Source organism: Camarhynchus parvulus, chromosome 3 (genome assembly GCF_901933205.1).
Source record: "Camarhynchus parvulus chromosome 3, STF_HiC, whole genome shotgun sequence".
NCBI classification, from domain to species: Eukaryota; Metazoa; Chordata; class Aves; order Passeriformes; family Thraupidae; genus Camarhynchus; species Camarhynchus parvulus.
In genome coordinates this window covers 27,749,192-27,893,370 of record NC_044573.1, presented here as the reverse complement: position 1 = coordinate 27,893,370, position 144,179 = coordinate 27,749,192, and the positions used below count along the sequence as shown (strand labels likewise).

The window sequence follows — 144,179 nt, the reverse complement described above, 5'->3', positions numbered from 1 at the left end:
GCAGCCTGGAAGTCCCCTGTGATGGGCCTGTGAGCTCTGTACCTGAGCCAGGCATCCTCCAAAGGCTCTGCTGGGGAAGGAGAGAAAAGCAGTGCTCTGGGGAAGAGGGGCATCAGCACAGCTCAGGGCCAGGAAGGCAGGGTGTGCCTGGCAGGTGTTCCTAGAAATTGTTCTGAAAGTCCAGCTTCCCATTTGAGCAAATATTTGTGTTGGCACTAATCACAGCTGCCTTTCTCAAGTTCTCCCTGGTAATGCCTTCATTCATATTCCTGTGCAAAGTTCTATTTGTAGTTAAGAGTTTCCACAGGCTCCTCTGCACGTACCACTGAAATGGGGTTACTTCATGCTCTGGCAGATAGATGGGATTGTACTGTGTATACTTACATTTTTAAAAAAAGATATTGCTAATGCATTTCAGTAATGATAATTAAAAAAAAAAAGTCTTTCTAGCCATTACAGTAATGGCTTTGAGCTAATTGCTTGCATTTGCACTCAAATATAGTTCTTCCCTCTCTGATTCATTTCCATTTTTATGGAAATCAGCTTGCTTGCTACACTTTTAACTCACAGCTCTTGAGGACCAGCTGTTGTCTGACTTCCTCGCTCAGGTAGGAACCTACTGCACTGATTGCAGGAGGACAACTTGTGGAGGAAGATGCTACTTAGCACAGGTAAAATTTCCAGAACCCGACTTACAGTCCACAGGATGTTCTGGGAGATGCTGTGTGCTTCTTGTACCTGATGAGTTACACCCTGAGGGATGCAGGTAGGCAGAGCCATCTCCCCTCAGAATTAGCTTTCTTGCAGTTCTGCCTATTGCCTGAAATAGAAAATTAGAAAATAAATAAGGAAGCTCTTAGTGACTCTTTCATGTCATGGACTGAACATGCAGCTGCTCCAGAAAGAGTTTTCAGTGTGGCAGTCCCTGTCCCCTCAGCCTCCTTGCTGATCACAATAATTTCCATGTTAACAGGCAACTGTTCTCCACAAGGCTTTATGCTGTACTTGGCACCAACCGAAAAGGAGGACCAAGGTTGCTTTAAGGCCCTTTGAACTTCCTGTTGGAGAAGTTATTGGAGCCACAGGGAAAGACAAAGGACCATGAGGCTGGAAATTTGGTTTGCCCAACCTAGAGATAAGAAAGCCCATCCCACAATGTGTAAGCTGAGGCCATGGTTCTAGAGGGTGCGCAGCAGCTGACAGTTGCTGCTCCAGCAACTACAGGATGGCTTCTTTTCTCTTGAGCACCAAGACAAGAGAAATGTGACTTAGACATGCATTTGGAGTCACCTTCAGGCGTTTACTGAAGAGCACAGTGACTGACTCTGGTCAAGGATTGTTGCACATTTCACAGGAGAGCACAATTCCTGTCAGAAAGTGTCTGCTGCCTCAATGCTGCAAAGCTCCCTCTGCTTGGAGCACACCCAGACTAGCTTGAAACTGAGAACCATGAGCAACAGACCCTGAACTCATGGGAAGAGAACTCCAGCTCTGAAACATGTGTTGGACGCTGACTTGAAGACAAAAGGAAAATATTCCATTGCCTTCCTGATTTTCACATGCTCTTTTACCACATGTCATCTGGCCACGCAGAATCAGAGGGTAGGAAAGGAGAGGTGCCTGAGAGAGGGATTTGTGCTCTGCCAGGGGCCTTTTTTCTCCAGAGCATCTGAGAGAACCACTAACACCTGCTGAGCACCTTCATTTCGTCTTTACTCAGCACTGTGAAGTCTTCCAGTATGGGGAGGGCAGCTCTTCTTAAAATACCAGTTTGTTTTGCTGACAGAGTCAAGGTTGGGCTTGAGTTCTCAAATCTAGGGAACTCAGACTGTACTGTAGTCAGGTGCCAGCCTCACAAGGATTTGGTCATGTTAGGGGAATTTGCCTAGTCACCTCTGTCAGAAGTGTAGGTTCTGGTCATCTCCCCTTTCCATTCAGTAGCTCAGCTGTTCAGAGGAGCTGCAATTTATTCCCTCATCCCACTTTGCACAGATCCATGTACTCAATGTTCTCCTCATCTCTTTGCATGTTATCTGTTATTTTCTCCTTCTCACTCAAGACTTAAAAAAAGCAGTCCAGTCTTTTTTTAAGGCAAAGGCATCCATAGGTGTCCCGAGGAACTTTGTCCAAAGATTACTCTGTCCACTTCAGTGCTGGACCTAAATTATGCAACTGTATTGCTGAAAACTGAATGAAGTTACTTCATTATTTTGTCCTACTGCATACATGTGGCTCTTTTTCTTCAGTCATGACCCAGCTGAGGGAAAAATTAAGTGAATATCTTATAGATTTACATTCTCAACACAGAATTTGTTGCTTTATGTCCCTAAATCTATCTGTCAGCTCCTACTGCATATTAGGGCCCTTGCTGGAACAACAGCTTCACCATTCTTAAATTAGTTTTCCTAGTTGATGTTTAAATGAAAAGAGACATCCAATTTGTGACTGAAAATGTTTGTCACTTCTTAGGGGGATCCAGACACACAAAATACAATTAACATCTCTGAAGAACATTGCACAGAGGTTCAGCAGCAGCTGACAGGGAAAATGAAAACAAATAAAATCAGTTGTTCTAATACCATAACTCGAGTGGCAAGCGTAATCTTCTCCCTTTATCTGAGGTCGGAATTGCTTTCCTGCAACAGCTTTCATTATGAAAATGTGGCACTTCTCAGCACCAGAATATTAAGACAACACATGCCCACGGGGGCCCAGATCATTTTAACGAGGAACAAACAATCCAGAATGCAGCTTTTATGGGTTTTTTCTGAGCTAACACCTGCTTTGCAGCAAATGAACAATGGTAATGATAAGCACGACAGCTCACACGTATCTGGGCTGAGATGTGCGTCATCGGCGTCTTTTTCCTCTCGCCACCTAAAGAAGGGCCCTGTGGCCAGTGTCACTTTTGGGACTGACAGAACATTTGGCCACTGGCTTGGGACAAGCTCTGTGATTCCTCAAGTTGTTGGTCTTATGGGATGGCCCTGACCTGCTCTGGAGACTGTGAGATCAGGCAGGCTACTGAAGGTCTTGGAGTCTCTTGAGGAATTTATTGAGTGGATGGAACTTTACCCCTATTTTACTACTGTGGCTCAGGACTCTCAAGACATTTGTTAACAGAGTGAATAAATGACCCAGGCAGAATACAAACAGAAGGTCAGACCCCTGCTTTGTGACACCTCCCACAAGGCTCCCCAGCTGTGTATTTTTTCAACATCAGGTTGGGAGTAGGAAGAGGTGGGGAAAGCAGGAAGCTGCTTACCTGCCTGCAGTTTTCTGCAAGTAATTATATCAGATATCTTTCTTAAGGCCTGACATCACCATCCAGAAAAAAAAAAAAGCCTTGTAAGCGTACTAATTCTTAAATCCTGCTTTATTTATTCTCTAAATGAGCAGGTATCAGCTGGGTCTGTGAAACTTATGTGCCAGAACTCCTCACAGTGGAGCCTCCTCCCCAGATCAGACTTGATATCTTGGGGCTAAACTCTGCCAAAGTTTACACAGCAGCACATTTCCCACCTTACTGGGAAGATCCTGTGTTTTCTGCCACTGACTCTGACTGTGAGAGCAGTTGCCCATGTTCTAGCAGGTGAAGGCAGCGTGGTGATGCCTGGTGATGCCTGGCTGGCACAGCCAGCCCTGGAGCCAGTGCAGTGCAGCCCTCTCAGTGAGAGATAAGCCACCTGTCTGGAAGTGACCCATGGGCTAATCAAGGCTATGAGTAGAGCCACTCTGTTCTGTGAAATAATTTCAGAATGGTGAAATGTAACCTCGAGATTGAGATCCAGCTGGTACAACAGCTAGTGAAAACATTATTAAAAATTATTTTAAAATACCTTTAATTCAAATAGGACTTTCCCAGATCTCGGAACTTAGTGCAAAACCAAAAAGGATTACCTTTGAGAATAGTATCAGTTATTTGCCACTGCTGTTTCTCCAAAACTGTTCAGTATGTCTTGTCCTTGGCTTGCTTCTATCCATTTTTTCCACTACAGATTGCTTGATGGAAGAGAGATTATGCTTACTAAATTTGCTAGCACTAAGCTGCACGGGACTGCACGTACAGTGGAGAACAAGGTCAGAACTCAGCATGACCTTAATAGGCTGTAGAAATGGTCTGGGGAAGGAAAGCATTAGACAAGGGGTGTGCATGGGATTTTACACAACTGAACAACCTCCAGTACAAAAACAGGATTTAAAGGCACGGATTAGAGAGGAAATCAACAACACACCCTATGGAACCTTAACCTGCAGCAAAAAACATGCAGGTTGCTCGTTAGAAAATACATTTAAAAAGTAAGGGAAGAGCTTGGTCATGTACCAAGACTCTGTGGAGTCTCCCATCACTCAAGATCTTCAAGGAGAGATGGGACAAAAGTAATTAATTAATCATTTCTATCCCAGTGATCCTGAAGGAGACAATGGACTACAGGGCCACCTCTTCCACCTGTGTATTTCCAATGAACTCTGAGGCAGACCTGTGGCAGGACAGCTCTGTTTCTGCACACAGAATTCCAGATGAGGCACAGGAAAATGACTACCCCAGTTCATCCAAGAGCTTGACATCAGGAACAGCCAGGAGCACCATTAACCTTGTAACCCATGACAGAATCCTTAATGTAGAACAAGCCCAGTAAATTTACCAGTAACATCTGCAGAGAATCTAAGATTAACTTGATTTAAGGATTAGTCTTCCTCAGGCTTAGGACTGAATCCAGTTTCTGGTATGGCCAGTAAGATACTGTTATCACTTAGGTAGTGACTTGCACAGGATTCGCAATGCTGTAAAGCTGAGACACTTGGAAAGAGTTCATTTCCAGAGCAAACTCATGTAACTGAGCAGCCAGCTGTGGCCCAGCTCTGCCTCTGCCTTCCCAGCCCCTAGAGCTTACAGGTGTCTTACAGACCTCTTGCCTCAGCTCAGGTTATAAAAAGGGGTTGTGCTTTTAAGTTCTGGAATTCCCCAGTTTGGTCCCTGGTGTTAGCCAGCATAGCAGTCATCCCAGTCACACTGCTGTTGCATTATTTTTGTTCTGTGGATGAAAAGAGGATTAAAGTCTTCAGAGCTGCCAATCCAGATTCTTTTTGTTGCAATCCCCTCATTTATGCAAACAAAACCTGCAAAGCTGGAAGGAGACTGACACATAAGACTTAGAGTGGAGTGTGGAATAATGATGCCACATTTTGCCAAATAGAAAATCTGTGTGCATGTCACTGGGAAATCAAGCAGAGACCTTAAAGAAGATGGAGGGGAGCAGAGAGGATGCCATAATTCACCCACACACATTGAGAGCAAAAAGACAAGAAAACCCTCAAGGCCTACGACTGACAAGATAAAGAGAGAATGTAAATAGCTTTGACTGGCAACATGCTTTGAAAACATATGAAAATACTTCTGTACCTTCTGGTTACTTCTGTTTCCCTTTGGGATTCAACTGTACTAACTGGGATGGCAATGAAAGTGACAGAGGACAAAGAACACTGGTTTTCTCTTGGCAGAATTTTGGTTTTCCTCCTTCACTTTCCTTGGAACAAAATAATGATTCTTCCATTCTCCACAGCCTGATCCCTTTCTCCTTTCTCAAAAGATTTTCTGGTTATATAAAATAAATGACAGAACCCAATTCAGATGCAGGAACTACAGATGTCAGCTCTGCCACTCCCTTTCTCCCTTTCTCTTCTTCCATTAATAGGAGAAGCTCATCACTCCTTTTGGAAAAGGATAAAAAAATTCTTTGCAAGAAAAAGAATACATTTTGACTAATCCTCAAAGGATCACTGTTCAAAACTTACGCTCTGTTCAGGATTACACACTGAACTTCTACATGTAGAGCAGAATTTCCAGGCCAATTTAGGATTTCTCAGAAGGGTTCTGAAAGGGAAATTTCACTAAAAAGATCTACTCTTGCATAAGCTTTGTTCAGCCTGCCAAAAGATTGCTAGCTTTGTCTAATCCATCATAAGAAATGACACATCAGAAAGCATGACACAGCTGAAATGAAGGGTGGTATTTTGTAAAAGCATCTGACCTCATGCCAACACCCATCTGCATTCCCACTCTGCTCACGTCCCCGGTTTGTCTCTCTTGTTTACCAGGAGCTGGAGCCTGCCCAGCACACTCGACTGCACACACAGGCACCCACTAGCAGAAAAATGTGATGGAAAGCAAACATTTACCAGTGCCTAGCATGCTTCAACTTTTGTGTGGGCAAACAGTCCTGACAGAAAATGGTGAGGGTGATAGCCCTGGCTTTTGAAAGCCTCTCTGTAGCGAGACCAGGGAGCATGATGTGAAAGCAGAGGTTGTTATATATTCACAGGTTGTCCCAGGGCCACTGTGTGGGGAGACAGGCCTTTAGCTTCCATTCAGGCTTATCAAGCTCCTCTGAGGTTACAGTCAGGGAGCCAATTAGCACTAACAATGGCAGAGGTGATTTAGTGATATGGACATTTGTGCATAAGAAAACCTTGGGTGCTGTCAGATCAGTGGAATAAAATATCATTCCTGGAGCAGCCCAGTCATGCCAGTTAGCTAGAGGCATCAGGTGTCCAGAGAAATGAACTGCAGATCCTGACCTAAATATAGCCCAATAAGTACCTTTAGTTTGGTTCTTTTTTTTTTTAATTTTGCTCATTACTCTGCTGTGCTGCCCTTATTCAGCAAAGCATTGAGGTATAGGCATAATTCAAAGCACATCTACACCCTGTTCTTCATACACTTAAAATCACAGATGTGCTTATCTGAATTGCTAGATGAAAGACTAGGAGCACTTCGTGGTTATCTCAAGTACCCACAACTCCTCAGGTCACACATCCCACAAGATGATGCCAGAAGTGGCACAGGAACTACTCATAATCCTTGGGAACTGTAAATTATATGATGGCAACAGCACAGCCACATATATAACTTCTCTGTATATCTCTGCCTTGATAGATGCATATACAAATACCAACTAATTCAGTACATCCTCAATACATGCCCACATATATTGCCCTCTTATCTCTTCAGCTTTCCCTATGTCAGTCTGAATCACTGACATCTCATGGATGCAGAGGGATTCCAGGCAGAGAGAGAGGGAGGAATCAAGACTTGCAATTTTTAACTTCTGCGGTTTCTAGAACAATTTGTTTCATCTTTCTCTCTTTTCTGCCTTTCCTTTCACTTTTAAATCCTTCACCCTCTATGAATTTTCAGTAGATGCTCCAAGAGCTCATGTTTTCTCCCCATGAGGAGGCTGCACACAGATTTTCTGCACAGACTGTCACTTTCTCTTCTATCTGCCACTCCAAAAAGAAACCAGTTCTTTCACAGCCCCACACTGGCGCTCACAGGTACATCTACTTGCAGCATGACTCTGCAAAATTACCTCTGTGCCTCATTAAAACCACCTAGAAACTCCCACAAACAGCACTGAAGTCTGTGTCTGTAGTTTCTGAAACTGCTTACTACCGGGGAAGATGTCACACTCATGAAGAATTTATAAAACAGCAAAAGAACTGTCTCTGCATAAGGGTCCGTGGCCAGCCCACAAGCTGGCCCACAACCTCCTTTCCAGCCCACAATTTCAAGATCAGATATCTTTCATTCACACTTGATTCAGGACCCAGACATCAGTTAATATTTTCTAGGATGATTCTGTATAATTAAACACCTCACAAGATAGGGATCTCAGAAGTTATCTTATTAGATGCTCCATAGTGAGACATACATTCATTCATTCATTCACTTCAGAAATATATTTTGCACCCAACCCAAGAACATAATTTATCAAAACTGAGCATGCAAATAGAACGACAAAACACAACAACAGAAATCACTGCTGAGAGCTGTAGAGCTCTGCTGTTTCTTTGTGAAATGCTAATTTTTTTAAAGACTGGAAATGAGTGTAGGAAGGTCTCGGAGCTTTGGGCTAGAGGAGATGAATACAAGAAGGACTGTGTCTGTAGTTATTTAATTTCTGTGCTTCTTTTGAAGGCATTGTGAAAGATTTGGTTATACTGAGATGCAGCTGGCTTGCTCACTGTTTCCCACAGAAAAAATCCCTTCAGTAGACAAGGAATAATAATTTATTTTATCCTACCTGCCTGTGTAAAAAGGCACTGTATTATAGAGCACCTGTAGTTAATAGGGCTGTGACATCTCAGCCATATCAGACAAATTTAATTCAGATATCACAATATAAATGCAACTAATTTGCTTTCAATGTGACCATCAAAGAAGCAGGGAAGTGGAGGTGTGGTTTTGTTTCTTTAGACTATAAAAGGAAGACTCAGACAGTTTTTATATACTACAGCTTTTTAGATAAGAATTGGTTCATGTAATTTTCTTTAGGCATTCAGAGTTACCAGCAATTGGCTTCCTTGTTTCCTTTCTTCAGTGGAGAAATCCAGGACTGCTGTACAATAGAAGAGTTTGTATTGACTCAAATAATAGCAAAATTATGGAATTACAAGACTCAATAGACTGTCAAAAGGGAAAGATGGAGAGTGTCAAACTGGTCTGGTTACATTCATCTAAGTCTATTCACTACTGTACATTGCAGATGAAAAAGAAGGGTTTGGCTAAACATTCAGCATCACTGTCTTCAAAGGAGCTGCTGCAGCAGCACCAATGTCACATTCACCAAGCACACTGAAGCTCCTCCAGCAAAATTGGGAATGGCAAAAACAACATTGTGGCTGCTCCATGAGTGGAAAATGAAAAGGGGGAAGGAGGAGAGGAGAGGAGAGGAGAGGAGAGGAGAGGAGAGGAGAGGAGAGGAGAGGAGAGGAGAGGAGAGGAGAGGAGAGGAGAGGAGAGGAGAGGAGAGGAGAGGAGAGGAGAGGAGAGGAGAGGAGAGGAGAGGAGAGGAGAGGAGAGGAGAGGAGAGGAGAGGAGAGGAGAGGAGAGGAGAGGAGAGGAGAGGAGAGGAGAGGAGAGGAGAGGAGAGGAGAGGAGAGGAGAGGAGAGGAGAGGAGAGGAGAGGAGCCTGTTTTTCTTGTTTTTAGTGTTAGTATTGGCAAATACTATCATTTTTCCAGCCTTTCTCCAAATACTCTGAAATTGATGCCCAGAAGGGCTAAGAAACTGTAGTTCACAAAATCTTTCATGGGGTTAACAAATGCCAGCTTTGGCACAGCAGGGTAACAGAGACCCCACCCCAGAGGACATGCCATGCTCAGCCCTGGCTGCTGCAGAGCCTCCTGCCTCATCTTCTCCTGCTGTATAAGTTCTGCCTGTCCCCCCACTTCAGCCTGAAGGGATGGAGGAGTTTACACCAGAGCTGGAATCGAGCACACCCTCCATGCCAGGCAGTTTGTCCAACAGCAACAAGATGGAATAACTAAGAGTCAGCTTTTACAACTGTTATGTTTACAGCAAGTTCCAGCTTCCTTTCCTCCACCAAGAGAAAGAAAATTTCGCCTACAACTCAGATAAATAATCTTAATAGTTTGGGGTTTTTTTTCACTCGGGGAAAAAAAGTTGCTTCCTAAGTGTGTTTGCAACTCAAGATGGGCAGCAGTAATTGCCACAAGAAGCTGGGCAGTGAGGGCACAGAAATATTGTCAGGAGGTCAAGAGGAAAATGAGCATTAAAGGTCAGGGGAGGGACGAGACAAACCTGGGTGGCAAGGACGAGCAGAGGCAGCAGGATGTTTGGATGGGCACAACGCTGACAACGAGGCACACCTCCAGGGACAGTCTGGGCTCAGAGGTGGCAGCCCAGATTTGAGGGAAAAGCACACAGAGGGTATGCCCCAGGAGCAAAGACCCCTCACAACACCCAAGCCTTTCATCGAGCTCACTGCTGCAGCCCCACTGCCTATTGCAGTGACAGCCTCCACGCACGCTGAAGCAAGGGCACCTGCAGTCCAGGTGCACAAGTGATGCTGCCACGACTCTTGAGCCGATTCCCAAGGGAAATGGTCCAGGAGCAGGGGCTGGTTTTGGCCTGATGAGGCTGAAGGGAAACACTGACAAGCTCTGTAAACCACTGAGGATCCCTGCAAAAGCAGCGACGCCCCTGCCACAGATCCCACAGCCCCATTCTCCCCGCTGCAAAGGTGCCGAGCCCACCCCTAAGGACTTTTCATCCCAACTCATAATGAGGTCGACTTCTCTCACGCAGCGTTTCCATAGCAACCAAGAGGTGATTCTAATCTCCAAAATAAAAGACGCGGCGAAAACGGCAGGGTTTGGAGTTTGGGGTTTATGGGGGAGCGCAGAGGCTGCGGCTGCAGCGCAAGCGGCCGTGCCTGGCTGCAGCCCCGCAGCGGCGAGCGGCCAGCACCGCCCCGCGGCCACCGCCGCGCCCGCAGCCCACACGGGCGACCCTCGGCAGGCAGCCAGGGCACGGCCGCGGTGCGGGACCCCCAGGCTCCCGAGGCTGCCATCCGGGCTGCCGGCTGCTCCCGAGGCTGCTGGAGCCGAGCGATCCCAGGGCTCGGGCTTTGACCTGGTGGGCAGCAATGGGAAGGGGACATTGCTGTCCTCTGCCTCCAGGTCCTGGCAGCCCCGGACTGGGACCGGGACATCAATTCAGCTGTGCAGGCGGACTGCGCTGAAGCACAGGCGTGATGGAAACGAGCACTATTCACTCTTCGGCCAATATCCTAATTCAGGGTGTGCTCTTCGCAATTGCTTAGCAGGGCTAGCAATCTTCAAATCTCCTTCCTCAGCCCTACCATGACAGAACAGAGGGGAAAGCACACTGTGCTTCATTCACTGCAGTCTAAAAAAAAAAAAAAAAAAAAAGCAGAATGTAAAATAAGTAGACCGGCACATAAAAGAGCAAAGCACACGGCTTGGAGCAGGGCTCCTAGGTAGTCTGTTAATATAAGTAGTAGAAGTGCATATAAGTAGTTGCCCCAGAAACAGCACTTGCTTATGCTGGCTGAATACCAATAGTAGCACTGTGGTTCTAATATCACTTCAGGGGCTCACTAGCACTGGCACCTGTGCAAAATAAGACTTCCATTTTCCCTGGCCACATCCTTGAATAACATTTCTTGTCTTCCTGGCTGTGATACATGATCCCAGTACCTTATTCAGGCCTGCAAAATGTCTCCTCCAGATCCCACATAAGGGTAAAAAGAACCCCAAGACTGGCTTTTGTGTTCACAGCACCATTCTCCAAAACCAAAAAACACACACAACATCTTTTGAATTTTTATTTCTGAATCGTTTTATTAGAAATTACAAAGCCACTCTCTCCAGGAGAGCAAGGGAAAAAAAACCCAACCCTGAAATATTTCTAAGTAATTCTGTTCCATATAAACACAAAGCAAAGTTACATATTTCTTTCACATGCGTGTACAAAAACATTTTAAGTAAAACATCCTTCACACATAACATGTGCATTAGTCTCAGAACTGAGCACATAATCAGATTGGCCTCACCTGCCCTACCTAATCTTGTTTTCCTGTTTTCTTTTAAATTGTACATTTCTATGCAGGAAACATCCTTTTTTCTGCACAGCATTATGCATATTCAAATTATCATGGATGGCCTTGGAATTAAATCACTAGGTAGTGTAGTCTGACATAAAGCTGTACACGTTAAATTGTTACACTGCCATTTATAGAGCGAACTTTACTGGATACCAGGCAAAACTCTTCAAAAGGAATAAAAAGGTATTGCTAGAGGGGAAAAGGAATATGATACACAGCACTCTCTCAACTACAATCCTGTATGATTCCTATGCAAAACACTTCAAAAGCCAAGTAATTTACAGATCTTGCTCTCCAAATTGATACCAAAGTTCCTACCAATTTCAATCATGGCAAAATAAATCACTGTAAGACATCAATGCTACTGGATACGGACATGGTCAATACTCACTGTTCCCATTTTTCATCCACCCACTTTTGGAAAGCAAAGGAGAAAGATGAAAGAACTGTAAAAACTGCAGACTGTTGAAGCAGGTGGGTCAGCAAAGTGCTTCACCAGCCATCAGCAAGAAACAGTAGAGAGAGAGCAGAGCTTCATTCCAACCCACTGCATAATCTCACTGTGGTTTGAAATTTGGGGATAACATGGTCAATGAACACACCTCACTAGCTGCCCAAGGCTGCATTAACACCTAGCAAAATTTTCTTTGATTCATCAAAAGAGCATATAGTCTGTGTCTGACTTTGTGAGCTAGTTTTTACATTTCACTATTTCATGCATGACGAATGCCACTGAAAATATAAGAACCATAAATGTTCAGAGGCGAAGGGCTCACCCAGAAGGTAAAGCTTCCACATGCATAAAAGGAAACGTCAAGCACACAAAAGTCAGCTGCAACCCTTAGCACAGTGGGGGAACAGGAGGTACAGTTATTACTCCGCCTGCATTTTTAAGTGTATAAGCGATGCTGATGGGTTTCTCACCTCTGCATAAACATGCAGCCCAAAGAGAATCAGTAGCACTTCTCCCTTACACTGCAACAACACAGCTGACTCACAAGACAGTGAATATGCATTGCATTTAAATACACTTGAAGCACTCAGGCTTGGCTTGTTGTATAGTGCGTGTTACAGGGTGAAATGGGTATGGAAAAGGAATGTGAAATAATAAAAAAAATCACAAAAAAAAGTTAAGACAGAACATCTGCACATGAACAATACAGAGAAAGCACTTAAGATTAACACTTATGAGGTTTAACCAAAGCACTAGAGAACGCTATATTTTCATTTTTAGCCCACTTGAAATCTTGCAAATGAACAAGCGATGCTGGCAGCAGTCACTCTGTCATTTGGCTCCCAAAAATAGTGCAATGGACTTTGCATAAGTACCTGGCTGCAAGAACCAGTTTGCAAAGCACCTACAGAGAAAGGCCCAATGACAGGTGTCCTCACACAGTGTCAAAGACACAAGGGGCAAACCAGGCTGAGCCTCAGGGCCCCAACCTCGCACATTCTGTGTGTTGTGGGGAATGCTGGATCTGCTGGTTTAACTGAGATGGGCAGCCTGCTCTTAGCCCTGTACTACCATTTGAACTGCAAGCTCTAAATGTGCAGAAAAGAAAAAGTACTGGCCCAGCAGGAGGAAGTCTCTGATTCCCATCCAGGAAAGGCTTAAGCCACATCACTTAACTCATACACTGACAGTGTGGATGTCTTCAGCTGAGGTAGTCAAGTTGAACTCACTTCATGGGCACACAAAGTAAAAATAGACCTCTCTAAAAATGCCATTCGTTCAACCTGCTTTATACTTCTACCTCAAGGCCAAACGGACAGTGACCTAAGAAATGATTATTTCTATTCATCTGCAAGTGTGGTCCAAAGGAACAAGTTTAGATGTAGATATATAAAGCTGAGTGAGAAGGTACCACCCCAAATGCCTTCCTTGTACCCAGACAGCTGAACATCAGAGTTGTGTTGGTCTTTGTGGTCAGCAGTTTTGCTTAAAATCTGTGTCATATAGGACATTTCAGTGACCATCTAAGCATTCTCCAGCCAGCAACAGTCCAACTGAAGTGGAATAAAAGCTTGCAGCTCTCACAAAACTCTCTGAATGATTACTGCGCCTTTTTCTTGCAGAGTAACTAAATCTCAAACACACTTCTAAAAGGCAAATATTGCTATTCTTTTTTACAGCTGAGAAAACAGGGACATTGCAGCTTGGCTAATGGTGACTCAGGGGGAATCAAAATAAAGATTTCCTGGTATGCTCTTCTACTACTGACTGGGCTTAAAATAGTGAAAATTTACCCCCCAGGAGAGACCTTTAAAACTCTGATGGACAATTTTAACTCCATTGTCCATAAAAGCCTATGGTCATGCATTCTTATTAGACATTGAGACATTTTCTGTTTGGATTCCACTTCTATAAAGTGGAAGAGAAATACTGTTAGGAAAAAAGAATTAAGGCCCGGCATGTTATACAGAAACAAAAATACTATGCCTGAAGCTCATTCTTTCAAAAGATAAACCTGCAATTGTAAAGATAAATGGTAGGTTTGGTAAATTTCCCTCAACCATCCCAAGGGGTTACAGGTATAAAGCCAGTTTAAGTGGCTGTTCATTCTTGATTCATGTTCATTCTAGCTCTTTTGAGAGAGAGACACACTGAATCAAGTTAAAGACCGAGTTGATCAACTGAGGACTGTGAAGAACAAAAAAAAATCCATCAGTCAGCTGAGCCATAAAAGCAAGCAGCAAAATAGATTCTGTTTCAGACTAAGCTGTCAAGATAACAACCTTGAATATGAAAGCTCAGCCAGCCTGAAGTTGCTGCACTCAATCCAATGACAGCAAAGGAAAAGTTTGCATTGCCAGTACAGACTCACACCATTAGTAAAAGCTGTTTCATTCTCTCCAGAAAACCACATCAACTTCCCTGAACAGATGATCAAGTAATCAGCTAGGGAGTAAGCTCTGCTGGAAGAACTGGTGGAGAATGTGAATGTATTGGCTGCAGAAGACATAGAACTGTGGCATTTAAAATCCTGAGAAATGTGTACAAGACAGAGTCCTGTACCTTTAGGTCAACATATTTTGTTTTATTTAAGGAATGTCTCAGCAGAACTTCACAAGGCAAATTCTGTCCTGGCCACTCAAAGGAACCTTTATCTTCAAAGACAGCCTTCTCAAAGTAAAAAAATCAGTCCTTTCTGACAAACAGAAATTACAGCAGGCATGACAGAAGGCCAGCACAGATGACTGAGGAACTCCTGACCAATCTCAAACACAAACAGAAAGGTACACAGAAATGGAAGTGATGATGGGCTGGCCAGCAGAGATATAGAAACACAGCCCAAGTACGCAGAGAAAATTAGGAAAGTCAAAGCTCAGCTGGAGTTCAAACTGGTAAGAAGTAAGAAGAAGGGCTTCTTTAAGTACACTGGAAGCAAAAGGAAGGTTATATAAAATATGGTTTACTGTTCAACGATGCAAACAATATGGTAACAAAGGATGCTTTTGTACTTTCAGGCTCACGTACACAACATCTTTTTCACCTGTTTTCACTGCAAGTTCTGCTTTAAGGCCTGTCAGGTCCTCGAGCCTTCAAGCAGCACACAGGAATAAAGCATTGCCTACAGCAGGGGAAGACTGAGTTAGTGAGAACTTAGGCCCATTGAAACCAACAGGCTGAACGTGAAGGCACTGAGGGAGCTGGCTAATGGCACTGTGAGACCACGCTACAGCATCTTTGCTACATCACCATCATCATCCTCAGTGACAGCTCTCCAACTAAAACACCCTGACTTAGGACTCTCCTGCTGCCCACAACAGCCCGCAAGCAGGCAGCCAGCACTCTGAGGGAAATTATTGTTCCTCTTTACTCAGCGATTGTGAGATAGAGTTTGGAGGATGTCGTTTATTTTTGTGCTCCCCCTTACAAGGGCACTGCAGCAATTTCAGTGGAAGGTCACAGAGCTGGTCTGAGGGCTGGAGCACAGGACAAGTAAGGAGAGCTCAGGAAACATGGCTTCTCCACATTTAAGAAGAGAAAAGCCTAAAAAGAGATCTCATTGTATATAATCCCTTAATAACTGGGTTAGAGAAGGCAGTCAGACTCTTTTCAGAGATGAACAATAACAGAACAAGAAGCAGTGAACACAAGCTGGAACATGGGAAATTCCAACTAGATGCAAATATATTGTTTTTCTTACTGTGATAGTTGCCAAATACGGAAAAATGTTGCCCAGAGAGATTTGGCATCACCATCCTTGTAGCTACTCAAAGCTCAAATGGACAAAGTCCTTAGCAACCTGCTCTAAACTGGCTGAGATCTGAACAGGAGGCTGGAGTAGAAATGCCACAAGGTCCCTTTAAACCAAAGTATTCAATGGTTCTGTAACTTAGAAAATCTCCTCACAACTACTTTTCACCGGCACATTCCTCCTGAATCTACCAAAACAAGCCGTGCCACCATCAAATGTAAAGGGTGATCTTCAGTCTCATCAGTCAGCATGGAGCACAGCAGCCAGCAAAGAGGGGAGCTACACATCAAACCTCTCATAGTCATTTCATGCAGGTCCCTCACACACCAGGGCCAGCCCTGTGTTGGAATTATCACCGTACTCTACTAGTTCCTTTCAAGCGTCTGTTGCACACCACCAGGACTAAATAAAAAGATTGTTCCTTTTCACATCTTCTTCATCTTTTTCTTGCAGCGCTGGTTGAAGACAGGTGAGGATCCCATCAGGCTGTCAGCAGAATGAGAACCGTAGCTGCTCTCAGAGCCATTGGGGCTTTGTGGCATGCCAGCTTCACTCATGCCTGACATTGGTTCCTCAAAGACATCACTGCCTAGAACCCCATGGCCATGTACATTAGCCTCCTCATTTTCCTGTGGCTCCATTTTCACCTGTGCCAGGTTCCACAGTGGGGAAGCATTCACCTCAGCCCCTAGAGAAGGAAAAAGCAAACAGTAGTAACTGAGTAAAAAGATAAATCACAAACAGCACGGAGATACAAGGGACAGCAGCAAAGGTAGAGATGGAGCAAAAGCAAAGCCACAGGTTAACTATGCTGGGGAAAAACAAATAAAACACACCCAAGCACTGTGATCAATAAAAAAATATCTGTAGACTTATTTAATAGTCCAGCAATTACCACTGCAAAAATATGATGGTATCCTTTCACTATTAGCCTCCACGTAATTGTCTCCACGAGAAACAACTCCACATCACTCTCCAGAAGGAGTGTCCCAGCAGCAATGAGTACACCAACAGCACATGGACTAGACCCTACATAAGCAGGACTTTGAGGCAGTCCAGAAGTCATTAAGAGGTCCTTGCAACTGTCAGACATCCTGGGCTTCTGCAGGGGAGGTGTAGTGAGCGGGCAGAGGACTAGGTAGATGAACAGTCCCAAATACCACTTTCAGCACTGAAATGCAGGGACATCAAAACTGCAGTCAGCCGCCTGCTTGCCTGCCTGCTTCTACTCAGCACCCACAGGTCTCATCCCATCCTTCAGCAGAACAGACAGAAATCCTTTTGGCTCAACCTCACAGATGCCCTGCTGGGAAACACCTCCTCCCGGCCTCACTTTTTTATAAAACATTTCTGGACTAGTGTGTAATCTAAGCACTGATTGAGAATTTTCTGTACAAGATTACCAAACCATATTCCTTGATAACAGCAAATGTTTTCTCCCCAAGAGAAGTAATTACAGATTGCATTATATCTGTTTAAGTTTAAAGTGAGACAAAAATCCTATTAAAAATACACTAATTGGTCTCTTTGCTGAGATGGGCATAAACAGACCAGAACTGAATAAACTGTGAAATCTTCTCTCTCTTGTGTGGGGGTAAGCTCATGTAAAAAATTAAAAAACACCAAAACAAAAAACCCAACCAATCAAAAAAACAAAAACAACAAAAAAGATCCACTACAAAAACAACAAACAAAATAGGAAACAAACCATTTTAATAAGTTTTCCAAACTTCATGTCTCAAAGAGCATGGCTACAGTTTGAAAGCACAACCAAAGTTCTTGTACTGAGCCAAACCTATGAGCATTCCCTATTATCAGTATACTAGTAACAATAGGCCATTATTAGTAGAAATTACAAAGAGAACAAATGCTCCAACATGTGTCTGTGCCAAGAATTCTCCTTTATGAAGAAGTCAAGAATCTTTTCCAGATCAGCTTCGCCAAAACCAAGGTTCATGAGACCTTCCTGATAACATGGCCTACATTAGCTCAGTTGCCTTAATGGAAGCCTTCCTATGTCAATCATAAGTAAATGCATGTCTCTCAACAACAATGGACACATCATTAAAATGCTGTTCTAGAGTTACAGCTCCAGTCTACATAATAATCAAAGGTGCTCACTAAACTAAACTGTGTCTTTCCTTCATCAGTTGCTCTTCAACGCTCAGCCTTATTCCTTTCAGCTCTGTCACCTGTCACTAAGAGTGTCACTAATGACTAAAAGTACTTAAGCATCAACAAAGGATGTTTCATCTTCAAAGCACTTTAACTTCAAAGTACTTCAGAAATAAGCTAATCTTCACGTTATCCTGAGAGGCGGAGGAACAAGGAACAATTTTGCCTCCATTTTCCCAACTGCAATAAAAGTAAGCAGCCAGCTCACAACGGCAATGTCACACATCCACAAAAACATAGGAAGAACATGAAAAGCTGTAATGAGAGTTTTGCCCTCAGACACTGAAGCCTCGCTGCCCTCCCTGCAGGCTTCACACCCGCATTTTGAGATGGCAATGGTCTAATTGCAGCAGCTTTTTCTTGCTCCTCAGGATATTACAACTCTCCAACCTGCCCAGGTCTAGACTGGAACTTCTTACAGATGAGATCTCCAAAGGCTCTTGTGAAGTGAAGAGGGATTTTCAGGAAGGAACAGAGCACTTGTATTCTTAATTAGAAAACATCAATTCTGTATCAGAGAAGCAAGAGGCATTTAATATACAGCTAGCGTGCTAACCTCTTGGTCTCAAGTGGTAGATGCTAATACAAAGCCTTCCAGATGAATCACTTGCAACCCTGGATGGGCCAGAGGAATCTGCTGCTTTTTCTCCCACAATATTGCAAACAGTTTACATTTCAGAGGTGACATGGAAAACAGTATAAGCTTTCAGAAAAACATCAGCTGGATTTATGTTTTTTAAAAGTCATAACAATGCAAAAACACATGCGGACTTAGAGGCGTACTCTAACCTCACTATATATGAGTGAGGGTTAATAGGAGGATAAGCTTCATTGTTTTTTAACCAGATTTTTAAGAGAAATAGTTATTGCAGAGACTCCAGAGTTCAGATGGTTCCATGCAAAATCAAAACTGCCTCTTTTTCATTCCAGGATGTTCAGCTTCACCAAAGAGCGAAGATAATGAAACCTCTATGTAGATATAGAGCAGGCATGGCCATAGCAGATTCTCCCATGCTTGCCACCAGTGCACTTCAGTGTCACCAAGAGATGGCACTTTGAGGGAAAGAGTGGTCTCCACAACCCCACTAATTGACTCACCATTTCACTTTCCATGGCCTCAGCCAAGTACAGCAGGCTTTGGGGTACAGACACTAGGAGGGATTCCCAGAAGCTCATTTCACATAAGTCACTGATAAGCTTTCATAAAATAGTGACTGTCTTTACCAGGGTAATTTCTGAATATGGAGGACATCACCAAGTACCATTCGTATTTCCAGAATTCATTCAGTGACTAAACTATGTAAGGAACACGGCTTTCAAGTTTGCAGGAACATGAATCTCTGGACACAAATCCAAACCCAACCAGGGGAAACAAGATCACAAGGAACTGCTGAAAGACTGTTTCCAGGAGAAGCGAGAAACCCCTACCTGAAGTCTGTGGGGAAGCTTCTACTTCCAAGTTGGCAGAGAAGCGCTCACTTTGACCTCCAAGAACTCCAACAGGCAAAGACTGGTCACCAGAAGCCAGATCTCCTTCCAGCTCTTCACTTATGGGGAAAGTAATATCACTAACAGGTTCCTCCTTAATTTTCACAGGTTTTGTGTCTTCTGCTGCCTTTTCAGGGTTGACAATCTTCTCATATTCTTCAGAGAGCTGCTTGCTAACCTGTCAAAGATCAGCAGGTGAAAAAGAGGCCAGAAAGGTGAGAGTGACTTCAGAGGCTCTGATAGCAATTACATTGCAGTGCACTCTGTTCCCTGAACATTATTAACATCTGACCTGAATGAACAAGTAAACAACTTACCAGCTACACAAGAGATGTTTTTTCCCCTTTAAGTGCACCTTCTGTGCTGTAACAAGGGACTTTAATAAGAGGTTTAATCCACTAACATCTGACATAAATATGAGCACTGTTATTTTGTAAACAGAGATGATGAGGCTCAGAAATTTAAACAGAGCATGAAACAAAAGCAAAAGGTCTCAGTTTTACTCTTTGGTTTTACCTATAAGACTGTCCCCATCCTCCAGTAACAAATTCACCCCAGCATGAAAAACCAAGCACTTCAGATCTTTAACAGCCCTGTAGCGCCCACTGGGGAAAGCCTGAGTATACACTGCCAGATTCACAGCAAAAAACACAGAAGTTTTCTCCAGTTAGAGAAGTTAAAAAAATACAGGAATCACATTTAGAACTACCCTGCACTTCCAGAAACTTAACAACAGTAAATAATTACATTTAAACATTTCAGATTTCATCTGCTTCTAACAAATACTTGTTTATACAACTAAAACTAACAGTCAGTGTCCTGTGCTCAGGAAAATTGCAAGACTTTTCAACACCTGAAGCAAAGAAGAAAAATAATAGCAAAGCCTATTTCCCTCTTCTAGATATACTTCCAAATAAAGGGGCTGTTGTGGACCTCAGTCCTGCATAAAGAACAATGATTGTTAAGACAATGATCAGCTGCAGGGTGAGAGTGAAGCACAGCAGCAGAACAATGCAGAAAACCCAGATTCCAAAAGGACAACAAAAACAATTGAACAAAAATGAACAGAACTGGTATTTTGAGCAGGAATATTTCTAACCAAGACAACTCTTTGGGATGTTATTTTTATATAAGAAGGTAGCACCTGTGAGACAATGCACATCAGCAAAATACTACCCTACACTCCTAAAGCTTAAGGAAGTCACTCCTTGTTTAAGTGAACACAAACCACTCTACAGCCTAGAAATTGATCTCTGCTTACATGTTTTCCAAAATGTTAACCACCCAAATATCCTGCTAAAGGAGAAAATTCAGTTCCTCGGTCAGTTCTGATTTTAACTCTACCGGGTAATTTTGACTGGGTAATTCAAGAGCTGGGGGACTCCTCTTAAATTCAGGCAAGCCATCAGTAGACCATCCTTAGTAGTCTCACTAGGAAGACAAATAAAAGGGTCTGTCTTCCAGTCATAAAGTTCCTGTTCTCTTCCCCTTGATGACTCCTCTCCACACCCAGCAGGTTTTCCAGTCAGACTTCCCCTCAGTAAGACTCAGGAATAAGCAACTGTACCAGGGGTACATTTCTTGTGCCGCCAGGTCCCTCATGCTCCCCTCACCTGAAGCATGTAGCTGTGATAATCCTTGATGCGGTGCTGCCAGAACTTCTGCAGGGAGAGCACGCTGCCGATGCCCACCTCGTGGAAGACCTGCTCCATGACGTCAGGGAAAGGCGTGTGGCCGAGGCGCGCCTCCCGATCCACGGCGAAGCGCAGCAGCTTGGTGAACTTGAGGCAGTACTCGTGCGCGATGTCGGTCAGGGTCTCCAGCACACTCTCGTTGGCGCACTCAAAGCCCGTGTGCGCCAGGATGGTGGCCATCGACTGGTACAGGAGCTGCCGGCAGGAAGACCAACTCAGCTCTGTCACTGGCTCCCCTTTGCCTCTGAAAAACAGGAAAGACAAAAATAACACACTTGCAAAAATCTGAAGGACTGGATCAGTTGAAGAGGTATTGTCAATAATAAGGTGATGTACAAAGGGAAAGCAGGGCGTTTGGGGCTCTCCACAGCTTCTGTTATATATGAATACCACCTAGTAAGTGTTTATCTGCTTTTCCTTCTTCCCCTCCCTTCAAATCAGCACTTCCAAGTTTCCTTCTCCCTTCTAATGCCACAAGATTCTTTGGGTGATTCATGAATGTGGGATGCAAATCTTCTGAACCCTTAAGCATCTCCCTTCCCACCCAAGAGCTTTTCTCCTGGAGAAATAAATGAGTGAATTAAATGGGTGAATTAAATGGGTCCTTGACACAACCAAAAAAAAAGGCATTTTAAATAACATGAATGCAAGTAATTTCCCCTCTCAGTCAATTACATTGCTCTTCCATATTATCTCTGATGTCACACGCCTAATAGTCAGATACAAAGGCTTCTCGGATAGGCAAGATTGGAATTTCTAAAGCAAAAGACACACATAAAAAAAGCAAGAAATGGGACACACATACATTTCATAGAGGTACACTGTAGCCAAAAAGACTGTTTCTCTGCTCTCATTTCCAGTAGTCACTAAGCACGACACTGAAAGAAGTATCCCCATATGCGACCTAAGATGTGAACACCAGGCCCTGGGAGGAGGCCTGGAGAAGTTTGGCCATAAAGCACCATTCCCTGGTCTTGGGTTTAAGACTTGCCTCCTCTGTTGCTAAACAGGAAGGAGTGACTACACAGGATGGAGGAGATGGAGAACGGACATGAGCACTTCAAACATCATTCACTTATAGTCACCCAACCAAATTTTTCATCAACATGAGTTAACAAATAGATATTCCCCAGAGGAGTTAGGCAAAGCCTCTGATGGAGAAACACATATCTACCAGATTTCTCAACTTACAATTAAGGGCATGTCATCTATTTGCCCGTATCAGTAACATGGACTTCAAATGCCAATGCCAAAAAATCAAATTCCATTACTGCTAAGTGTGATACTCATACAGTTTTTTACACTCCATTCAGCACCAGGGGCAGAACTGAGCTAACAATTTCACTCTCCATTTGTTTCTGATCATTTTCTCCCAACATCTTCCACATCACACTGGCGATTCTCCTCGCTGCTACCCCAGATCACCTGCATCACCACACACTCTTTCCAGTAGAAGAACCTGATTTAACAGCACACAGACAGTACTGATGGCTTGATAAAGTTCTCACTGCTCTCCAACAATTCATGAGGAGCCCTTCAGTCTCACTGAGAGCCTCAGCTTCCCCTGATCCTCAGAGCTGACACACAGAAACACAGCAGTAAGACCACTGAAAAAAAAAGTGACACAGCAGTAAAAAAGTGAGGAGGAGTGAAAAGGAAGGTGAAACTGAGAACTATCAGGATGAAGATTATTAATTTTTAAGAATGCCACCACAACACTTTCTGATTATTCAAATAAAGGGGGAATCACACTATATTAAGAGTGGCATATGATCACATTTCTAAGTACATATTAAGAACAGTATGTGAATCTCAGGTCATGGATTCATCCCAGCTATTAACTGATGGAAAATGATTAGCATCCCAATTTCTACTCAATTATGTAACTACTCTGCAAAGCAGACAGCAGGCACCCTGACAAGATTAATTAAAAGATCATCAGTTTCTTTATTTAAAAAATGTCACCCATACTATTTTTGCATCTCCCTCACTCCTCCCTCCGAATTCTTAAGTTCACAAACAGCCATATGTCTTACACAACACCAGGACCAAGAGTTTACAACAGAAATAAATAACCATCAAAGAAAATCAATCAGAAAAAAATCATAAAATTAATGTCTATAAAAAAGAATCTCTTTTTTAATATAAAGGACATACCTAGCTGTCCAGCAGCCAGCAGTGGAGACCATCTTATGCTACCAAAGCTGAATGCCAGGCTACTATTAGTACAGAGACATTCACTGAAAAAACACTGTAGATAAACTTAAATTAGACAGATTTTGGCAATCCCAAGCAGGATACTTAGCCACTTGTAAAGTAGAGTAAAACAACCATTCAGTAATGCATATCATTGCTTAGAACTAGCAGAGAATATCATGTCTCTTTCAAACTCCTAGAGGAAAAGAAACTAACTGTGAGCATTAAAATGTAGCTAGGTCACTATGCTGGAAGGCATATAATCAACTTGAAATCTGATCAATTAAAGACAGAGAGGAAAGACATTTCAGGTACTTTACTCAAATCCAAATCTCCATTTCTTGCTCTTGGTAAGGCTGATCAATTTGGCTTTGTTTTTCTTATGTTTTCTTCTCTTGTTTTCCCATTTCTCATAATAAACAAGAGAGAAATATGACTAAAAGCCAGAACAGAGAGCAAAAATTGAAATATTGTTGGAGATATCAATAGAAACCAACAACGAAAATTATTTTTCTTCATCTCCTTTAACTTCCAGGTACCCTCTGATAAGAATGCACACGAAGAAAAACAGTCCTGTAGCCACATTTATGTTGAAAGCAGCTATCTAGTGTCAAGCCTTCTCAAAAAGGACAAGTAAACTTCTTCTTTTCCATGATGATCATAGCTAAAGAGCCTTTGTGTTAGGTTTTATCCAGATACTCAGCACCAAAACTGCACCCATCCAGATATTATCACTATGCAGAATGCCACCCTCTGCAGCACAGTTTTTTTCCTGAAAGGCTGTTATATATCTGCAAGTAAACATGAGTGCTTTAATCCCTGAAGTTTTGTCACCAGAGATTAGCAGGACAGGGAATTAGGCCTGTGACATGGAGGCAATCTCCTCTGTAGAATATATAGTATGCAATTTATCACAAATACTGGCCAACTTGCCACTCTTCAATTTTGTATTTCTAACAGTGCAATATATTTTATATATGGATCCCCAACACTAGATGATGTTCCAGACAGAAATCTACCTGTCAAGCAACAAATTCATTAGACCCAAAGGCCAGCTTTCTCCCACCACTACCAAAACCAGACAGAACTTTACAACAGAAGACATAAAAATAGTGTCCATTTATACCAACCAGACTTATTTTCTGATTGAGTCAGTTTTCAGAACTCACAAAAGGCCCACTTTCTGTGTCAGTCAGTTAAATGACATCGAGACACCCCACAAAGGCAGCACCATCCATCCCTCCAAGCTCCTCTCCTGTAAGGCAGTTTTTTTTGGAGGGAAGGGGAGCTCCTGGCTCCTTTCTCATGTAAGTGTCTTCAGAGGACAGCCTAAGTCAGCACAAGGATCAGCAGCTGAGGCTCAATCAACTGCAGCAATGAAGTGCCCTGCTCCCTCCTAGGTGAGCATAAGCCAGCAGCAGATGGAGGGAGGGACTCCTTTTCCTATGAACAGGACAATTTGATGAAACATTATGCTGTGAAGTTGAATTTCTACCAAATGAGCTGCAACAAGGCTGCTTTAGAGCCATTTTCCCAAAGCAGTAAAATAAAGGAGAACATTGTAGAAACAAGATACACTAGTCAGAGAGAGCACCAAAGAACACAGCACACTAACTCAAACCACAAAGTTGTTTTCTTTCAGGAAAGAGCCTTTTTACACCTCATCCTAGGTAAGTCTCTTTTTAAATACCTCAGCTACGTCTACAGAAGGCTGCACAGGTATGAACAAAAGATGCTCAACAGATAATGGTAAAAATAAATTTGGTCTCAGTGGCATAACCCAGACCAGTCAGCTCAGAAACGGACTAAACCAAAGCACTTAGATCATCAGGGGAAGTGTCTCCTGCCCACTTTAATTACCACTGCTCCAAATCCTTCCCTACATTAAAACTGCTATCCCACCGACATGTACTCCTCTACTTCTGTACAGACATTTCTTCACTACAAGTCCTTCTGCCAAGAGCTGTCTTCCCATTGTAAGCTCCCAATTTTGTTTACAGATTACCTTTCAAGGCAAGCCAATGTGGCCAGGAATGCAAATGACCAAATGACTGAGAAATCTGTTAAGAACCCAACCATGCACACACAAGAAGAGGCACATGAGTAGGTCAGGCTTCTTTTGAAGATGGATGCATGCTATCTGAGGAAGCTGAGCAGAGAAGATGGAAAAGCTAGCAGCTGTTATATGGTAAGAGTCTCCTGTCAAAATGGTAGTTTCAAGTTTGCAGTTCCTCACTCATTCTCCATCAATTACACTTCAAGCTTCTTTTCTATTTCTACACCAAGCAAAACCAAATGTTAATCCTTATTGTGCATTCCAAAAACTGTAACATCACCAGGACCAGATGGTACTTCATCCAAGAATATTAAAGAGAAGCAAGGATGAAATAGCTGAATAGCTGTGGTGAGTCTCCTCTTGCTTTAAACTGCCTTGGCCCACGAGGACCAGAAGACAGAAAATGTGAAAACGTTTTCCTTTAATACCTCAGAAGAGATGTAGAAAACCGCAGGCTGGGAAGCATGGATATATTTCAGTGCATCAGGGAAATTCAAAGAACTACAGGACACACCAGTAAATATGTTATGCTCAGAAAGAACCCAGAGAGCTTATTTTTAACTGTAAAACCTGCTTCACAAACCTTCCAGAGCTGTCCAAATCTATCAACAAGTGAGTAGATCAGAGATCTCCACTCTGGAGTCCAGGTCCTCCCTGGGGGATCTCTGCCAGAATCAACATATTTTTATCATGTTTTTTTAACATATTTATAAACAGTCTAGAAAACTGTAGGAAAGGAACAGTGTAGTAATTATAAAACCATTGTTAGTACAGACTTTGGGGGATTGATAACACTAAACCAACTCAAAAATAGCCATAAATTAAGTTCTGCCTCTTCCTCATCATACAAGGAGGTAGGGGTTACGTATGGGGGCAGGGGAAAACCATAACCAGTTCAGGAGATAACAAAATAAAAGACAAGGGGACAGTGTGTCAAAGAATGAAATGAGTAACAGGGAAGTAGAAGAGGACAGGCCTACATTAACTAAACCTGTGATCTGATTCAGGCTGGCTACTCTTATCTTCCTTTCTTCTCCTATCTAAATGTACCTACACTACTTCTCAGACCCAGGCTACTGACCAAAAAAACGGAATTAAAATTTGGATTTATTCAAATACTGTAATTCTGACAACTGTACTTCAGAAGGCAGCACAGAATTAAGCACTACCATGTTTTATTAGGGGGAAGAATGCTCTTGCTTTAATTTGATTTTACACACTCAGAGGCATCAGCAAATCATAGACTTTCATTTTTGCTACTAGAACAGCATCTATAAAACAGTTGCTATTCTTAATTCATGTGTCTCAGAACAGTACGGAACAAACATGCAACAACAACTCAGAGCCTTCCCCCTGGAAAACCATTTATGTGTTTGGGTTAGCAAGCACACAATTAAATTCTAGAATACACTGCAGCTCATTATAAATCCACTCTGCCAGCCACAAAACATTTCATTTCAAAACTCTCTCCACTTTCCACAACGCAGTCCTTACACTCCCCCACGTGGCTGACCACTAAATAACATTTCTTTACCCGGACCCCAAAAACTCGGAAGGAACAACAAAAAGACAAAGCAGCCCTCAAAACGTGGGCAGAGCCATAGAAAACTGAACTTCAAGCTGAAGGCACTGAGGAGGACAGATCAGAACACTTTTCAGTTCTACAAACCACAGGGCCACAGTGCAGGAGTCACAGGCCCTGACTACTCTCACAAAACTGTATTTCCCTTCAATCTCTGCTAATTACTTTGTATCTTCTGAGAAGGATGATGGTGTTCCTCCAGAAACAGCACTAAAGAATCACTAATGTTCAGAGAGACTCTGCTACCAAATGCAACATCTTTCAATAAAATGCTTTTTGTACAACCTCAGGCCATTAAAGATCTCAGTGGGATTTTACTGATAAATTACATTCCGTTGATGCACATTTACCCATTTTAAAAACTAAAATGTGTTATCCTCTCCCTCAAAATGTTCATTAGTGGACATAGTAGCAAGAATTAATCCCTTAATTTAAATGCACATAACCTACAAAGTACTGTAAAATATTGCAAGAAATGCAACACCTCCTTGTGAAATCAATGCCTGTCAGAGGGACTGACAGGCAGTGGTAGCAACACTATTTAATCAAAGGCTGGCAGCAGAGGTAGAAGCAGCGCAAATTTTCTTTACACTTTCTCCAGTTGGTGGAGCCACTAGCAGAGACAAGAATTCCCTTCACTTGTGCTCATTTCCAGCTCTGACTGGAAACCCACCAAACTGGGTGGAATGTGATAGTCACCTTGTCCCAGTGAGGCCACTGAAACCTTACAAATACATTATCAAATCATCTTTGCAGAACCTACAGATGAACAGCCTAAACCTAGTCACGTGTTTTCTGGATTTGCAACTAGAGTAACACAACTTGAGTTGCAACTGATCTGAACAGAAGAGACTTCACATCCTGCAACTAAAACTGTGGAAATACCACTGACGAAGCCATGCACGTGCATTTAGCATGGCACTAACAAGACAGAAACCAGCACCACACATCCACATTTCACAGACAGGAAGGAAAAGCAAGCAACGTGCACGTTATTCACCCTTGGAAAAATACTTGGAAAAATCCAAGTATTTCCTTTCTAAAGCCTGTTTTATACTTTACATACAACTGCTTGACCCTTCAGCCTAAGGGAATCAACATAACTACATATATATTTTAGAACACTCAGCTTTCCTTCAGCCAAGATCTAACCTAAAGAAATAACAACACACCTGTAGAAATCACTCTCTGGGTCACTGTGCCTCAGCTGAAATGGCACTTTGGGGGTTTTGCTATCCAGAGGAAGCAGGTCATCAGGGAGAGGTGGGGAGGCTGGACAAGCTGGCAGAGGTTCATTCTCTTCAGTTTTGATGCCCTCTGCTTGCTGCTGGTTCTGGGCCTGAGCGGTGGCGATGAGGCTGCGCAGGCGCCGGTTGTGCTGGATGAGCTGGATGGTGTGGATGGTGAGGCTGCAGGGCTCGGAGGGGATGTCCAGCATGGTGGTGGGACGGGGCTTGTTTGCAGACGGCTGGTGCAGTGGGGGATCCTGGACTTCCACAGTGCGAAACTCCCGCTGCAGCAGGTCAAAGGAGCTGCGGTTGGCCTGGCTGGAGGAAACCGGGATCTCGCCCCAGTACCGCAGCATTTCTGCTTAGGTCACCTGTGCTGCTCAGGACCCAGAAGAAGGCTACCAAGTGCTGCGGGTACAAAGGACCTTGTTGCAGGGAAAAGCACTTTGGGCAGCAACAGGCACAGGGGCTGGGATGTCGCCAACTCAAGTTACGGCTGCCAAGCACGCTGTCGCTCACTGCCTCGCCGAGCAGCGCAGTGTCCTCGACGGCATCAGGGTGCCACTCTGGCAGCTTACAGATCGCATCGCGCCTTTTCCTGAGGGGATAAGGGCAGAAACAAATGCACTCGTGAGACGGAAATCGCTTCTGTGTGTAACAAGGGCTGGTGTGGGCCCACCTGGGCCTCGCTGAGCAGGACCGGCGGCGTGGAGAAATTCCGGGGGCCGCATTCGACTCGCTCGCCGCTCGCCACTCGCCCTCTGTCCCTCCCCGGGCCCGCGGTTGTCCCGCACCCCGGGCCCGCGGCCCTCCCTCCCCCGCCTACCCCTGCGCTCCGCTCCCCTCCGGGCCGCCCAGCCGGAACTGCGTCCTGGTCCGCCACCGAGAGCGGCTCCCCCGCCGCCCGCGCTCCTCCGACCCGCAGGAGGAAAGCGCCCGCCGCTGCCGCCGTCGCCGCCTCGCCCGCCGCCGCCGCCCTCCCTAACTCGCCACTCACGCTGCCCCGGGCCGCGCTGGGCGGCGGCGGAGCGACCCCGGGATCTGCGCCCTGCCCCCGGCACTGCAGCGCCGCGGCGCTCGGCCCCGGAGGACTCCGTTTGGGGACGGACCCGGGAAGATGGCGGAGGCGGCAGAGGCAATGGAGGCCGAGCCCACCGAGCCCGCCGCCTTCAAGCGCCCGAGCCGGCCGCTGCCCGCCGCCCCCGGGCCCGGCGAGCCGGGGCCCAGCCCGCCGGGAGCCCCCCGCACGGCCGCCGCCGCGCCGCCCGCGCCGCGCTACGAGGAACCGCCGTGGGGCAGCCGCCCGCCCGCCGGCTCCGGGTACGGGCTGGAGGTGCTGAAGGGCGGCGTGGTGCTGGGCTCGGTGCGGCTGGAGGACGGCAGCTGGTTCTTGGTGGGGCGGCTGCCCGGCTGCGCCGTGTCCCTGGAGCACCCGTCGGTGTCGCGGCACCACGCCGTGCTGCAGTACCGCGGCTGCTCCCCCGAGGAGCCCAGCGGCGCCGATGCCGCCGGGTTCTACGTGTACGACCTGGGCAGCACCCACGGCACCTTCCTCAACAAGGCGCGGCTGCCGCCCCGCACCTACTGCCGGGTGCGGGTGGGCCACGGGCTGCGCTTCGGGGGCAGCTCCCGCCTCTTCCTCCTGCAGGTGGGTCGGGGTTCGGGCTCGGGCGGCTCCGGAGCGTGTGCGGGGTGCTAAAGGCTGGCCCGGGTCAGGCTCAGGAGTTTTCCCAGCTCCGTCGGGTGACCGCCTGAGGTGTGGCGCGGAATGGAAGCAGCCCAGCGCCGTCGTGGTTGTTTGACTGGGAGAAAAGTAGTGCTGACTGCAAAAGGCATTTCTCTCCAACAGTGTGATGTATTAGGAATGTCTTTCTGACAGTATGATGCCCCAGTGAATAAAGAACTAATATTTCTTTGGGGAAAGGGGAGAGTGTTTATTAACAGGAACTTGGACAGCACATCACATGTTGTACACGCACTTCAGAAGCTGCTCATTCCTCAGGTTCATGCATCTAGTTCTGACGTGAATTTTTGCCTTCAGCCTTTTAATTACAGTTATATGTGAGATGGATCTGACTGCACGTACACAATAATGCTTATTTCTCCCTGTCCTTCCTTTGAAAATGCCATTAAAACTAATATATTTTGGAATGCAAACCAGAACTAATGGCTAAATGATTTCATTTTTTGAAGAGCAGTGTAATGATGTGCTTATGTTATTACATGTAATCTGCATGTGTGCTGGAAATACGTGTTTGGGGTTTTTAAAAAACACTTCTGCTGATTTTCTGTTTTGACTTAGGGACCCAAAGAGGACCAGGAGTCTGAGTCAGAACTAACTGTGACGGAACTGAAGGCACTACGCAAGCAGCAGCAAGCAAAATTAGAAAAGACAATGTTGGGAGAGGACTCTGATGAGGAAGATGAGAAAGAGGAGAGAAATGAAAGGATTCAGAATAGTGATCTGAGCTGCTCGTGGGGCATGGGTCAGTGATGATATGTTGATTGGCTAATATGCAGTCTGTAAGCCTGCTTTTGAATATTAGGGTTAGTATTCCAACTGGCTGCCAAGAGTCACAATCCAGTCAAGGTTTTTGAGTACAAATTAATCCTTTTGCTGTTAAAAAGAAGGGTAAGTGACAAACTAACATTCAGTGAGCTTGTTTGCGGCCTTACATGAGAAGGTAATTTACCTATACCTATAAAAGCCCATGAAACTTAGAGTTTAATTAATGCTCTTTGGTTTGCTCCTGTGATGATGTCCACACTTTAGCCCAAGAGGTGAAATTTAACTGGTTGAGACTTCTATGCAGTATAGCTGTCTTTACATTTAAACAGGAAGCCCACATCTTAGGGCTAGGTAAATTATAATTAATGAACTTTTTGCAGCAAAGTCAGTTGGGTCTTTTTGAGTGTATAAGCTCATAAACCTTTGAAAGTACTGAAACTGACATTGATCTGCAAAACTGAATCATGTGTTGGAATAACTAATAGCGAAACAACTAATTTTTTTGATTGAGTACAGCAATAATGAAGTTAAGGGAAGTAATTTTATGGCATAGCTGCTACTTCTTTCAAACTAATGAAAGTTGAAATATGCTGGTGTTCTCTTTCTCATGTTTCGTGGGGTTTTTTTGGACTTTGGATGTCTTCCAGGTGAGGATGCTGAGGAGGATGAGGTTGAAGAAAACCCTATTGCTGTTGATTTTCAGGATGTTCAAGATGCCTTTTATATGAAAGACCCTAGAAAGGCCTTGCAGGGCTTTTTTGATAGAGAAGGTAATTATTTCTTTTTTTATTAAATGTGATTTTTTACTTAGCGAAGTGTTACTTTGTTGTTTATGTTTCAGGGGGATTTAAGGTGTCATGTGGGAGCAAAACTTTTCTGTTACACTGTGGATAACATTTTTTGTTTCATCAGGTTTTGGTAGGGATTTGTGGTGGTTTGTTTTGGGTTTTTTTCATTAAAACTTGGCCCGCCATTGTATATCTGAGTCTTAGTTACTAATTCCTAAACAGCAGTGAGCAGCTTGTATTCTGGAATATCCTTCAGCTTGTATCCTCCGGAGTGACACTCAAACTTCACCCATGCTTTGAAGCTATGCAGAAAAATCAAAACCCCTCAATTTCCAGACTGTTTGCTTTGGAGATGGCTGTAATTGTGTATAACTGTAAAATAGGAAAATTTAAAGAAGACAAAAGGCAATAATTAAGTGCTCTAAAGTTTCAGTGGTTGCTAGTGAAAACTTGAAGAATATTCACTCACGTGAAGTGAAAAAGCAAACCTTCAAGACAAACAGTATCTGTGAATTCAGATTACAAACCGTTGTTGCTTCAGCCACTTTCATACATGCAGAGACAAGATTGGTTTTTTTTCTTTGAATTGCATGTTCCTAAACAGGCCACTTAGAGATTTTTTTTGTCTGAAAAAGCCTTGATTTTGAAAAAAAAAAACAAATCAGCATAAGTAAATCAAAATCATGGTATGTAACAAGAGCTTGTTATCCCTTTTGTTTAGAAGAATGTCCCATGACATTCTTCTCTCTGTAAAGATTATTCCTGTTTATTTCAATTTTGGTTACTACATCAATTTTCTTTTCTTGTCTAGGAGAAGAGTTAGAATATGAGTATGATGATCGTGGGCACAACAGCTGGCTATGCAGGATCAAGTAAGTACATCTCCATTCCTTTGGTACATGGAAGTTGACTATTTTTGAATTTGCAAACAGAAGCTGAAGGAATTACTTGTTGTGTCACACTTGCAAGGAAGCCAGCTGAATTTAGACTTAAGCCCTGATAGTGAGACAGAAGTTCAAGGATCAGTGCCTAGTTCAGTGTCTGTGCTCCTTTGTCTTCTGACAGGATTTGGTTTTCCTAGGGGATGAAATTTGAGAGAGCAAGAGCCTAGGTTCTTTCAGCTCCCCTTGTTTTGAGCAGTGTATGAAATAGAAATACAAGAGAAGAAACTAGGAAACAATCTCTTTCAATTCCTAATGAGAAAGATCAACAAAACCCCAAACTTAATTCTACTGTATGCCTGATTTCAGTTCCTGTATGGTATAAGACAGTTTTTGAGGGCTTCCTGCTAGAGGCCACTAATGTAATTATTTTATAAGACAGGAGAAGGTGGGGTGGAAATTAGGTCAACAAGTCTCAACAGAGTAATGATTGTACTGCTTAAAAATCCTTTGCTTCATCATGGAAACTATTTTTTATTCATATTGTATGGATACAAGATACCTGTACTTAAAATGATTCAGGGATTGACATTTAACCCTTTAACTTCCTGTATTTCTAATGGAATAAATAGAGGAAAGATTATTGTTTGGACCAGTGAAATACAAATTGACTTGCATGATTAGGAAGTCATGCTTGTGTTTTGATTGGTGCTGTATGAAATGAAAATTGGAAAAATTTAATACAGAAAATATTAAAATGAAATGGCAATGCCATTGTAAAATATCTGAGTAGCATCCCTGAAAAGCTGTTTGTATCTGAGCTGTTCTCTGATCCTTCAAACTGAACAGGTTGCCTGTGGATGATGCATCAGGGAAGCAGCTGGTGGCAGAGGTTCTCCATTCAGGAAAAAAGAAGGAAGCAATGATACAGTGTGCACTGGAAGCTTGCAGGCTGCTGGATGCTCGAGGAGTTCTGAGGCAGGAAGCAGGTGAATAACTGTGATCATTCTAAATGCCCTAAATCAGGGGTTTGAGAGTGCTGTCTTGAATTTGCTTTATTGCTGAGTGATATGCAAATCATTTTGTTTCTTGCCTTCTCCTGTGCCTTTCTCAGTATCCCGAAAAAGGAAATCAAAGAACTGGGAAGATGAGGATTTCTATGACAGTGATGACGACACCTTCCTTGATCGAACTGGTGCTGTGGAAAAGAAACGACTGAACAGAATGAAGAAAGCTGGTAAAATAGAAGAAAAACCAGAGACTTATGACTCCCTGGTAAGAACAATTGTTATGACATGTCAGGGTTACTCTCTCATGCCTGTATTTGATTATGACTAAGAAATCTTAGTGGATCATGGCAGTGGATGAAGGAAATGCCACAACAGGATACTTTTAAATTAGTTCTAAATAACTGGAAAAAAATTCCAAGCTTTTAAGTTCACAGGACACATCCCAAAGAAATATCTCATTCTCTTTCAAAGAATAAGAATCCTGTACTGACAGGCATATGACAGACAATACATCCTACAAAGACAGTAGGTTGTGAGGGATAGGAAGGGTTGGAGGGCTCAGTGGTGGTATAACAGTACTGCAGAAGAATTATGCATACTGTTATGTTTCAGAAATGATTTAAATAATTTTCCATGTCAAAAAATGAGTAAGTTGTTTAGGAAGAATATAGACTTCTAATTTTTTTCAGCCCAGGAAGTCCTGGTCAAAGCTCAGAAGTAGAAAAGTGGAAGTAATGTGATAGGATACTTGAGTAACTGTTAAAATGAGATTTTAACAAGGTGAAGTCTTCTAAGCATGTTGTTCTCTCATAGGTCACAAAGCTAAAAGAAGCAGAAAATGAGCTTTCTGAGATAACAGAGAAGCTGAAGGTTTCAGGGAAAGGTAAGGCATGAAGTTTATTTGATCACAGTGCTTTCCATAAAGAATAATACAGAACCGAAAATTATCTTAGAGATTTCTCTTTTCAAAGGTTTGGATTTTTTTTTTTTTTGTCAGTGTCCACTTTTCACAAAGGGATAGGAAGGTTTGCAGGTCACTGAGTTAGCTTGAGAGAATTCTTACGGTCTTCATCCAATAGTTTATGTACTCTATTTATAGTCACTTGCTAATGAATGCAGCTTTTTCCAAAGCAAGCAGCATCTAAGTAAAGTGGCAAGTGTACAAGCTCCTGGAGTTCTGAAAGGGTGAATATTATTATTGTTTATCTGCCCATATTGCTGAAACTAACCCAGTTTGAGGAACGCTGGTTTTTCTACTCTCTTAAAAAACATTTATAAGGGAGGAGGAAAGAGTTTACAGAAAAGGTAATATATTTTTTATTTCACTTCTCTTGTTATAAACACACTGTATTATGGAAAGGTGGGAAGGAGAAATGTGGAGACAAAGCAGTTGACACTTAACCCATATATTCAGTGAACATGCCAGCACTGGAGAGTGCCATTCAGGCTCTAGGATTATGCCTTTGTTTCTGAAGGCAGAGCCTTTCCAGACCAGTGATGGTATCTGTTAGTGAGTTATGTTCAAAAGCAAACTGTACCAATGGCTGCATTTTGCTTTCTGTTACTGATGATGTCTCACGGAGTAAAAGGAAGGCAGGAAGGAAATGTGTTTAGGCTGGTTGTTCACACAAAAACCTTACTAACAGAGTTGGCATTAATGAAGGCTGCACCATGAGTTTGTCAGAAGTTTCTCTCCAAGAAGCCTAGCAGCAGTGTGACAGCTGGGCTATCTTCTGTGTGTTACATGGCTGTGTTTCTTTCTAGTTATTCAGCTCTGCACCAAAAGTCATTTATATCAACATCTTTGTTGGTGATTGATTGTACCAGCTCCCTGTTCAAAAAGTAGTACCATTCCACCAAGCATACAAACTGATGTTCTGTGTGTCTGAAGGAATTGTTTTCAGCCTTATACTTTTGATAAATAATTAGCAATTGACCAGCAAAATAAGCTAATGCTTAGATTGTCTGAGGGATGTAATTCTGAGCTTTCTTATCTTCAGATACCTTTGTTTCTACTGATACTGTTTCTCAACAAGACTGCTGAATTGCATTGTAGTAGAGACTGGGTGAAGGCAGAGTCAGTTCATTTTTATAATTCTGCTAAGACCATATAATGCTGTAGGCCCCTTCCCTACCAAAACCTGGTCATGCAATCCCAATACATGTTTTTGTAAGTTGCAGGTGGTTACACGGCTAGTTTAGAGCCGTGGAAAAAAAGTGCAGTCTTGGCACTTGCTGAAGCACAGGATCATTCAGTATTGGATGGGAATTCCCAGAACTAGACCAGGGTAAAACAAACATAGCAAATATTGCATCAGTCAGCTGGTTTGTTTGGGTGTTTTCCAGATGCTTTGGTTTTCTCTTATTTGAATGTTTTAGGTTAATCACAGATGCTGAGAAAGCCAGGAGCAGGGTTATTGACCATGGAACATTTGTACCAATGTCATGACCTGTCCAGCAAACCTCCTGCATTACATCCACTTCTGAAACCTCAATGCACTTTTGTTTGCTCTAAATGATTATTTGGAGCCTAAAGACAAGAGTGTAGAGACACCAGTGAGTGAATGACAGGCTAAATTGCTGCACCTCTTACCAAGCACTTGGAGAAATTAAGTAGTTGTCTAAAAAAGTCTCAGTAGAAGTTCACAAATTGTTCCCTGGGGTTCTTCAGAACTAATTACTGGTGGACTGACTTCGTATCACTCACTCACTGATGCTGCTGGATGCAGATCAAATATGTGGAGCTCTTCAGTCTCATCTTTGGTTGCCTGTTCAGGAAAAATATCAATAAGTTGATGGTGCAGTAAATAGCCCTGTAGCTTTTTGTCGCTGGGATATAAAGTATAATAGACATGATTGATTCACCTCCTAGTAATGTCAGATTTTAATTCAATAGTGTAGAAAACTGCTGCAACAGATAAGGAATGCTAACTGTAACTCTGCAAGCTGAACTGGCTGTTATTAGGCACTGTTGGTGGAATTGAGCAGAGAATCCAATTTGCAAGAAGGGGTGACCCAACTCCCTGAGCATCACTACTGACTGAAGCACTTACACCACTCTGCAGTGCAGCAGTGAGCTCTGGATTTAATTGTGGAGCTTTAATTGTTCTGAAGAATATGACTACTCACTAAACCACATCATTGTAATTTGATGTTTAAATCAAATTATCATTTTGCTCAGCTCCTGCCTGCAAGGAGGTTTAAACATTGTTAACACTACCATTGTTGGTTTTTATCTTGGTTTATATAAATAGTTGTGATGAAAAGAAAAAAGAAATTCTTATAGAAATACTCTATGACATGTTTTGTCATCATTTATGCTTGCATGGAGGTGGATGCTACAACTGTTTCTTATCTTTTGAAGCCTATTAATTCTGTATTTCTTTGAACAGTTACTGTTAAGGCATTCGTGTATTTTCAAATGGTAAACTGTTTTGTTTTACATCAGAAATATCCTTTTCAATTGAATCAATTTGTAAGCATGAGTCTTATTAGACTTTCCTCTAGTTATTTAAGTCTTGTAAAACTGCTCAAATATGTACTCTTTAGAATAACTTGGTCTGTTTTATTTTTATGCATTTAAAATTTCAAGTGCTACTTAATTAGCTCAAGCTGAACTGAAAATAGCTCATTGATCAAATAATTATGCTTGTGCATATATACAAAAACACTTATAAGGCAGAAAATACATATTGAATTTGCCACTTTTCATTGAATATTAAAAGGCAGAAAACTATCTGTCAAAGACTTGTTAAAATTCTGGCAAGAACATTTTTCTCTGTTTGCCTCCAGGTTATTTTTGAATACCATATAACAACTTCTGAAATACTGTTCAAGCCACAGAACGGCATTTTTCTGGATTTTTTTTGTTGTTATTTTAAATCCAGGTATTAGAAGAGTATTTCTTTTTCTTACTCATTAGAGATTTAGTTTTACCTCCTGAGTTTTATTTTAATTAGTCAAGTATGCATAATATTGTTAATATTTTGAAATTAGGTGGAGTAAAAAGACTGTCATTACTCTTTTTCAAGTTCAAAGCAGTTTTCTTGCAGAAAATCTAGTCAAAATAAAGGTACATTCTGTGTGATTGGCCTAATGCAAGAAATTTGGTTTGTATGCACTCTTTCAGGAGTACAAGGCAGCACTGATTGATTTTGAACTTTACAAATGTTATGACATAAACATCCCAGGAACATCAAAATCTGATTCCCTATGCAGTGGTGTAGGTTTTCATGTGGCTGGGATTAATTTAGTTTGTGACTACAAAAAATTCCTAAGCCACTTTTTTAGGGAGAGCAGATATAGAAGTGAGATGAACAACCAGGAATAGCACTCACAAAGAAACGTTCCATTTTGAGAGAGGCTTTTTTAGGTAAGTGAATTAAAGTTTACTTCCAGGCTTTTGTTAGGAGAAATGCTTTCATCTCTCCAGGCCTAACAACCTCCATTATTCAACAGAATCTCACAGAGAGGATAGTTGTTCCTATGTACCTTATTCTCTAAAGGCAGGACCTGATGATTACAGTTATATTCCCACCATAACATTATATATCTTCCCTTTATCTTGCCTAGTCCAGTCCCACCCAGCAGCTCAGGATTCTTTGGATGAGTTCATGACTGAAATGAAGTCAGGATGCACGTTGGACAGCGTGGCACGCAAGAAGCTTCACCTGCGATCGTTTGAACTGAAGAAAGAGCAGCAGAGACTGAAAGGGTTGATAAAGCTTGTCAAGCCTACAGAGCTGCCTGAGCTGAAGCCCCAGTAAGTCTTGGTGAAAACATGAAACAATTACTTTTCCCTTTATTCTTATCCATGGCCAGTTGTGCAAGCCCAGTAAATAGGCAGCTTTCCAATCACAAAAGCAGGGCAGCCTTCCAAACTACCTGGCTCAGCTCTTTAAGGAGCTGCTGTGCCTCTGGGCTACTGCAGCATCTATGGCTGAGGGAAATGCACAGCACTGGAGTGAGACCAGCCCAAGCTGGCAGGGTGACACAGGTAAGGGATTGGGAGCAGACTGTTAGCTTCTTTATTTTTTCCATGTGCATCCAAAAGGAACTGCAGAATTTTACAGATACTATGTACAGCATGAAACCCACTTTCACTCTGTGAAATGTATTTGGAAGTCAAATGTAGTGGCTGTTCAGCTACTGCCTAGCAGCACCATTGCAGTTTGAGAGGGTGTGTGCTGGGTTCATTTACTAGTGGCAGCTTGATTAGAGGTTAATTACCTAATTCATTTAAATTAAGGTTTGGCCTCCAAGTGTATTTTTATATATAAATATGTGTGTATGTATGCAGTTCAATTTAAGGGAGTCTGTGATACAGAGGGTTTTTTCCCTTGTTCATTCATTTTTTGCTTCCTACTATGGCATGTGTCTGAATCCTACAACATATATGTAGGATGGAGGAGTCATCTCCTGCAGCATCCTCCTTGGATACTGCAAGTAGGAGAGAAATTAAAGGATTTTTATATATTCACTTCTCATAGGCAGACCTTTGTGCGTTTTTTTGCATTTGTATAGATAAGATTTGTTTGATACTTTGTATACTGTTTCCCTTTGTGTCTGATTTTTATTAGGAGTGGGAGTTACAGTCTGAATGCAGAGAACAAGCCTAAAAAGATGAACCTGCCTCTCTTTGGTGCAATGAAAGGGGGGAGCAAATTCAAACTGAAAACTGGAAGCCTAGGGGTAAGTTGGACTTGTAGGTGTTGCAGGTCAGTGGCTGTTTGTGGGACCACCTTCTCAGGCTGTGGGGGCTATAGGTGGCAACTGTGTCTCCTAACATGCATGGAAACAGCATGGAGGTGCAGCCTGTGGCAGTGGAAGGTGCATGGGCAACAAGCAGGGACTGTTGGATGTTGTTTGCTGCCAGCAGTTGCCATTCCATGTCTTTGCACAGCAGTTTCCTGGGGCACAGCTGTGGTCAAAAGGCAGTGGATCAAGAGAGGCAGTCTGGGGACATGAGGCTGAGCCAGTGCTCTGCCTCAGCAGCCAGTCCTTTTCTTGTTTTTCTTCCTCTTCATAGCCAAGATCATATCCATGATTGATGCAGTTTCCAGTGTCCCTCTTATGAAAAGACTGCATTCTTTATTTATGGACTGGACATGTTTTTTCATCTTCCATCTCTTCTAATAACTTTTCCTTAAACCCCAACTATTTGTCATCCTGAGAGTGTTTCCTTACCAGCTGTCTCTGACAGTGCTGTGTGTGCTTTCTCCTGTAACGAGTATCTGTGACATCAGCCTCTGTCTTGGCACTGATGCCCAAGTCTTTGTCTTGCAGAAATTGCCTGTTAAGCGTCCAGACATCCCTGAAAGCTTGTTAAAAACAAAAGATGATGGACCAGAGGAGGAGGAGGAGGAGGAGGAGGAGGAGGAAGAAGAAATGGAGGAGCAGCAAGAAGCAGATGCAGTAAACAGCAGAATGTCAAACCTGGAAATGAAGATGACACTAGAGAAAGAAACAGGGAATGAAACTCATGCTCCTGATGACTCCCCTTGCAACAACAAAAATCTAGAATCCCTTCAGGATGGTAAATCATTGTTTCTGATTTTTCTAGTAATGAAGATGAGTCTGTTACTGCTGAACTTTTAAGAGCTATGTGAATCAAATGTTTGAGCCTATTTATTTTCCATAGGTTTATTTGCCATGAGTCTAGAGTCCTTGTGGCAGCAGCTGAGGTTCATATGGTTCTAGGTGAAACTCTGCTTTGCAGTCAGTTTTTCATGCTTTTTGGTGAAATAGAACAAATCTCCTGGATGTAAGGAAGTCCTATTTTGATAAGCCCTGTTTCCATTAAATTGATTGTCCAAATGAAAACAACTGCGATGTTTTGTTGGCAGTAAAAGTGGCATAATAAGAAAACAAATATCTGTGCAAAACTTCAGATCCATTTGTAGGGAGGAAAAACAATTTCAAAAGTGGTAATGGAAAGGTAGTGGAAAAAATGGTATACTGGTACCTTTGAGGTATCTCCAATCCCTCCCTTCCTGTATCAGCCTGATGCATTTGAAAACTCAGTAATGATGTTTCTCAGTGAACAATATGTTTGATAACAGCTAGTTCTAGCTTTTTGGCTTAATGCTGGAAATGTTGCTGCAGAAGAGTGTTTTAACAGATCACAGAATTTTCTTTATTGCGTTGCAATGAACTCGGTGGATGAAATAATTTGGAAGATTTCTGAAAGAGTTCTTCCTGAGACAAATGTAGCAAAGAGTTCTCTTTTGTGCTTGGTCTCAGGGATGCACTCTGCTCATCAGAGTTACTGTAGGGCCACTAAGCTCTTTCTTTCTTGTGTTACAGGGGTTGATTCTCTGCCTGAGCCAAAGGTACTGAGAAATGAATCTCAGGTGGGACCCTCACAAGAGAAATCCCAAGGTGAACAGTACAGTACAGACTATTTTGTAATAGCATGTGGGTTTAGAAACAGACTAAAGGATGTAGTATCTTATGTGGGTCAAAGGAAACTGAGCCTAATCTAGAGCCTAAAGAATCTAGAATTGAAATGAAACATTGTGTTTTGCTTGGGAAGTGGTAAGGATGTGGTAAAGACTGGGCACTATGTTACAGCTGTCCTTGCTTTTCATAGTCATTAATTGTTTAGAGGTTTTTTGTTCCAACAAATCAGTGTGAGAAGAATCATTCATTTAGGAGACTATGATGATGCTTTTTCCTCTGTTATTCTTTTGCATTAGCTCTTAGCACTACAGAAGGACAAAACTTTCTTTTATAAAGTGACAAATACTACATAACATTAGGTAATAATCTCCTGGTGACCTAGATGATGCCTCTGCATGTATGCACAAAAAGTCAGATCTTGAAAATGAAGAGTGAAGAATGTTAGGTGTACATGGAGGAGATTTTTATGACCTTTCTATTTTTTTGTAACTCAGACTCTTTAGAATCTGTCCTCATCATCTTACCCATAAAGAGCCATCAGAGTATCAGTATTTCAAATACTAAGTGGCAGAAAACCAAGGAATTCTTTTCACCAATCAATTCTAAAGTTTGGTGTTTGTTTGTTTTTTTAAAAAGCAAATTGATCCTGCACATTTCCTGCTCCTCTCTTTCTATATCAATCACTGCAGTGTTTACACGTAGTATCTTTTAGAAAATAAACACCTGCCATTAACTAAAGTTAATATTACAGAATCACTAATAGAGGATCTTGCTAAACTACATTCAGTTGCATGACCGACAGTGTATTTAACCTAAATTAAATCTAGGAAAAACAATAAGATGTTCAGCAGTATTATTCTCAAGTTATTGTGGTGCAGTGAGATATCTTGGATTTCCTTACGGTTGTATTAATTTTTATGTGAACTTCCTATAAGTTTATGTCTGTAGAACTGGTCATTTGTGCTGTGTCATAAAACAATTCTGCTTTCTTTCCAGCATCCAAGGTAGTAAATAAGGAACCTGAAGAGACATCTGAGAAAGTTAAGAAAATCAATAGCTCAAGCAAGGTCAGTTACAACACCATGACTCCTGCAGCTTAAGAGGAAGTCATTTCTAGGCTCTTTTTTAGTGAAATAGTAACAAGTTGATGGAGTCTAACTTGGTGATAGCAGTGCTTTGTATTAAAATGTAAAGTATGTAAGTTTTGCACATTTTGGGGCTCAGTCAGTTGTTGCCTTCCTGAAGCTGGAAAGGATCTTCTCTGACAGCCTAATGATTATTGCGAGGCTCTTCCCTTCAGAGGGCATCCCACCCTTCTGCTGACTTGGTGACTGTACTTGGTGGACCTTGAGTTCTGACCACTGGAACAGTTTCTTTGTGGGGACCATCTAATTTTAGCCCTGCAGCACTTACTGAACCTCAGATCCTTGCATCCTGTGTGTGCTGACTGCTGTTAGTCGTGGCCAAGGACCCAGGACTGGGTAGGCACAGTCCTCAGAACTGTCTTTTGTTCCTGGCCTTGCTAAAGATGCTGAAGAAATCAAGAGTTTATTTATACTGGTGAAGCCCAAGTTTTACCACTGTTATGAATAAGGGAGGACAAGGCAGTTTTTCATGCTGAGGCAGTCAAGTCAGCACCTCTCATCAGCAGAGAGTTTGCTCTAACACTGAGCATTCGACAAATGCCAGATGGCTTAGGTGTATTCTTTCTCCCATCACAAATCACTTTTTCCACATGCTGTCTCTGCCTTTGGGCTCAGATCTTGCATGGAAAGTATCAACCAGAAGTCAGTTGGGTTTTTCTGTTTTGTTGGTTTTGGGTTTTTTTGTTTTTCTTTTTTTTGTTTGGGTTTTTCGTGGGTTTTTTTTTTGTAATATTTCAATAACTTTGAATCATGTAAAACTGGAAAAACAATTTTCAAGTCATTGTTCACAAGCCATATTTAAAAGCTGTACAGCTCTGCAGTCTAATGTTTTGGAAAACATTCGTCTTCTAAAAAAGCTGGTTTAGATGTTATTTTGGGGAAAGAAAATTATTGAGGGAATGAAAATTTGTTTCAACTCATAACTTTAGACTGTAATGATGGTACAGAGTAATGCAAATCAGTGCTGAGTAACTTGGCATTATTTTGAGCTCTTAAGTCTTGCACTCTACAGTTGTATGATTTTTTTACCTGCAGTTGTTGAAAACAGAAGTTGTTGAGAAAATTATGCTGATGTGGCAAAAACTAAAAATCTAAGGACAAAAAGATATTGCTGTGTCAACAACTGCATTGCAAGTGACCTTTTGTGGTTTGCTTTAACATTTCAAGATGCCAGTGAGACCTGAAAACAATGAGCATTCTTATCTTTCTGAAAACTAAGTTACCTTTATATAATACTTGAGCTTCTATAAGTTCCAGTTTGAAAATCACCTGAAACCCAGTTTTCAGTGGTGTTGTGCATTGAAATCAGTAAAGCACCTATTGAATATCCTACTCTCAAGCTTTTCCCTGCATAAAGACATCCTATGTCAAATGACATCACCAAACATTAGGATTAAACTGTCCAGAAGTGGACGGGTTCTGTTTTGAGGGGGAAATTGGACTGGATGACCTCCAGAGGTCCCCTCTAAACAGCATTTTTATTAGTCTGTGACTCTAAAGGAAATGAGCTGAATCTATTTGAGGGTTTGATTTTTCTTCTGTATTAGCTTTCATCTCTGACTCTTGTGGAAATAACCCTCACCTCTGATTATTTGTCTCTGAGTTAGTGAGGGATTTAGTGGTTGTGACACATTGGTGGAGGGGTACAGCACCTTAAAAAAATCTTTCCTCTCTTTGCAGGTCCAACAACCTTTTTTTTCCTCACAGTACCCAGATGATGACCCAGACTACTGCATATGGATTCCTCCTGCAGGTACCAACCATTTCCTTACTGGTTTTAGTCTCATAACTGAAGAATCTTCTTAATAAGTCATCAGGATGTCCTTCTAAGTCCTTGGAAAAAAGCTAGTTCAGGAATACTTTACTCAGAACCTGATGTTTTGTGGCATGCTGTGCCCCATGTTTGTTGTATGGCCAGGCAGGTCTTGCAGTGAAGTACAGACCATATCTGTAGTAGCTTCATGGCATTGGAGAGAGACACCTGAAGTTTGTTTTTCAGTTTTGTAACACCCGAGAGAGCTAACTGCATTCACACATGGTGGTATGGTAACCTAGTTGAAAGACTAGCTCAAACCTCCCCTAGGGATAAATGCTCCAGCAATGTCAGAATTCTCAGTTTTCACAGAAGTCTGTGAAATCCAAAAATGCTTCTTTTCAGTTTTTTTCAAAAATCATTGGAATACAAACACTGGGTCAGCTGTTTTGGAGAAAAGTATTGATAATGCTTTGGTGAAGGCACTGAATAATTGATGCCCTCGTCCAACATATGTTAAACTTGAATATTTTTTTATCTTTAGTTCCAGGGTGTTTTTAGCTAGGTGAAGTTATTTTTAAACAGGGTAATGAATGTTCAGTTCCTCTAAAATAGAAAACTCATTTTCGTGCATTGAGGTTTTCAGAGTAAGTTCTAAGCTTGGCCTTCACTTGATAGATTTATTGCTATAATTTTTGTAAGGCTGTTGCAAGGTTATAGAAATAAGAATAAATTTCACTGAAGAAAACTGTAATCTGGTGATTCATCCTTCAGTGAAATGACTGCACATCTCTGACATATGAATCCACAGGAGCCGAATCCTGGATGCAGTAACTCCAAAGTCTGATCTGGGATAGTTAAGCAAGCTGTGTCCATAAGAGGGAGCTCTGTTTTTTGGCTCTGCCTGACAATAAATAGTCAAACTTTCCTTCTAAGCTGGCATTATGAGGACTCCAGAAAAAAAGCCAAACAAAACAGCCACACAAACAGGAATACCTGATGTAATCTTAACACTGTTAGTAAAATTGAAATGAATTGTAAGTGTAAATCAAAAGACATTGCAATATGCAGTCTGATTTTTTATCCTCTGTGCTTGTATGGCTGATGCTACCTAGAGACTCTTTCATACAGGGATACACATTTCTCTTAGGTGAGGGATAAAAGGAATAATGCAACTCTTCCTCTTTGTCCATTAGGTCAAAGTGGTGATGGCAAGACTCATCTCAATGAAAAATATGGCTACTAAGCTTCCAGTGCCCCAGAGTTCATCTGAGGCTTGAAGGACTGCTCTGTTTTGGACTCTTTCACTCCACATTAAGTGACAGATAAGAGACTTGGATTTCCAGATGCTGTTCAAATTCAAGGCCATTAGCAGCTGCTCTGGCTCTTATCTCCCCCTGTGTGTCCTCTGTTTGTCTTCCAGATACTTTTTTAAAGTAAAAGCCCACACATTCTCCTGCCTCTTCTTTCACTTTTAGCCTTGTTTGTTGTTTTGGTTTTTTTTTTTAATTTGGCTTGAAACTGTAAGCTCATGTTTCTTTTTGTAAATAGAAGTAGACAAAAATATTAAAGGAATACACCTCTGTATACTTACAGGCTTGATAAATTTTATTCATATTGGGTTTATGCAATTAAAATAAAAAACGCTACTGATTTTTTTTCTGTGGCTGCTGTTTGAAAATACTGTCAGCGTAAACACAACCTAAAACTTAAGGGTTCTTTTTTTTTCCTTTTTTATGGAAAAAAACCAACTTTTGCATTTTGAAAAGAAAATTGTTTTCATGTCTCCCTTGTGCAGTTGTTGGAATACCTGGTATGGAGTGGACAGGAAATAGTGAGTGAACAGTGTTGTCAAGGTCCGGAAATGCCAAAGAATTGAAGAGGCTGGCACTGCTTGGCACAGAGGGTAACAGAAAAAACAAATGGAAGGATATCCTGGAAAAGCCTATAATGGAGCCTGTTCTTTTTCTGTCACAACATGAGCAAAGTGCCATCCTAATGCAGTTCAAGGCATGACTGGTAAATAGTCTTTGTCTGGAGAAATCCCCTGGGTGATTCAGGACAGAGCCTGTGCTGTGGTAAAGGCAAGGTCATGCAGGAAGTGTGAGGGTTTAAATAACTGTGGGCACAACCCTACAGGGGCAAAGAAAACTCTAGAAATGACAGTCTTGCGAATCAGGGACACACATCCTTTGGGGTGATTCCACCAGCCAGTGGCTGCATCCTCATGGACAAATCACAGGAGGGCACCTCAGAAGCTGGGGTGAAGGGATAACCATACAACTCCTTACTTAGCAGGCTCAAGCTACACAACAGCATCTTTCTGCCTGTAATCTTCAGCATATGCAGCAGGGTTTTGTCTGCATCTGCACACCAGGCTGGGCAACCTAAAGCTTCCTGCTTCTGGCAGAGCCATATCTTTATGGAATCCAAGGAAAGGCTGTTGCCTCTCTTTTCAAAATGCCAGACCTCAAAGGTTTCACAGCTGTAGCACTTCCCCAGAGTGTTTTCCAGTTCCAGGGTGTACCAGGCAACTGCAAGGGAGTTCCATTCATCAGCAGCAGGCCTGGCAGGTTTCAGACAGGGAAAATAATGTTTTGCCATTTATGCTCATGAAAAGCACTAGGGCACAGAGCCCATGTAAGTACACCTTTATTGTTACCATCCTGAAGTAGGTGATCAGTGTATCTTTTCATCAGGGGCTGCTTTGTAGTACAGACAAAGGGCATTGACCTGCTGCCAGAAAACATCTCTGGGGATAAGGGCCTGGACAGTTTGGTCCTGGCTAAGACCATGAGCTCCCCATCTGTTTCTTTTCTTACCAGCTCGATTGTGCTCCCATCTAAATCTGATGGTAAGCCCTGCTTTCCTTAGGCCATCCATCTTTTGCTTCATTGTGTAATATGAACACCCAAAGGTCACCCCCACTGGATGGTTCCAGCCATTCTCATGGTGGCATTTGACAAAACCATGGAAAAAGCACCCATAATATTTGAAAGTAGTTATCCTCCCATCAGTGATCACTTTGCCACCCCAGAAGCAGTTTCTCACTTGACACTCAACAGCTGTGTAATGCATGACAGGTTTAAATGTTCTCCTTTTGGGCCAGGTATGTGTGTCATTAATCAAATAGCTTTTCCCTCCAATAAGAGCTATAAACCAGTACATGGACGTGGGAGTAGAGGTCACCATATTACACAGAAAGGCATCTACACAGCAATAAAGCTTAATCTTTTCATCAAATTCTTTCTCATCCACTGTGTGACAGGCCATCACCGTAATCTTATCTCTGTATGATCTGCAGGCCTCCCTCCAAATTTTTACATCTTGCTGGCAATAGTAACTCAGCCCTTCCTGCAAGTCAAAAATCTCCTGATGGACATGTGTACATGTCAAGAACTGGGTTTTTTTCCTTAAGAACCACACTGTGCAGTCTATAATAATCCTCTTGAGGAAGTGGGTCTATGTAACTCTGATTTTTTTGTTGAAAAAATGGAGGAAATAACTTTTGGAGCCCTTGATACCCACAACTTAAGGAAGACTGCTTAGTTTCATGACTAAAAAATGTAAAAGAGTCTATGAAAATGAGAACTCTGCTTGCACATCAGTTTAACACCCTGAGTAATTAATTGCAGACATGGTTTTTCTTTCAGAAGCTGCCTGGCAATGGAGCAGCCATCATAGCCTCTGGCATTAGAGAAGCATAGCCCTGAAACTTGTGTCATTAGGCAGCTGACTCAAGTCCACGTGTCCCCTGAAGCTCCCATTCTCCTTCATTTTTCCATGGCACTCCTTCATCCCATGGGGCATCTGGCACTGTCTCCATGGCAAAAGTACAATTTGGGCCATGCACAGTTTCCTGCACGTTCCATCTCGAGAGGAGAGCCCTGCCCTGCATCCCAGACATGGAGCACTGCTGCTGGATTGTGTCACAGGGCTGTTTGTGGCACAGACTGCACTTCCAGCCTCTACCTTTGAGCTGCTTTTCCACATAAAATCAGAGCCAAACAGTTTGGGTTCCCCAGGCCCATGCAGCAGTCTTCACCTGGGGCATCTCCTTCTCAAGGCGGTGTTGAGTGCATGGTCACACAGCAAGCAGAGCTGGCAGTAATATTTACAGCTGTGGCTGTGATTATAGGGTGTGTGGCAAATCTCACAGACATTTCTCACCCCAAATACTTTTCCTGACCTCCCTAACCCTGCAATGATGTTCACTGCATCAGAAGAGGAAAGGGCTCCTGGGATATCTAGAACTATTCCTTGGCTTAAGAACCCCCCAGCATTTTTTCCACTCAGGTAAGAGGAAGATGAGTACATTAACATGCAGCTAAGAGAACAAAGAGATCCCACTGAGCATGACCTTCCTATGCAGAGAACACTCTGGTTTTTCATGGAGCTCTCTTGCTCTGCTCAACAATTCTGCACCACTCCAACCCCTCACTGCTCCAAGGACTCTGAGACCTCCAGCAAAACAGAAAGAACCATCACTGGTGGGTTTTAACCAGGCAGCACTGATGTTTGTCTAACATTAGGACAGAGATAGGCTGTGGGGTCCTATGTACCCTGCTCCCAACAGCTCTTACTCTCAGAATAGTGGGTGGAAAGCCTGGTCACATCTCAGTTATCTGTGACCTTGCACAAGCATAATGACTCAGTCTGAAACTTTTTTCAGAATTCCTATTGCTTAAGATAACAGTGGAAGACTGCAGTGGAAGCTGTGGGAAAGACAGGAGCAGCACCACCAGGACCAGACATTTGAAGTAAGTCATCAGGAACTTACTGTCTCAACCCAGTGCTTTGTGAGCTTCATGCATCAATACCTCATTCAAATCACCAAACCTCTCCTTTTCCACATGCTACCTCACCCTGAACCTCTGGAGCAACCATTCCCACTGCTTGTTTGCTCTGTGGACACCACAAATCAGGCCAATCTCTCCTTTACCATCCTCTTTACATTTGAAGGTGGGGGTAGAGACAGACTTTCAAATACTCACCCTGGGGACTTGTGAGGGCAGCTGCTTCCACCATCAGCAGTCTGACAGGACAGTCCTGGCTGTGCTTGCTGCATTAACCAATGGATAAGGAAACTTCCAGCAAAGGCTCCATCTCAGTCAGGGCTGTAAGGTTCCCCTTACCAAGGGCAAGTAGAGCTCATCCCACCACCCACCAATCTCTGTGTGACACCTCCACATCAGCTTGCAAGGTCATCTTTTCCAGATGATTTGGTGACTTTGGCCCAGCACTGCTGTGTTTTCTCTCATTTTCCTCCAAAAGCACAGATTAGAGCAAACAACCTCCAGATGGAGCCCACGATGCACAGACCTCACCACACCTGAGGTGTCCTGTGAGCCAAGGAGGAATCCCAGCTGTGCCTTGGTTATGGTCCCTGAAGGATGCTTCCTCTTACTTATCTAAGGAAAACTGAGGCTGCATGTAACACTCCACTTTTTGGAATAGAAAGGAGCATTCAAAAGATCCTTCAAAGCGCTCAAAGGAGCAGAACACCTATTTGGTTACCTACTTGTTGAACTGTGTTTACAGCATTAAAAAGCTACAGGACACAGGGAGATGTCATTAACAAGGAGTCCATCCTGTAGCAGCTCGCAGGCCTCGCTGCAGCATTTCCCAGGTGATTGTTTAAAGCTGCTGTCTCCTGCACAGAGGGCATGATTAGCTTGTATTTTCTTTGGAACATGTGTTTACCTCATTATCATACTTACTTTCCACTGCTACAAAACTTCCAGTTCTGTACTCACCTAATATATACTCTCAAATTTATGAGCCATCAATGCCCTAAGGCCCTTGAGCACCTAATGTTTGGGCAGCTGGCTGCAGTTCCATGCATATAGAATGTATATTTTTGATACCTGTGTAGCATCACAGTCTGCTGTTCTGAGGTACAAAGTACACTCAGCATAGCTGTAGACTTGATGAGGGGGGACATTTTTAGGTTTATTTTTTTACATTCTGAAAATGAAATGCTGTCTTAAGAGCTCTCAGTTTCTTTTTCAGTGAAGTGAATGTGAGGTATGTTAAAAATGTAAAGATGTTTAAAAATGTTAAAGATGTTCTTTAAGTCAAAAAAAGATCTATATCAGCCTAATTTGCTTAATTCTGCTTTTAAATTGTGGAAGTGGTTTGTTGATTGTTGTGCAGCTGGATGTATATGCAGGTGTATATGTGCTCTTTCAACCATGAATATATTACTTTGTTCCTCTGCTTTGACCTGTTAAACCACTTGAATCTCAGGTTTATTCTTTTGCTGGATGGAGGCTGCTGAAACTGCAGTCTTAGGGCATTTTGAGCAGCTCACTTGTTTATGCTGAGCACCTGTTTCTAATCCAGTTTCTTGTAACACCCAGAAATGAGAGATATGTGGGCTAAGAATAGCACATGATGTGAATCGCCCACAGGTGACTGCTATGGGGAAGTCTAATGGCGATTAGGCTCATGGAACAGCAGATCAAAACCCATCTGTGCTGGCCCCAGCAATGAGGGTGCTTGGATGCACATCAGAAGGCTCACCAGCTCTGCCAGACCCAAGGCAAAGAGCTTCTCTTGCTGTATGGATCATGTTCATACCCTGTACACAAAGATATTCTTGCTGGAGCCTTGACCATGTAGCCAACGGGCAGCTTTGTGCAGTGCTTCAGGTTAAATACAGCATGTGGACTCTGACAAAAACTGATCTTTGTGTGAATCAAAAATCTTCATATATATGGAAGGTTTTAAGAGCTGGCATATGTAATACAAGCAGAGCAGAGTTTGCTTCAAAAAGGCAGTTCCTACAGGGAAAGATTTATCCAGTTTCTTCTCTGAGTTTCTTCTTTTTGGCAAGTGATCATTTTCTTTTCACGCAAAAGCCAGGGGCTAACAGACACCTCTTGAAGCCACACCTTGACAATAGCTTTCCTGGTTTAATTCGATCTTCTATCTTTTCTCACACCAGACTGTTTGGCTGCTGCTGTTTCTCTGTCCCACTATTGCTTTTCCTGTATATTGAAGTCGGTTCAAGCTTCATTGTTTCCCATGGGACAGGACATCATTGTGCTGAGCCTCTTCCTTTATTCATCTTCATTCTCAAGCCCAACTCTACTTACCCATATGGCAAAACACCCCCATCATACTTTGTCCTGCTTCTGAGTTGCAGGAGAGGTTCTGCTGGGAGTTGAACTTAACCAGAAACCAGCCTGAACCATGATTTTTTCCCATCCATGAAGCAGAAACTGAATCTCAATTTGTATTTCAAAGATTTGAGAGAAGCCTCCAATCCCAGTGGAACCTGAATCAATTTTTGGGCTTTGTTTTCTTTTGGGAAAGTAGACTGGGGGAGGCACACACCTGTCTCCTAGCTGCTCCTTTTCTTTGGATCTGTCATATCTTTCTGTTTGGGGGGGGGGCATCCAGCACAGAACAAAGTGGGCAGTGTCTGTGACTAAACCAGGTTTAGCTCCATGCTGTGCCCTCACCCCTGCCAGGAAGGGCTGGCTCCTGCCATGGCAGCTGTCCTGGGCAGGAGGTGTGTTTGCCATTTGGGCAGAGCTGAGCAGGCTGCTGCCTTCTGAGCCAGCAGTATGAAGTGGCACAACACCAAACAGCCACTGCTAAATCTCTCCCTTCTCATTCTCCCTCTTCAGAGAGGAGTCAGGGAAGAGTTGCGATTGGCTCTTATGAATTTCTTTGGGCAGGAAATGGTAGATTTGTCAGCTTGTGATGGGGTGGGACGACACTTCTTTGCAAAAAGCCAGAGGATTATTTACCTGAAATCTCATAACTCACTCATTCATACCCTTATTCCCCAGCCACAAATAATAACCCCACTCCCATTACACCTCTTCAGGCTGCTCCATGACAGCAAGGCAGTAACATCCTAATTGCTCTTACATGTGAGGGTAACTATGATGGGTTCTGTGGTGGAAAGATGATTTATTTTCCTGTGTTGAAAGCACAGCTGTAAGTACACAGAGCTTCTCTGTGCTTTCTCCCGAAACAGCTCCCTTGGCTTCTCAGGTGTCTCGCCACAAGACAGATGAAACCATTTTCTGCCTCCAAATTAGCAGATTTGCCTGAGAACTGTCATCTGCTCTTGCAAAGCAGTCAGACAAGGAGACATGTTGTGAAGCACTGATGCTCTGCACGTTCTCCTCGACTGCTCAAAACACACACACAAGTATTAAACAGTTTAGGCTCTGGCCCAAGCAGAATCAGCTACTGAGATTGCTCCCTGACCTACTCCCAACTTCTGACTTCCCTGTGGCTTTTACCTCTTGCTGCCCAACACATCCAGCAGTAAAGCGTGGCTAATTTTACAGAAATGCAGCTGTACTTGGTGAGTGTCATCTCTCTGAGAGACACTGGCAGAACATGTAGGGCCTTTGTGAAGAGCTCTGTTAGCCAGGTGCGACCAAGTGTCTCCTCCCCCTGGAGATGGGGTTGAGTGGGAGTGGGAAGGAGAGAGGATGACAGGAGCTCTATTGTGTAGAAAAGGGCAGAATTTGAGCTATGTTTGAAATTACTATTAAAAAAGCTTGCTATATACTTTGATGGGCCACTGAGAGCAAATGGGCAGGAGATACAATTTTATTATTCAAAAAAATTATGCTGGGTAGCTGTTGTGGCACTGGAGTAACTAAAATCCTCTTGGAATAGACCCTGGTTGTTCCTCAAAGACAAATGTGAAGATGTGCTCTTCTTAGAGTAATGGTGAGAGGTTACAGCTCTGACTGTATGATTGCTTTCATGTTACAAAGTGAGAAAAGCACGAATGGAAAAACCTCTACCATCCATTAGGGAGAAAATTGGCTGGGAGGTCCACAGGTACAGAGAGATTAATCTCCATTTACCTCCATCAGAAATAGATTCCGTGCCTGTGAACACTACCCATGTATTTCTCTCTAATCATCCCTTCACAGGCCAGGTCACACCAGCTGTGATGTGTTAGGGGACAAAACAACTATGAAATCCCGAGCAGCTTTCCCAGCAAGAAGATTGTTTCACAATCAAGCAGCTTCATCATTTTTGCCTCTGTGCTGGGAGATAGTTTGGCCTCATTCTTCTCATGGCTCTAAGCCCAAGACACATGCAGCTGTGCCCAAGCAAGTCCTGTGTCCAGCAGGATTTGATGATAGCTCATCTACAGCGATGATCTGTGGTGGCTACATACAGAAAGAGAGGCAGGATATCTACAAACAATACTGAGTATCTAAAACCAATATTGTTATCTTGTTTAAAAATTGTATAAAATCTCCAGTGAATTGGATTTCATTTTTGACTCCTGCCTCCTCTTTATCTAGAATTGCCATAATGTGTCATGCATGACAGTAGGGTTAACCCAAACCAGTTGAACACTTTCAATAATGGCTCATCTTTGTTTCTAATAGCTGCTAAGACCTGCTTAATGTTTTGTTGATCTTTTTAACGAGCATCCAGTGTCAATGGGACTTCATTAAACAGGTTTTTGGTGTTTTTTTACTGTAGTTCTTACTCCAATTTGTGTTTTGTAATAATCATGCTTAAAGAGGAAAGAAATGTCATGTCCCAAGCCATGAGGGGGCATGTGTCTAAATAATACAAAGGAACTGGAGCTGTGCAACAGCAGGAGAAGGAAGAAAATGCCAGATCCTCCCCACAGTCACTCAGAGTTTACTAGAAATAGGAATAGTTGCACTGGGCCAGAGCAAAGTCCACTTGCTTGTTATCTCTCAGATGCAGAGAGGAAGGGCAAAAGAAACCTTGTGTTTGTGTTTGTATGTGTCTATCTGTGTGCCCAGATGTACTCATATGTATGTCAGACTGTCCTCAGACGTGCATGGTGGACAGAGGCAGCAGTCACAAGGCGCAGGAAAAAAATTCCAATTAGCTATCAGGGGAATTTAAAAAAAAATTCCAATTAGCTATCAGAAGAATTTCTTCACATCTGTAAGGGCTCAGAACTCAGCTGGACAAGGGCCTGAACAATCAGGTTGGGCTGTCTTTCCAGGGATTAAACATGATCAACTCCAGAGGGGTTTTCTGGCCGGAATTATTCTAATTCATATACATGTATATACACACACATGCACATTCACATATAGAGTTTTAAAATATATGAAGATACATATATGCATGTCTGTAGCACATTCCCTCTTCATATTATCTATGGAAAAGTGTGACATAACCTGTTGCACTGTTGGCCAGTCTTCTCAGAGAAAAGAGAGAAGATCTTTGGGACAGGACCCTGCAAACACACTGTTCAGCAGTGCTATTCATGCAAATTACTCCTGAATTGAGTAGGGCTCCTAACTTGGGCCATTCTCATAAAAAGGTGTGAGAGACCTGTTTTAGAACTATGATTTACAGTCAAACCAGAGAAATCATGCTACAGAAGAGATTCCCTGTCTAGCTGACCAGTGTAACTACTGGATCTTTCTTTTCTGAGACTGAGCAAGTGTTTGACCAACAGATAAGGATGGATGCTGTGGAACTGGAAGGTCAGATACTGGGGAACCTGATGATGACCTTTCTTCTGTAAGGAATGATAGTGTGAAATGAACACTGTGCATGAGGGAGTGAAGGGGCTGTTGCCTCTTAAGCTCTGGTTTTAGTTTTTCCTTTGGATCCTATTACCTTTTGCACAGAAAGTTAGTTTCTGCATTCTACATTCTGCTTGAGCCTAAAGCAATTTATAAGTCTTGTTCTTCCCCTTGTGAGTGGGTGGGAAGCTTTTATTTCAGAATCTTTCAAATAACCAGATTCAATTTCACCCTCATAAATTTGATCTCCTACACACATCCCCTTACTAAATAAGCAAATATTTTTCCTAAAACCAGTGTGGCTTATTCCTAGGTTGACCTTTTGTCAACAAAACATGAAGATATTATCATGATTGGAAAAACTCCTCTCAGGCCTATAAACTGTCAAAGAAAAAGGGGAGAAAGGAAGAAGGAGAGGCTGGGGCTTAGAAACCTCATTTTGGAAATGTCAATTGGGCAACCAAATAGCATGAATCATAAAAACAGTGAAAGAGGCAAAGAGACAATGTGTGAACAGTTATTGCAATGAAAGAGCTGGCAAATCATTGTATATTTAACAATCTGTCCATTCGGCTGGGAAATGATGTTTCACTTGGTCCCATGGCACAGCCAGGGGTTTTCCAAGCAGCAGGCTGGGCTCAGCTGGCACAGACTCCTCAGGCCAGCCAGGGCAGGGGGATGACACTGGGGTGCCTTGCAGGGGTCCTCAGCTCGTGTACCATCATGAATGGCTCATGCCAGCTTTGCCAGGGAGTCCACCCAGGATGTATGGGGTCCCTCCTCCAACCCAAGTGTGGCTGCCAACCTGGTAGGGAATTTTCATGTGCCACAGGTGAGGGGGGAGCTCCTCCCAGGTGCCTGCCACCTTCCTTTGCCACCAAAATTAAAGTTAATGGATGTTTGCTCTTTAGTCTCCCAACAGGAATTATCCTGATCAGGAGTGCAAGTCCTGCTGCCTCCTCCAGAAGTCTTCCAGAAGACCTCCAGACCTTTTCTACCTCTGCTGATCCCCAGAGGTCCAAGCACATGGGTTTGACCCATGCAGTGGCAGAATTCCCCAAAACAGCCAAGGGCACAAGCTGGTCTCTGTTTTTCCTTTCCTCATACATGCCCAGGCAAGGGTGAAGAGAGGAGAGTGGTTGGGCACAACCTGTTCAAACAAGCTGCTTCATACACCTAAATAAAGGCTTTTCCAGAAGCTGAGAAATGCTCTTCCCATGGCTTTGGCGGTTTTAATGTAATTGAGAGGAAAAGCCTGGGGAAGCACAGGAGAAATGGTTCAGTAAACTCCAGAGTGTCATAATTCCTGCTTGGGAAAGCTTGCTAGTAGTCACACAGGACCTCAGAAGCAGCAGGAAGGATGGCATATCCCAGTGAAATCTCTTGGATATGCTATCCCAGCTGACTCAAAGCCCTCCCATCACAGCAGCATGGATTGGCAGCTATGTGCTGTTGGGGAGCCAGGAAGGACCCACCACCAAAAGAAATCCCTTTTCAAGGGACTGAGAGGCAGTTGCACCCTGACAGATTTTTCCTAATCAACCACTGGCATCAACATTTTGGATCAACCAGCAGCTGCTTTTCTCTGTGATCCTGACTGGGCACAGTGAACCAGACATGAAGGCTTAGTGGACAGGACAGTCCAGTCCAGGCTATGACATCCTGGAGCAGTCTGGCTGTCACTCTGTTCAGGGAATCATCCTGTCCTCAGCTTTGCCTGTGAGTTGTCCCCTCTCTTCTGGTGGCACAGGCTTGCTCTGACATTTGCACGTGTGAGGCATCACTGACCAAAGCACGGCCAGTGAAGGAGAAAAATTGTGAGGAAATTTACTGTGGAGTCAGGTTAGGTCTGTTCCACTGACAGAAGTTTCTTCCTTGTGGCAAAGCATCACAAGGAGGAGGCAGCTGGGCAGCCATGGGGTCAGGCAGGGTGGTGGCTGTTTGAGCTGAAGTTGCTCTGACCTGCTCCCATCTTTTCCTCTTTATCTTAGACAAACTGCATCCCAAACCAGTCCCTGTACATCACCACCACCAGTCACATCATCAGCTTCAAAATGACACAGGAGAGTTGCTGGAAGAACCAAATGGTGAGTGTACAATGCTGCACTAGAGGGCCAAGATATCCCAAAAAGTGCACTCAGGACCGGGTGCAGGGCAGACAGGGCCCATTACTGGCTGTGGTCAGTGAAGTGACAGGAGTCTGTCTCTGCTTTCGTGCTCATGTTCCAGCTTGCCAGACTGGGTGTCTCCCTGCCATCACAGAGGGGAGAGAGGAGGGGGACAAGAAAACACAGTTCTTAACAGATTTAGGAAAATGCTGAAGCTGTAAATCAAGATCTTCAATGCATTTCATCTCCTTCCCTTTCAGTACTCAGCAAGAATATAAATGCATACCCAGGAAATCAGGAACAGATGCACAGGCGCATCTTGGGACACATAAATTAACATGGAACTAAGGGTAGGCAAGAGCAGCAATAAAGGCTAATTAGACCACACAGGCACCACCAGCATGGAACTGTATCTCCAAATGTTGCCAACATCCAAAAGGTCCACAGCAAAGTGAACTCTTCCATTTTTTGTGGTTACAGTCCAAGGACAGGACATTGGCTATGAGAACCCGGTGCTTTGATGACTGGATGGTTAGTGATGTTACCCAAGAATAAACAATTGCTGAAGGAAATTAAGTATAAATAAAGCAAATGCCATGGTTCCCTCCTTTTGGGGCAAACTTCCTCTTCCCACAGCAAGTAAGCTGTGAAACCAGAAAGAAATTAGGGCAGGTGTTGGAAAGCCATTGTAACCTGTAGCTGCTCTTGGGTTTGAGTGTGGCCAGCACCATCATATTCACCCTGTATGCAGAAAGGTATTTTTTCCTACTGAAGCTATTGAAGTTGAGACATTTTTCTCTTGTTCCCCGTGCTCCGTAAGCCCTTACTCAGCAGTGTCCCTGAGCAGCAGCCTGCAAAGTTGTGCAGAACACAATCCTGCAGTGGCCACAGAAAGGAGTACAGCCTTGATGAACTCCTCAAAGGACAGCAGCAGTCCTTGGGTCCCACAGAGCCTTGAATGGCAGAGCAGAGTTTGGCTCTGAGCACCTGGAGCACCTCAGGACCACAAATGCGGGAATGTTATGGTTTGTGTTGCACTTTGTACATTTGCTGAGCACTGTTGGATGCCTGGGAGCTGCACGGACTGCAGGCTGGCAAGGACTGTGCTGTGTCAGAGCACAGAGAGATGGCTGCCGTGCCTTAAGGACACCTGAGGTGCTACCACTGTCAGGAAATGGGAAAAAACAGTGACACAAACACAGCAGTACCTGCCCAGCACTGCTGTTGGGAGGGCAGCTGTGCTCATCAAGCACTGGGGGACAGCTGACCCTCTCAGGTGATCACAGCCCAGCAGAGCTCCCAAAATGTCCACACTGCTCTGCTGGGCCATGCTGGTTCCCTCCACACTCAGCCATTAAGGCAGCTTCTTTCCCACCATGCTGGAGGACTGAGATGGCATTGCTTTATCCAGAGCCATGTGCACAGTTTCCCCAAGGTGCTGTTTGACATGGACTTTTGCCCAAGGCCTCACTTGCTCCAGACAAGTGCAAGCTGCTCTCCAGTGATACCAAAGCATTTGCTTAATATCTGAGTTAATTCCTCTGTTCCCCAGATAGGGCAGAGATCAGGCACTTGGAATAAACTATCTGTGCAAGACCTCCCTCCCAAATTACAAATGACAGAAGCATGGTCTCTCTTTTACCCCTTCCCTCCAACCACAATAGGTGTTGCTCCTCCTTTGTCTGTCATTTACCTCCCTGGGACATTGGTTTTCCAAGTCCTAGAGGCATTCTTTTCTCCTCTCCTCTCTCCTCCTGATGTACATTGCTTAGCCCATTTGCCCACACAGGCAGGAGCTGGGTTCCATCAGGCCTCTAGAGTTACCATGCTCCTTCAGGAGCTGCCTGGAGAATGTTCTGGAAGGGCATTGCAGGCCATCCTTCAGTGGTCAAGCACTTTGGTGGGGTGTTGGCATGGAAGCCTTTGCAAGTCAACAGAAGTCTGAAAGTAGCACCAAACCACAGAAGGTTTGGGTGGACAGGGACCTTTAAGGATCACCTGGGGCACCGCCCTGCAGTGAGCAGGGACATCTTCAGCCAGCTGAGGTTGCTCAGAGCCTGGCATGGTGCTGAGTCTTCAGCACAGCACAGCGTGTAGCAAGGAGGGATGTGGTACTTTCCATTGTCAGAAGAGCATTTTCCTCCATGTCCTCCAGCCTTTTGCTGGAGGAAATATTTTTTATTTCCTCAATGTCTCCAGATCAAAAGGACTAGTTCCCCTCCTACCAAACACCATCTTAATGCACATGCATGTGGTCTCAAAGTCACTTCCCTGTGCAGCCTGCCCTGGTGAGTCTCCCTCTTTCAGCACAGCACAATGAGAACAGAAGAAACCTGAACTTTATCTAGTCCCTTGCTGTCACAGGCAAAGGCCAAAACTTGTCCATAAAGTCCTCTGCAGAGACTCAGCTCCCCAGAGCTGTTCCCGGGAATGTTTGGTTAGCAAGAGTAATATTTATGTTAAGCATGAATGAGAATCAAACATCAAGCACAGGTTTCAGTTCTGGTTTGGCATTTCCTGAGCAAAACCCCAACAACATATGAAATCTTTAAACCTTCAGGTCTGCATTTCACACTCTCTCTCATGTGAGTGTGTGCCTCCAACCAGGCTATCTTGGTATTCTGCAGCGTGGCAATAACAAGCTGGCATTTAGCTGAAAGACCCTGCTCCCCTGTTTCACCCACTGAGCGGGTCCCAAGGTGCACAACAGGCTGTGGAAGGGTTTCTAGAAATCACTTGGGGTCCTGCTGAGAAGCAGCCACCTCTGAGCATATTGCAGCACTCACTGAATGGCTTCCAACAATGTGAGAGCTCCATTTGTGAGACTCCGAAGGAAATTGCATCCAGTTGTCATTGCAAAAGAGGGAATTTAAGGCATGCACAATATAATTATTCCCACTGGGAACTGCCAAAAACAACAGGGAGGCACCCCATTGCTGGGGGAGGAGGGGGCAGAGGAGAGGAGGGAGAAGCCGTAGCCTATCTCTTGCTGTGTGTGGCCAGGACTTTGATGTCCTGTCTCCTCTGAGCACAAGCCCACCCCCACAGCATCTCAGGCCCTCCTGGTGCCACAGGGGAGCACCAACAGGGCTGGAGGCACAGGGGAGCCTCACCAGGAGCCACAAGCTCTTTGGCTGCCTCGTGTGGGAGCAGGACCTGTACTCTGGAGAAACAGATGCCTCGAGGTAAGGCCACCAGCAAACAGTTTGGAAGGTCAAAATTTCGTTTACAACATGTTATCAGCCAATCATCTAGGTCCAAGTAGGCATTTAGGTATTGAGTTGTCAATTGAGTAGGAAATTGGATATCTAAACATTTTTGAGGATCTGTATGTAAAATGAGAACAACAGCACCTCAAATTTAAGGCAGGTATTTCTGAGGTGACAGAAGCTCCTCCTGGTGAGGTGGGCAGCAGTGGCGGACAGAGAGGGGCACTGCTGTCCTTCACTGGGCTCTCCCCAGCCAGGACTCACGCTGGAGCTCTGTGCCACCACCTCTGCTGCCCAGAGCACTTCCTGGCAGTGCCCACAAGCCACAAGGGCTCTGCCTCAGGGAGCTCGCTGCCTTTGCAGAGGTCCTGGTGCAGGGAGCCCAGCACAGCCATGGCTGGGTTGTCAGCCTGGGAAGGCCAGGGAAAGGACACAACTGTCAGCTGTCCCAAGCTTCCCCACCACCCTGTGGGCTCTGCAAAACATCCTCAATTGTCACCAGGGTCTGAAAAGACCCGGGAAGTAACACCTGGATCAAATCTAAGCTTCATTAACCTGTAAAATGTCCTTTCTTCTCTACCCAAGCTCTTCTCCTCCCAGCGCACAAAGCAAAACATGGCAAAGAGCTCTGGGGGAGGCTGGGCCTGGAAGAGGCTCAAAAGAACCTAATCTCCTTCTTCTGTGTATGTTTGTGCTCTGTAAAGACTTTGTATACGTTGTTGCTCCAGATGTCAGCCGCAGAAGGGAGCAGCCAAGCTGCAGACAGCAGCAGCCACAGGAGAAGGATGTGAGGGACACACTGCCCAGCCAGGGGACATCCTGGCAAAGGTGGCACTGCCCTCCTGTCCCCATGCAGCACCTAGCTCCGCTGGCATTCACAAGCCCATTCCCAGTGCTGATCCTGCTGGTAGGAAAGACAGCCTGGCTGCTGTGGTTAAGAGCAGCAATATCTCAGCTGCTCTCCCGTGAGGAGGACAGCTCAAGGCAAGGCCCTGGATGGGCCTGAGCAATGGCTGGAGCTGGATGTCATGAGTGGGACAGCGTTGTACCAGCTGCCAAAAGGCAGAAGTGTCCCACAAATAACCAATTGTACATGAAATGGCCAAAGCCTGCTGATTAATCTCCAGCATCAGCTCTAGATTTCAGTAGTTGTTTTGATCTGTGTGTTAAATATTCCCAGTGCCTTCCTGAAAGTACATTTGCAGAGGTTTAACAGCAATTAAATTCATATGTATCTCTTGCATGGGAGCTCAGCTTCACTGAATATGGTTTCAATAATCGAGTGGTGTTTTGTTTACATGCTGTAATTATGATATTAAAATCTATTCCTAAACCTCACTGCAGACAGAGATTTTTTTAACTTATGGCAGCCTTTGCAATGGACAGCATGATGCAGAGGTAAAAGGTGACAAGGTAGGTGTGGGGTGAGCACTCATAAGATTACCCAACACCACAAACACAGCTGAGTGGGGTTCCCAGCATCCAGCAAGAGGGCCACAGCTTCCAGCTCTTCAGCTGAAAGCTACTGGATGGCTAGCTGGAATCCCTGAGAGACAGGCATTAGCAGGGGACTTCTGTGGGATGCTCTGTGTCCTAACAGGGTCACAAGATGGATGAAGTATTTCTGCTTATAGCTGTGGCTTTAAGATTCACACAGCTAGGGCTCACACTTAGCATGAAGATTATGCTCCCCTCAAGTGATAGGATGTAGGATCCCAAATCTTAACCCTTTAAATTTGCCCAGGCCTGCTAGGAAGGGCTCAGAGTGCAAGGGGAATTTACCATTTGGAGTAAAGCTTTCTGGTGAGCCAGAACCATAAATCAAGCACAAGGTACTTGATACTATCTCTGGCTCAAAAGCCTTCAGCACTTTCCCTCTCTGGATTTGTATGTCCTTCCTTGTGGCTGTCTTCTCAACCTGCAGTGTAAGCTTTTGTAGAAAGGCGCTCTGTTGGTACTGAATGCTTGATACCCAGAGATTTTGCCTTACAAGCCATAGCCAGTGCCCCAGTGAGGACATATCCAGATAATCAGTAAGAGGTGGTGAGGAGAAGTATTTGAGATCTTGTGTATTCTCTCAGTTGTGAATGTGGACAACCCTGCCCCATTCCATGGCCAAGTCAGATCATGATGGTGTGAACAAACCTCCATCAGCCCGCTGGAACTCGGAGAAAGAGCTCAATGCAGGCAAGTAAAGGTGACAAAAAGTTGTGGGTTTATGCTTCTCATCTCTCCACCTCACAGCACGTGCTTTTCCCTGCTGCCTCCCACCATCACCCCAGCTACACTGCAGAAAGGAGTGCCTGGAGACTGATTTGGTGGGAAGGTCAGTATTTAAGTACTAAGTGAGGGTGGAAGCTCTGGACAAGCCCCTGCCTGGGCCCAGGCAGTGTAGGTGCATTCTGTGCCTGCCCACAGCACCATCACAGCCAGTGCCTGGTCAGATCCTGCCAGGGACATGCCAACCTTGCCATGCCAACCTTGCCATGCCAACCTTGCCTCAATAAGCTGGACGCCGCGGCCCAGGCTCTCTGGGCTGCATTACACAACCAGCTGAGCAGGATCCAGATGACTGCTCTTCTCTTTATAATCTGTGGCCACAAAAGAGAGTTAATTTGTTTGTCATGTGTTGAGTTGATGACTTTCCTCCAAGCAGAGGAGCTGTGGGAAGAGAAACAGTCAGGGGCTGAGATGAAACGGTACCTCCAATACTGAAGGCGAAGCAGACTTGCCTGCAGTGAGTTTTCCTTTCCAAAAACCATGCCTGGATAATCTCAGTTTGTACCTAAGAGATAGCAGAGCTGTCAGGACATACTGCATGCGGCCACACAAGGAAACACAGACGTGACCCCTTGGCTCTCAGGAACAAATGTAAGGGGGAGGGGGGAAAAGAATTAGCAGGGGAAGAAAGCAACAAAACCCAAATTCATACAGCAAACAAATGTGAGAGCTTCTATTTTTACTTGGTAATCTACATGCCTGGCCCCCTTCCTATTTCTTCCATTTTTAATCTACAACAAATATCTCTGAACTGTGCTGAGACAATAAATCTGGGGCCCTTTGAAGGCCTTGGGCGGCAGTGCAACAACAATACACTTTATAAACTAAACATTTTGGAGATACATTTTCCCTTTGATCTGCAGTGGTACCCCCACTGCATGTGTGTGCACACCCTGATGCACTTGCACATCCTGCTGAATCCACCATGCCACGGGAGGTTGTTCTCCACCACTGGTGATGGACACGAGGGAGGTCATGGATGGCTGTAACACACGACGTGCACCCACTCAGGGATGCACATGTGAGCAAAGCTCTTTTGGTAAAAGGACACTGTCAGGGATGTGACCACTCCAACATTGGTAAACAGCAGAATTTAAAAGGTCACGGTGGCAGAATTAATTGTTCAATGGTAGGGGCAGGAAGTGGTTATAAGCAATAGCGTTTGTTTCTTTTTAAAGCACAGTGAGAGAAGAGGAAAGGAACTTTATTGCATGATATCTTCCTTGTACCCACAGGAACCTCAGCAGGGTCACGTCCATGAGATCTACTATGCAGCCTCCAGCCCTGAACTGGCAGAGTAAGTGAGGGCAATGGCTATTTGTCATCCTTTGTGCAAGCCTGCTCTGGACACTTCGCCTGTGGGGTTCACAGACAATTGTTGACAGTGGAAAAATAATGATGTGATCCCTCCACCACTCTAGTGAATGTGTAGCTGAGCCCACTGTGGCCTCCCACAGCCACTGAGCTGAAGGGATGCAGAGCATTTATGAACTGCACATTAATCACCAGTGCATCACTCACTTAATTCCCAAATACAGCTCCCCTGGGCCAGTGAAATTGCTGTAGCTTAGCAAGTAAATGGGATCTCTAAGCACAGCAATTTGGGACAAGACATAAAAAAAAAAAAAAACACAGCTCAAATAAAGAGAGTGAAATCTGGCTGTGAGAGGCATGTGTGGCCTAGGCTCATATTTCCTGGTCACAGAAATGTGAAGGCCCTGTTTCATCAGCTCAGTCTCCAGGAGTCAATACTCACAGAACTCTGTCACAGCAGGCTACAAAGATCAATCCTACTGAGCCAGAAAAGAAGTGGTCACGTCTGAAAACACCCTGGCCTCTTCTCTAAGGACTCTCAGCCAAAAGCCAGCCTGGATCAAACCTCTTTGGCTTACAGGAACTGACAGGATCACAGTAGGAGTGGAGAGATCCATGGGTTTGTCCCCTACACTGCAAACAGATCAGCTGCAGCACTTGCTGTGTGATGGAGATGTTACATCCTGAGGAACACACAGAAGGTTGCTGCCTGTCATTCTTACTCATTTTCTGGATAATCCAGCCACTTGTTAACCTGCTATTGTGCAAGCATCAATTCAAACTCCAGAATAACAACTTCTACTGCTTGTTTGGGCTCATTCCTGATAACTATGCCCAGAGCTGTCACCAGAAGATTTCCCCTTACTTAGTTGATTCTAGGGAAGAGCTGCACCAGGCACACACAGCTGTGGGGCCAGAAGAGCAGGGCAGTAGCCACAGCATTTTGAACCAACAGCATCCTCCAGCCCCTGCCCTCCAGAAACCAAAGGGAGGACAAAACCCCGTTGTTTGACACAAACTAATTTCCTGCAAAGGCTTCAGAGCGAGTTAAAAGCACAGGCGAGTGCACACACAGAGAGCCCAGAGCCTGAAACCCGAGCCGGAGCAGCCTGATGGAGCGGGGAGCTCTCCATTCATCCATCCATCCATCCATCCATCCATCCATCCATCCATCCATCCATCCATCCATCCATCCACCGCGGTAGGCGGATGCGGACCGCGCTGCCCCGCCTTGGCTGGAGTCGGCAGGCGGAGGGCAGCGCCGGTGTTTGCACAGATGCGGGTCTGTGTCATGGGCAGAAGGGCTGAGCAAAATGCTGACCCTCCGCTGCCCAATATGGATCCCTCCATAATTATTTTCCAGGCTCCTTTTAGCCATCTTAAGAAGGTCTTGTTCTCCAGCTGCTTCTCAGGTCCCTCTCACACTAAGTCTTCTAACCATGAGGATTGTCAAAGCTAAGCTTCAGGCAATTCTCCCTACCAAAATCAGAAGATCCTTCTTAAAATGTAAGATTTTTTTTTTTTAAAGGATTGAGGTCTTCGGTTTGCTTTCTTGCTGTGAAAGCTACACACAAGCTTTCCTCTCCCCTCAGGAGCCCTGTTGTCATTGCTTTGAGGATGAGGGAGATGAGAGGCACGTGTGAGCACAGCACTCCAGGAGCTGCAGCTTCAAGAGTATTCAGAGGGCAAACCCCAAGGAGAGGGGTTAAGTTTGTCTCTGGTGTCTCAGGTCATGCACAGGGGATGGTTGTACAGTGCCTGGGAGCAGCTGGGGGTGGCTGGGATGTTCCCCCAAACAATTCATTCTGCTTTCAGACAGTGCACATGGAGAATAAGTATGGGACTAAACACTGGCTACATGTTCTGTACAACACAGAATTTAGGGGCCAGAGGAGCTCACAAATTAGGGCTGGAAAAGACTTTGGAAGGTTGTTTAGTCCATCACAATCCCAAGAGTGCATCAGCTATCCCTGCAGTGCTTCTGACATGTTTTTCCAACCTCTCCTTTGAGACACGTCCACCAATGGATTTCCATCACTCTTTTATCCATTAGTAAGGGTGACCTAGGACATGTTTAACAACTTGGGCAGGAAACCGAGAAAGTAAACACTGGAGTGACTTCACTTTCCAGGATGAGAGAAGAGAAGAAAGTCAAAAAGAAGTAAGGAGGTGGATGGGAAAGCTGAGAAGAGCCTCAAAAGACTGCCAAGATTTGAAATTTTGTCTCCTTCCACCCTCCAAGAGCTACATAAACCCTAATCCTCCTCTCACCACATCTGGGGACCCAAAAGGCTTCCAGATGGTCGACAAAAGAAGAGTCAGGGCCATGTCAGCACCCCATGAGGTCACATCACTGCTGGGAGGTGATGTGTGAGGCCGTGACTGTAAAACCCTTGTCTTCCTCAGGAGCCAGCACTGAGCCCAGGAGCAAGGTTGTGTTGGGGAGGACACATCCTCCCCATCCCTGGTGAGTGGCACTGCTCTCTCCCATCCAAACACCCTTTCAGGTTGTCAGGAGTTGGTGGTGCCCATGCCAGGGCCTCTCTCCTGCAGCAGCTCTCCAGCAGCTGGCTCGCTGCAGTGCAAGGCTCCAAGCCTGTTACAGCCCTGTAATAGCAGAGCAGCTCCACTCGGTACAATTCAGCATTACCACTGCTGTTGATCTTGGCGTATTATTTATCCATCTCCCAAGCCATAAATTTCCTTCCTGGACTCCGTGACTTGCTTTATAACCACACTCTTTGTGCTGAGACTGCAAAGCCCTGGGGGCAAGACCTTTGCCTCCACACTTTCTATTTAGGGCCATGCGGTTTTATGACACTAACAGAAAGAGTAACTTCCCAGATGACTTTGCAGCCATCACAGAAGTTTTTTTAAACGCTACTTTTTTGGCTACTCAGAAGGTCACTGATAAGAGCAGGGATAAGCCTCAAGCCCAAGCTGCTACCACATGGAGATGAGTAGATCCTGGTAGTTCACTTGCAAATATGACCTACAAGCATAAAATCTTTGCCCTGTTCTCCCAAATGTATCAACATTAAATCTCCCCCCAAGATCTCATTACTTTGCCTCTGTTTTTCAAGTCTGAAGTCTTTAGGGAGGTGAGCAGCCCCACCACATTATCACTGCAGGGTCAGCAGCCTGCATGATCTCTGCACCAAGCTTTGGGAGCTCAAGCAAAAGCAGTGTTTGCACTGTTGCACACGTTCATGTCTGACTCCCAGAGAGGCCCCAGGCTCACCAGCCTCCCAGCTTGTGCACCAGGACCAGCATCAGCTGGCTCCTGCTCCAATCCCCATCCCAAAGTCCGTCATTCCCACCAGCCTTCTTGCTCTGGACCTCTGCAAGGGTCACTTTTCATTGGGGTGAGGGAACCTCAGCAATGCTTTCCATCCCTGCCTGCCTCAGCTTGGAGGGGTCCCCTGAGTGTCCCACAGAAGGACAGGCACATCTGGGCTGGATCACAGGGTGGTGCAGTGGCTTTTACAGCTACAGGCTCCTGCACATGTTTCTGAGCAGGACATACATGCTCAGAGATCGAGATGCACAGGGACCCCTGGGCTGAGGGCCCTCACTGACACAAGCCATCCCAGGTTGCCCCCTCTTTGGAGGGCTCAGCTGCGGACACCTTGGCAGGCGGGGGGTGGTGGGAGGAGGTGCTCTGGCCGATGCTATGGCTGATGCTTTCCCACTGGGCATGGAGAATTGCTTTCTTCTGAGAACAGAGGCCAAACGGAGGGAATCATTTACACCACTGAGAAGTGGGTGTAACACTGCAATTTACTGGCATATTGCAGCCACAGAGGCAGTCACTTCGCATGGATAAAGAGAGCTGTGAAGAAAACAAGGGAGGAGGCAATGAGGCTGAGAGTAAATCCACAGAGATCAATAATGTTACATTAGATTTATGCCAGTTAGTAAACCAAAGGTTGTGCTCTGCTCTCTGCAGCACTGGTTTATCACAGCTCCAGATTTTATGCCACGGTCACTGCAAGCAGGATCCGTCCCCTGAGGTTTTAGGAATAACCTCTTTCTCTCAAAACTCTTTTCTTTAGCTGTCTGTGGGTTGAGAGAAAGAGACAATGATGTGTGGATGGAAAAACAACAAAAAAGAGAACTAAATTAAAATTAAAATGCAGCAAGACTCCAAAGAATTTACAGATGTCTCTCCTCTCCTTCCCCCCCTGCTTCTCCGTGGTCAGCTGTAAATATTTATCTGGCAGGCTGCAGTGAAAGGCATGGCCCAAAACACTTAATCACAATTCCAGCATGGCTGCCCTCCAGAGCACCCCAAACTTGAGGGACCGTGGTTTTTTCTGCAGCATTGTTAGAGGAAGGCACTTCTGCCCTTATGCAGGCAAACAAGCAACTTCAAAACCAATTCATAACATCTCCATCATGGGCTGCTGGATGCTTTGTTTGTCTTCTTCTTTGGATATTTTTCTTTTTAAACGGTCTGGTTTTCTTTTTAAACCTGAATGGTGAGGGTGGGCAAGCCCTGTCACCCCACTGTCAGCAGCAGCCTGGTGCTGACTGACAGGCAGAAGTAGAGTTGAAGTTGGACTGGATCAGTGAAGAGGTTTGGGAAATCTTCCCCAGAATCAAAGGAATATTTTTGTAATTCACCCCAAACTGTTCTACAAGTATTGATGGAACCTGACCCCATCTTCCCTATGAATGGTGGCTGTCTCTGGGGTAGAGCCTTGGCAGCTTCCATGGGTCTCTCAGCAGAAATTTGGGACAAGTGGAAGCACTGCTAGAGGCTGGCAGTTGTAGGGGCTTTGCTTTTGAGGATGCCCAGCAAGAAGCACCGTTGGCACAGGGATTGCTGTGCAGCAATGGGTACCTGCAAAATCGGGAGCAAAACCCATGGGACCAGGGACTTGCAAGCCTCACTCCCTGGTTCTCACTTTCATGGTGAGTCTGGCCTTCTGATGTATCTCCCTGCAAGGATTTTGGGAAGATTTCCCCATCTTCAGCTGCACTGTTCTTCCCCACCACAACCATTACATCAGGCTCTAAACCCTGTGTATTTATATTTTTCCATCTCCTGATGGCTCACTCTCCAGTTTGATGTGGAGGAGCTGGGAGAGGAGAAAGGACCATAACACACAAGGCTGTGGATCCTCTGGAACACATCCTCAGGGCCTCCCTCTGTGTTTGCTCCAGCCCCAGAGGCTAGAGCACATAAAGAGGCAGCCAATGTTCACTTTGTGTCCCAGCTTCCAGCCTCCCCAGCCAATGTGTGGCAGAGTCTTCCTTGGGGGAACAAATTAAATGTCCCACCAAAAGCTTGGTTGCTACTTCACCATAGCGATTATTGCCTCAGTTTCCAGATGAAACACAAACATATTTTGTTTTTACAGTTCTTTGCTATTTTCTGCAGGGAGTGGCACACTTTGGCCAAGCGGAGCCATGCATGACATCATATTTTCTTATTGGCCTTTACTGCACAGCAATTGCCTCACCAGTTATTGCCACTTACTGCCAAGTAGCTGTTTCATCACCTGATTATTTATCAGCCTGCCTTTATGCTTTCCTGGGCATTGAGATTCACCTCACTTTCTCCCTCCTTCTTGCCAATATTTCCAGTGGAAATGATGCTCTGTCAGCACATCTGCAAACATGGAGATTTCCTTGAAAAGACAAGCCCACTACTTGCTCCTTTAGAGCAGGTGATCAGTAACCACACAGATAAATTGGTCTGAGGTTAATCTATTATCCTGTCAGGGGCTGTTGCAATTTTTATCAGACTCAGAGCCTAGAGAACTGATAAAGCCCTCTCCCTCTAAATATAAATATATGATAATCTCAACATCCTTCAAGAAATAAACTCCCTTCTCTGCTGTAATTATTGTGACCTTACTATTGCAATGCAAAGGGTACCTAAAAATGCAGACCAGCTAAATCCAAGTTTTCAAAACCCAGAGTAGCCAGACTTCAAACTGCAGAGTTTTAAATCTATTTCTAAAGCCAGTGCTGTGAGATTTGAGGCCTTCTTTGAGATTTTGTACTCTCTGGGGCTGCTGATACTGCAGCAGTTCACTGTGAGCACTGACCCCAGTGGCAGCACCGTCAGGGGTCTGTAGGATGCTCTGGGTAAGGCAGGCTTTTCCAAAGGGCTCTCTTTGCTTTGACCACAATGGACTGCTAGGTTTTTATTGCACATAGGCCACTGTACCATGGGACATTTGCAGTCTCCCTAGCTCTGGTGTTCTCTGAGCCCATCCCACTGACTATGCAGCATCACGTCCCAAAATCCCAGAAAGTGCCAGGCCCACCTTTTCCCCTTGCAGTGGGGGTGGCAAGGTGCAGGGGCACATGGGGAAAGGCTGCTTTTATGGCAGGGGGCATGGTGCCCCAGACAAGGGGGGAGGTGAGGGGTGGCTTTGCATGCTCACCCCTGGGGACAGTCCCAGCAGTGCCAGGCAGTGCCTTGGCAGAGGATGGGGCAGAGCTGTGCTCTGAATGTCCCTGCTCTGTGGGGCTAACACAGTGCTGAGATTACCCAGCTGCAATTCCCAGCACCTGCTCTGTGGCTGCTCCTCATGTCCAGCAGCCAGGCCCTTGGGGTGGCTGCTTCATCCATCACTCCCTGCTCCCTTGGGACAGCCAGTTGCTGCTGCCTTCACACAGCTGAAGCAGACATGGCAGGGAGGGGAGGGCACGTGGGCAGAGGAATGTTCTCCATACTGCAGCTGCTGCCAGGCTGACAGCAGCAGCCAGAGCTGGGCTTTCCCACGGTTCCTTCACCTTCCCATCAGTGCTGGGGGTGAGGTGCCAGCCTGGCCCCTGGCTGCTGCCCAGCTCTCAAGGCGTGGGGAAGTGGAAGGGGCTGCCTGGGCTCAGCTGGAGCTTCTCTGACCCAGACATTAAGCATGATGCCCTTTTGGCAATGCACTTTGTCCTCCTGTTTTGTGAGCCAAGAGTTTATAAACCCACGGGGAGAAGAACCTCTTGTCCTCTCGGGCACTACCAGTCCTGCTTTTGGCTGCAGGCTCTTCTTTGCTGCACGCCCCTGAGCTGCAAATGGGTCTCTGCTGCCACTTGTTCTCTTGGCTTATCAAAGGAGGAAAAAAAAAAAAGAAAAGAGAAATCAAGCAGATCTTTGCTGTTTGCTTTTCCTCTTCAGGAACTGATTTGGAACAGCAGTTTGTCAGCCTGGCCAGTGCCACCCTCCTGCCCACCCCTATTTTGCCCCAGAATCAGCAAAGTGGCTGCTCCAGGTAAGTCCCTGAGAAGCAAGAGGCTCATGTTGCCTGCAGGCCCCATAGGGATCTGCTGACTGGAAGGCAGCTCCACATGTTCCACCATCTTCAAGGGACATCTTGGGTCCAGGGTCACATCAGCTCAGGCACATTCCCCTCCCCTGACATTGGTCTCAGGGTCTTTCTGCTGTTCAGAGACACAGGGGCAAGTCTGTGCTGGCAGCTGTGGTGGGACACCTGGACACAGCATTGAAGAGAAATGGAACCTTCCCTCTGTCCTCACCAGGAAAGGACATCCCCAACAGCCTGGCCCAGCCAAGATCGTGACATGAAAGGATGACTTGAGTGACACCGTGTTTATTTCCATCCCTGCTCTTTCTGTCACAAGCCCAGGAAGCCCAAATTATTTACCTGATACAGAGGGAAGCAACAGAGTGATTCAGAGAGCAGGAAACTTTTCATTTCTCAGAGGGAAGATAAATACTCTTCCTTTGCAGTAAGTGAATTGTTTGGTAGTGCCAGCACCAGGACAAAATGTGCTGCTCTCCTGGTTGATGTAGGACTGTCAAGGCCAGGCCACCCATGAACTTAGCCAGCAGGCAGAGGCTATGCTGTCATCTCCAAAGTCTGATGGGGGTTTCCAACCTGTACAGGACTTAGAAGATTAATTTCTGAGTGGCTGTTGTAAGGAAAGGGCTAAGACTTTGCCAGGCAGCTGCAAGATGCCATGGGAAGGTGAGATGAGGAGTTACCCCGTCCATGGTACCCAGCCTCTTACAGTGGCAAGCAACCAGGCAGCAGATGACCCCAGCAGAGAAGCCCAAAGTGTCAGGTTCATGTCCAGAGCATTTCCAGACACACTGCAATGAGCCCTGGCCAACCTCAGCTCCACAGAGCAGCAGCATCCCTCACAGAGCAAAGGCCTGGCCATGCAGGAAACCTTGGCAGCATCCCCAGCTCAGCACCAGGAGATGCCTTTGGTGAGCTACTCTGAAGTCCTGGTCCAGAACAGAGGAGCCTGATGGGGCAGTGTTCCCTCATGAGTGGGGCTGGAGAGGCACACAGGGACTCACAGATCTCATCCTGCACACCCTGGACAGGGGTGTAGGCCTGGTTCCTACAGCCCAGCCCAACTGGGCAAAGCCACTCAGCTGTCCCAGCTCCCCACTCTCCTGAAGAGCAGCTGTACCATCCTTTGGCATGTGGACAAAGCTCACTGAAGGAGCAATGGGCAGCGTGAAGCCCCTCTGAATACCTTCTTCATGGTGTTTAGATAGCAGTGCCTAAGGCACAAAGAGATTGGATTCCCAAGGCCACAAATTATAGAACATGTTCTTCTTTTAACTGGTGCTTCAGATGATCCCAGGCACTTGGGATAATTGTGGTGGTTAACCACCCTGCAGTACCACCTCAAGCACTCCAGTTAGTGCTGACACTTCTGCTACCTGCTTCCCTTCCCATTCCAGCCACAGCTGAAAGTCTTTGTGCAACCAATGATTCCTCGAAGGACCTAAACTCTTTGCTTACTCTGTTCTGCATTTCATATCCAAAGGGAGGACCTTTCCTCTGTGCAGTACCAGTGGGGCTCAAAAATACCCAGAAAATTCAGTATTTTGGTGTGCACCAGTAAAAGCCTATTTACCTCAAATATTGTGCTGTCTCCCAGGGGCAATCATAAGGATACAGTTTGTGGAGCACAACAGTAATGAAAGCCCCAGAAATACCACTGGAGATGGAAAGGTCAGGTGATTTAATAGGAACCATATGTGCTGCTCCAAGTTTTCTGAGTAATCCAGCTTCTGCATGTCCTCGCTGCATTACAGACATGATGCATCATCTCCCCTTTCCTTGGCTTCGTTACGGGGACTGAATCTCCCCTGAGACCCTAATTGCTTCAAATGCTCTCTGCTCTATTTATATTTGATGTTACCCAGTGGTTTCAAGCAATACTGATCCTGAATGACTGTTGATCTAGGGCTGCACCCTGACTGACATCTGCTTCGAAGGAGTTGTGTGCAGGTCTGTTTGAGTAACATTACACATGGCAGAGAGGACTCCGCTCTTCAATTAGGGGCTTTATAGTGATCCAGCCAATACAATGTTTTTCTTCACGGACAGAGCCATGTGACCATGATGGTTTTCATATTTGTGGACTTAGTTTCACGCTGATGTGTATCTTTCCCCTATCTTTGTGTTGGGTCCTTGCCTCAGCTGCTCCCTACCTCAGTTTCCCCCTAACAAACTGGTCATAGCTCCCCTCACTTGGCCTGAAGTGCCGCCAAACCTTGATAACCCACCCTGCCCTGTCTGAAAAGGGATCTTTCCTGCCCTGCCTGGTGGAAATAACTGCAGCAGGCCCCACTGCTGGCAGCCCCGGCATCTAGAGGTCAGCAGAGAGAGGGAAGAACATTTGTTCCCATCTCGGTGGACACGGACCTGCCTCATGGCCCAGGCACAGCGGTGCCTTCCCTGTGCCGCCACAAGGGCTGGGTGGTGGCGCAGGGCGGGGGCAGCAGGAGCACGGAGAGCAGACAGATGGCTACACAGCCAACCCGGTTATTACCGGAATAAATTGGGTAAATCACAGGCTAAGCAGTTGCTCTCCCTGCGGTAGAAGAGGATCTGACACTGTGATTGAAAATTAGCAGCATCTCAGAGGCAATCGTGGCTGGGAAGCTTGCTGTGCTGGGAAGCTCCGCTCAGCCGGGTGCTGCGCTTGGACTGTGTTATTACTGCACCTTAAACCACGAGAACAAAGTGTTTGGGACATGCTAATGACACCAGGAGAAACAGAAGCATTTTGATTTGGTAGTAATTGTAGTAATTATTTGCTACCAGGGCAGATATGAATACAATATAATGGGTCTGATTATTTATCAGCATTCAACACCAGAAAGAAAACAATGCTGGTAAATAGCAGAGGGTTTATTCTGGGGAACTGTTTAAAGCCAAGAAAGGACAAAACATCTCTCTTCAAAACAGGGCCTGTGGAGGCCCCGTGGCAAAGATCTAAAAAAGGTTTTCAGGCTTCACAAGAGCTATATATGATTGAGGTTTGGCCCTGATGTGTTTGGCTTGGTGGCACTGCCAAGGCCAGGTTTGCTGAGCAGCCTGCCCTTGGGCAAGACCCTGATCAACCTATTGCCAAATGTCACCCACTGGCAAAGAAACCACCCAGGGCAGAGCACTTTGGCAATCCATTTTGGAAAAACTTAGCAAAGGTGCTTCAAACACTTGCAGGAGCACACAAACAGGAGAGCTGTAGGCACACCAGGACAGGTCTCACAACAGGAGCACTCACTGTTCATCAGTGGGGAGCAAAGGCCTGTGTCACACACGCTTCCAGGCCACTAGAACAAGGACAGAGACTGACCAGCCTGCCTTGGAGTGTTGCAGGACACACCAGGGCAAGGCAGGCATTGCTCCTAGGGGATCTTTTGGTAGAAAGCAACTTTTCTGCCACTGCAGATGGCAACCACGCTCCTTTCAAAGGGGCTTTGTTGTCCCCATTCACCTCCCTAGCTGGCATCCAGCTCCCACGGCACCTTCAGCTCCTCCACTCATCCAGCCTCAGAGCTGCTCTGATGTGAGCATTCAGTCAGAGAGGAACATCAGTTCTCTCTGCAATCAGTTCTGGCCAACCTACCCAGAGACCCAGCTGTTGCTACGGCAGGCACTGATGTGAGCAGCCACAAAAGCAAACAGATCTTTGGGCTCCTTACGTGTCTGGAGCTGCCTGCACATCCTGCCCCAGGGTAGCTGAAAACATGTGGTCAGCTCCTGCCAGGCTGGTGTGCAGCTATAGCCAGAGTGAGCTCTCAAAGCATCTACAGCTTCTGTTTCCTCACCCCCTTGCTTGAAAAAGCCCACTGAAGTCTTGCTCAGGAAATGGTGCGATACCGACACGCTTAAAAGTTCTCATCATCACTGATGTTACTTCTGCAGAGCCTTGCTGCTCCAGCTGCATCCTCTCTGGCTTGCTGGCTTGAGGTTTACCACGTGAGGGTTATCCATCACTGGAGGATGCTTGTCCTTGCTTTCCTAACATGTTCCTCAATTTCAAAAGATAACTGCATGCATAACATACCCACCATAAGCCTGCAGCAGTGCTCAAACCAAACTCACTTTGTTCCTATGACACATGAACACTGGCCTGCCACTGAGGATAGACCTCACACCCTTCAGAAACCTGAGCCTGAGCTACGCCTTTGTGGCCAACCTCTGCACACAGCGACCGTGGATGATTCAGGCTCAGCCTGGCTGTGCCAAGGGACGTGATGGATGCCAGACAGCCCTGATGAGCCAGGGCTCTCCTGGCAGGCCCCAGCACCCCCACACTGAGGGCAGAGAGGATCTGCAGGATGCCCATGTGCAGCCATGCAGGTAGATCAGCGAGTGGCTCAGGAGCAGTGCAGGAGGTGAATGGAGTCACCCCGGCCTCACCATCAAACACAAGGGCTGAGTCACCACTGAGGCCTCCCCAGGGAGAAATTCTTGGAAGTGTAAAGGCAATGAACATGCATACAAGGTGGTGCTGCCATGGCAGGGTCAGTTGCTGGTGCATGTGCCTCTTTGGAGCTACTGGCCCACCTGGAACCCTGGCAGGAGCAGACTGCCACTGAGCAGGGGGCAGAGATGGGGCTGGCACAGAAAATGCCCCTATGTCACCACCCTCCTCAGCCAGAGGTGGCATTTGTGCATGTAGTTTCCTAGGTAGTATTTCTTTCTTTCTTTTCAAGTCTTAGCAGTGTAAAAACCAAGCAGCCACAGCATCCTGTGGCAAAGGGTTCCCCAGTGCAACCCCACACTCTGTGCAGATCTGCCTCTGGTTGTTTGCTTTGAACCTGCCACCTGCTACTTTTATTTGATGTTCCTGAAGTTCTTGTCTGAGAAGCAACAGCATACAATCACACTCTAATTTGTATTGAGATCAGATAGTCTTGAGTCACTGGTGTCCACGTGCCTGCTTGTTTTTAATTCAATGGTGAAAGTTCCCAAATGCCTCAAGGGCACAGATCAGGCATAAGTAAATTTTTCTTCACTTTTCCAGTCATTACTGGTGTGATACTCTGCAAAAGTCTGCCAGTTATTACCATAATGGATGAGACTGCAGAAACAGGAAAGAAATACTACCCTTGCCTTGGCATATATAACCCATCTGTATGTCCTCCATGCACCACTGCCTGCAGACACCTGGGAACACACAGCCTCATTCATGCCCCTTCCCTGCACAGGCTCTTCTGCCCATGCTCCAGGTGCACATCCACCAGCATCCATCCTTCCAGAACCACAATGGCATGCATGCATGCCCCTTTACCTTCACTCCTCCAACACGTCCTTCTGATTAAAATATAACTAATATGCCATAAATACAAACACCACATGCACATAAATGCCACTGTAAACGCACTGTGTCTATATACCCACACTTTATCAGCACCATACCCCATTCAATCCTAGCTTGATACATACCCTTGAATGCATGCTTCCACCCCACACCTTGCCTCAACATGCTATGCAGCTTCAGGAAGAGCAAGGGAAAGCCCAAAATTGTTTGAATGAGATGGTCTGTCCAGCTGGAAATTCTGCTTCTGTTTTTCCTGTGCCAAGCCATGGTTCAGCGACCTCCATGGAGCCTGGGGTGAGAACCCTGGCCCCAGCAGCACTGCCAGTTTTGCCCATTTTCCTAGTCAATCCCATAGGTAGGCAGATGGGTCAACACTCAGCATGCAGCTGGAAACAGGGTGGGTTTTCCAAGCAGCACTGCATATTGCTGCACAGAGGGGTGAGTGTGCCACAGATGGGCTTCACCTGGAGCCCTGTCACAGACTGAGCCAGGCAGGTGAGCACAGGGCACCCTGATCATGAGTGACTGTCAGAGGACAGAGATTTCTGCACAAATTAAACACAGTGAGACAGAAATATATATATATATATATCACATGTGTGCATGCATGTACATACATATATGTCAGAAAATGTTTGGACAACACCAAGAAGAGACAAACCTGTGTGCTGGCTGCAAAGGGACTCACTGAGGCTCAGGGCATACATGGAACAATCCATTTTGCCACTGCTGTGATTTTTGTTCTTCTCTGCTATTTTCAAAAGGCCATAGCATTAACCTAATTAATTTACTTTAACTGGAGAACAGTATTAGCTTAAATGGTCCTGCTTAAATCATAGAAAAGTCGTAGCCAAGCTCTTCAAACAGCTGCTCATCCCCATTCACCCTCCTGCAGATGGTTCACACAGCTGAGCTGCACTTTGGCACAACAGCCCTGCTCTGAAGGGAAACACCTGCACGTCTCCAAGCAAGATGGCTCAGAGCAGAGAAAGGACTCAGATTAGAAGTTACAGGCTCCCCTGCTGAGCCAGGACCCAAACCCGGTGGGAAGCCAGGAGCTCCAGCAAAGTGAAGGTCCTGAGGGACCCACACCAACCTGACCATGCTCACAGTGCTCAGACCTCAGCTGGCATCCCTGCCTGCTCTGGCAGAGGAGGAAGTGTTTGCACAAGCTGGATTGGAACCCACAGAGGTGACCAGCCCTGCAGGATGGATGCCAGAGGCAGCAACAGGAGGCAGTGGCTACAGCAAGGACCGTGGCTCAAAGACCACAGCTCAGCTCTCATTTCCCTGGTTTCTGTTGATACCTTCTGATAACCAGCAGCTTTGGGAAAGTGTTCCCACATGCCAGGGTCTGGCATCCAAAGGAGGCCAACTTCCCCACTCTCCTTTGTCAGTAACAGTGGTAGCTACAGCTGAAAAGTATCCTGTAAGATCTCGTGAATACCCCTAACCTGCCTTCCTTGAGCTTCAGAGTTGTTGCCATATTGCAGTTTACCACCATGTTCCACCACAAAAGCTGCCCTGTTCTGTTGTTAACCCAGAGGCCCAGCTTGCAGGGAGAGAGGATGGGTGGGCACGATTGAACTAAATCCAAACAGATGCTGAGGGCCCAGACAAGAGCCCTGGGGCAGCAGCAGCAGCAACTCTACCCACAGCTCACCCTGGCCACTGGGCTGGCTGTGCAATGCCTAGCTGTGTGCCAGCTTCCTGCCCTTCACTGGCTGTACCCTGGCTTTGGAGCACTGGGTGTCCATACCCCAGCCTAGGGGATACAAGGGCAATGCATCCGTCTCTCTGAGCGCACAAAACAGACTTACAGCAAGCTTGACCTGGCAGAGGCCTACAGATGATCAGGGTTTGTGCAGTCACAGCCACCATCATGGTTTTGAATGGCCTCTGGGGCTCCAAGGGTGGCTGTGCTGGAAGAAACATCCCAGAGGAAAGCATTCCGTAAGGGAGGTACAAGAGCAAGGGCTCGGGGGAGCCAGCAAGGCACCGTACAACCCTTGCAAAATTGGCCAAGGCCAATTAACAAGCTGCAGCTGACAGAGAGGGGAGGATTTCAAGATAAGAGAGATGGCAAGAAGCCTAGAGGAGATCAGAACTTGGAGGGAAGAATGGAAAAGGCCTCCTGGGAATGAATCTAAGTAGGACTGCTAAGGGAATTTATGCTAATATCTCTCAGGAGGCCTTGGAAAAGGGGACATAGGTAATAGCCTTGTGAGATGCTGGTGAAGATACAGAGTGAGGAGTGGGGGAGAGACAGGAATTAGCTCAAGTAAATAACAAGGGGTGGGGAATGCACATTACAAGTACCCGAGATGGAGTATTTAGAGCAAAATCCAGAGGAAGGGATGAACTACAGCTAAATTATGGAGAAGTACTCTGGCTGTAAACAAAAGGGCTGTGGAGACTCTCAGGACAGACATGCAAGACCTCCTGAAGTTAAAATTACAAGCCAAAGATCATTTGGGTAGTTACTCGAAAGCCAAAGCACAGTGTTGGTGAGGGAAGCACCGGTGAGGGACAATACACCATGAAGTAGGTACACATACAAAGAACCTGGCATTCATTTTGGACAAGCTCTTCATTTCCAAAGCCATTCACTTGCAGATGTGGCCTCCTTACATCATGGAGTGCTTGGGACGGGCTGCACTGTGTCATAGCTCACTCTACTCCACCCCCTCCATACCCCCACCCACCAACACCCCGAAGATGGCAAATGCACCCAGAGGTGTGAATATAGCAGCTGTTACACTTTATTTCACTGTGAGGTTTTAAATTTTTTTTTATTATTTTTTCTTCTGATTGAAAAAGAAAAGACAGAAAAGTTACAAAAGTAGTAAAAGGCAACAATATCTGCAGGACATCCCTGTTCCCTGCTCCCACCTGGGGCAGGGCAGCCTGCCCTACCTGCCAGCTGGCAGAACACACCTCTGGGCCCCTGCACCTTGGCAGCTCTTGCTGAGCAAAGACTGAGGCTGCAGGGCCATGCAGAAGGCTGCCACCCCAGCCATTTGCACAAGGAATGTGCCTCTTAGATGGGTACCAGGCTATGGCTGTCCCATCCCCTGAGCACAGGGATTTGGTCCAAAGGAGCAATGCTTCCTGTCCTGCACCGGGCAGCTTGATCTGGCAGCAATTAAAAAGCTGAGGTGTGCCATCAAAACAAGATAAGCAGAATTTCTACAGGGGCAGGAGGAATCAGCAGAGGAACTGCGCTCTCTTGGAAATAGGGACTTGCAGGGAACCACGATGGTCTGCCAGAGGTCCCTCAGCAGTAAACACAAGAGACCTCTTGGAGGTGGTGCTGGTGCAGGGGGTGGCCCAGCTGTCACAGGCTGGAGCCAAACAGCAGGCAGAGCTGGGACAGCATCAGGACAGACATCCCCTCACCACCTTGCCCAGCTGCTCTGCCTGCCTGAATGACAGGAGTTTGGGAGAAGAGGTGGGGTGGGGGATTCAGTCCCCCACCTGAATCCCAAAGCCTACAGCCCATGGACTTTCCCCAGGGGTCTCACTGAAGGGCCCAGACCAGCTCACTGGGTAGCCTCCTGCTGGGAGCTGGACTGACCATTGGTCTCAACCAGAGAGTAGCATCAAAGACTCTACACTGAGGCAGATTTAAAAAAATAAAAATTATTTTGTGTTACTCACAGTTGCTCCTCCTGATCTGGACAAACTATTTGCTTCCCCTTGCACTCAGGTACAGGCTCATGGTGGGCAATGCCCACACCAGAGGTTACTCTCTCCACCAGGTGCAGCAAGAGGAAAGGCCCTGTTCCTCTGCCTCAACAGGAAAGGCAAGAGCTTGTTCTGTTAACTCCTGCCTTTGGCACAAAACACACACACCTCAAGGACAGATCCCAGCCAAACACCAGCAGTAGCAGGCCTAGCATGGTCCCAACAGCCTCAGAACTGTCTATGGAGAAATGTCCCCCACCTTCACTCAAACTCCCCTTCTGTTTCCTCCACCAACAGCCACAAAATCGACTTTTTCCCTCTCCTTGCTTCATCTGGGAATACTGTCCCACTGATACCAGAGGAGTGTACCTGAATTTAACAAGGGGAGTGGAAAGCTTGCTGGAGACATTAAATTGGTTTGAGTTTGGTGGTACCAGTTACATCCACCATCATGAAGTGGGACAATACTATGGAGAAGTGTGACATACCCCAGAACACACACTGCCTCAGCAGAGGCGATCCATGAGCACACAGTCACCCCAAGTTCTTCTCTTTAACGATGCTGAGAGGACTGAAGGTGGGTGCTGCATTTTCCTGGATGGCTCAACACAGACTTTCCAATTCTAGAAATTTATTCTAACCCCAGATCTGCACGTGGATGTCTCACTCCGCCAATTCAATCTCTTTTTGGGCAGTAACACTGAACTACCAGCAGATCATCTGGAATGCACAGCTAAATGCCAGTTACTCCTCCACACACCTCCCTGTTCCCAGGTTTTCCACTTGAGAGAGCTTGATGTGAATGCAATTTTGACAATCTCAGACAGGGATCTTCTGGTTTTGCAAGCAGCTCTGTATAGCCTCTTTCTCCAATCCTGAGCTCACTTCTGAGTGGGAGAAGTGTCAGGTCTATAGCAAAGCACTGTAGACCCAGGTATCCTTAGGAAACTGACTGGATTTGGTTTCACAGCTTGATCATTCACCCCGGCTGCCATGCAGGTCATACTAACCCCTGAACACCTCCTGGATATCTTCAGTTGCCACCATCCTCACGTTTGACACTGCCTTGGTGGCAGTTCTTGCAGTTTGTGGACCTGACTGGTTAGCTTTGCCCAGAGAGACAAAACTCACTCCCTGTGCCACTGCTGGGCTCCACCAGTGGTATGAGAACAGGCACTGCTGCCAAGCCATTCGCTTCCTCCTGCTGGACCAGCTGCGTTGCAAAGACGTCTCATTGCCCCTTCTTCTCCCACCCCTCCCCTTGGGTATCACCACCTCCCCTTCTCCCTGCCAGGCAGGACACTGGGTGATAGTTCCTGAGGTTTTTTGGAGAAACTCCTTCAGTAGGCACATGACGGTTCTTCCACTGGAGCTATGGGGCTCAGCGGCTTCAAGGTGCTGAGGGAACGGAAGGCAAAAGTGGAGGGATCATACAGGAAGTGGGGTGGCGGGCGGCCTCCGTTGGTGCTCTGCAGGGGAACAGAAACAGGCATGAAGTCAGTGCTCATGTCAGCTGCAAACGGTGAAGTTCCTGCCTTGAGTGCTTTGTCATCCCCCTCTCTGATACAATTACACCTCCTTCAGTGGGTGGTCATGCTTGCACCTGCAGCAAATGGCACTAACACATGCAGGGGGAGCACTTTGCTCCCATCCTTGCTCTTACCCTTCAAGATAAAAAGCAGGCACACCTCCCTTCCTCTAGGACTGAGGTCCCTAGGATCCACCTGACTAGGGCCCATGGTACCTGTAGCCACTAACTGAAACAGGATATCCATTATGCACTTAGAGAACCAGAGTCAAAAAAGCATCACTACCAAAAGGTATGACATCAAAAAGCTAAATTCATTTGAAGTAAGATCTGGTACACTTTTAAAGCATGGAAACAAACCAAGTTATCTCTGGTAACACATTCTTCAGCCCCATTCTTCAACAGCTCTCCAATAAGGATTTACAAACCACTCTTTCCTAAAGTCCCAGGCATGCTGAAACTCTCCAGGGTTTTGGTTCCAGACTCTACAATTTGATGAGGAATGGGTGAGAATTGCTTGGAGGAAAAGATCCCTCCGCCAAGGCCTTACAGACTGGTTTTACCATTGCCACTAAAGACCATTCTCTCCCCTTCTGCTCCCAGTGTTCAGAGTAAGGAGGGCAGAAATAGCCATGTATGCCCTGCACTGTGTGACAAGACAGAAATGCTGTTTTCCACTAGGCTGTGCTAGGATATGTAGATCCCAGAGGAATGATGGTGCCAAAGAAGTAATTCCACTCTGTTACATGTGAAGAGCTTTCCTTTAACTTTTCAGGAACTTTGGTTTGTTTCTTTGCAAGCAGGAGCACTAGTGGGACAGCTATTTCACTGATACTTTCTGACCAGGAGAGGAGGTCTCACTGCTCTAGACTCCAGGATAGTGTTTAACCATGATCCTGTAGAGTTCCTTCCCAAGGAATATGTGGAAAGTTCAGCAGCTCAGAAACTCATGCAAACATCCCCTACTCTCATTGCACTACCATCACACTTGGGAAGGGCTTTAGCACTATTTTCACAGAGGTCAGAAAAAAACCCAATGACAAACATGTTAGGAAAAAACCCAAAAACCTACAGGTTGGGCAGAGAAGTGATTGAGAGCAGCCCTATAGGAAAGGACTTGGGGGTGGTGGTTGATGAAAAACTCAAGGTGAGCCAGCACTGTGCACTCACAGCTCAGAAAGCCAGTGGAATCCTGGGCTGCAGAACAGCAGCCAGAACAGCCAGCAGGTCAAAGGAAGTGATTCTCCCCCTCTATTCTGCTCTTGGTGAGACCCCACCTGGAATACTGTATCCAGCTGTGGAGTACCCAACAGAAGAAGGACATGAAATTGTTGGAGCAAGTCCAGAGGAAGACATGAAGTTGTTAAGAGGACTAGAGCACCTCCGCAATGAAGACAGGCTGAGAAAGTTGGAGCTGTTCAGCCTGGAGGAAAAAAGGTAGCATGGAAACCTCACAGGAACCTTCCAGTGTCTGGAAAGGGTCTACAAGGAAGCCAGAGAGAGACTCTTCATCAAGAACTGCAGTGACAGGATAAGGAGTTATGGATACAAATTGGAAGAGGTGAAATTTAGTCTAGATATTAGGAAGAAATTCTTTCCTGTGAGGGGGATGACACACTGGAACGGGTTGCCCAATGAGGTTGTGAATGCCCCAAATCTGGCAGTGCTCAAGGTGAGGCTGGATAAGGCCTTGAGCAGCCTGGTCTGATGGGGGGTGTCCCTACCCATGGCAGGTGGGATTAGAACTGGATTATTTTTAAGGTCACTTCCAACTCTTAACATTCTATGTGATTCAGACTGGGCTCTCGTGTTATGTGACTCCCTGCTCCTTTTCTAGGCCTTTCCTAACTGGAACTATGGTCTCCTTTGCTTAGCCTGCACTGTGGGACTGTTCCTCAAAGAATTTGGCTTTTTAGGAACAATTACCAACTCTGTCTAACAGAAGACAGAGGTTCATTTTAGCACTTCAGATTCAGGTCTATCACACGCCTAACAGCATGGCAAGGTGATGTTTTGATGCCTCCACCTCTCCTCTGCCTGGGTTTTAACTTGTCATCACAATACAGCAACACACAAATATCCCCAAAAGGCTGCTCAGATGGTTTGGCTCACCCAAACACACACAGAAAATCAGAAAAAGCTAAAGAAGCAAAGCCAGGCCCTGAGTGCTACAACTGCAGCAGGATCTGGAAGCCTCTTGTCTCCAAGGCTCTTGGTCACAGCTCAGCCCCACTGGGCAGCAGCCTTTATGTCAGGAAAGACCTCTAAAAGCCAGTGTGGGCAGCATGTTCCTGCCTAGTTGGTATCTCTTCTGCAATTAAGATGGGCACTTGAGAATGGAAAATGCCAACATGGTGCTTGGCATCAGCTGTGCCTGGAGTTTCAGCCAGCAAATCATGCCCGGCTACATCCCCCTGACACCTTGGCCAGCAGCATAAGAAACAAGAGAGGCAGATTTAAGGGCCTTTACTCAATAGCCACCTGCTGTGGGGTTATACATGGTGTATGCTCTGGCAGGCCTCAGAGCTGGAAGGTAACATAGCAACCCCTATTCAAAGCTAAGGGGCAGAATAAATCAGCATATTTGTCCTTCTCCAGAGCAGAGAAGGTCCCCTGCCAGTGCCAAGAGGGAATGGGAACAAAGAACCTGGCAGTCCCCTCCATTTTGAAATGCCAGACAGGATTAGGGAAGGCAGCTGAATCCATTCATTTTTGGCAGACAGCAGATGAAGAGGCTGGGGAAAGATGGCTCCAAAGGACAGACAAAAGTCATCTACAAAACTCACCAGGCTTTGGGTGGAAAGCTGTGCTGTGGTTTCTCTCTGGGTCTTCTTCTGGGGCCAATGTGTGGGGCAGAGAGCCTTCCCAGGACACTGCCAGGACAATGGGCACAGAACAGGTGAGGCTGAAGGTCAGGGATATAAGAAGATGCAGGAGGATGCTGAGATTCACAGGAGGTCATGCAGCTGCAAGTGAGGCTCAAAACGCACTCAATGCTGCCTCTTCATCCTGGCACCTCTCAAGCAGCCACAAGATGACCACTGGCTTTCAACAACCACAGACAAGGGCAGAGTGAGAATGGGCCTGTGCCCAACTGCAGGCAGTAACAGGAGAGGCAGTAACCTGACTGCCCTCATCCACAGCAACACTCTGACCAATCTGTACTCCTTTATAATCCTGAGCTACACAGGATCCTCGTGCACCTGCTCGCTGACTGACAAGGCAGCACCTCTGGTAGTGACCTTGCTGGAGGTAAGAAATCTCCAAATCCCTCAACTCTCTTCTTGCAGAGGAGCATTTTCAGATTGGAGTTCATATCCAGCTCTAGGGATGACCAGGCCTGATCTGGCTTAGTCCAAGACACCATTTGGGATCACAGCATGTGGTGGTCTGGTCCTGATGAGTAGCACGAGGCAAAGCCCTGTAGATGTATTTCCAGAACAAAAACAGACAGAGCCAGCTGCCAGAGAGGGGAACATGTTCCTGCCACCCTGTGGCTTGAGCCAGCTGCCTCCCTGTAGTCTGGGCAAGCATCCTAGCCAGCCTGCCCTTCTCCTTGGGCACACCATGCCTGGGACTTTGCTTTGACTAGGGAAGGGTGTTAAGAGTTGTTGCCACTGCAGCAGGTCCCCAGGGAGCTTGCCATAAACCTGCCTGACAGCCCCTGGTGAGCAACCCCAGGCCAGCTCCTGCAGAGGCTCCTGCAGAGGCTCCTCAGACCACAAACAATACACACTTGACATTAAAGGCTCATGTGTTCACTCTAATGGCATTCGGACAGCTGGGTACCGCTCACAGAACGGAGCCTAATATGGGCCCTGTGCTCATGGAAATCATTAACCAGAGCCCTTGATTTGCTAAGCAATGTATTTACACAGCTGGAGAATGGCCCGAGTCAGACGCACACGGCTGCCACAGGAGAGCACACAGGCTCACACATATACTCTGTCAAACACATGTGCTCACTTGCACATACTCACCTGGCTCAGGTTCTCCCCAGTACACAGGCACTTCCCTGGTCACTTGTGCACATCCCTCTGTGCACACACAGACTCCTGACTCAGAAATCACAAGGAGGGCTGTTCCACTCATACAAACCTTGCCTGCTTGTAAAGTAATTCAAGCCATGCAGAGCCGGATCTTCACAGCGTTCAGGGGATCGTCTAAGGCACCACAGCTCATCACTGACTCATACAGCTGCTCAGAACACAAGGTAGTTCCAGCCCCTGGACATACCCACACTGCCCCACTGCATGCCTGATTTGGATTAAATGAACTCCTAAGGGAAGTAAACTCATCTTACACATGTTTCAAGCAACTATGCACAAACCACTTTGGCCAAGGATGCCTCTTCACCCATGCACATGAGCCTACACGTACACTCCTGCCAACATGTACTGTTCTCACCAATACATTATCACCTTTAAATACAGGGGGGCAAATAAACAACCAGGTTTGAAACATATCTGAAGTGTATTAACGAAGAAGCACACCTAAATATAGTGAGTGGAGGGAGGTGCCTCAAAGAAGGCCAGTAAGATTAAACATCACAGAAGAAATGCTGATTTCAATCATACTGGCAGCTCTCAGAAAACAGACAAATGCACAACTGTTCCATAAACCCATCCGTAACATAATTGTATATTTCGGCAAGGAAAGAGTATAGAGGAAGAAGACAAACATGTAAAGCTAAATCTATTAATATGAAGCCATATTCCTCCTAGAAACAGGTCACTTCTATGAAGTCTGGGAAAATATTTCAAATGCAGACAGTAACATGATTTTGGTCTCATGATTCCATAGAATCAGGGTTCTCCTCTCTGGACAATGCCAAAGTGAGCACAGGTCCAAGTGAGCTTTCAGCTGTGGAAATGACAATGCCCATAGGAGTGGGGAAATGCAGCTACCCAACACAACAATGTCTTCAAAGGGAGTGGTGTGCTGGGGGAGATGGAACATTAAGAGGACTCTTTGGTCCTCTTTCTTAAGACTCTAGTATTCAGGTGGCATTCAAAACCAGATCAGTTTCTGCACTCTGCCAACCCGTCCCTACTCAAGGCCAACCCAGCACAGGAGTCCCTTATTTCCTACTCTTGGGCCCCAGTGGCTGGGAAGTGCTGCTGAGGTCCATTTAAAGAATGCTGCCTTCCAGTGGTGGGTGAATGATCCCTTTGCAGCCTGTAGACTCACTTGTTAGATGTCCTTTGGGATGAAAGGCACCATGTAATTGCAAGCTGTAAAGGCGCATCCGATTTCCACCACCACCCTATGTGGAAAGGTATAAATCCCCAAAACAGCTTTGGCAAGGACAGATGCCTGCCTGGGATGCTGCCTGTCTGTGAGACAGCTGCCTTGCCCAGGAATGGGCAGAGCCAGAGGTAGCACCAATATTCAAGCAGGGCACAGAAAGAGCAAAGGCTGCCAGACTCCACAGAAAAACATTTACAGGTACACTGATTTAACTCCACATTGTCCTCCTTCCTCTCACCTCTGCTAAGTGTTAGAAAATAAACTTCTTCACTCTTCAACTTTGATGTGTGAAGCCATCACCTGTGAGCAAGGGAAGGGGACCCCCATGCCTGCTCCTAGTCACATCCGTAATTCCAAACATGGTTCTGCCCAGGCCACTTCCCAACATCTCTGCCTCCGTTTCTTCAATGCATAATACATACATGTCCTGGTTTCTGCTAGGATAATATCAATATTCTGCCTAGTAGCTGGTATATCCTGTGGCTTAGATTTAGGATGAGAATAATGGTGACAGCAATAACTAAACTATCAGTCTGTCAAGCAGTGTTTATACTAAGTTAAGGACTTCTCAGCTTCTCATGCCCTGGCAGCGAGAAGATTTGAAGGGCATGAGAAGCTGGGAAGGAAACAGCCAGGACATCTGACCCAAACTGGATAAAGGACTTTTCCATACCATATGATGGCATTAAGCTGGTGTTTTGCCTTCCCAAGTAGCCATGGTGCAGTCCTGCTTTCCTGGATATGGATGAACACCTGCCTGTCCATGGGAAGCAGTGAACAAATTCGTTGTTTTGCTTTGCTTGCATGCACAGTTTTTGTTTTTTCTATTAAATCATCTTTATCTCACCCCACAAGCCATCTCATATTTACCCTCCCAATTCTCTCCCCCAACCCACCAGGGCAGCAAGTTAGCAACTTCATCATGGGGTTAAGCCACAACAGTACACTACAGCCAGGATGAATTAATTAACTTTTAGGTGTTTCAACCTTCTGATGAGAGGTGATTTCTTTTCAATTACAGTCTTGCTTCAGGCAGTTTTCAAGAAATAGTCGCTGGCAAGCAGGACCAGCTCCTCCAGTGGAGCAACAATTCACATTTAACTGCTTATTCATTAACTCTGATAGGGCCTCTAACAATTTATTCCAGTCACAGACCCGGAGCAGCTACAGGAGGAAATTTTCACAGGCAAACTCCTTTCCTCCTGAAAGTCTGTCCTACACTCCCAGGTTCATACAGAATTTTATTTCAAGGAATAGTTAAAAAATAGACCATGCCAGAGCTTCATTTTATGACTACCCTTTTTCTTTCTCTTCCAAGAAAAAAAAAAGGTCATCTCCAAATGTTGTTCTGACAAGGAACCCAAAACTTTGCAGTGGGCGCTGTTTTCTTATGATTTTCACCACCCTCGCCTAAAAGACTGAAAGACCTGTCTGCCATCACCAACACAAGGCTGCCTAACACCTTTTTCTTTCCATACCACCACATTGCAAAGAGCAGTTCAATGGTTTACAAACACATCACTGCTCCTCTTAGAAGGGTTTAAATTTTTTTTTAAAAAAATCAAACATTCGCAAATGTGTGTGCAGAGTTGTGAGGTGGCAACTACCAGACTTAGAGAGGTGCCACCAGACAGACAGAGCTGAACCTTTTTGGAAGGTACTTCAAAGGGCCTAGCAGATGCTTGTTGGTCACTTGCCCAAAAGCAGAAATAGCCAGTTTCAGCTCTGGGTCCTTGCTGGCACCAGCATGATAAGCCTTTGTTCTCCTCTCTCACACATCTTTAGATAGGTCTTTGACAAAGCTGACTAAAAGCTTTGATTTTGCCTGCCTGACAAACTGAAGGAAAGAGGCTGCACAAATAAAAGGGACAGATGGGTCATTCAGAGGGGCAGTCTGTCAGTGCTCCCTAGCCAAGCTGGGGAACTCACCATGCCAGGGTCCCAGTAAAGATCATGCTCTGAAGACAAAACAAGTCTCTTAGGACCAAGTGAATGAACCTGTATTTCCCTACTAGTGAGCCATGTCTTGCACACACTTTTTTTCCTTCTGGTAAGTTGCCTGTGGTTCCTGCATACCTGCAGCAGTTCCTGCAAATACTACAGGGTCTGCATGTGCCTGAGCAGGAGAAGAGCAAGCATAAGAGTAGCTCCAAACAAACACAGACACGGCACAATCTGGCCCTAAATCTCCAAGTGCATCTGAGTAGAGTCCTTAGTCTGGGTCTGTACACAAGTGACACTACCTCAACCTCTCCTTCCTCTCCACCCTCCCCATTCCAGCCCTTGCTGTGCAGCAGGAACAGCCTCCTCTCAGAAGGATCACAGCAGCTGCCTCAGAGTCCTCCTCCCTCGGGGCCAGGAAGCCCAGGTACCGTGCTTCCCACAGAGCCGGCACGTGGTGCTTGGGCGTGCGCGGCTTCCAGTTTGCATGAGGCCAGGGTGAGCAGATTCCCTCTGGCCAGGCAGGCTGGCACAGAGCTGCTCTCAACTCGAAGGGTACCCAAATTAAACCTGCAAAGTGAGGATTAATTAGCCTGGCATGAGCAGGCTGCAAACACATGCTGACATGGTGCGCTTGCCTCTGGACAAACCACCCCAGCTGTGGAAGCCAAGTGCCGGAAGTGGGTGTATTATGGGAGAGGTGTGTGGGAAAAGAGGATCACAGCTCCAGGGACTGGGAGAGGCAATGGCTGCCAGGTTCCCACAGCCACACGAACAAAAAGGGAGCAGGAATAACTGCAGTGGGTCTGGACACAGTGAGCAGACGTGCCTAATCAGCCATCTTGGACTTAAAGCTCTGCCAGAGAACAGCGGCTCTCTGTGACCCTGTGCCATCCCCTACATCTCTCTCTCTCTGATCCATCACCCAGATAGGACCCAGAAGTCATTAAATCTGACCCTCTCTCTGTGAAACACATCTTGCCACTTTCCACTTCTTTGAAGCACGGTGCCACTAGCCATAGCCACCACTGACACACAAGGCTGTCCCAGAAGCAATTGGGCTGCGCCTTGTTTCTACCCCTCCCCACCTCCCCGTATCCTTAAACCAGACCCACAACCCACATCAGACCACAAAGCAGGAACAGTGCTGAAAATAGGAAGGCAGCCTCCTCACTCACCAGCCACTTGCTACTTTCATGGTGCTGTGTGGATTAGAGTCTTGGTTATTTCACAAAGTCTGTTCTGTGGGCGTTACATGATTCAACAGGTCCGAGGGCATACATGGCAGGAATTTACAAAAAGCAGGAAACAATAAAAGATCTTATCCTTGCAGAAACAGAAGAGAGACATGACAGTCCCACTTCTACCTGCTATGGAAAGGCTAAAGGCTGGTTAGCCTTTGCCATGAAATCCAGCAAAAGCCAGATATTTTGAGTAGTTTTTAACAGACAGAGGCATTGCCCCCCTTGGCTACACAGAACCCTTCCCCAAACTGAGGAAACTCTGGACAAAGTCTTTTGTCAGGAATTATTCAGAACAAAGGCTGGCGGTCTCCAGGACCAACTATCATTTTCAGCAGGCAGTTCAGTGGCTGGGTTGGGAGCAGTGTAGGATACCCAGAGGGATATTCATGCTTCCACCTAACAGAGGGCCTTCTCCATTTTGCTCAGCAGAGGCATGCCCATCAACTGGAGCCAAGACACCACAGGGGAAACTGGAACATCAAAATCTCCATGAGGGGCTTCTGACCATAGAGTAATGCAAGGCTGTGACTGGCCAGGGAGGCAAGTCTCTCTTGATGATTCTAAGATCAAGGTCAGGTTTAGACAGTCAGGCACATAATAGAAACAAACAGGAAGGTTTGAGAAATTGTTTGTAACCCGCAGTTTGGGATTTCTGCTGCCTGAGATGCCCTAGGTGTTTATACTCATGATATGGTATGAATAAGGACACAGCTCTAGGAACATGGCCTAAAGTTCTCACCACCCTATCTCTCTTCAGGTGAGTTACACTTTCTGCTGGTTTCTCAGTGTAACTCACTCTGAAATTGCAATCATGGTATTTATCTGCATATTTATATGCAGCCAACACTAAATGTTGCACAGCTCCTTGGGAGCCTATGAGCCTCTGTGGGTTTACTTATTTTTTTATATATATGTATGTACATATATATATATGTACATATGTATGTATACACAAACTGAACCTTCTGATTTTTTAGACATCTTTACTTAGTGCTGCACAGCCAGAACCAGAGGTTCTGGTTGCACCAACGCTGCTCTGTCACCTGGTATGCCTTGCACGTGTGAATAGTTCAGCATCTGCCCAGAAGGCTCTGGCCAGCATATCTCCTGTTCAGCTCCAAGCTGAAAAGGTCCCTTGTTTAAGAAGAAAAGCCAGCATGTTTCTGCAGTGGCCTTTTAGGATGCAGAGTAAGAGATAAGAGACAGGGAAGTCATTCGAGGGATCTGGCCCCTGCCCAAGCAGAGGGCGTTCTCAACATTGATAACATCAAGGCAAGAGCACAAGAGGTTTATGTTCTGATTTAAAATTCTTATTTTTACATAGCAGAAAACATCTCTCTGATCAGCCAAGTTATCAGATTGGCCTTGAGATTCTTCCTTCCTTTCTGCCAGCCCCAACAAGATCCTTGAGACACAACTGGTAAGCCCCTGGGTGTCTTCTACCCACCTACTGCCGTAAAGACAAGCTCAGCTCTACTAATCCCATTCAGAGACTGCATGTAGAAGTTTGTCAAGGAAGAACAAAAACAGGAATAAATGACAGACTTTTAACCCTTATCCCAAGTTAACCTGGAGAATTGAAGGCTGGTGATAATATAGATACACTAGAAGACAGCTCTCTGCTTTCAGAGCTGGCCAAGCCTGGTCTAGGGCAGAGTTACACCCCATGAGCACTGGTCACCCAGTCATCCTCCTTCCAGCACCGAGGAATCATCTCTGTTGCAAAACACCTCACCACGCAAACGCACTCTGGACACCAAAACACCCACAACATGTGTGTGCCCCTCCCCACTTCCAGCGCCTTGCTTCCAGTGACAGACATGACATTGGCTGACACTTTGGGGCACCAGGGACCAGGTCTGTACACTCCCACTGCCCAGCTCATGTGCCACACACACATAGGCCAACACCTGCCCCAACCTTGCAGTGGCATGTGCTTTGTACAAATCCATAGTTCACGTACATGCCATCAATTTATCTCTGCTCACCTGCCCACAGGAGATGATTCTTCTGTTCCCTTATCCTTTACTGGGTGGGAACAGAAGCAAGATTTTTTTTCTTTTTAATATTATTTGCTCTTCACAGTAGGCTGCTACCTCTCACAGTTGCTATTCCTGAAAACATTTCAAATTGAGCTGCTGCACATTAGAAAAGGTTACCAATCTCCCTTCCATAACTGTTAGGTTCTTAGAGTAGACACATCACTATCTCATCATTCCACTTAAGAACCACAGAGTGAGTGGAAAGGCCATAGCTGATCACCACCTGAGCTGGTCCTTGGGAAACTTAAGCACAGGAAACGAGAGTAGGGTGACACCTTTGCTGCTGTTAAAACAGCAGCAAAACCTGCTTAACAGCAGCAGGTGACCTGCTTAAGAAAGACTACCAAGGACCACAAACATTTCCAAAGGCTGTAGCTGTGTTTCCATGCCAGAGGGCAGAGACACTGCCCCTCCATTTCACCTTCTCATGGGAGACTCTTCCAGCAGAAGACAGAGGAAGGAATAGCCATAATGATGCATGAGAAAACAACACCTTGCACCCTGACACACCAGCAAAGCCCCAAGATGTCAAGGCAACCAAAGTATCAGCCAGGAGGGTTTTTTTAAAAGAAGGCATCATCTCACAACCACACGAGACACTGATCTCAACAAGAACAGGATGAAAATGTTCCACTGCTGATGATATTAGAAGGTCACTGTCATCATTGCCCTCACACAAGATCGAATAAGCATGATCCTTTCTCCTACAAGTTATTCAGCAGCAGGAGAACTGAAGGGAGAAAGCAAGGATCCTTGCTCCAAATCCCTGGCACAAGCCATTAGATATCCTGCCTGCTCCTCAGTTCAGTTCACACACTGCCCGTTCATCCAGCTGTATGCTGTCTGGAGATCTGTGACCATCTCAATTCAGAAAGAGACTCTACCTGATCTGAAACTGGAACTCTTGTGCATCAGTGCTACAGAGACACAAGCAAAGTGGTTCACATGGTGATGCTTCCTGTTCAGACACACAGACAGCTGCCTGGTTCCTCCTGTAACAGCTCATCAGCCCATCACTATGAGATCTGTTTTCATTTCTTCTACCCTCACCACAATGGACAGGTTCCAGCAATGAACCTGTGCCACCAAACCCTCAGCAACAGGGAGCCAAGCCTCTCACCTTGCCTCCTGCTATCACTCTTGGCAAAATGCCATATTCAGTAGGGCCTCAGAATAACCCTTCCAAAAGAACTTAGGTACATATGTATGTATACACACACCGAACCTTCTGAATGCTGGACAAGACCCAGAAATCACAGAAGGGTTGAGGTTGCTCTAGAGATAGTTGAGTTCAAACCCCCTCCTCTGAGCAGGGTCAGCAGGAGCCTGTTGCCCAGGACTGCATCCTGGCACACCGTGGCTCTTTCCATGGACAGAGATTCCACAATTTCCCTGGGCAACATGAATATCTTACATTTCTACTTGTGCCCATTACCTCTTTTTCTGCTGCTGGGCAACACTGAGAAGGAATACCATGCCAAGCATGTCCTGCTGGCTGGACTGAGGTTTCCCTTTATATGATGAGAGCATGGCACTGTTTTTCAGAAGTATTGACCTCTCTCAGCTGTTTCCAGAGCTGAGGCACTTCAGCAAAGAGTTCTGCCAGGGACCTGCTGCTTCCTTTCTCAGCTGAGTACACAAAAGTGGGCATTCACAATCCCTTGAAAAATGGAGGCAAAAATGCACCTTCACTTAACAGCTCTGCCACCACAACAGACCAGCAAGAGGCTGTGAAGCATCACATGCTATTACCATGGAAGCCACAAGTGCCTCAGGTGGAGAGGCACTGTCCCAGCTTGGCAAGGCTGGCCAGAGAACAGTGGATTTTGTGCCATCTGTCAGAAAAGTGTGCTCCCAGTTTCTGCTGTTTGTTTTACTGCAAGCTGACGTGGGCTCAAGGAGCAAAGGGATAATTCTCCTTCCAGATTCTCCAGGGGCACAATAGTAAGCCACAATAATGAGCTTAAGGTGTCAGGAAACCACCTCACCAAGGAATCACTGAAACCCAAGGGACTAGAGAACCATCACCAAGCACTGGAAATAGCTGGTGTCCAGGGACAGACACCCAGGAAAAACCCTGTGAAAGAGCACAGGGCAGGCATAAAGAAAGGTGATAAACAAGATGTGCTAAAACACTGCAGCAGGATTAGACAGCTGGTGGGTCTGAAGGACAGGCACAGGCCCTGGGGAGAGCTTGTGGGGCACAGAAGGACACAACTATATTGAAAACAATCCAGGCAGAAGCACATGAGAGCACATAAAAGATCAAGATTAACTGTGCAATCAGAAGTACCGGGTCACTGTGGGGCTGCTGGAAGACAGGAATGAAGAGCCCTGACCGAAGGTGTTTGAGAAGTCAGAAAAATACCACCCCCAGCTGTGCACCAGGCTCCAGCCAGCTCTACCGGCTCCTCATCCTCTCAGATACCAAATTCATTTCCAGAGCACTGATGGGCAAGGACATCCAACAGCAGGCTTATCAACTGCAGCACTTCTGGGTACACAAAGGCAGCGTTCCTACTGCCTGCTGGGCAAGGTAAAAACCTTGAAAGGATCCTGGTCTGTCATTCATCCCTCTTGCAAGGCTATAAGACACACTGCAGTGAAAACAGCAGCTCCATCATGAAGGATATTTGTTTTCTTCCCCCTAATCTGTTTTTGCCTGCGTGCCACAAACATGGAAGATCATGTGGACAGAGGTACGCCTGCTTTGGTGACAACATGCAAGGTCACAAACAAACAGAATCTTAGAATGTTTTGGGTTGGAAGGGACCTTCAAGATCATCTAGCTCCAATACCCCTGCCATGACAAGGACACCTTCTACTAGACCAAATTGCTCAGAACCCCATCCAACCTGGCCACAATTCTTCTTCCAGGGACGGGGCAACCACAACTTCTATGTTCAAGTCACTCTCACTGTAAAGAATTTCTTCACAAAATCTAATCTAAACCTACTGTCCTTCAGCTTAAAGCCATTCCCCCTTGTTCTATCACTACACATCCCTGTGAAAAGTCCCTCTCCAGCTCCCTTGTAGCCCCCTTCAGGTACTGGAAGGTGATACAAGGTCTCCTAGGAGCCCTTATCTTCTCCAGGCAGAGCAGCCCCTGCTTCAGCCTGTCTTCATAGGAAAGATGCTGCAGTCCTCTTAACAACTTCACAGCCCCCCTCTGGACTTGCTCCAACAGTTACATGTCTTTCTTTGTTCAGGGACTCCAGAGCTGGATGCAGCATGCCAGGTGGGGTCTCACCAGAGCAGAGTAGAGGGGGAGATTCACCTCCCCCAACCTACTTGTCATATTTCTCTTTGATTCAGCCCAGGACACATCTCCCACACAACCATACAGCACTGACCAAAAGAAATACAAGGCACCCACAAAGGAAGCAGGGGTTGGCTGATGAGTCCAGGAATGTGCTGCTAAAGACAAAACTCTCAGAGGTGCAGGTAACAAAATCTACAAGAACAAGACTTGAGCATGTCTGACAGGGATGCAGGCTGTCAAGCATGGAGAGGCTCAGGACACTGCAGCTTCATCCCAGCTACAAAGTCATCCAAGCAATGTAGCTCTTAGCTGTCATCACCCAGTCCCATACCCCACCTGGTTCTGCAAACACTGGTGCATCATGCAGGCATAGTCCCTTTTCCCCAGCTATCTACCAGACCTGTCCCCCCTACCAAACACCACTTGGTCAAGAAAGATCCAGATGACACCCTACCAGACAGCTATGCTGTATGAGCTCACAGCATGGGATGTAGACTTTGACACCAAGGAAGCTTTGAAACCACGGTCTCCAAAATTGAAAAGACAATGCATTATTAGCCTTGTCAACATCTAACCTAAACTGCAACTACATTCTATACTCCACACTAGCAACTTTTGTTATGCAGCTGATCAAGCCACAAGAGATCTCCAGAAATCACCTTCTGGACACAGATGTTCCGTGAGAACCACCACATTAGGTATATGTGGAAAGATTAAGGAACTGCACCAGAAAAGAGCAACTTACACGAATTTTAATTACTCTAGTCTTCGCTCCACAATTCTTCTTGAGCAGCATCTTCTGAAAGAGAAGTAGAATCCAGGGATTAGTAGAAATAGCATGAATGAACAGAAAGAGATATTGTAAGGAGTCCCTTTCAATCAACACTTCATTAAAACAAGATGGATGGATGGTTAAGTGGGATATGAAAGATTAAGAATTACCAAAGGTGGCCAGCAAGTAAATCAACCTAATCTGAGACTGTCTCACACAGCCTGCACAGAGTCCTCTGGCCTAGGCTTTGAAAGAACATAGAAGAAATTTCACAAGGAAAAAGATAGAACAACTGCCTAAAAGGAAATTTCTTCTTAATTTCCATCAATTAGTGGTTAAACTTTGCCCTGAAGCAGGTGAATTTATCTTCCTTTACAAAGGAAAATATGGTCTATTTCATGTAAATGTGGATGTTCCCATTATTAAACAGATATTTTCATTATGCTTATTTATTTAGAAAGAAAAAAAATAGGCAAAAAGCACCTGCCTGCAGTTCTAAATCTCTTTGCCATATACTGCAAGAGTCATTAAAGTTGTCATAACATGAACCACACAACTTAGCAAACAGGATATACTTGAACTAGCAATTATTCTGGGAAATTACACAAATAAACAGGTGAGTTGAAGTTCTATCCCAGTTTTGAGGCAGTGTTTTGAAAGCTGGCAAGTGAATAAAATCATTCTTTCCCCTCAAAAAATTGTCACGAAACAACTCCCAAGTGGAAAAACAAGGCTTCAAGAGAACAGTTATTTCATTTAAAAAAATTATTTTAGCTGTATTTTTCATACTGAAAAACCTAGTGAGGGAGGCATGTCAGGAAGAATCTTCTCCATCAGCTTTTGAAAGAAATAAAATATTTTCCTTGCTTCTGTTTTTAACACTTCTTCAGTTGGAAAGCTGTGTGAAGTATGGGAAAGCACTCCCCATAATCACATGCTTTTACAAAGCAACTGAAGTGTTTTTCAGATGAAGCTCTTAAAGGCTGTAGAAAGACATCCCACCATTTTACCAACATGAGTGGTAAATAGTAAGACCTTTCTACTTTCTCTCCTTTTATTTTTTTTTATCCTTCTGCTTTCTCTAGCACAAAGCAAGACAAAAAGCAACACAGTACAGGGAGGCTTGGAAACTCAAAAAGCTTAAAAATCCAAAACATAAAAACAACCTCCAAAAAAATTCAGAAGAAAAAGCACTACCCCAAAATTGAAGTCAGTGCTTAGGTGAAAGTATTTATTATTTTTCCAGTAGAAAGTACTGCTGGGAGGTGGGAAGTATTCCCATTCCTCCATCACCCTCAGTCACTCTACATCCCATAAGCACGTCTTTGCAGTCCCAATCCACATTACTGCCCAGAACTTGGAGAGGGAGTTAGAGATCCACCCAGCATTTCTAAGCACATCAGCCTCTTTGATCTAAAATCCAGAACTTGGCACACATACGCCCCACTTTGAAACTTTCACATGAAGAGTTTGGGGCTCAAGGACAGTGTATTTTACTATCCAAGCACGCATGGGGGAAGAAGGGAGGTGCTGCAAGGATTTTGAGCTTTTTCTGTTAATCCTTTAGCAGATGAATCCTACTGCTGTGTCCATTATTCAAAGGACTCAACAGTAGCCATGCCTGACTGCTCTGGTCCCAGGTCTGACCTGGCAGCATAGCTCCAAGGTTTCTAACCCAAAAGGACCCAACAGTTTCTTGCACAAACCAGGCAGGAGACTAAGGGAACTGCTGAACTGAACCAGCCCAGCCCACAGCTATCCAATGAAACAAGTAATCCTAGGAATTCATATAAAATATTGCAGGACTCAGCTCCCAGCCGGGCTGCAAGGCACTATGGTAAGGCTGGTATTTATTCTGAGGTCATTTCCTTTCTTAAGGCCTCCTTCTTTAAGGGAAGGAAGGAGACCTTGGTAGGGCTGACAAAACCCAGGATGTAAGGAAGAGCAAAGTGAGGAGCTGTGAGGTCTTGCAAAGTTTTGCTCCCTCCTTAAGTTTTTCTTCCAGGTGCTATGAAATGTTGGCTGGTGGGATGAGGAAGGGTCAGCTAGACAGCTCAAGCCACAAGCCCACAGGCACGAGAAAATGTGCAAGACAAAATCAGGTTGAGCAATGAAAATTAGAATAAGGATTCATGATTTTGAGCCCCATCCTTTAGGGGAAGAATGCTGTTAGAGCAGAACATACCCTGCTGCATCCCATATGACTTCAAGCAAGACCCTCAGCTTCCCAAGGCTACTGTAAAGCTGAGCTTTATAGTGGTACTTGGCTGAACAGCCAGGATGAAGTGAGGCTATGACACAAAATTCTACATTGCCTCAGTAGCACCACTGAATCCTCTGCTGAAAGGAAAGGGGAAAAACAGAGCTCTGCTGGCCAAGGAGCAAGTAAAACACCTTCCAGTACAGTCCAGTGGGATGAAATGACTAGTATGGTCACACCCACAGGTCCCCATGACTTCATCAGGGTGCAACAAAAGACTTTATTTCCCAACTAAAATCAGAGAGGCAGCAAGATATTTACACATCTTGGCCTTATATTAAAATATATAGGGAGGACCAACAGAGACAGAAATTACAAGATGACTCCAAAGAGTGAATGAAAGGTTTGAGCTAGCCTGTAGGTAACAACCAGCCAGACTCTTCCAAGAGAAATTCAAGTGCTCAGCTGTATCTCAAGTCCTACTCTTCTGGCAGAAAACAGAAGCATTCTTTTAATGATGCTGGTGTGATAAGCTTTAATTATAGGAGAATCTTAGCACTAATTATGCTACTGTTATGGTTTGCAAAGGTCTCATTGTGCAGCAAGACACCCTACATCATTTTTGTTCCTCTTCTGTTTCCTGTTTGTTCCTGGCGCTCCTCTTGATGAACTAAGTAGAAAAATAAAAACATGACATCCCCTCATCCACAGGCTGCTAAACTGGAGCATAAACCTCAGCATATGAAGCTCTCTGGAGCTCTCTTATTTCCACTTAGACTGAAACCAGAGCAAGACCACTTCTGCTGCACTCTCACAGCTTCCAGATCCCATATCATAGTAAAATCTGAAACAGAGAGTTGGAGAGAGAGAGCAAGCCAGCCACATGATCCTGCAGATGAGAACGAATACATGGAAGACAAGTTATCAAGTGTTATTCTATTTAATCAAATTGCTTCCACCTCACTTGCAGCCACACACTTTCTGCACCCAGCACACTAGAGCCATGCTTTAGAAAAAGTAAGTCAAGCCATCTTTGAATGGTTTTCCAGCCCTCAGCCTTCCCTTTTCTGGCCAAACCTGAGCGCAGACTTTCGGACAGGGAAGCTAAAATGCAGTGTTGCCTAGCAACAGCCAGGGACTTTCCATGGCAGCCTGTCCTCATCCTCCCTCTGGAGACCTCCACGTCACAAGCCAACCACGAGATGCAGCAACTCATTAACTCCTATTTACACAGATACAAGGCAGAGCTGAAATAACATTTATTTGGCTACATGACTTGCAAGTAGCCTAAAGCAGGGGAAACGACCTATAAGAAAGGTGACATATTCAATTTAGTAACCCTGGGATCATTCCTAACTACTACACCAATGTGAAAGTGCAGTTTTATTTCCTCAAGCTATTTTCTGGGAGTTATGACAATGAGCAGAGCAGAGATTTGTCAAAGGTCACGGAGGATATTAGTAGCAGAGCTGAGAATAAAACCATAGGGTATGGTTTCCAAAAGTTTCTTCCACCTGCAGAAAATGAAATGGAAGAAAAAGAGAGTGTCCCTATTTCAATTAAAAAGTCCTTCCTGCAGGTCTCTGACAGAACTGCTAGCATCAGAGCTGAAAAATACAGCTTGGGAGCACTATGCATGAAGGGAAGTTTGTTTTGCTATTGACTGTGACTTCTAAAAGGAGGAAATGACATGACTAAGGAAATGTTAAAGCCTTTTTGAGGACACAAGAGTGTCCTCGCTCTAAAAGCAAAACTAAATTGAAACTAAATTCAGGGTTAACCCTCCAGAAAGCAGCAGAATCAGTTCAGCCCAAGAACCCACCCACCAATCTCACCTCCTGCTCATAACCCAGAGACTCTCTCAGTCCTGGACATTTCTGTTTCTTGCTGACATCTTAAGGCTCTTGACAAGATACAAAGTTTAAACAGTCCAAATTTTCAGAAAAAGCCTCCTCAGCTCTATAACCCCTGTTTACTTCTATGCTGTTAACCCTAACAGCCAGCTTCCTTGTTGCCCAGAGTCTTCCAGGAACAAGAAGGCAGACCAAGCATGAATGTCTAGCACAGAAACAGACCAATGATGTTGCTTGCTGTGTTTGCTTTGTTCAAACAAAAAAAAAGAACTGAAAGAAGAAACAGTACAGCGTGAGGAGAAATTGCACTCTAAGCCACAGCAGAGGGCTGATGAAAAGGGAAAAACCATGCCCAGTGATGCAATGTGCACAGAGAAAATTGCCTCACAGCATGGTGTGGAAGGCAGCTCCATGGCCCATTAAGCAGAGGACTGAAGGGGCCTCAATAAGACAATCTTGGGACAGCGAGGTGAAGTGGATGCTGGTGCAGAGGCAATGCTTACTTGTGAGCTCCAGCCCAACACCAATCCCATTACACTCAGTGAGCCGGCCAGGGAAGCACAGCCCTATGGCTCTCCTCCCCTGGGAAGGCATTTCAGAGCAAAGAGCCTGCCCCATTCCTTTCCTAGCAGCCCTCAGAGCCAGCTCTGGGCCAGCAGGAACAGCGTTCCCCTGCTGCTGCAGGGCTGTCCCCTATCCCAGCACTGCTGGGGTGGGAGAGCTGCAGAGGTTAAGGCAGGGCAGGGCGCAGCTGCAGCGCAGTGGGCAGAGGAGGTCAGGGTGCTGCACCAAGTGGCCATTGTGCTGCACACTGTGCCTGTGGGCTCCTGCTTCAGCGGGTCCCACCTCCGTCGCACCGCGTGGCACTGGCACAGCACCGGGGGCACAGGGGCAGGGGCACACAGCTGCTCCCCAGCAGGGCGGGCAGGCACATGCTGCTGCTGCTGCAGAACAGTGATCCAGCAATGCGGAAACCCAGGGCACCGGGAATATTTCCCTGTCTGCTCTGGGGTGCCCTGACCCCAAGGGGAGCACTGACTTTGACCCTCATTCATGGAGAAAGTTTCCTAAACTCCGGAATAGACTAGAATCCACTAGGGTGTGAAGTAGATTGTAGAGAGTAGTGTAAATGTAGCACTTAGGTGGGAAATTTAGGCTTTAGGATTTTTAGTATGTAGTGGATGGAAGCAAGATGGAGGGCACAGGGTGTCATCCTGGGCTTCTTCCTTGTGCTTCTTCTTCATTCTTCATGGGTTTGGGAGGCATTTTGTAATTGGGTGGAAAAGTCCATATTGCAGGCTTTTGGGGAGCAGTTATTAGGTTAAAAAGGGAAATAATCTAGGTGTCAGTTCTTAATTGGATAGTTTAGTTTTAAAAGACCTTGTACCAATAGATTGTTGGCCGTTTTTGCAGTGCTTTTCCAGTGCACTGAGCCTTGTGTGGACAGCGCACAAAACTCTAGCTAAAATAACAATAAACAAGAACCTGAAGACTGAAAAGATCCAATGCTTCTCTCTTCCCTGACACAAGACCACTCCAGAAGGTCTCCCCTGACAGTGGAGCCCCCTAGGAGGGCCCAGCCAGAGTCCCAGAAGTTGGGGAATCAGCAACAGGTACCCCAGCACAGCAAGGCCCTTCCTAGAGCACAGGCTGAGCTAAAGCAGGGGGAGCAGCTACCCCCAGAGGCAGTGCTTACACAGGCCAGATGTGAAAGCCCAGCACAGCCCCAGGTCAGCAGCAAGGCTGAGGCTTTCAGTGTTTTCCCAACACAACAGCTCCATGTACCTTCAGGCTCAAACATCACAGCGCCTGCCCGCTGCTTTAGAGAAATCCTCCCCCAGGAGAGCGGTGCTCCATGCCCACGTGGCAGGGCACGAGGGAGCAGGGCCATGGCTCCTGTCCTTTGGCCAACACACTGATGAGTCTTCTACAAGGAGCACAGCCAGGTCTGCTGTCCCTATGAGTTTAGGAGAATAACAGGCAAAAAAAAAAAATTAAAGCTATTTTGTAGGTTGATTTTGGACTGGTTTTTTTTTTAATTCCTTGGCACTGAGAAGTGTTGCTAGGACATGGGCATCACCTCTTAGCCTTGAAGTGCAAAAACTGTACAGAAAAAACAGTAAGTCACAGGCTCCTCCTTACTGCTTTTAAGCTGAAGCAACTCCAGCTGACACCAGCTCCCACTCAGGCTCAGGCTCCCAGGCAGACATGACTTAAATTGGCAGACAAACCAGAGGGCCAAGCTTTCCCAGCAGGCACCTGAGGGTACTCTGCATTTGCATCACCAGGGACGCCCTGTGCGAGGGGATCACCCATTGTCTGGGCCCAGGGGTGCAAAGCCACTATCCAGTTCATCCATGTGCCAGACACAGACACAAGCTCCCTGCCCAGCCCCTGAAACAGCACAGCAACAGGAAAGCTGCAGCTCAGCCATAGCTTTAAATTACAATTATCATCAGTCACAGCCTCCAGACTTCTCCATCAGAAGTTAAACAGCCTCACAGCATTTTAGAATACAGGCCAACTCAAATGGTTTGGCCAACAATCCCCTCCTACAAAAACAAACCCCAACATCCAAACACTAAGCTGTGGTGATAGTGTGGAACATCCTGAAAAGCCTCCTAACACTTTCAAAAGTTATTTCTAGTTAAATATTCAGTTGAATTAGTCATGCATGCTTTTTTTGCCACATTTATCCTCAGTCCATCTGAGGCTCCTTCAAAACATCAACACTTGTTGAGTCTCTTAACATCGTCATAAAGAGCTCCCATCGCCACCTAGATGGGAGTCCCAGCTATCCAGGCAGCACCTTTGCCAGCAAGGGCCAAAAATCCACAGCCTCCAAACAGTGCAAACACTGACAGCTTAGTGCATCTGGACAAGGCAGCAGAGGAAATGCTGATTATTAAATGATCATCGAGAACAAATTCAAATAAAAAAAAGCCAGGCAAGGCCTTACAAATAAAGATGTACTGCAAGGAGTTGCATTCAGCAAACAGTAGACTATGAAAACCAAAACAAAGTCATTCCTGTGGTCACCAAAATCCTTTCCAACATGTTTATCATTAATCACCTCATTTTGTGCACTACTGGGAAGGGCTCAGCTATCACTGCTGAAGATAAATGGGTGAGAGCCTTTAGGAAATATCAACTGGCAGAACAGCAAGTCAGTCTGACCAGTAACTGCTCTCTAAATAAGCACAGCCCAGTTGCACCACAGTCCAGAACAGCAATGTGCAAGTGACCACTGCAGAGTAGCACCAGGCTCCAGGCCTGGTCAATGCTTGCTGCAGAAGAGAGTGAACTGAAGTCTGGCCAGCAAGGTCTGCCACCTGGCAGAACTTCTGAATTCCCACTCTTCCCAAGGCCCAGAGAACAGATTAAATTATTCAAATTATAGGCTGTTTTTTGAAGTTTTCCCTGCATATCACACTAGAGCCACAGCTAACGTAAACACAGCTACCTACTCACACAGTTGTGGTCTAAGCAAACAGACTGGCTGCCTGTCTGTAGGTGACTCTGGCTTTCTCTGGCTCCTCTGACTTCTTCGTGGCACACAGTTCCCTGATATACTCTGGACCTGTACAGAAGCCCTGTCCCTTTAGGAACAGATAAAACAGGCTGTATTTGCCCTGGCACTTTTACCACTAGCCCTTTGACTGGAATTTGGGGATGGAGGAAGTGAACACTCTCCATGAAGCATCTCTGGCTTAGCAGCCACTTTCCCTGCTGGTCTGGCAGAGTCTTGAGTCTGCTGATCTGCAGGGTACATCAGATGGTTCATCTATTCACTCCATGCCAACCCCAAATCCCTCACTGAGTTTTCTCTGAGGCCTGGAAAAAACCCAAAGCTCCATTTGTGCAGGAAACAGACCTGACCAAAAGCTCCAGCACCTGTGGAGTAACAAAAATGTAAAGAAAGGGCAGGATTCATTAATTCCCTATCACTCATCAGCACATGCCAAAGCTACCAAAGTTCATATGTCAGGCTTGCCCCTCCTGCTCACTGGAGTCTGAGAAAGGAGGAGGGGTGCAAAGGGACTGGGGGGTCTGGTTTCACAGCTGGCAGGCATGGTAGCAGCTCCTGAGAAAAAGCTTACAAAGCTTTCAATTCAGGGCGGCCAATGTGACTGTTTCCTCCCTTCCTTCCTGGCCTTGGCTCCAAAGCTGTCCACAGGGAATGTCCAGTCTAGTCTAACATATCATCTGATGTCTCTATAGTTTATCTCACTTCTAACTGAGGCCTTGGCACGGACATGAGTCCAAAGCCCTCCCTCCCTACAGACTTTTCAGAGAGAGCTAAGCAGAAGGCACACTGCCTCCTGCAGCTTTATCCCAATCCCCTCACCCCTGCTGCGGCAGCACACGGGAGATGGCAGAGCTGGGGGCTTGAAACAAACAGCCCCAGACTCTTCCACCTTTTGCTGTTTAAATGCTGTCCCCAAGTGCCCCAAGAAGAGGTTAAGACATCAGCACAAGTCAGGCAATACAGTAAACACAGTTCCCCTTTAAGCAGGGAGATACAGAGAGCTCTGAAAATCACGTAGCTGTACATCCTGGGAAAGAAAAAGAAAAACACTAAAATAACTGAAAGGTACCAACTCTTGTCAGCTGTGACATTACAGGGACATGGAGAGGAAGAGAATCCACAGATAGCTGCTCCAAATCCAGAGGACACAGAGATAAAAGTGTGTGCCTTTATTCTATCCTTGGGTAACTGAAAAAACTACAAGATATTCCAAACGCTCCGTGCAGGCCACAGGGCCTCTTGCACACCAGCCACAAAGTGAACAGCCAGGCATACAGAACACCAGATTTCCAGAAGAGACTGCATGCTCACACAGGTTTGCCACATGAAAGGATAGATGTGTGTGTGGATGGCAAAAGGAAAAAGTAGGCTAGAACAACCAGCCCAGAATGGTTTCAATTCTAGATTTTTAAGCCAATTTCTTCCTGGTTTTGACACAACTAGAATACTTTAGATGTTCATATGAAGTATTTATGTTTAAAAGTAAAAATTCTTGGACTTAAATGCTTGTTTGTCAGTCCAAAACCCTGCCCTAAAGTTAGCACAAGGAACTTTTCAGGATGTATAAAACCCGCACAAAATCTACCTAATCCACCACAGAAAATATTCAGTGGAGATCAGTGGGTTTTCTCTGATGAGAACCTGAAATATGTACCTTTTCATGAGATTTTTAGCCAGAGGATTTGACTCAGTGGAGCTTCTTAAAAATAGGGCAACATGAGATATACTCATTGCACTAAACAAAGAAAGGATTTGTCGGTGGCCTGGATTTTCACAATAGGAACCTCAAAAGGTGGCTCTGAATTGCCTCCCACGCTCTCCAGCTGAGTGCAGAGGACATTACCCTGTGGGAACCCTTGCCTTGTGTTCATCTGGTGCTGCTGGGAGCACTCACAAGTGGAACTTGAAGCAGAAAACACATAAGGTCACATCTTCAGATGAGAACTTGGATTCATGGACAGCAGGGAAACTTTGAAAAAGCCAAATGCAGACTGACTATATAAACAGCTATGGAAAGCCAAAACAAGCCTATCTTACAGAAGCAAACATCCCAAGCCATGGGGCTTGCTCAGGCTCTGAACACAGGGCAACAGAGTTCCTCTTTTACTCCTTGCAAGACACACACATGTATCATGTCTGCACTGTCCTGCAAAATATTTGAGCATATTCTCCTTTCACATGACTATGCCTGTTTGGGAAATCTCACGTGTTTGCATGAGCATATGAAAATAAACAAACACTAAATTAGAAATTGAAGACCAGAAGATGATTAACAAACCTGAGACACCATTTTTGCCTACAAATAGACATCCATGTAGAGGGAGTAGTACAACACTAATCATCACAGAGAGAAATGATGATGTAACCCAACTGTTCCTACATTCCCCACCCAATCTCCTACTCATCCCCCTGCTCCTCTTCCCCACTGAGCCTCACTTACACACTAGCGACAAGGGAACATGCTGAAGCAGCTAGGCAGCTAACAGGATAAAGGCCTCTTACTCCAGGGAGCTAATCCATTTATGCAGAACATGACTAATGACTGCATTTGGAGATTGCTCTCCCATGGCCACATGCATCAGGGCCTGCCCACATGTGCCTCGCAACTCAACACTGCACAGCACACGGGGCCTTGCTCAGTGGTGCTTGAGTGTTGAAACTCAGAATTTGTGATGGGGTTCAACCTACCAGCTGTGAAAGGGCTGGCCTAGGCCTGTACCCATGTGAACAGCTTGCAAATATTCCAGAGGAGCCAGTATCTCCTGCCTGGTGCACTGTCCTTCCTCTTAAGTAGGCATATGTTTCCCTTCAGCACTGCTGATCAGCACTTGCAGATTCTGATACCATTCTGCATCCTTTCAGTCACATCCTCACAGTGCACATGGCTTAAGATGGTGTAAAGCTGGTCCAGGGAACCATCTCCAGTGCAAGAAACAATACAACCAATTCAGCAATCAGTGCTTCTCCCTGGACACTCCAATGAGCTGAGTGAGATTCAGCATGTCTACTTGTCCATGGGTACCAGCACAGGATACACATTACTCTGCCAACTTTTTGAAACTCCTCTATGTGAGGGCAGTGAGGCACCATCAGAGTTGGAAGCAGATGACTGCCCTTCTAAACAGGTGTTAGCAGAACACAACAACCCTCACAGCTGTGCATAAAATATTTGTTGGAGAACTGCTGCCCTCAAGCATGCCACCCCATTGTCTGCATCAAAATCCATTTCCAAATATTTAGAAGTGAACCATCAACTCAACAGCTTCCAAGATCATATGAGAGCCTGTATAACACATGTCATTGTTCATAACACAGGCATCAATTTAATGCACAAATCATATCAGTGTTTCCTTCTTTCAGCTCAGGATTTTGGTCCATCTCACACTTACAAAACAGTCATGCCCTAGGACCAAGAGGGCTCCTTCACTCACAGACTGCAGAAGGGCATAAATTCAGATTAAAACATTAAAAAGTGACCAGAATGTCTCAATGCCAAGTTCATTCGGATCCTCTGCAAAGAAAGGTTGGTAACAAAAGCAAAAGTTTACATCCATTTATATTAATAGTTTTGAGGGTGTTTGAATGATTTGGATGCTTGCATCTGGAAAGCAAATGAACCAGTGAATCAGCTCAGTACAGAGTTTTATACAGTGGACTGAGCAACACAGGCAAGTCTCACAGTTGCAGCAGTAGTTACAGCTGCCTTCTACCTCTAACCCTAGCAGCAGCCCCATCATGAGATAGCAATCTGGCTTCTTTCAGCTTCTTGTGGTTTTACCGCTTCACTCAGCCCTAGAGAGTCCATGGGCTGCTTAGCACAACTGCCCAAGGTAAGAGTCTGCAAAATGCAAGCAGGACAAACTAGCACAGCAAAAATGCCTTTCACACTTCTTGTAGCAGTCAGGCTTGAATGGAACATTGGTGTTCCATGAAAGAAAAGAGATATGAATGCTAGAATAGTTGTACTATAATTCTTTCTGCTTAGAAAATATTTTCCAAGAGCACCACTTCCAGTGCTCATAATTGCACTCATTCTGCTAACAATAATTTGAAACTAATAGGGTTGGTTATGTCATTCAGAGGAAAACAAGAAATTATATTAAGGTGAAAATTAGTTAAGAGCTTGACTGGACAGCACACCAAATTCAGTACCACAATGAAAATAAACATACCATGAACTCGCTGTGCTATTTCCACCAGAGCTCTGAACAAAGCACTGCAACTTAAAGACTTACTTTAAAGTATGATCAATATACAGTCTTATCATCCACTCAGGTACACCATGTTCTTGCGTGAGGTCTGTCTGTCTTTCTGGCACATACAGCAAACAGTAGCAGTTACAAATTCTCCTGAACAAACTCAGGGCATTCCCTGACCTATGGTGGTTCTCCCAGCTGCAAACCACATCACCTGGAACATAACAAGGAACAGGTTTACAGAAGTGAGAAAAATCAGACATCTGACTAGCTCTATTTTAAAGATATTTCTACCTGTATTAGGAATTACACAGATGCACTAGATTTGCCTATAGGATTGTTTGATGAGCCTCTGAAGTCACAGGCAAGATAGGGAGTTTCTAAAGCCTCCACAGGTAGACAAATTTTTATTTAGTTTATGCTGTCAAAAAGAGCATACTCACAATAAGACTGCAAAGTAACTTGCAAAGCATTTTAGGGCTTTATCCTTGGTACAGCAGATCAACCTGGTTTTTTTCCATAATCAAACATGTGAAGGTGAAATTATAGCTTGCAAGCCTATGCCAGAATTTTAAAGCACAAGCATGTTTTTGAATTAAAAATACAGCCTTTCTTAGTATAGGCATGACCACAGACTTCATTTACATTAAGTTCCTAACACTCCAGACAAAGCTCAGTTTTACAAATTCATTCCTATGAAAACTGCTTTGCATAAGCAGTTAAAGTCCAGCAGGAAACCAAAAAGGTTGTTTGCAAGGAGGAAAACCAGCAAGTTCCATAGGATTTCTCTTAACTGTCTTCATTTGTGTTTAATTTGCCATTTACCTGTGGCCCCCAGGACACCTATGTTTTTGAAATATTTAATTTAGAAAACTGTTGTTACATTTTTTTTTGGCTTGAAGAGGAGGGTTTGTCTCTCCCTTTTTGGTCAGCATTTCTTCAAAACAAATTGCAGCTCAATGAGAAGTGTATCTGGGCTCACAGCTCTGGAAAAGGGCAGGGAGTTTTACCAGGGAATCTACTCTGCTTTAACTCAGTCTCCATCTACATGAGAAGTAGATGCCTCTATTGAGTGCCTCCCCCTGTGAGATGAGCTGTGGACCAATGCCCAAAACTGCCACTGACATCAACAGACTGAAAGAAAGCGCGAGCAGAGCCCAGCAGTGTGGTTCTCATGTGAGCCAACAATGGAGAGGTTATTCAGAGCTAAGGCAGAAAATCAGAGTTAAACCCCAGCCCACGCCAAGGACAGCTGTGTTGTTGACAGCCAGGCTGGCTATTCTACCACTCCAAAGCTTGTCTCAAATACAGCATTTCCTAGAGTGTTTACTCTAGTCACAGGCTTGGCTTTAAAAGCTCAGCCAGCTTCTGCCTATTAAGCAGCAATGGCTGCTTGCTCTCCATGTGTAGTGACAAACTGGAGCACAAACACCCAGTATTAATAGTTAATCAGCACCATCACATGACTGCCCTGTTCCTGCTGTTACCACTCATACTACCACCCCCGTCCTTCCTTCCCACTCATGGGCAGTGCCCCATGGGAGACTGTTGGGTGCAAAGCACACCCATGTCCCCTCTCAGACACCAGCCACGCTGGGCAAGGAAGGTGTTCTGCTTCACAGACACAGAGCTAAGCAATGCCAGGGAAAAGCTAAGGAAAGCCAAGCTCTTGTTTTCCATTCCTTGCTACCATCTCTTCTGTTTAGTACTTTGAACAAGTCTATAATCATCTGAATTCTAAGCAACAGCAGCCCTTGCTATCCTTTGGCTGCTGAATTCTAAGGGAATTCAACACTTAGTGGTGGTAAAGTAGGAATAAAGAGAAAGAAAAAAACCCTAATCTATCTCTACTGCTTATTTCAGTTTTATAACCTACTCAACATACTCAGAAAAGCAAGCAGAAAACGGCCACCATCATCAGATGCCCTCTGGACTACATGAGGAATAACCAGATTGTTTCTAAATAGACATTCACCCTCTCCAGTTTCCTCAAGGCACTCCACTGGCCCTCCAAAGAACTAAACTGTAAGGCTCTCTCCTTTTCAGAGGTTGCTACCACAAGCCAAAGATGCAACTTATTACGGCTGAAGAGAGATCCATTCACCCGCAGACCAAACACAGCGTGGGCAGTGACAGCATATGGTGGAGCCACCCGCAGACTCCTTCTCTCCCCAGGCAAGGATGAGATATTTGTATCACAGCGAGCCACACGCTGAGGGAGGAGTGGGCAGGGACAGGTATCTGGCCAACTCAACAGCCACACTGGGACCCAGCCCAGGCAGCCCCTCCAGTCCAGACACATCAAGGCTGGGGGAGGTGAGGACAATCCAGCACTACTGCAGAGAAAGTCCTGACCTTCACTTCAAGCAGCATCTCCAAGCTGGTGTTTTGAAACATATGCACAAATTGCAGCAAAACTTCTTAATCTGTCGGGCTCTTGAGATTGCTTAGGCTGAACTCAGGGACTGGGAAACAACATGCCAATATTATCCTCCTACACAGTACTGTGTCAAAACAAGAAAATATTCTTCAGAAAACCTTATTTGAAAAGGACCAGAAGTCAACACACAAGAGACAGAACAGTGAGTGATATGCTGCAGGATGGCCACCCTTGGGGATGCAATCCAGCACCCACTCTGTGACTGCTGCTCACCCCACATCCAATCACATTTTAACCAGTTGTGTTGTTTCTGCAGTTAGGACCTCTTGGTTTTGCTGAGCGATGTTTCCTGTAGCCAGCTGCCAGCCCACCATAAAACACAGCTAGCAGATATGGGAGACTGGGCTCTTACTTCTATTAGCTCAGTAGGAATCAGTCTATGTGGTGCTTTGAGAGCAAAATGCTAGAGGTTAAAACTCCAACCTTGTCCATTTACATGCAGAGCTTCTGGCAGATGCTTTCAGATGGAAGTGCTTTACCTCCTTCCCAATTTGCTCCTCCCAGGCCTACCTAACCATCAGAGTCAGACCAAGAGTTCAAGTCCTACACAGCATCACCAGCATCACCCAGGACTTCTCCCTGAGTCACACACCAAGGCCACATGCCAGTGGTGCCATATGCCCATTTGATCTCCTCTCTTTGGACTGCAGCCAAAGACTCGGCTCTAGACTAATACCTTCTTACCAGGCTTTAGAGCTTTGAGGAAAAAAAAAGAAAGACAGCAGGGTTGGGAAGGTAGCCAGCAAGCCTGCCAATCTAAATGATAAGCCCTTGGCTTGAACCTCAGGCTCATAATTTTCTGCCACTGGTGCCAGGTGCTATTATTGTCCCTTTGGGAATCTTAATACAACAAAAATACTCTCTCTAGCTCTGTCTCTGCCATTCTTAACTTTCCTATTCCACAGATCTCTGCCGCTTCTCAAACTTCAGCCACATCAAATTTCTTTCCCTCATCTCCCTTTTGCTCAATCAAGCTCTCTGGTGTTATCCAAATAACCCTGACCAACCTAATCCCTGCTCTCTTTTATGATTCACAGTAGCACCTCAAGGAACTACATTTCAGATGTCTCAGCATATATTCTAGCTATTGGCTCACCCTCCCTTGGTAGTCCAGATAGATATATTCACCAGCATGCAAGCTTCCAGGAAAAGGCAGCAAAATTACACAGCCACATACCCCAGGAAAAAGAGACCAATAAGTATTTCCAGACAGCAGCTCATTTGTCCATCTCCCTCTTGAACTGTTGTCCCTTTGCACATGTTACAAAAACAGAACAGAAATGCACTGAGACAAAACAAGGAAGGAAAACATCAAGGGAGAAGAACAGAAGCATTTGGCTCTAGGAATGACTACACATTCTGTGCCAGGGCTCACACAACAGTGGAAGACCTGCAAAAAGAGATGTGTGCTCAGAATGAAAGTCTGCCAGCAGCACACCTGAAAGGTGAACAGTATCAACAGATGCTATGGAGTGGACTTGCACTAAAATTAATTCTGTGTTTCAACAATGCACAGAGAACACAGATCCTCATGGAGAAGCTGTTGACATACAGACTGTATAACTTCCAGCAGGCCTTTGCAACCTCAACCATTCTGTGAGAATGCTCTAATCTCTGGTACACTGGTTGGTGCCAAGAGTTTAGGAACAGGACTAGGTTATCCTGCCTGCCTTGCCTTCGGCATTTACAAGCTGGCAGCAAGATGAACCTTACCGTCAGTGAAAGGACAACATAGTCAACTTACTTGCCTCTTCCAGGAGGAAATCATTATGCTTTTTAAGAAGCAGCTAGGCCAAGTTGTACATGGGTTACTCCTCTCTTACATTCCGATTCATCCAGCTGCAGCTGCACACAGGCACTTCCTAATGTTTTTGCATGAATTAGATAATCACCCAGGGAACACTTACGAGACACAGAGACAGAGGTATCTGCTGCCTGGCAGAGTCATAATCACCTCCTTGGGGCTAGGTGGAGTTCCTCATGATTTCCCCTGCTACTGAGTCTCTCTCCACCTCCCAGACAGCATGTTTTTCTCCCCACCACTGTCAGACTACCAATGTCTGATGTCAGCAAACTGAACATCAGCTAGCCAGTACTGAGCCAGTCTTTACAACAGAGATCAGACCACAGGAGAACATCTCCTCAGCTCCTCCAAAGATGCAAAGAACATGACACCTGTACCATGCCCCATCTCCCATCATATGGTGCATGTCTAGAGTCCCAGAGCCTCCCACCATGGAACTAAAACCTCACAGGCAAGCAGACCAGACAATGTCATTGATCATGTTCAGCCCCAAATTTCCTCATGCCAGGACTGCCTTGAAGCAGCCACACACAGCATTTGTTTGCTGGCTACTTCAGTGCCAAGCACTGTCAGGGTTGAGAAAGACAGGCACTTCTGTGCTGGAAGAACAGCTGCTGCAGCATATTTCTGGGGGTGAAAAATTAAAGCAAAATTGCAGGAGGTTACCAAAAGCAGAATTTCTCATGCTCTACTGATGCAACCAGTTTCTGCAACACTTTCTTTACTATGTTGCTTCAACAAGCCCACAGACAAAGAACTGCTATGGCCCAACTTCCACACCTGAGAGACAAGTTCTGGTGCTGGGCCCCTTAAGAATTATGCTCAGCACAGGCCCCTGAACTCCACTGAGTCACTCTGGAGACTGAGGCCCAGGGCAGAGACTGTGCTGAATCTACCACCAGCACTAGCAGTAGATTTTCCGGCACCCTCTTGCTGCAGAGAGCAGCTCAGATGGGCAAACAGATGGTAACAATTCTGAAAAAGCCTGGATTCAAATGGGAGGCCAAGAGGTGAAAAGGACTCACGAGCTCACACGTGGAAGCTATCTGGAAGCTATTTGTCAAGTCCTGGAGAGACAGGCAAGGGCAAAACCCAGCTGTGCTAAGGATATGGCAAGCTCACCCTGGAGCCATTAGCAGCCCAAAGCCCAGACCCCAGAGCACCAGGGTCACACACTGGGGCCTTGGTCACGTGTGGTGAGTGCTGCTCTGCAGCCTCTGTGCAACCAGTATGGACTCGAAGTTTTGATGGGGTGCTGATCACCCCACCAATGCTCAGTCCAACCAAAATACCAGTACTGAAACATACAGCAGAAGGAAGATGGTCTTGATATCACACAGCTAAACCCAAATTAGGATTCCCATCAGGCACTTTATCCAGGCCATTCCAGTGTCAAGTCAAGACAAAGATCCACTCATATGTCTTGCACTGAAACTAGTCACCCACCAAAGGGGGTGCAGAACCTGCAATGAACAATCCAAATGTTAGCCTAGGATGCATTTTTCTTTTCACAGATAGCCTTTTTCATCCTAGCATCTCATGCATTTCAAAGAATGCATTAAGCCTCCAAAAGGAAATGGTATTGACACTCTGTAGAGGAAGCCAAATAAAGAGCAGCTGAGATCATTTGGCTTGCTCAGCCTGAAGAAAAGGAGACTGAAAGGACACTTCATTGCAGTCTAGAACTTCCTTATGAGGGGAAGCAGAGGGGCAGGCACTGCTCTATTCTCTGTGGTGACCAGTGACAGGACCCAAGAAAATGGCCTGGAGCTGTGTCAGGGGAGCTTTGGGTTGGATATAAGAAAAGGTTCTTCACCCAGAGGGTAGCTGGGCACTGTAAGAGGCTCCCAGGTTAGTGGCCATGGCACCAACCCTGCCAAGGTTCAAAAAGCATTTGGACAACACTCTCAGGCACATGGTGTGATTCTTGGTGCTGTCCTGTGCAGGGCCAGGATTTGAACTTATGGGTCCTTTCCAACTCAAGATATTCTATCAATTTCTGATTCTGTCTATTCATACAAGCAGGCAAACCACAGCGGAAAGCTCTGAGCAAGACATGAAACCTATCTAATCACTTTGCAGCATACCTGGAATTATACCCATGTACCCTTTGCCTTGTACTTCAAAATTATGCTTTCCATATCAGGGACTTACCCACACAAAGAATTTGGACTGCTTGTTGTACCACCCCAAAGCTGCTCTCCCCCCAGGAGATCTCTCTCCCTGCAAATGCTACACTCTGACTTCACAAGCTTCTTTAAGTAGATTTCAAAGGTGCTCCTGGCAGTCCCACTGAATAGCACAGGAGGATCCTTTACTTCCTCTCTGTTTACACAACATGCCAAGACCAATTAATCCCCTGGGAATGAGCTCAGCAGCTCCAAGAAGTCTTTGTGACACCCTAGACTTCCTTATGCCTCAGGTGAACCTAGAGCCTTCACCTTGAACCCAAGGATGTCCCTGCTCTCCGTGACCTTTCACTCTCAGCATGGCCCTGCTCTCCCTGACCTTCTGCTCTCAGCATTGCCAAAAAAGCCAGATATGCTGAAGTGGTAGCAGCCATACAAGGTGGCAGCAGGCTTCATTAAATAGCAAGTGGTTGGCAGCAGGACCTGCAGGCAATGATGTGTCTGCCCAGGGACCATGATCAAGGGGTGCTGGGAGAGGGCATTCACTGCAGCAAAGCGAGTGTCTGCACAAGCCAGGGCATTTCTGCCCAATTAAGGAAAGAATAGAAGTCTTCTGAGCTCATTTTCTAGGCCTTTGGAGAAGTGAAGAAAAGCGTGCATTGAAATATGCTCGCTCGGCCTCAATAGGGAGACACTGGGTGGGCCAGCTGACCAGCCAGGGTGGCAAATGCATCTGCCAACAGTCCAAACTCATGTCTGGGACACAGAAGGGCTGAATCACTGTACCCTGTGAAGCTGTAAAGGCATAGCCTGACATCTAAGCAAAACAGGGCTTTTTAAACCTGCTCCTGGTACAGCCTTCCCTGCTGCAGGAGGCTGAACCGAAAGGCGTGGAGGATGGAGATTTACATTTATTCACAGGCCAAGAAAGGACAGCAACCAATTGCCCCCAACCTGCTTGTCTCCCAAATTTGCTCCTCTTTTTTACCAAGAGGCACCGAATCACTGGAATACAGGGAGACATTTGGATACCACTTGCCACCGACCCATGGGAGGAAGCAAAATCTTCTTAGACATCCCAACACAGAGCCACTCTGGACCTCAACTCTCTGGACCAATATTCCATCACCATCCAGCATAAACAGAATTTGATGCAAAGCACTTGGCATCTCTTCGTCCACCCTTGAGTTACCCATACCACATCACACCCCAAAAGTGTCTTCTTATCTCACAGCACATTTGCTTCAGGCACAAATTCATCTTGCCTGATACTCTCTGTCATCTGTTAGCTGCACAGAGCTGCAGGGATGGGAAGTAAGGCTCAGGGATAAGAGTGAAAGCCACATCTGCTGCTCAAAAGAAAAAAAGTCTAGCTGATAAACTTTTCAGCTGTGTTCTCATGGGCAAGCACATGATAGGAAGGATAAGAATCACAAAGCAAGAAAAGCTTGATGTTCAGAGCTCAGATGAAGCCTTAGAGTAGCCTGTTTAATATTAACATTCCTCATATGCATCATTTACCTAAGAAACACATGATGCCACACACTGCCCAGGCAGTTAATAAGAGCCATTTTTGTTGGAAAATGGAAACAGACCAAAAAAGCAAACACCCATGTCCCATTTTATAAGTGGGGAATGGGGGCGCTGAATGATTTTCATAGGAGAACTAAGTACAGGTAGCAAGCAAAGACTCATCATAAAGCTTCAAGATGTTACTGGCTGAAAGTTAACCAATTAGAGCTATAAAAATAATACAAATGACCGAATAAAATATTCAGGCTGCATCTCACTGTGCACGTGTGTGTCATGTCATATTGTGCCCTCCGTGCACCTTCTGTCAAATTAAATCCACCAGCTGACTATCCTTTCTTTATAACATGGATTCCACAACCATGGAATGTTAATGACATCCACAGTAAAAATGTTATTTTAAAAGCACGCTGCCACTTCCACTCCAGGTTTCAACTTCTTTTGCAAAAATCTTTGCCACAATTAATCCAGAAGTGTAGAGAGCGAATGGACAAGGAAGCCAATTATCCTCACAAGGTTTTCCCAGAAAAAAACAACAGTTTGGAAAGCTCATTTAAATTAGTCCCTAACCTTTATCAATACACTCCTGAAGACAGTGCTGAAAGATGCTTGAGGAAGAGCAGGCTATGCCTGGCATCCAAATCAGAGAAATTACCTGGGCCAAAAGAAACATTTTCCCATTTATTTATGTGCACTCTGAAAAACTAGAAGGCTGGGCGCAGGCTTAGCAGCTTTCTTCTTCTCTCATAAGGATGTGAGACTAATTAAAGTCTGTCAGTATCAGTAGAAGATTTGGGTGATGTGAAATGCAAGACTGGGCCTTTTGAATGTTCTGTGAGCAGAAACTTGGCTAGAAGGTTGAAAAGGGGGTGAGGAAAACCGTACTGAAAGCACAAGTCTCTGCATTATGTATTCATGGGAAGTATGCTGCCAGCAGGACTGAGAAAAACCAACAATGTAATAGGGAAATAGAAATCTCACTTTTAGGGTTCTTAAAAAATAAATGCAGAGTCCTTTCTTTTAGTGGGTCCATCTTGTAGGCTTAAAGGAATTGTTGCAAGAAAGGTTAAAACTACTACATCCAACAAACCAGAGGCAATGAAATTCCTTCCTAATGAGAGGGAATTCAGAACTGAAAATAATTGTTTTTAACTTACTTACAATGTACCAGGGCCAGCAGATGTCTGCAGATATCCTTTTAAGCTGACACTACACCAGTGCAAATAGAAAAATAATGAAGAGACATGAAATACTAACTCTACAGCAAGGCCTTTTGAAAGAGAAGCGCCAGATGGGAACTGCACAGCGCAGCCAGCCCCATTTCCCAGGCTCTGCAAAGAAAAGGCAAACTCCTAGCATTTCCACACCTCAGTCCAAGGCCAAACTAAAGTCCTGCAAAATCAAGAGTAACTGCATCTAGAGCAAAGTGTAAGCAGTTTGTGAAATGTTAAGAAGGTAAAAAGCACTCCTTAACATCGCTATAGAACTCCTAGGAGGCATAAGAGATCTAGGCCCAAGGAGCTCAACGAGTGTGGAAATTCCTATCATTATCAAGTTGACAACCACTTTCACCAAAGGCTCTTTTTATACATGCCAAGTAATTAATTTATTTTGGAGTAAGTGGCATAGGTCAGATCATGGAAGCAGTGGTAACTTGATGAAAGCAAATGCCAGTGATTTTGTTCCTGTGCCATGCAATGAACCAGACAGTACAAGTGCTACCTTCCTCCTGAGGTAGCAAGAGAACAGCCCAAGCGTGGCAGGAGCCACCCAAGCAGCAGTGCCTTTACCTCTCAGAAGGCGTATCTACACTTACCCCAATTTATCCTAGACAGACAGCAGAAGTACCCTGAAAGTGTGCCCTGAAGACACAACCACAAGAAGCAACCCTATGAATTTACTGATGCTCACCTGCAGCCTCATATTTCTCTTCACAGAGAAAAGCAAGGCACAATTCTTCCCAAGAATGTGAAACCTAGAAATATTCTCAGAACATCACAGAAAGAAAACACAATTCTTATCATTTACTGTACCTGCGTTTGGACAAAAGTAGAATGCAATACGGAGATTGTTTATCCAAAATCATAGTGTTTTGTTTCCTTGGCCTATCAGGGCCAAGAGTGTGTGCGTGTCGGGACTGTCAAGTGACAGTCACGAGATTCAGTGCAGTGTGTGCAAAGTTGAGTGCTTAGCAGATTCAATTTTAGATGTATAAAATAATATAATATAATAAAGTAATTAATTAGCCTTCTGATATCCATAAAGTCCTCCTCATCACTCCTCCTTTGTTGGGGCCCTCACAGCACAGCTATACTTGCCTCAATAACCTGTTTCTGTCTTTGCTTACCAGGCCTTTTTGTCAAGCAATGCTGCTTTCCTCCCGTGAAGTTCTGCCTTACCTGCTGCATTTTTTCCAGGTCAAGGCTGGGCCTGCTGACCTTATCCCCATATCCCTGTCGATGTCTCTTACAAGGCATGACCTGCTCAAGGCCCGCCCCGACGCTGGTGAAGATTAAAGGTCCGGAGGCCGGGCTGCGCACCAGGGGCTGCAGTCTCTTGGGAGGGGAGGCACTGAACAGCACGGGGCTGGGGCTGGCCTGGAGGCCATCGCCCTGCTCTGCCACGGGCCGGAAGGACATGGCGCACAAGTTCTTCACTTCCTCGTCGCTGGAGGAGGCGTTGTTGCCGTCGCCGCAGCAGGTGAGCCGGCTGACCTGCGACCACTTGCGCTTCTCCGCCGCAAACTCCCGGTTGATGCGCTCCAGCTCCTCCTCCGAGCTGTGCCGGTCAAGGCTGGCATGGAAGAGGGCCCGAACCTTGCAGCATTGGCTCTCCTGGTTCTGGAGCTGGTTGGTGGCCAGAGGAGTCAGGGTACAATTCCGTCTTCTCTCTGGTGGGAGGAGGAGATTGAGAAGTGGCAGAGCAAATCTGTGTCCCATGGCCTATATAAAATGGGCAGGTTTCCTCCTGACCTGCTGTTTTCATCTCCTCCCAAGTAAACTTCTGAGCTGTTTCCCCACCTTCTCTTCCCCAGACAAAACATCTCCCAGCTGAATGCTTCCCTTTGGAAGTTTACAGACTTTTTTTCAGACCAGACTGCTAGATGTCATTCCCTTTCAAACCATCACCTGGAAGTCTAGTTCCAGAGAAAGAACACAGATCTGTCACCCACCTCACCTCCTCAAGGCAGAGAAGACATGAGCTTACAAATGTGTTGCTAGGCATTTGCCTGTAGCCAAAAACATTAACTTCTAGTGACCAGTTTTCAGGGCAGAAGAGCCAAGTAAGTTACACTATCCTAAGCGTCACCTTTCTGGCTCAAATAAATGAGAGCTGGTGTCTGGAAATCAAAGTCCTCTATTACAAGACTTGCCACACAAGAGAGCCTGTCTTCAGCCACAAGTTAGGCATGCTTTATCTCCTCTCCTGAGCTCTTTTTATGCTAAGCATATGGAGCAGGGATCTGAATTCTAACAGGACATGTCCTGTGCGTCAGGAATTGAACTTCTCCTTCCTCTGCATAAGAATCTGCTCGAACCTGGGCACAGGGCATGCACTAATGGCAAACTTAGCATAACTTAAGAGATGCATTTACTACAGATTTCACCTGCAGCTCTAAGCTACTTCATATCAAGTCCAAAAACAACAGCAGAGCACCTATATCTTCTCTATCAAAGACTCTCACTAGATGCAAGAATACAGCTGCACAATACCAACAGTCTAGGAAGAAGGGACAGAGATAATCAAATAATGAGTCCAGGGGAATGAATAAACTGAAGGTTAAAACTCAAAAAAGCAAGGATGAGGAAACCCAGAACAAAGATGACACAAGTGCAAAAGCATGGAATAGAAGATAAGTTTTTAGTCCCAGCTCTGCTGCTGGCACAATTGTGGACCATCTCTACCCATGTCTGAGCACTGGGACTTTAACACATGTTAACAATGTCTATTTCTGGTGGTAAAAATGCAACTGCAGCATCTGATAACACCAGCTTCTCCCTGTGAGGTCCCAAATGCTTCAAAGGTGACTGATTTAGTGTATCTGTTTGTGGTACATTGGGGACTGAGAAGGAGGCACTTGCAAGAGCACGAGTGAAAAGAAAAACTGACTTCAGCCGTAGTATCCCGGGATCCTTCTATCTTCATCCCTTTACCTCTGTCGATCTGAGCAAGTTCCTGGTTCTCTCCTTCAGAGTCATCGCTGTCCTCGTCACTTGGGGGATAGGAGATCTAGGGGACAAGGAGAAAGAAAAGGCTTCATCATGAACACTGAATATTGCTGCCCAAGCCACTTCCCCCACCCTCCCCTTCTCATATCCTGGAGGCATCCACCCCACCTAACCACACACACCCAGCCATAGCACCTTCCTGTATGCACACCCTCATCTCCCAGCCCCAACCTCCCATCATATCCTCTTACTTTCAGCAACACAGAACACACAAACTACTGCTGCTTCCACCACAAGAGCTGCACTGCCAGCTCTTTCCCAAGTACAATGAACATATCCTGCCTTTCACTTCCCAGACGTGTAGCTTACAACCATCATGGCCTACCACATCCACATCACGTGGATAACCGAATCTCCAAAATCTCCACTGCTGAGATAAAGACACATCCTGTCAACAGCACTTGCAAGGCACCCACAAATGGAAGTGGCACGTTAGCTTTGGCCATCCTGTGTATGTACCCACACTTCCCCCTTGAAGTTCACACACAATCCACCACAGAACAGACTCACCTTGCTTTCCTACAGGCCAACCCAGAGGTATTTAATAGAAATAAAAGAAACATGATGTCACAGAAACACAGACAATACTGTTATGCTGTCCCCTCCAGGAGATAACTTACAGTACCACTGAACACCTTTGAATGCTCCAAAAGTAACAACAACTCACATATTTTGTCAATATCAAGACTTTTCAGGAACATCTGCTCTGTGTCAGCCAATGGACTTCAAGCCACTCAAAACATGTCTAACACTGAAAAAACCTGCTAGCTGCCTCTTGAGAGGACTGAGAGACCTGAAACCAAGCTTTTATAGCTCAGAGAGATCATGCTCCTTCTGAGTTTCCTACACAAAGGAAATCCTACCTACCTTGCTACTAAAGTGACTTTTGTTCAGCTGCGAAGAGCCTACCTGGAAGTTATTAGATCAAACCACTGAGCTACACAGCTTCGTATGTATCTCTGGCAGCAGCCAAAACCAAATGAGTCAAAGGAAAATGCAATACTTAAAAGAAACCTTTATAAGAAACAGATCTGGAATAACATGATCACAGTAAGATGAAGTTCACTATTCTTTACACCTTTTTATTCAGAATAACAAACATGGCCATCATTCTTAGCTGCCTCAAAATACTTGCTCACAACAGAATCCAGCGGCAATACGTTTCCAAAGATTACATGCTATGCTTCCATTTTACACCTTTGATGTGCTGTGCTTGACTTTTAGGAAGAGGAGGCAAGCATGCACCCAACTACACTGATCTGGACCCATTTTACCTCCACCACCCTGGGGAGATGTCTCTGTAGTGTTTCAGCCACCCAGAGACACAACAGAGCAGCTACACTTACCTATGTGTCTATGAAAGACACACTGCTGATGCAGAGAAACAATAATAGTTGAGAAATTCTGATTGATACTGAATTTGTCAGCTATTAAATCAACATACCTATTTTGTGACCATCCTCCAGGACTGTGTCTATGGCATTTTGTTTCCCCCAAAAGCACGTTGACACCTTTTTTCCCCCCCTCCTTCTTAAAAGCTACCTTTTGCCCTTCTGTATTTACATTGCCCTTTGAGAAATCAAAATATCTTTTCCTTCCTTGCTAGTCTTTAAACTATGTTCTCAACTGTCAAAAGATGAATCAGGCAAGTCAGATTTCAGATTTATCCCCGCTGCAGATATTCCTGAAGTAAACACAGGACGTTGTTTTTCCTTCTACAACTACAATTTTCTTGTATGTGTTCACACACATGCATCCTTTAATAAAGGCAGCTGGCACTGAGGAACACTGCCAAACACAGAGACTTCTAGTTGTCCCCAGAGCAGGTATAATACCTTGTTTGTACCATGGCAGTTCACAGAGGGGACAGCTGACACTGAGGTGCCATTGTGTGGCTGCTGTACAGACAGACAGAGGTCCTGTCTCCCTTAGAAAAGCTATGTTAGCCATTCTAACTGGAGAGGTACTGACCTTAGGCTGTGGCTCATTCCCACATAAAAACCTTCCATTTGGACACGGCAGGGTTTTCAGTGAGGTTTAGCAGCTCTGCGTGGGAAACCTAGCAGCTCCAGTTTCTGTAACACGTGAATGTCAATACATGGCATGGCACTGCTTCCAAAAGAAAGCCAATGACATCTAGCACATGCAGGTCAAACAGCTACTGCACAATGTCACTGGCTTGAGATGCTTAAGATAGGAGGTGGATTTGAGTCAATGACTGACGTTTGAAGTCTGTGTCTACCAGTCCTGGACTTCCAAAATATTCCCTCTTCCCTGTGCAAGTGAAATTTTGCCAGCCCTTGGTCTCCTAAGGGTAACTCTCCTCTACTGAGCCCTCCCCAGTCCCTCAGGCAACCAAAGACCAATTCCCTTGTGAGTTGCCTTAAACATTTTGCTAGAGGCTTTCTTCAGAGCACAGAAAAATCTTTCAAACAAGAGACTCTAGCTTTCATGTCCCCCAACAGAGAACCATCATTCACAGGAGGCCAACCATTAATCTTGCAGAGCTGAAATTTTTTACCTGAAACTCCTTGTCACAATACCTCACACAGGCAAAGATTAATGGAAGATCAAGAAAAAAAAAAGGATTCTCTGTCAGTCTGGATAACAAGACTTTCCAAAAACTAAAGATCTATGGAATCAAAGACGAATGCTCTGACTAGTTGGAGATAAATACTCTCTCCCTTGACTCTTCCCAGGCTTTAACAGTACCCGCACCTAAACATTCAAAAACATTTCACTAAACACAGCAGTACTGTGTTCAGGCCTCCAGCCTCCCATAGATTAGCCACAGATTTACTTTTGTCCAAGGCAGTACAGCCCCATTTTCCTCAGAAATTCAGAACTGTGGCACTGCTGTAGCAGAAAATTCAAAAACTTCACATCAAAAGTCCCACCAGATCAGGGCTTCATTCACAGCACATCAATTGCAGAATGGATAGATTGAAAGACACTCCTTGGTATCACAATAGTCCAAATTCTTGCTCAAGCTGGAACAACTAGAAAAGTTGCCAGGACTGTGCACAACACACTATCTGCCTTAACATGCATAATTGAAGATAATAGAAAAAAATCTTCAATTCACGTAAATGTGTGAATGTTTACAAGCTCTGGCACAAAAGAAGCCAAAAAGGACAGGAGGCCATCCACCCTTCAGTCTTTCTTCAGTAAATGCATCAGGAATCAACCCCCAGTTGATGAGGATCACCCAGTGTTACACCTGGGACCTTCAGCTCTGGCACCTGATGTGTCTTTGGTCAGGATAAGGACTCCTTCTGTTCCAGACAGAAACATAAACTAACTTCCCTGTGCATTTCATTTCTCATCCATCTCTAGTAAGGAAATATGGCTTGTTGTAAAATAACCAGATGGTATTTAAGGAAAACTTAAGAGTAAAGCTTACACTTTTGAGGGAGTTTTAACATGAAAGACAAACGAGGAGATACAAGAAAAAAACTAGAGATAGAAAAATATGTCTTTCTGATCACACTGCTGCTTGTCAACTGAGTAATAAACTGCAGTTGAAATTGCCCAGGTCCTAAAGGGTCACACCACCCTCAAAGTCTAAAGCTCTGAAATACATCAGACAATTAAAAGTCCCACTATGTTAAAGTGGAGTTCCTCTTGGTTTGGCTTCTAGAAGAGAAATTATCCTGCTATCATACAATCAAAAGCAATGACATTAAGAATCGTCTGTGAGCTTACGAAGGATAAGAAATCTCACTTCTAAGGCAGACTAAAACTCTCCCACCAGGCTCCACTTAAAGGCTCCTAAAAACCTAAAAGACCAACAGCATGGTTTGGTGCAGCGGAGGTATGCTCATGAGGAAGAGATAATACCAAGATACAACCGACCACAGGCAACCCCTTGTTCCCAGCTTGAATGAAGAATGCCCACAGGCTGGAGGGCATCATTCCCAATCTCCCTCTGGGAGCAAGGGAGGGAGGGAAGGAGGCAGCTTACCTCCAGGGAGGTGGTTTTCCCTGGCAGAGGCCAAGACTGCCTGTGCTGTACATACAATGCTGTTTGTGACCCAGGCTTGCTCACTTCAGGCCGGCCACTGCAGGGAATCTCTGCAACTAAGTGAAGTCCCTTCCAAGAGCCCTGGAAAGAGACTTCACTAAGTTGGTCTCACACCCTGGTTCCTGGCACACAACCAGAAAGCAATGGATGAGCTCAACAATGACTACGGGTATCTCTGTGATGGGGAACTGATTTCCATTTCTTCAGACTTCAGACTGGAGAAATGAAACCAGCAGTCACCTCCCCCCTGCGACACTGCCTACAGAGCAACTGCTACAGACACAGGCAACCTACAGCACAGGGCTCTGCTGCTGGCTCTTCTCCATTTCCATTGCTTGGCTTTAGCAAAAACATTTCACTACATTTCCCTTGTGATATTTTTCCAGGTCAACAACTGGTACAGTTGCCATGGGACACTGCCTGATCTTGAACGAGGGAGGTGCCATCCTACCAATTATAAATGACTTTGAATTAGAGTTGGAAAACAAGGTAGATGATGAGACACTGAAAGGCAATTTTGAGCCATGGAAAGTTAGGAAGAAGGAAGGAATGAGTCAAACAGACCTTCAAATTAACGTGTAACTCCTTTCCCAAGATCTCCTTTAATTTTGAGAGATATGCAGTGAATATCAGGGAGAATTTATGCTAGTACAACAGGCTGGCTCTCTCCTCAAGAAAAGTTGCCAAGTTAAAGTTCAGTTCAATCTTCAAACATCCACATGTGAGATGTGACTGGCCAGGCTATATCTGGGGTCCTTCAACAGCTAAACTCCCAGCAACAACTGTCCTGGTTTGGAAAAGCTTTTCTAGAATATTTTTTCCATGTTACTATGTTCCTTGTTAATTTTCACAGTAGGTCTGCCTTCAAACTCTATTCACCATTTCCTTGCAAATGGCTACAGCCAAACCCAGGGCTCATAACCCTTGAACATGGTCCTGACAGAGCAGCTGTCGGGTAAATGAAAGTTGGGATGGGCCAATGGGATACAGCATTCCCTGAGGCCCTTGTTTTCTAAGCCCTATCTATGCCAAGTACAGCAAAATTCCTGTTGTAGGAATGCCAGCTTCTGCAAGGGCCTGGAGTGTGTTAATTGTCAGTGGTTTCACAGACGTGAGGGAAGCAGAGAGTCACTCCAGGTAGCCAAATCTGCAATGCTTTAACAATACAGTTATTATTTTTGTTCAGTGCTTACCATTCTCATACACTGCCAAACATGGTCACTGGCAACTCTCAAGATCCAAGTGGTGGCAGTCATTAATCAAAGAATATGGAAACCAAGCTTCTGTTCTGAGGGGCAATGACTGAGCTGCACTTCCAGAAGCATGGGCTTAAATTGGGTTACCTAGATCTTGAAAGGAAGGCACAAGGCTTACATAGAACAGTGAGAATACGAGTGGTGCATGGGTGTGAGTTGGCTCATGCTTGGTCCTCTCACCATTTTAAATCCTCTCCCTCATCCACCTGCACTTTCACAAATACATAGGTGTGTCCTGACCATACTGTCTACAGCTTCTGGAAAGAACTGGCACCTGTGGACAGATCTGACTAGAACTAAAGCAGAGATACACTACCCTCGTGCTGGGGATCCTCATCTGCAAATGGAGTAAACCAGAGGACTCTGTGCAGACAAGGGCAGTAGGGCTGGCTTCAGCCCTGGAAAAGGGTTCTTGTTTTGACTGGTCAAAACATGGTTCAGGCCAACACAGTTGACTCTCTGCACTCTTTCGTCTGCCCCACATCAGTTCTCTTTGCAGAAGTCAGAGTGTGCAAAACTCTTTTTCAAAATCTTCCCCTGCTCTTCCCAGGGCTCAGCTGCAATGATTTTGCAGGAGGAGACTAAAGATAAAAACACCAGAGAGTTTATAAAATAGAAACCAACCAAACAAAAAACCCCAGGAAACCCAGCAAGCCCTGATGCTTCACCATTAATCCAGAAAAGTATGTTTACATCACCAGTGAGCCTATGGTGCTTGAACACTTGGGAGTGCACAGGCACCAGAAACTAGATACCCCACATTCCCCAGTCCCAGGGAAGGGAATACAGCTAATGCCTGCAATTGAGACTCCTATCCACCCTGGGTCTGTTCTCAGGAACTCTGGGCAAATATTGTTACAAGAATAAAACTAAGATCATGCTTTTAAATTCCACCCAAAATAGAAATAATTACTTGCAAACAGATTAGAACAGACTTTGTTCTACCAATGGCATAGGCACCCATAAAGAGGCACACACTCCTCCCATCAGGCATCACACTTCTGTGCCAGCAAAAGACACAAAAGGAATGGTATCAATTAAAAAATTAGTCTTTAAAAGGCCTCCTAGGCAAAATCCACCCAGACTCTGTTCCTCATCACACAAAATACTCCAAATCTGAGAAAACATTATTAAGTTTATTTAAGCCACTATGAGAACAAGAATCTCTCCGATTAAACATAGCTGCAGTCATGTTTGGAAGCACCGTTTGAATGTTATAAATTTCACTTGTTAAAATTAGAGATAAAACAAGGTCACTACAGCCCTCACTCAGCAGGTGGATGGGGTCTGGTAAGAAAGGTGTTACCATGGAAATAGTCTTTAATCCTTCAATTGCCTTCTTGACTTCCCAGACCACTGTGTTCCAAAGTAAGACCACTTCTGCAGCATGGGAACCAGGGGAATAGTGCAGCTCCATGCTGTGATATACATCACTCCCTGGTAGCAAGAACTTCTACAAAATTCTCAAACTATCCTTATGTTGTTAGCTTAAGAGGCTGGTTAAGGTTTATAGCTCTGCTACAAGTGACAGAAACCATACACTCCTCCAGCTCCACTTCTACCTGCACATAAAGCTCCCAGGTGTGCCACTTCCCTGTAAGTGTCCCACCAATCTCCTGCACTCCTCCCACACAGCTTCTGCTTCTCACACATACCCAGCCCAGCCTGGCCTCAGGTGGCAGTCACCTGCATGTGACAGAACCACACTATGAGTTTCTCAACAGCTCTGTTACTCTACTTACAGCTTTGCTGCTGCAATAAAGAGAGCTGTGGCTAATTCCTACACAAATTTCAAGGAGTCTCATAGGGCTGGCATTCACCTGTTAGCTTTCTCATCCTGTGAGGGGTGACAACATAGCTCAGATGAGAGCTAACAAAGAACTGTATGAGAAAGAAGCAGCAACACAGTTGTGATGCAAAGAGATCCCTTTGCAAAGGAGGTCCACTCCCCTGACAGCTCTCAGCTTCGAGCCCTGGCAATTCCTGGCTCACACCCGGCAGGAGCAGTGTTATCCAGCAGTGTTGACACCACAAAGCACAGCAACCCAGGAAGACAAAAAGGACCCGAAGGATTAAAGACCTTCTTTACAGGGCCTCATCCACGCTGCACTAAGATACAGTGACTTAGCTCCATCTGTAATTTACAGTCCATTTGCTGCTAAACCTCAGCTCCAAATAGTCAGATTAAAAGCAACACTATTTATCAGAGGCTTAAAACCCTCTCAGACATAAAAGGAAGACAGTACAAGGGACACCTAGAACTGGAGAGGCACCTCTAATAGCTGATCTTATCTGTAATGCATTTACTCAGGGAGGGAGGATGGGAGCTGGCTGCTCACATCAGTGCCAACCATTCCTGCCTTGGCCATGGGGATTTAAATACAGCCCTCCCGAGTGATACCCCACCCCGCCAGCCCAGCTCAGTTACTATTGCTGCGATGGGAAAAGGTTTCTTTGCACAGGCCAGCTTCTCAGGCAGTTTACAGCAGCTCCTCAGCATTCCATGAGTCCCCTCAACCAGGGAAGCACGGCTGACAGCAGCTGGCATAAACAACACATCTAGTAACAGTTTTTCCATTCCCTACTCAAAAGTCGCAGAGGGCAAGTGCCTTTGCCCTGAGATACTTCCTTAGCTGAGGAGAAGCTGCTTGTGTTGGGAGACCTCACTCGACACTCACCTCTGCTCAGCCATAAAGAACTACATTAGCCACATTTGCAAACACAAGGAACAATGCCTTACAGTCAGGCTGGAAAATACATTTGGAGCACATGAGACATTTCAAGCTTCTCCTCCTCTCAAAATCTCACATTAACCCCTGAGCGCAAGCAGATGAGAGCTGTTTCATCTCTATGGATTTACATCAAACTTCTTGTGTTTTATCAGAGAGCAAACCAGTAGGTTAATCCTTTCAGACCAGGTCTTTGATCCTTTTGGTCAGGCACCTTCAAAGAGTTAGGAACATGTCATAATTTGTAATGTCTCTCACTGCACCGGATCCTTTCCTGGTAAACATTTTGTGATTCTAAGTGGTTCCTAGTTGGGAAAAACCGACAAATGAGTTGTCAAATCATCCCACACATAGAGGATGACCTAGAAAAGAAGACAGAATTTGAATATTGACAAAGATAGAATTTGAATATTCACTCTCTTCTCCAATATACAGCACAGAAAGCACAAAATTAATTTAGTATGAGGTAGGTCCTAAACAAATAACAGGTGATCATTTGACAGTGTGCAGTTGAGGTGTGAAACACTCTACCACAGGATGTTCTGCATGTAAATACTCCTACACAGATTTGGTGGTATAAAATGAACAGATTTAGGCAGAAGAAACTTATTGGGTTACTAATGCAGGAGGATAGGCTACTGGGGGAAACTGTAGGTCTAACATGGGATGGATGCTCCTGAATCCCATTCATGGAAGGGGGACACAGAGCACCATGCAATTACTTGCAATGTCACAAGGTAAGGGGGATGCACAGAGCAAAGTGTGACAATGTTCTGCCAGGTCCAACTCACCCCACCACAGAGGGCTCCTGAGACAGTGTCCAAGTACCACATACTAAATTAGCATCCCTACATATTAGTTCAGGAGCAAGATGGGAAAAGCTGCATTGCACTGCAGCCCTCTGCAACACACCATTGAGGGGTTTCCCAAAAGTGATTGGCTCTGTCCAAGCCAGAACAAAAGGGTTCTCTGAGAACAAAAAAATCTATACATGGAAGCTGCTGATTTTTCAAGCCTCTAAATTATTTCAGTTTATATGCTTCACACCAAATACCTCTGTTCTTTCCTCTTAATTAGCCTTTGGCCATAGTTATTCCCTTGGAATAACCAAGTCATAGGAATAAAGAAAAAACTATATTAAAAAAAAAAACACATGCACAAGAATAGCCTGGCTGCAGACAACTGTCTGGAATAACCACTTGGCTTTGTGTGTAATAACTGGGTGACAGGATATGGAAGGATTATTTTATATTTTTCCAGCTTATATCCAGACGCACTCTTAGCAAACTGGAGAACTTAGCTGCCTGTCTGGCACCTTTCCTTAAGATGGGAAATTCCCCATTCAACCAAAGGAAATTTTATTCTCATCTTATGTCCATGTAGAGCTTGGCAGATTGTGTCATGCCAAGAAGTAAGGACATCAGTTAAATAAAAACCAGCATGCATCATGGAAACAATGTGATCCTGTTAGGAAGGAGTAAGATGAGACAGATTGCTGAATAAAATAGGTGTGAAGGGGTAGGATCTTTGTGCTATCAGCAACTCAAATTGCCTGATCTCCTTGAAATCCTGGCTCAAAACCAGGTTTGTAGCCCAGAAAAATCAATTAATCAGCTATCAAGCAATAGTTTAGTCCCTAGATATATCAAAAACTAAGGCCTGCCTATTCTGATGGATATTTATGAATATTGAGGTATTTGGACATCTCACAAATACCAGGCATCTCCCATCCTTTCGTAAATCTAAATTTAGATAAGGACCATCTACCTGAAGTCAGGCAACAAAACTCAAGTGAACCTATCCATGAAACAGGAGACATGACTAATAAAAGCCTCCTCTGGAGACCTAAACTCAGGCATTGGTTTCCTTTTCCTCCTTAGAAAGCGTTTCAAGCCCTGAACTCATAGTTCTTCTCATGTGGGCCTGATGCTGGAGCTAGGATGGAGAGGTGAATCCAGGAAAAGCTGCAAAGGCCTTTTCTCAGGTGTGTTTGCTGGGCACAAGGACCAACCAACCCAGTCGTGCTGTTTGAGGAAGGCAACCCACAGCCGACCAAGGTACCATGCCTTAGGGACACCTCCCCAGGTTTCACTGCATCTCCCGGCTCACAACACTCATCCAAAGGGTGCATATGCCAGACACACAGACATTGATCTGCTCCCAGCACCACAGCTCAGGCCGGGGCAAGCTGGAGTTCTCTGCAGCAGGCTGAGCCTGGATAAGAGCGCTGGGGGAGGAGAGGGCTGGAAACAAAGAAACAAGGGGCTGGTCCACACCAGCTGCTTTGTAAAGCACTCAGAGAATCAATCTTCTTCGGGCTTTTAGCCCCTGCCACCCTTAGATGACATTCTGTTGTGCTAACACAGAATAACTAGAAAGAATCAGGATTTGGATTACTGCACATGCAGCTATGTGGCAGCTTCAGTGCAAATCTACCAAGCAAGATACTTTCTTACATACAAGTCCAACAGGAAGTTTCCATATGCATCCATGGTATTTCACCTTCCATGAAGCCATCAAGGATGGTCCAGAGAACTAACAATGTGAGTTCTTCACAAGGGAACTCTGTTGTGCCATTCCAATTCTGCTAGAGCTGCTCAACAGGACAACAGCAAAAGTGCACCTGGCTGAGCACTTGGTGTGCTGCAGTGATGACAAAGGAGATTAAAACAACAACAAAATAAACAAACAAAAAAAAGGACAAAAACAAACAAAAAAACCTCATAATCATGTAAGATCTGCTCCCTCTGCCTCAGCCAGCTCCTGAGATGCCCCAGCCTGAAAATGCCTGTCCTACAGGAACTGAACCATTCAGTGTGACATATAGACTGAGGTACATATGGATGCCAGGTCTGTGTCCATGGCAGAGAGGAGGTTATAACGGGCACAAAAAGCAAGAACATAACAAGAGAGGGAAGAAATGCCTAGAGACACCCTGAGCTATCCACCCCCAAGGAGTGACCATGCCAAACCAGAAGAAACCTTATTTGAGCCGTGCTTCACCTGCTTGCTGCATCCCCACAGCTTGGGCAGCCCTGTGCCCAGACTGGCATGGACACAGCTCTGCACAGGTCACACTGGGCCATATGTCCTTTACATGGACTCCCAGGCCTGGGTCACAGCACAGTTCGCTGCGCAGGGAATGCTTTCAGTGCACATAAAGGTCACAACTAATTGGCTTTTCTCTAAATCCTCGCCGGGGTGTTCCCGCTGAGCACTTGTGGGTGGTGCTGGTGCCTATTCACGAACAGCTTAGCCGGCTGGCTGCTGCTCACCGGTGGCAGGAGGACAAGTGGACAAGTAGGCGCTGCCCAGGGCCACGTCCAGCAGCTCCTGCGGCAGCACACAGCCCTGCACACACATACCTGCCGTGCCGGTTGCTAGGAAGAGCTGGATCACCCGGCAACCTGAATCCCACTCAACAGGAGAACAGGGGCTACACATAAAGGCACGGGGGTGGGAGGGGTTGGCGCTGCCTACAATGTGTGTGGGAGTGTTATTTCCCGCTGAAAAGGGAATACAGCCCTTGGTTCCCATTCTGAGGGAGCCCAACAACACTGCTGTGACCCCAGGCATGCTCCAGGAACAGCCAGGGAAGCTGGCCAGGCTGACACATTACCGCAGAGTGGTGCCCTGCCCACCCACCACTCCACAGAACTCTCCTAAGCAGATGCAAGCCTTGCTTTTTACTATAAAAAAAAAATGAACCCACTTTTTTGTGAAAGCCATATAATTAAAATAAATAATGACCCGGTTTTGCTTTCTGTTTTCACCTCAAATATGAGCTCTTTACGTGCTCAAGAAGACATTTAGCATCCCAAACAGTGCAACAAATTTGGAACTTGTAGGACAATGCATGACAGCAGGAAATGAAGAACTGCACTATCCAGCAAAGAAAAATAATCAGTTTTCACTGAAATCCCCAAATGCATAGCACTGACTTTTCAGAATCTAGTTTTTCATTCAAATAAAAACCAAGAATTGGGAAATACAAGGAAAAGTAATGAGATTTCTTTGTGCCTTTGGGAAGTGGACTTTTTTTAAGCTAGTCCATAGTTTCCTATCAGTCATAAAGGCAGCTGAGAGAATGTCTCAACAAACTACCTCAATTTCCATGAATGCCCCATCATGCTGTATATGCAGCACCTGCAATTTGTCTGAAGTATCACTCTTTGGAATTAGTCATTACAGGAGATTATCAGCGCTGAATGTCTGCACAGAAAAGATGACAACCCTTAAAGATCCAGATCTTCAAAGCCAAGTAGAAAGAATCACAAACCCATTATTTTACAATGCCTCAGGCAGAAGTCTCAAAAACCTAAGGCTTAAAGTGGCTGGGATTGCCTGTTCTACTCTTCGCCTTAGCTAAGTATCTACACAGCACTTAGCTTACTTAGCTAAGTATCTACCTAACCACTAACTTACATATTTTCAGTCCAAATTTTCACAAGCCTAACTTCAGGCACATTCATAGGTACTCCAAAAATCAAAATTATACTTGCACACTTTGATTCCCACGTTTGTGTCTTTCCTGCGATTATGACAAACCAGAAGCACCTAACGTAGCCAGCTGGTGTAACAGGAAGAAAAGCCAAGTTCCAATGTAAAGCAGAGTCTTCCAGCTGTAGAGGAATGAACCTGTGGCATCTGCTGAAAAACACACAAAGGAGAGAAAACCTGCACACACCACAGCAGACAAAGCTAAATTTTCCCTGTGCCAAGCGGAAGACCTGTGACACACAACAAGCAGTCAGACCAAAGGAAGGCAGAAATCAGTCTGTCCTCACTCATAGTAAGCCTGAGCACTTATGCAGATCTTTGACAGCATACCCACTGTGCATCAAGAATAATGCTACTCCACTCTTTTTTCTGGTCTAAGGAGAAAAAAAATAATGTTCCCAGCTCCACAGAGTAACAAGCTACCACAGGGACATTGACTGCAGGAGTCACTGCCTGCAGCCTTGAGGTTCACTTTGCACAGCCAGCTCAATCCCCTTCACACAGGGAGGATGAAGATGATTCCCAGTTGCCTGTCAGGGCTGGCCAGCCAGACCAGAGTCTTACAGCTGACTCCAGATACAGATGCCAGTAGAAAATAACTGAGAGGACTTTATGGCTCCCAGTGCTGTGCATGCTCACGTACAAGCTGCAAAAGTACATGAAGAGAACTGACACAGCGGCTTTGCTAGCACCTAGCACACAATTCCCTTTAAGCAAGTGTAAGGCTAAAGTTATGTAGAAGAGAAATGCCCTGTCACCAGAACACTCACGTTCGACTTTGTATCACTGATCAACATTAAGGAAGTGACAAACATGTCTGTCTTATCTCTGCCCAAGACCAAAGTGAATATGCCAAGTACTTAAGTACTTTAACAGCTTTTGTTGATTAGAACATCAGTTGTATCACCTCCAAAGTTGTTTGTGTCAACAGCAAGCTGGAATGAAATTGCCACCTTTAAAGTGCTCAGTCTTCTTTAGCTGCATGTTCCAGCCAGTTAATTTTTTAACACACCACAATCCAACTGTTTCATTCTGATAACACCTAGGGCCACTAATTAAGGGCTTAGTTTGACTGGCAATGCACAGACTTGTTCCAGCCAGATGCTCCCTGCCTGAAGGAGCTTGCTTGCAAGCAAAGCTCAGAAAACAGACACTCACTCTTGAGCCACTACATAAATAGCAAGGCCCCAAGAGTTAAAGAGAAACTTGGAAGAAACACATTTGTGTGAGAAACCCCTACCCCAAACTGTGGGGATGAATAAGACATTTGATTTGCAGAAAGCTCATGGAGTTGGTTAGAGAACACTTCTAAGGGCTCAATACCAGTACTCCACCACAATTCCACATGCAAGCCCAAGATACGCATTTTAAAAGCTCTTTGATCAGCCTGACTTAATAGTTCAGGAAGTGCTTCTCAGGGCTGCAAGTCTAAAACTAGGAAAGAAAATAATAAAGAACTATACTAGACTGTAATACTGGACAACCAACACAAAGAAAAATTAAAATCAGGCATTGACTTATAGGCCCCTCTCACCTTCCTGGTTTTGAAGCATTTCACTAGCATATGGGACACTCTCCTGATCTCACTTTTTTCTCCTGTCTCAATTGCTCTGGCACAGACCTAGTTGCCAGCCATTATCAAAGATGATCCCTAACCTGTAAAGTCAGATCTGCTTCTGGCTCAAAAGCAGCCCAAAAGGTTCCTGAATCTGGCCTACTATCTAGCCAATAACACCAGACCATTGAAGCAAGTGGGAGACCAAAGACGAAGGCACCAGGCAATGCCCTCTCCTTTCCTGGATTGAGCCACAGAAGCTGAAGGCTGAAGAGCTGAAGCTCTTAAGCTAACAGGCTGTGCTATGAACTCAGGAGTGGATATGCTGCCCCTACTACAGGCGCACAAGTATCCAATGGAAAGACACCTCAGAAAACTCGACATCCACAAGTCCACAGGTTCTGATGCGATGCTTCCACAAATGTTGAGAAAGCTGGCAAACACCATGGCTAGGCCATTCAGGATCATCTTTGGAAGGTCGTGCCAATCAGAGAGAGGCCTGAGAACTGGAAAAAAGCAAATGTTATCTCAGTCTTCAAAAAAGGCAAGAATTAGGAGTCAGGGAACTACCAGCCAGTCTGCCTCACCTCAGTCCCTAGAAATGTGATGGAATGCCTCATTCTGGAGGCCATGTCTATCCACATGGATGACAAGGAGTAGTCAACATGAATTTGCCAATGTCATGCCTGACACACCCAATTGCCTTCTAAAATGAAACCACTGCCTGGCTGGATAAAGGAAGAGCAGTGGATATTGTCTGCATTGACTTCAGCAAGACTCTCAACACAGTCTCTCACAACATCCTCATAGGCAAACTCGGGAAGCATGGACTGGATGAGTGGACAGTGAGGTGGATTGAGAACTGGCTGATGGTCATAATCAGTGGCAGACAGTCTAGCTGAAGGCCTGTCATTAGTGGTATCCCCCAAGGTTCAATACTGGGCCCAATATTGTTTAACTCATTCGTCAATGACTTGGATGAAGGGGCAGACGCCTCCTCATCAAGTTCACTGATGTCACAAATTTGGGAGGAGTGGCTGATACCCCAGAGGGCTGTGCAGCCCTTCAGAAGGACAGGTTGGAGAGATGAGCACAGAGGAACCTTCTGAAATTCAACAAAGGTAAGTGCAGAGTCCTGCACCTGGGGAAGAATAAACCCAAAGACCAGCACAGGCTCAGGTACTGAAAAGAAGCTCTGTTGAGAAGGACCTGGGGGTTCTCATGGACAACAAGCCATCCATGAGCCAGCAGTGTGTCCTATGGCCAAGGAGGCCAATGGGATCCTGGGGTGCATTAGGAAGAGCACTGCCAGCAGGTCAAGAAGGTGATCCTGCCCCTCTGCTCAGCCCTGGTGAGGCACATCTGGAGTGCTGTGTCCAGTTCTGGGCTCCTCAGTACAACAGAGACGTGGAGCTCCTGAGTGGGTCCAGTGAGGGTAACAAAGATGATCAAGGGACTGGAACATCTCTCTTCCCAGGAAAGGCTGAGGGAGCTGGGCCTGCTCAGTTTCAAACAGAGGCAACAGAGAGAATCTCATCAATGTATATAAACACCTAAAGAGGGGGTGTCAAAAAAATGGAACCAAGCTCTTCTCAGCGGTGCTGAGCAATAGGACAAGGGGCAACAGGCAGGAACAGACAGATGCACAGGAAGTTCCTCCTGAACATAAGGAAGAGCATCTTTACTGTGCGGGTGAGCAAGTCCAGAGACGTTGCGGAGTTTTCCTCAGTGGAGTTATTCAAGAGCTTCCTGGACACAATCCTGTGCCACATGCTCTAGCATGATCCTGCTTGAGCAGGGAGCCTGGAACAGATGATCCCTTCCAACCTTACCCATTCTGGGAAGCAAGGTCAGCTGTCTTCCAAGACAAGGCACTCAAATTTGAACCCTAACTATCACCCTTGACAGCCCAGCCACCCTTATCAGAAACTGCTGGCTGAGCAGGCTAACACAACATCAGGTGAAGTGTCAGTCAGTCCCTCCCTCCCTTCCCACCATGATGACTTCTGGTGAAAGGGAAATAGAGGGACACTTTCTGAGAGACACCAGCACATCTCAAGTCAAAGTCCTCTGAGCAGCCCTAGCTGCCAACTGCCCGAAGGCCAGCTTTAGAATGGAAAAAGAGAAGTTCATGACATCAACACCCAAAGATTGCATAGTTTTTGGTTTCACTTACAGAAGACCATGGCATCCTCTCAGCTTCTCCAAGCAGGCAAAAAACTAGGAGGCCCTATTACAGCCACACTAAACCAATTCGGGACACATCATACAAAAATAAAACCTTTACAGTGGGCAGAAATTTAATCCTGAAAAGATTCCCAAAGCTTGGATGCCAGTCCAAGATTGGTCAAGTCTTCCACACTTGTAAAAATGAGTTGACAATTTACCCAAGGACAGTCTCCTGGGACTTTGGCTAATTTCAGTACAGTTGTAATCTAGAAGCACAACAGCAGCTTGCCTTTCCTTCAAATTGGGAACTTCCCAAAAAAGTCAAAGTGCTAAAGCGAGTGGGCAATGAAGGAGATGAGCAGCTAAGCACACTGTTATTGAAGCTCAGAAAGCACTTGGTTTGGGTGGTCAATGTAGATCAATTCTTACTCTATCCAAACTTGATGCTCATTCTCCACTTACAGGGCTACAGACCTCTACAGACCTGATTCTGTACTCTCATCTAACTTTTCACTACGTTTCAATGACAGCACACAAGGCCTTTTAAATAATGCATTTACCATACAAGCCAGACTAAGTACAGACCTGCACACAGACCAAGGCCAAGAAGGCTGAGTCTGGTCAGTGCCTGGCAGCCCCACATCATGAGGGCAGTAGAGCAAAATGGTACAGGACATTTGGCCTTGACACAGGGTCCATGCACAGCACAGCCACCAGAAGCTGCCACACTGCTCACACCCTGTGACGCCTACCCAGGGTCCATACCTGCAAGGAGCTCTGGTCCAACACCTAAGACAGAGCACTGCATGCTCCATTAAGCAATTAGTATGCTGCTGCAAGGCTCAGCCATGACCAGGCAGCTGCACATGGTCCCCAAAGGCCTACAAACCAGATTTAAACCCAGAGTTTGCACGTCTGGCTTTCTGCCCATACACATGTGTACCAGTCATTGTAGCACTCCCCACTGCAGATTGCAGAGACAGTTCTGATGGGCTATGCAACAGCCCTGCAAGCAAGGCACAGTGCAAGATGAACTGTCTCCACTGAGCCTGCAAAAATGCAGACCACCTGTCTGCAGCACAAAACCTTGGCACTAACACGAACAAAATGGCTGCAGATGCCCACTCATGCATTTTCCGGCATGCCTCCAAGCATCCTGAAGGCTGCATCCACCTCTGAGAGCTCCTTCCAAAGATTCTCACGGTTTCACAACCTGAGGCTCCAAGAGACAAACAATAAAGTTAAAGGAGGAGATTGCAGCCGTAAGGCCCAGAAACAGTGTTAAAAAACCCCTCACTGCCTCTGCAAATACTCTGCACTGAATCAATCCACTACAACCTAAAGCATTGTCCTTTCTTTACTTCCAAAAATAAAATCTAACCCTGCCTCCCCTGAGAGCCACAGAATGTGCAATCCCCAGAGGAAGAAGTAGAGCAAACTTTGTTAGAAGCAGTGCTGATGTTTCATCAAAGTTGCCATCAGCCTGTCCAGAGTGGCTGCGCAGAAGTGCAGCCACACGGCAATGAGCCTCTGTGTAACACATACAAAAGACTCCACTAGAGTCTGGTATACGGATCCCCAGCCCCCAACTCAGGCAACGAGGGCTGCTACTTTTCCCAGATCCCTTCTTTTATTTGGGGCCAGGTGCTGCACTTCCCACAGTACTGGTGCCAATCCAGAGCAACTCTGCTGATTTCAGGGGATATCCCTTGGTTCACAACAATTTTGCCAAATCAGGATTCGGTATTTTTTTCTCATTCGTCATGGCTCCATTTTTATCCCACGGTACATGGCTCAAAAACTCCTCTTTATATTTGGCAGGAAGGGCTTAGACAGTTCTCATCCTGAATCTGTGGTCCTCAGTTTTATTTTAAACATTAAAAACGGATGTAAAAAGAATCTGGAAAGCTATGGGTCAAAGCAATGATCCAGCCGGCAAACTTCAGCTCAGATTCTGGCCTTGAGGACTAGAAGAAGAGAAATGCAAATAATGAGCTGAAAGGCATTTTAGGTAAATCATGTTTGTACAGCACCTAGCACAGTGGGGTTCTAGCCTGCAAAGGGCTGAGAGGCTACAGATTGCTCACGTACAAAGGTATCTAGGCAAATGCCTACACAGTTAAATATGAATCCCATCAAAAGGAAAACATTCTAAAGAACAGACAAATACATCTGTCTTCATACACCTTTCTGTATAATCTGAATTGTGCACGGTAACTCTGAGTGCAAAAGAACGGGACTTTAAGTAACAGGAATACAGCCTAGGTCAGTTCCTCCTGAGCACACTGGCTGAGAGGAAACTGACCCAGCATAATAAACACTGCAAGTTTCCAGCTTCTCAAGGCCTTCTCACTAGTTACCTGAAGGGGACAAAAAACAACCGAGACAAAACCGGCTTTCCTTACCTTTAGCTGGAAAGGTTGAATTTCGTTCAAACTCTGGTTCCTGAGCTTTTTGGTGAGGATCTTCAGCATGGTACAAATCCGAGGAGCCAAGAAAGGGTTAAGCACACACACACGCACGCATCTGCATCTGCCGCGCCGCTGCCGCTACGCTCGGCGGAGCTGCGCGGAGCTCGCATCCAGCGCCGCAGGTACACGGCGGGGCACGGCTCCGCACAGCCCCGGCTCCCGGCTGTGCCCCTGCCCCTCCGCACCCTGTCCTGCAGCCCTCCGCGCTGCCACGCAAAGGGAATCCCTCTCCGAAGCCTACAGAAAAAAACTGAGCACCAAACTTCCTCTGCCTTCCACCCCCTCCTCAGTTACGCTTCAGAAAGGAGGGAGGTACCAGCTGGCAGCGTGCTGCAGGGGACAAGAGACACTCGGCGCAGAGCGCTCACTGGGCGAGGCGCCGGGCTCCGCTCATGGCAGCGCTGCCGCCCGGTCAGCCCCGGGCGGGCATCGGGCATCGGGCATCGGGCATCGCGCCCCGCTGCTGCCGCGGGCCGCCGCCGCCACCCCGGGCTCCCTCCGGCACCGCCGCCACGGGAAACTTGCACCGAGCGGCGCGGCAGCCGCGGCGCACATTGGCCCGACGGGGCGGGACGGGGCGGCACGGGGCGGGGACTCCGCTTAAAGGGTCACGGGCCCTTCCCGGCCGCCGGCGGTCCTTGAGTCCCCGAAGCTGGGCGGGATGTGGGAGACTGGTAGCTGCCTCTGCACTACCGCATCCTGGCTCGCAGCCCCCTCAGTCCAGGGATCCCACAACGGGATGCTGTGACCTGTCTGTCCTGCCCTCCGATCCAGAGCACAGATCCATAGAGAGGGCTCGGGAGTCCCGTCTCGAGTCCCTTGAGCCACCCCGCAGCAGGGAAGACCGCCACAGCCTTTCCCTACAGAAACGCAGGCGCGGGGCTAGGCCGGCAGCAGCTCCTGCTGCACCAGCTATAACCGGGCACAAGCAAGGTGCCCCGTTTCCATGGGCAGTCCCCCAGCACCTCCCTGGCAAAACAGTCTGGAAAGTTATCAGGGGTTGACTGATAGGCTCCCGGCCACTTTGAACCCACAGGAAGCCGCCGGCACGTTTGGCAGCAGTAACAACAAAGGGCTTTCACCCACTGCCAGCTCCGTGCCAGCGATGAGCTCCCCGTGTCTGGGTGAAAGTCCCTTTTGCCCATTACTGGTCTCTGGGGGCCAGCAGAGCCTTTTGTCCCAACCTTCCTCCTGGGACAAGCTAGGGAGCATTGCAGAGGTCTCTGCTTCTATACGAATTCCAGAGGAGCGCAGGCTGGTTAGCTGTGGGTTCCCAGTTCTCAGCCAGCGGGCCTGTAACAAGATAAGAGCACTCCTAAAGTGCTGACTGTGGAAAAGAGAGAGCACATCTTTGCTGCGGGGGAAAGGGCCTCGGTTCAGCTCCACTTAGCAAAGTATTTTTTCTTGAAGGAGTACAACAAGCAGGGACTGAGCCAGAAAGCAAAATTTTTGCTTTTCAGATAGTGCCTTTTTAGAAGATGTCTGCAGTAGGAAACGGTCTCAGCTGTTAAACCATACTTGATCTGTGCTTTCTGCATTCACAGCATGGACTTGTTTTCACCTATTTTTCCCCGAGTTCATACCCCATTGAAATCACAATCCAACCTTATGACTCTAAGCCATCACATATTGCTATAGGTACTTCTGCTTTTCTTATTGTATGGATTAAAAAAACCCCACAGAATACTGCACACGAGCAGATTGTTAGTCTGGCATCCTGCATCCAACAGGAGGGAGTAAAATGCCAACTGAAACCAGAAATCCTCCATAGAGATATGCAATGTTATATTTTGCTAGATAAGAATTATTCCTGGGACATAAGCAATAACCAATATATATCCCAAAGTCCAACCACTGAGACTCTCTTATAATTTTGTCCTTTTTTTTTTCATATAAAGCGAAAATCCCCAAGTGTTTATTCATTCCTTATTTCAACTCTGGAGACATTGGCTGTCCTTGTAATGGTCTGTAAGATATAACCCATAAACCACAGTCAGCTTAAACTACTGTGTGTGATGGCTTTCCCATTCAGAGATCAAGCAGGAGCAGGAACATGCCAAGGCCCAGTTTGTTTGAGAACAGATGAAGCTGAAAAAGCTCCCTGAAACAGGGAAAAGCAGAACCTGCCGTCCCAACTGTAACACATCACAGGCTCTACCTGAGCTCACCCCACCCCACTACACCACAGGACAGCAGTGGAGACCCCAGCCTGGGAAGGGTTTGTGCTGGGCCTCCTAAGCTGCTGCAGGGCCAGGCCTTTCAGGGCAAGCAGCAAAATCAAGTGCTGATGAAGTGCTGATGAACAAGTTCTTTTTTGGGGCACTTGCCATTTGAGAAAAACTAATTCTACAAATCCTACTTCTGCAACCTTTACCTATACATATTTCAGCAAATACCTGCAGAGCAGCTGTTTCTTTCTTGCTTTGTATTTCATATGACCAGAATCATCAATCCATGGCATCCAGCATCTCCTCTGAGTGAGGCACAGTGACACTCTGCTGCAACCAGTGACCAGCTGGTTTAGCAGACCCTCAGAGGAAAAGAAACCCTCACAGAAAGCAGAGCTACAACCTACTGCTGCAACCCTTGTCTTAGGTGATCTGTGCCCTGAGGATGACAAGTCACACTGCTGCATCACATAGTAGAAAGAAAGCTTCCTGAGAGGGCTGGAGACATTGCTCCTCCACATACAGGTTGCAGAACACTACTGAGTAACTTCTATCTGAGGATAGCAAAATATTTTCCAGGGGTAAGTCATAGTGTTATTCCCAAACAAAAACCCAAGTCAGAGAAGGTTACTTGACTTTATGAAGGTCACTGAGAAAAGCGGTGGAAGATCCAAGAATAGAAGTGGTACCCCCTGGCCCCCAGCTGTATGTGCCCAGACTGTAATCTAGCCTGTTACTAGATCACACTGCTGGAGCTATGCAAAATTCAGTGGTTTCTGCTCCCAAGCATCTCATGTGATCACTTTGCTCTGTTCTTGGTTCCTGTGGGTTTCTCACCCCTGGAGTTTTGATCTCCCTACTGGGTTCAAACCAAATCTCAAATCCCCTGGTCACATGATAAAAGCATGAAAAATGCATCACACAACATTTAGGGTAGACCCACATGCCTGCTCCAGCATTTATTGAAGAGCTTTTAAGTTCCTCATGGCCAGACCAGGAGCAGAAAGGAGGCAAGTGGCAAGTTTTCCTTGCAGGAACACATGGCACTGAGGTGACAGGGAAAGGGCAGGGGACTGTGAGCTGAGGCAGGGTACTGGTTCACTTCCATGTGTTCCTGCCCACTGCTGCCATGGGGAAGACATCGCTGGATGTCTGCTGTGCCTCATCTTACTTTCCCCTGGAGACATTCCTCTGTGGGAATCCTGACCAAACAGTGCAATGGGGAGACAAGGCAGTAGGGTGAAGACAATGCAGTGGGGATTAGTTTAATGCCCAGATTCCCTTTGGGCTGTGTTTCCTGCTGTGCTCAGAGGACAAGCTAATGCCTTCTGCAGTTTATCCTGCCCAAGGTGTACCACTGACACTGCCAGGTGCAAGAACAGGAATGTGTGTGGGTGCAGAAAGCCTCATTAGGCAGGCCTGGCCAAGCCTTCTCAAAAGGAGAAAGATGCTTTTTTCACCCTTTGAAGTCACCTGGGGATTTGCTCGCCCCTTCTAACACAGCGAACCGCTTTTTGGTCTCCTCTTTCCACACACCGTGCCGTAACAGGCTCATGCTGCATCTGTGCACACACGGGTCTGAACATCGTGGGGCTGGAGGGAAAAACCAGCCAGGGAAAAGCTTCAAGTGCCATCTGTTGGGGATCTCCCCTCATTACACCGAGGGAGACAAGGCTGAGCTGGAAAAACCCCATCCGTTCCTGCTTGCTTATGACCCTCGCTGAGTGGTGTCCAAGACAGACACTGGAGGTACTGCCAGCGCCAGGCAGGGAAGGAGCATCTGCCAAGGAAAATGCTAAAAGAGAATATGAGGGCAGGAGCAGAATGAAAGCTGAGCCTGGAGCTTGCTTGGAGGAAGATGTGGACCCAAAGCCAGGCACATCTTGAATGGTGCTCCAGAGCAGGGCCATCCACCAACAGATCCAAACACAGTCCAATGTACGTAGATAAAAGCAGAAGACAAGGACAATCCACAAAAAATAATGGGAATTGTTCCCAGAATAGTATGACTGACAAAACAGACAAAGGGCACCAAGCCTTGTCCCTAGCCAGCCACCAATCACTTCTAGCAGGAACCACAGGGCATTCCTCCTCCTGGTGTGTGAACTGCTGAGCCTGTGGGCTCCTCCAGTGGGGATCATCTCTGGCTTGGCCCCTGCACAATGTCTGCCTTACCACAGGCCAAACTAAGCTGAGTCCCCACCACACAAAGCACAAACACCCCATGGCCCAGCTGCAGGGGTGAAGCTGCAGCACACACAAGGGCTCTCCAAGCTCTGACTGTGTGGTTTTGTACCAGAAGGACAGGACAGGCATTTGGGAAACAGATCCCACACACAAAGGAGCCCTTCACTAAAGCTGTAAGCAACCAAAGGTGAGAATTGCCCACCGTTATCTTAAAGGCTGCAAACATTCCCAGAACTGAGCCTGCTGCTGTCATGCTAATGCTTTGGACATTCACGGAAAATCAAGAAGGGCTGGTTAAAGGTGGCTGAGGGCAACAGCTATTTGTTCTCTTTTACATACACACCCTTCAGACTCATCTGAGCAATTAAATACCTAGGATACATGTTTTGGCATACGCAGATTTTGACTGCCATAGAAGAGAAAAGAAGGAAAAAGGAAATTGAAGAGAAGCTGTTTGATGGAGAAACAGTGACTGTTCCAGCATAGCTCACGTGACATACATAATAAGAAGAGACAATCCTATCAACAGCACTGCTGGGCAGCCCCATCTCTGTTATAATTCCCTTGCTGCCCATTCTCTTCCTGCAAATTGCTTGGGCCAATTGGAAAGTCAGCATGTGGCTGATACAACGAGAGCCTGAAAGAGCAGGTATTTACACTGTGCTTCCCCCGATGGTACTGCAGACATGTGCTCCTCTGCAAGAGGGCCTGGAAGGGCCCCCTGACACCCACTCGGTATCAGGCTGCTGGGACAGCACTCACAGCTTAGCTCAGCCAGCCAGAAACTCCAGGGTAGCAGGGCAGCCGGGCTCCTCAGAAACACAAGCAAAGAGAAGCAATGATTTCTGCTTTGGATACCTTCTTTCTAATCCCTGGAGAAGAGGAATTGTCTCACCTGACCTTCTTTCCCTCAAATACAATCACTGCAACTCACTCACATCGCTTCCTTTTCAAATGCCTTCTCAAAAACAGTCCTCAGCTGGGATCACACAGTGCTTCTGAGCCCTGCCATGCCGTCAGGAGCAGTCAGTCCAAGTATGAAAGAAACACCCAGTCTACCTGCACAGAAGGAGCTGACCAGCTCATCAGCTGCCTCAGACCTGAGGTCTTTAGGTCACAGACAAGGAACCTCAAACTATAATGCTAAGAAGGGCAGCAACAGAGAAGAAGGTCCTAGGGTCCTGCAAAAATGAGAAACTTCTAAAGCAAAAATGCTAGGAAATGAGTACACACAGTCTCTGAAGAGGAAGGGGGGAAATATTATTGTGGTTCCTGGTCTGACGGGGGGAAATTCCTTTCTGGAACTTCCTGGCTGCCCAGACAGCCTCTGGGCTTATCCCAAGAGTCTAAATAAAACACAGCTTTCAACATCAAAGAGGTTTCCCAGTTCCTCTAGTTGGGCACCCCATCTAGATATGTATTTGTGAGCAGCTTCAGTGCTTCTAAGGGAAATGAAAAAAGAGCCAAGTTAGTATCACCAGGGAAAGAAATTCTAGGAAGAATTTTCAGGATGTGCAAGTTTGAACTTGATGCCTTAATGCGGGCACAATGCACGCATGAGGAGAGCAACAGCCAGGCCACACCCATGCTGGTCCATCCTAGGCAACTCCTGGCCACAGGGCCCCACTTTGAGCCTGGCCAGACCTCTCAGACTGCCATCAGGGGAGCAGAAAGCCCAGCCAGCACTGGTGATATTTCACAGAACTGTTAGGACCCCCACCTGCTCCTTGCAGGGCAGGGAAGACAGTTTTGGGTCTGCTAAAGCAAGTGTGTGTGAACCTGTGCTGCTGAGCAGCTCAGCATGGCAGGGAAGGCTGGGAGAGGAGCAGGAGCAGCACCTGAGGCCTCTGCTGGAGTGACAGCACAGCAGAATCCTCCGAGAAAGGCTGGCAGGTAAAATACATGGTCCTTAAAATAACAGCAGAACTGCACATGATGGAGGATTTGTGGCCACAAACCAGCCAGA

General features: G+C 45.8%; 3 protein-coding genes across 4 annotated transcripts; 1 reads left to right on the top strand and 2 right to left on the bottom strand.

Annotated features, from left to right (window-relative positions):
* Window positions 1-11,142: 11,142 nt before the first annotated feature.
* On the bottom strand, window positions 11,143-29,052 carry SUPT7L (SPT7 like, STAGA complex gamma subunit). Its single transcript, XM_030946061.1, has 5 exons — window positions 28,881-29,052; window positions 27,998-28,652; window positions 20,911-21,235; window positions 19,238-19,475; window positions 11,143-16,322 (listed from the first exon to the last, which is right to left on the bottom strand). The coding sequence occupies exons 2-5, from the start codon at window positions 28,408-28,410 to the stop codon at window positions 16,060-16,062; spliced, it is 1,239 nt and encodes a 412-aa protein (XP_030801921.1). The 5' UTR covers window positions 28,411-28,652; window positions 28,881-29,052; the 3' UTR covers window positions 11,143-16,059.
* A 113-nt stretch (window positions 29,053-29,165) lies between these two features.
* Window positions 29,166-45,190, top strand: SLC4A1AP (solute carrier family 4 member 1 adaptor protein). Its single transcript, XM_030946366.1, has 14 exons — window positions 29,166-29,702; window positions 30,357-30,540; window positions 31,211-31,333; window positions 32,163-32,223; window positions 33,082-33,221; window positions 33,347-33,507; window positions 34,056-34,125; window positions 37,815-38,004; window positions 38,822-38,933; window positions 39,528-39,777; window positions 40,548-40,622; window positions 41,640-41,710; window positions 43,469-43,541; window positions 44,738-45,190. The coding sequence occupies exons 1-14, from the start codon at window positions 29,172-29,174 to the stop codon at window positions 44,785-44,787; spliced, it is 2,091 nt and encodes a 696-aa protein (XP_030802226.1). The 5' UTR covers window positions 29,166-29,171; the 3' UTR covers window positions 44,788-45,190.
* A 33,107-nt stretch (window positions 45,191-78,297) lies between these two features.
* On the bottom strand, window positions 78,298-138,393 carry LOC115902609. Of its 2 annotated transcripts, XM_030946244.1 has the most exons (5): window positions 137,793-138,393; window positions 119,080-119,155; window positions 117,325-117,815; window positions 95,218-95,271; window positions 78,298-80,674 (listed from the first exon to the last, which is right to left on the bottom strand). In XM_030946244.1, exons 1-5 carry the CDS (start codon window positions 137,859-137,861, stop codon window positions 80,546-80,548), a joined length of 819 nt encoding a protein of 272 aa, XP_030802104.1. In that variant the 5' UTR covers window positions 137,862-138,393; the 3' UTR covers window positions 78,298-80,545. The 2 variants fall into 2 exon arrangements, with proteins under 2 accessions (XP_030802104.1, XP_030802105.1); XM_030946245.1 differs by lacking the exon at window positions 95,218-95,271.
* Between the last annotated feature and the right edge of the window lie 5,786 nt (window positions 138,394-144,179).

Excerpts from the sequence above, each read along its gene's own strand:
- SUPT7L (XM_030946061.1), bottom strand. The coding sequence starts at position 28,410 with ATGCTGCGGTACTGGGGCGAGATCCCGGTTTCCTCCAGCCAGGCCAAC. Across the intron at positions 19,476-20,910 it reads ATCACAGCTACATGCTTCAG|GTTAGCAAGCAGCTCTCTGA; the intron begins GTGAGGGGAGCA and ends GATCTTTGACAG. Across the intron at positions 16,323-19,237 it reads AGCTTCCCCACAGACTTCAG|GGGCTGAGGTGAATGCTTCC; the intron begins GTAGGGGTTTCT and ends TTCCTTCTCTAG.
- SLC4A1AP (XM_030946366.1), top strand. The coding sequence starts at position 29,172 with ATGGCGGAGGCGGCAGAGGCAATGGAGGCCGAGCCCACCGAGCCCGCC. Across the intron at positions 32,224-33,081 it reads AGCTGGCTATGCAGGATCAA|GTTGCCTGTGGATGATGCAT; the intron begins GTAAGTACATCT and ends CAAACTGAACAG. Across the intron at positions 33,222-33,346 it reads AGTTCTGAGGCAGGAAGCAG|TATCCCGAAAAAGGAAATCA; the intron begins GTGAATAACTGT and ends TGCCTTTCTCAG.
- LOC115902609 (XM_030946244.1), bottom strand. The coding sequence starts at position 137,861 with ATGCTGAAGATCCTCACCAAAAAGCTCAGGAACCAGAGTTTGAACGAA. Across the intron at positions 119,156-137,792 it reads TTCAACCTTTCCAGCTAAAG|ATCTCCTATCCCCCAAGTGA; the intron begins GTAAGGAAAGCC and ends CTTGTCCCCTAG. Across the intron at positions 80,675-95,217 it reads CTAGAGTAATTAAAATTCGT|AGCACCAACGGAGGCCGCCC; the intron begins GTAAGTTGCTCT and ends GTTCCCCTGCAG.